The sequence below is a fragment of the Dermacentor silvarum genome, chromosome 4 (assembly GCF_013339745.2).
Source record: "Dermacentor silvarum isolate Dsil-2018 chromosome 4, BIME_Dsil_1.4, whole genome shotgun sequence".
Lineage (NCBI taxonomy): Eukaryota > Metazoa > Arthropoda > Arachnida > Ixodida > Ixodidae > Dermacentor > Dermacentor silvarum.
Window position 1 is genome coordinate 77,014,241 of NC_051157.2, and position 124,012 is coordinate 77,138,252.

Here is a 124,012-nt window from a genome sequence, read left to right on the forward strand (position 1 = left end):
GGTGGCCGAGTCACCTAAGCTACTGAACACGAGATCGCAGGATCGAATCCTGGCCGCGGCGGCCGCATTTCGATGGAAGCGAAATGCAAAAACGGCCGTGTGCTTGCATTGTAGTGCACGTTAAAGAACCCAAGGTGGTCAAAATTAATCCGGAGCCCTCCACTACGGTGTGCCTCATAATCAGAACTGGTTTTGGCACATAAAACCCCAAAAAGAAGGAGGAAAGAAAAGATGGTCTAACAGATGCAGTTTACACATCTGCAATAGGGGGTTTTAGATTTTGCATATGCAAATGTGTTCAGGTGCCCAAAGGGACCTTTACATACGCAAAGAGCCACGTCTAGCCTGAAATCTTCTGTACTCCTTTGGGTTTCTTTTTATACTTTAGGATTTTTTCGTAAGCTCGGTGGTTTGCGTCCCCTAGCTTTGTGTACGCAAAATATGAGACTCCCTATTATGCTTTTGGTGCAGTTATGTTCGTTACTTTGGTGCTTCAACATTTAACAGCAAAGCTGTTCAAGCTCGGCGTTTGCCATCAGTTGTACGCTGGAAAACCTCGCCGAGCGATGACGTCACGTGCGTCGCCTAGCAACGCCTCGCACAGCTGGTGCAAGGCCAAGAACCAGCCAAGCCAAACCAAGTTAAGCAAAGTTAGAGCTAGGGAAGGGCCACCAGCTTCACTGTTTGCCCAGTCTTTGCACCACTTAGTGTGAAGCTGCCCCTAATTTTTTTAGTGCTTAATTTATGCAATTATTGTACACATTATGAGGCTATAAACCAAAATTCTGCTTCAAATGTCACTAGAATACAGCCCTCCTAACTGCAACAAAATTTCATTCAAATCAGTCCAGCGGTTGTCTAGTAAGGGCACTTTTGCATTTCACATGCCTTTGAATAGGGAAATCAGAGAGCTAGAGCATTATTTTAGTAAAATTGTGGTGCTTCGTTATTACACTGAAATAAGTTCCTCAGATTCCGGTGCACGTTAAAGAAACCCAGGAGGTCCAAATTACTCTGACGAATATGGTGGTTTTGGCACCTAAAACCCATACATTATTAAAGTTGCTTGAAAAACACTGATCCACTTCAGTGGCTTTGAGAAAATGCTGGAAGTTACCAGTTATAAAATTGTAGCTCAGGAATCGCCAGCAAGTGCCAACGCTTCTGTCAGGAGTTGGCTTGATGCATTTGTGAATGTGGCCATGAACTTATTTCTTAACGTGGCAAAATGACCATTTTTCAAATGTGCCAGAAAAAACTTTTTTCGCCATAGGGAACGCTCTAGCATATAATGCAACATTTTATATTGTGTAAAACAAAATTTTGTCATTGCAAGAAAACATTTTAAAGAAAATTTTCCAAGGCAGACATTTTTTGCCCACATAAAAAAAGATTATTTTTGTAAATATGCCAAAAGAAATTCAGAATAACTGACAATATACATTTCACTAATATATGTTCTAAGAACCTTTACCTGCGAAATGTACGGCACAGGCAGAAGACACACAAAGGTTATGTCTTTCCAGTGCCTATGCCACACAGTGAAGCAATTCCTCTACTTCGTGAGGTGTAGATTGTGCATTATCTCTGTTCAGCCCCAGCCAGCTGCTGGACAAGTTCAAGTATCAACTGGCCAAAGTTGGCACTTCGTTGAAAAACACCTGTTCTAAACTTCGTGAAAATACTCAGTTCTGCAAGCTGAGTATGATGTGTGCTTTAGAGGAAAACAAGATCACTCAGAGTCAAAACCTGAACTTTCCAGCAGATAGATGCTGCTGTTCCAACGCCGACATACTGTAAGCCTGACGATGTTAAGCGATCCTCAGACTACCTACTTGATAACACTATGCATCTGAAGATATTTCAATGAGTTGTAATCGGCAATCAACTTTAGCAGGCATGGTAATGAAAGAATTGTCAGTACAGAAATTGTGCTTTATGACACAGGCGTCGAGTCCAATATCCAATAAAGGCCAATACCAGAGAATAGTTTCACAACGAGTCCTATTTCATGCAAGATTGAACACAGTTTCCTGGGTGCAACAGAACAATTTATTAATGACAAATTTATACATGACTTTGCAATCTCAAAACGGCCTGTTCCCAACTAACCTTGTATATGTAGCGAAGCAGATCAGTGCACGTGCTCCACAGATGAATCACCAGGAACTAGAGCTAGCGGAAATCCCAGATTAAGTTAACCAGTACAATGTGAAGCAACTTTATGCAATACATTAACATTGATACTGCAACAGAAATTTGTTAGTAAAATTTCCACGAGTAGCAGTGTTTAGCTACTTATCTGCTCATGATGGGTGAAGAAATAAAAACTGCCCAAATTCATTTTTCCCGCACTATTACCACAAACAGATGCGCCTCACTAGCAGGCAGAAAAAAAACTGTCAAGCTGTGATTTATTACATGTCACCACCAGTTTCTCAACCAGTCTTCACAGCAAGGTCTGCAAGAACGTCACAAACCACATCCTCCCCACTGCAGAGGAAAAATAAAAAAACTAAGCGAAAGAACACTTGTGTTTCTCCAGCGAAGACAGAAGTGCATGTTATGTACAAGCAGGGTTTCCTTTCTTTTTTGCAAGCCCACTCTTGTAGGCGCCTTAGTCCACATCCATCTTCTCAGTCGCCTCTTCGGACTCTGTCGCTTCCTCGGATTGAGACGGTGTGGCACCTTCGGGGGCTTGTCGTGCAGGGCTCTCAGCCTTGGGTGGCTTTGGCACTACTGTCAGGGCTGCAAGGAGGGCCTCCATGGCTTTTGCCTCTTCCCGGAAGCGTGACACCAGCACCGGAGGGTCCTCGTACAACGGAGCCTTGGACAGTGCACCCATAGCGCCATCAAACCAGGTCTGTCGCTCCTCCACAGCCTTTGCAAGTTTCTGGTACACCTCTTCCTGTGCCCGAGAGGAAAAGTCGGACAGGGCCTTACGAGACTTCTGCAGTATGGCCCCCATCTCTTCAGAAGCTAGACCTCGCTCTTCATGCTCCCTGCAGCGGTTTCTGATAGGCTGGCCAATCTCGCGCAGCGCATTCAGCTTTTCCACATACAGGTTCTTGGCCACCTCTTCGCCTTCTGTGTAGAGCCAGTTCTCAGTATCGTTAAGCATGCTCAGGAATTTCTCCTTGTCCTTGTCAAGGACGTAGGCCTTGAACTTGTCTGACAGGTGGTCCCGCATCTCGTAGACATATTCCTCGACGGCGTTCTTTGCATCCACACGGTCCTTCTCCAACCGGTCAGTCTGCACCATCTTCGCCTCAGTCTCAAGCAGGTGGTCCAGCTCTGTAGGAGTCAGTTGTGGTACATGTGATTCAATGGGCAGCTCGAGCGTCTTGGTCTTTTCCTGCACATGCAAAAAAGGCAGAGAGCAGTTGTTAGGGGCACAATATTTAGTGGCGGGGGCGGCAATGCCTACAGTTTTGGTCGGCTCTGGCCGCTCTTCCTTGTTGGCCTCGTTGGCCTGGTTGGTCTCGGTGCCCTTTTCGACTGGATCCCCTCCCTCGCTTGGGGGCACCTGGGGGAAGCGGGGGGTGGGGAAGATTGGGAGTTTTATATTTAGAACCATTAGCAAGGGCCTTCAGACAAAGCAAAGCATAAGGGGGAACGGGAGGGCTGGGGGAGGGCAGACTCACCTCATCGCCACACGCCGCCCCCGCCAGGTCACCACCATTTGAACACTTCTCCTGGGCAGCACTTGCCTGTCGGCCATCATGCTTGACACGGTCAACTGCTGAGGCAGACACCACGGAGAAGATGCCATGCAGGTTGAGCCGCACTTTGACCTTGACCTTGGTGGCCTCATTGTCGACAGCGGGGGCAACCTTGTTCACATTGAAGATGCCGAGCTGCAGGTCAGGGTAGGGCACAGCAGCATCAGCTGTGTACCTGGGTGCAATACACACAAGATGGATTCAGGATATGCAGACAATTGTGGAGTTTGTACACTGCAGTTACAGAAGCCTTATGTTCTCAGGGCATAGTTCCCTTGAGATTGGCAAAACTGCTACCTTTGTATGCTAATCTTGACATTATTACAATGTATGTGCTGTTTTCAGATTCTTTTGGGGGGTTTGCATGGAGGACATGGGCTTAGGGGAGTGATTACCTGTACCCGTGATAACCCATTACTGCTTTTGGCAAACATCCTCTCCATCCCTGTGGTTGCGCGCCACCTCTGAGATGTGCGCACACAAAAAAAAGCTCAATGCCTAGTCTCCCACCAGCTATGGGCAACTTTTCTGCGGCTAGCAAACCGTTGCCCTTATCTACTCTTAGTTCCGTGGGTGGACTGCACACCACTTGACAAAGGCATAGAGTCGTATACGTGGTGCACACCCTTAAAAGTGGAGATGTGAATCTTTCCTTTAAGTTAATTATCTACATATCACCACTCTACATTCATTTGAGCTGCACATTTGCACAAGTGCTTAAAGGGACAGTAAAGCAAAACAATAAATCAACTTGGACTGATAAATTACTCTTCAAAAACTCTTCATTAATTACACTGCAATAGGTCAATTATTAGAAGAGAAAATGATGCTCAATGTTATTATTTTTTCTTTGTTTTGCACGGAAAGCTCAATGTCAGCACTTCAGTGTGATGTCACGACTTCTAAAGTAATTTTTCGTATTTGGGCCATTAATAAAGTTCATTGTCTATAATAAAGTTCATTGTCTGTCTGTCTGGGCCATGTTGGCTCAATAAAAACCGCGAAACTTGCCATATTCAATCTTGGGTTCATTTAGAACACAATCTAGTCAGTCTTTACCACTAAAGCATGAACGGAGACCTAGGAGACGCTGCCAAAATCTATGACGCCACGGTGAGCTGGTGCGCGAACTTCAAGGTGGCGTCGCCATTCATCTGTGTTTTTCGTTTCTTTCTGGCTTACCAAGCTGCTTCTCGGGGTAAGAGTGGTGTTCTGGGTATTGTGGAAGGGTAAGCTACTGATACAGAAGAAATTATTTTTCCCTTTAGTGTCAAAGACACACAGCGCATTAGCATTAACAAAGTTGCCGCACAATAGTGATAACTAGACAAGTAACACGCAAGCTAGATTTGTACATCACATTAGTTAACACGAAGACAGGCGGAGACAAGGCAGGGCGCAGAACAAAAGCTGTCGTCCACGCCTTGCCTTGTCCAAAAAGCGCACCCGTGCACTGACAAGGAATACAGCCCGCACTAACCTGGCTTCCAGAGAGAACGGCTTGCTCCGGTAGAACGTGAGCATCTTGCTGAACGGAACCTGGTGCCAGCGCGGGAACACCTCGGCGCGGCCTTCTTCGCCCTTGCCAGGAGCATAGCACAGCTCGATGGGGTACGGCTGCGCGTCCACAACCTGGAACTCGCGCACCTTGAAAATGGGTGACAGCATGGCGCACTGCAGGGCGCAGCCGCGCGCCACCGCCTCATCCTGGTTGAGTGTGGTGGACGGCTCCCGGTTGAACACTTTGCGCACCAGTTGCTTGATGGCCGGCACGCGGGTGCCACCTCCCACGAGCTCGACGGAATCGACGTCCGAAGCGCGCAGGCCGGCCTCCTGCAGTGCACGGGCCAGCGTGCGCTCGGTGCGCGCCAGGTGCTCCGCGGCCATCGCCTCGAATGCTTCGCGCTTCATCCTGCCGGCTACGTCGCGGTCGTTCATAAAGCACTCGATGTTAAGGGGCAGCTCGTGTGGGTTGGCGCTCATCTGCTTCTTAAGCTTCTCGCACTCGGTTATTAGCCTGATGAGCGCCCGTCGATTGCTGGACACGTCCAGGTTGTAACGTTCCTTGAATTCCTGCACGAAGTAACGAACCAGCACCATGTCGAAGTCGCGGCCGCCGACGCTCTCGAATGCAGTGGCCATCATCTTAAGTCTGTCCCGATTGAAACCCACGATGCCGACCTGCAACGCCGAGTGGCCCATGTCGACGAAGGCCACGATGCGCGGCTTCTCTTCTGGCAGGTCGTTCTTGTAGAAGCCATAGCTGAGCGCAATGGCAGTGGTCTCGTTCATCAGCTTTAGACAGTTGAGGCCCTGCGATACGCGTCGCGTCCAGCAAAGCCCGGCGTTCGGAGTCGGTGAAGAAATGCGGCACAGACACTACGCAGTCGTTGACTTTGATCTTCAATGCAGTCTCGGCAATGTCTTTCAATTTGGTGAAAAGCATGGCAGTTATTTGCGTGATCGAGAAGGCCTTGTCCTCGTTTAGGTAGCGAACACGGACGCCCACACGCCCGCCACCCAAGTCGACCAGCGAATAGGGCAGGAACGTCGCCTCGTGCTTGACTTGCGGGTCGCCCATCTTGCGGCCCTGCAGCCTCTTGAAGCCGAAGACGGTATTCCTGAGATTCGTCACCTGCTTGTTCTTCGCCGACACGCCCAAGTCACGCGTCTTTTCGCCGAACGCAACATAGGACCTGCGGGGAAGGCGACGCGAAGCACGGTTACACACGCACGAGTACTTCGTCGTGAAACGGCAGTGAACACTCGCCCCCAAGGCCAGCGTAGGCTGGCGGCGGGACTTGGGTGATTTCACTCAGAACAAAAGCGACATTAATGAATGGAAATTAGCTTTAAAAGCTTCGATAAGACGAGACGAGCTCGTTACGCGTGACATGCGGGTTCTGAAGCGGCCCTACAGAGTGATATGGAATTGAAAAGACAACTTACGGCGTGACTCGCTGGCTGTACTCATTGGCGATCGTCTCGATGCCACCGGCACGAGCAACTGCGATGAAGCAGTTCTCGTTGCCGAAGTCGAACCCGATCACTGACATCGTCGCCCGAGAACAACGACACTGAAAGCGCACCGGATCTTTCAGGTGCTCGCGCTGAACAAGAATGAATCGACAGTGAGCTCGCAGCGGTACAACTAGGCCCCGCTTCGAGAACTTTCTCGATCTTCTCGTCGCTTTTCCACAGGCTTTCCTCGCCCCTTCGCAACCCCAACGCCGGTTAGAATGTTACGTCAGCGAAGGAAGAGACCTCTCGACCAATAAGAAAAAAGCATGTGCTGTTGCGAGCAGCCGCCACGAGAGCAATTCCGCGTTGCAGTCAGCAGTTCAAATAATAATAATGACTAAAATAAGCTTAGATTGTTCAAAATTAGAAATTATTCTTACATTTGATTGTGGCTTAATAATTAATAAGAAATTTAGATGCAGTTTTATTGTTAACTGCTACATTTGAGAGAACGTTTTAAAGTGTAAAATATTTTGCTAGTTTGTTTTAGTGTTCTTACTATTGAAATAAATAACTGTTGCTGAAATTACTTTATAATTATGAGTTAAACATTTACAATAAATTACAAGCACATTATTATAAAAGACAAGTGAGGCGGCGCTGTCGTCACCACTGTGGAAGTAGACTGAGTACATTCAGTCAATTCAGTTTTTAAGGAACTGTTTAAAATTTTTGCGTGTGTTAAACAGAACATCGTTTCTCGGGAAGTACTGTCACATCTTTTAAGTGATATCAGGTTGTTAAAACAAATATAATATCAATCAGCATGGCAACTGTATCTTATACGATTGCAGCGCTAATTAGAGTGTGGCGGTATACTTGTTCTACAGACCACAATATTGAGGTTGTAGGTCGTAAAGTGCAGCTTACAGTTGTTGCAGTGCCGCTCAGCTGCGGTTTACAGAGGAAACGACCACGGATGTAATTTTGGGGGAAGACAGGAGAAGGGCTGCTATAATGGTAAGAATTTATTTCATAACACGTTGCCATTTCTCTCGCGTTGAATCTTTGCACGTTGACTTTTGTTATGTTCTTTTTTATAGGCTTAGCCTTTTTATTTTTACAATGTTTGACTCATGGGTCTGAGTTGTCATCGTCCATTGCTGCAATAATCGAAAAGGAGTTATGCTTCTCTTGTGCCAATGCAACAACATGCTTATCTGCTAAACTAACGAGTTTAGGGACACATTAACTAGTGGCCCATGAAACGCTGAAACCGCAAACGGTTCCGCTAAACTCGGCAGACCTTTCCGGGACCCGGCAGATGTTGGAAAAGGGCCGCCGTATCGATGCCCGAAAAGTTGATCTCTGGTGGGAATTGCGTCTGGAATACGTTTGTGGTGCTTAAGGCTTCTCAGCCTAGTCAACGAATCGTTGATACGGCAACGTACCTAATCAGTATAGAGAAGAGCGATTAAAGAGAAGCCTGTCGCCACTGAACATATAGAGGACACTGATTCCTTTCTCGTTGCATCATTGAGGTATCCTCCAAGGCGCACCACCGATTCATTAGAAGTGGTATCGACCCTGTAATGTGGTGCGCACGGCCGGTGTTGATGAGGTTACATCGAGACTTGACAGCCAAGTTGAGTTCACAGGAGCCTGTCTTGCTGTGTTATCACAGGCACTTGGGATCAAGCGCTCCGTGGCCCTTGGGACACGTTTATCGATCTCGTTGCCGCGTGTGATCTGTATTTTTGACAGATGCTGAGAACACCTTTTGTCTCCCAGATGGCTCAAGGACGTCGCATTTGAACGATAAATTCACGCTTATCCTGTCAGTTTAGTCGCCGGTCAGCGGTAATTATTGCGGTGGCGCGTCAAAGGAAAATCCCGTACGCGATGTCATGCGTCGTTGAAGACCTTGCTCCCGAAGCGCGCGACGTATCCTGCTGTAGCTGCAGCGACCGCCCCTGTCGTGCTCGCGCGCGCGCGCGCTACGTTGTGACGAGAGAAAAAAACACAACGCGTTTTTCGCTCGCGCGCGTGCGCGCACATCAGAGCGGCAGCCCGTATAATGGGCTAAGCGGATCGCTTCGTCGGAAGTGACACGATGAATTTCGGGCTACGTGATACACCCAGGTTGACCCGACGCCGCCGCCCCGCAGCTGCGGGCTGGCTGATGCCGCGCGCGCGCGTGCGTTTGTCTGGGAGGCTGCAGACCTCTCACGGGCAGGCGTGTGCTCGGATCGCGCGCAGGCGACCGGAGTGCGTCGTTTGTTGCGGAAAGATTCCTATGCAGCCAAGCGCAGAAAGCTGGACCTGTGACGAAACGTCCGCTAGCAGCCGCTTACGCACTCGACAACTGCCGCCTACCCCATCCTCTCAGTTGTTGTTTGTGCGGCAAGCGCGCAGGGTACCTGTAGTGGATACCATCCACGACTGTGGCCCGCAGTCGCTTTGCGCGAGCGCGGAACCACGGCAGTGATCGTCGACGGCTCGCGTCCGACCGTAAGGGCGATGTAGCTTCTCCTGTGTGACAGTGTGGTGTCGCGGTGTGGCCAATCGAGAACGAGTTACTGACAACGATCGTTGTGGATTGTGGACAGGGTCTGGGCTCCGACAATGGAAACTGAGCGTCTGGTCGGCGGAGGACCAACGGGCGAAGCGGGGCATGACTACGGAGGCCGGCCTCAGGAACTCACGGGCTCCAACTACCAAGCCCTGGCCACGGGACACGCTCACCTGCTAGGGAAGCCGCACGCACGGAGAGCGCACGCGTCCACTCGGCACCGAACCAGCAGCAGCAGCAGTGACGAAGAAATGATCGACATCACTGCAAAGCCGTCTGAACAGTCCAGAGCATCCGGAGATGCCATGGCCACATGTAGGGTTCAGGGTGAGTGCGTCAAACTTTCATGGATTGTTCCTGGCTACAGTATATTAGTCTATGGTTTTTTACATTGCGGAGTTGTTCCATGTGTGCATTCATTCAAATGCACCATAAAGCGAACTGTTCATTGTGTTTGACTGCTGTTAATCTGTGGAGGCACTTAAGGTAGTTGTCCACCAACCAACATGACATGTTGGCAACAAGCACAAAGGATTCAGCACCTGCCAGTTTTGCAGGTACCATGAAGAGATGCTTGCTGCATGTGTTTGTTGAAAAGTGCTAGGCATTTATTGTTTATTCAGTTACCTGACTTGTACTGCTTGAACTGCTAAATATAATGTGCACAATTATTGGTCATTTCAGTTCTGGTTGCTGTGAGATAATGTTTAGTTATGGCATAGTCATTCAGTTAGCTATTTTTCCTTTTTTGTACACATTTAGGACAAGTAACAAACACTTATTCTTGTATATAAATGTATTTTGTCACATCTTCTTACTAGCCAGAACACCTTAATTTAATGTGATGAAAACTTAATTACAGATCCTTCGAAGCACGAAAGCTGTGGCTAACATTGACTCCTTAAACTCAATAGGCTCACCAGTCATTGTACAAAAGACAACATGGGATCAAACCTTGGATAAAGTCCCGCTGCTCTGCAAACAAGCTCTCGAGCCGTGAGAAATACAGTTGCTACCACAGACAATTTTTTCTGTTGTTCTTGTGTCTTTTCTGAAAATGGTTTTTCTTCCATTCACATTCATACTTCTGCTTAGGTAATGGTTGCAGCCACTTTAATCACGCAAAGCTCAATTATTTGTGAGGTTAAAGTCGTTGAATTTAGCAGCTAAAAGCGGTAAACGTTTTCGAGTTTCCATCTGTAGAAAAAGACATTGCACTTTTGCACTGGTCTTGTTTGCAACAAATATGTGGCATCAACAGTTTTCATTAACATTTAACAAAACTATAATCCCTACGGCTTTAAAAATGTGTTTTAAATCTAGTAATTCTAATTTAGTCAAGTATGACTAAACATTTAACAAAACTATAATCCCTACGGCTTTAAAAATGTGTTTTAAACCTAGTAATTCTAATTTAGTCAAGTATGACTAACCCTGTGGTGTAGCAAGTGGATGCTAAGGGGATATTGCTCTGTCATGCGAGAGAATGGATCCCAGCTGTGGCTCTGTCCGGAGCGAAATTGTGACAACAGCTGTCGGCTGTTTACATGTGCGTTGCAGCAAAGCCAGGTGGTAAAATATATTCCGAGCCCTTCCAGTGCAGTGTGTGTGTGTGTGCGTATACGCACTGTTTCGTGGCAATCCTAGTCACGCCGAGTGCATGATGCGCGGCCCATAACTTCACGCTGCTGGGGCTTGGGACTGTTCGAACTTGTTTTTTGCTAGCTTGCTCTCTGACCTTCTGAGCCTGTTAATTCTTGCAACTGCCCAGAGATATCTTAACACGAAAATGACGCGCCGGCGGCAGTGAAGCTGGAGCAGAAGCGTGAGGGTCACATTGTTTCAAGAAATGTTTTCACGGGGAAACGAAACGTTACGGATGCCAGACGTGCTTCAACAAACAAAGCAGAACCGAGAAGTTGCATCGATGAGCTTCGAGAGAGAGTAACCGAAATTGGATGACATCTGATACGAGAACAAGGACGCGTTACAGGCAACCGCCGCGACGTCCGTACATGGCCCGCTGTATCGTGTTTATTATCTCCACAAGGTGCGAGTCCCCCCCGTAGGCCGTGTGGGCACGGACCTTATCACGTTGGCACAGTTCGACGCTTCTGCGTTTATCTTGGCCCTTTGCGAAGAAGCAGTAAGAGGAGAGAAGAAATGCGTGCGTTCTCTCTACATTTTTGTCTCCATGCGAAAGTATGAAGGGCGTCGCCAAATTGCGCACTTAGACGGTGAAAGCTTTTCCGGAAGTTCCACTTCAGTGGTTCCTCTAGGGAACACCCTGGATGCCACGTGCGTCGTCGCGGCAGCAGGCGCAGAGTTCCAGTTACCTGCAAAGCAGAAGTGACGTGCGGTTGTCAGGGAAATTTTAGTCACCTGTGGATATCTTGGAATTAACGTTTGCCTAATTCGCAAGTGCGCTTCACTGCATTGCATGTTTGCCTATCTAATCGCAGGCACCGGTCGTGGTTCAAATGAACATAAAATGCTAGCTACACATGGCTGGTGGGCTTCTCTCCTGCGTATGGTTTCATCACGAGAGCCGCGCGTATGCGTTTTTTCTGTCGTAGGCCGAATAAATTGTGTTCGTACCCGCTGATTGCAAAAAAAAAAAAAAAAAAAAAAAAAGGAGAAGATGATCTACGCCGCTATTATCTTGGCAAACTGCTTCGTAGCTTAATAAGTTGACGCTCACCTGCCTTTGTTACGTTACGAAGCAGTGCGTCTGGTGTTCCAGCGACTATCCCCCGTCACAACATTGCTCAATAAACGATGTCGTACAAAACGGCCTAGCGAAATGGGCAGTTTACAAAATTCTTGCGTGGGCTCCGAGAGAGAGAGAGAGAGAGAGAGAGAGAGAGAGAGAGAGAGAGAGTGAAACAGAAATCTAGTTCAACCACATGACACTTCGACGAGGTAAAAGACAACGTGGTGGGAACTCGGTCTCATTTAATGAGTGTCGATGACCCTACGCAAAACGAAGCGCATTCACCTGGCAAGGGTGAACTCCCCAACGTAGTGTACCGCTGGTTTCAGCTCATGAGTTTTTGACATAACGGAATGTTATCGCCGTAACCGTTACCGCAATGGTCGCGCACTGTCTGTGACGTTGTGCTGCTGAGCACGTCACAAGATTAGAGTGCGCTAGAATATATTCTAGCATACTCTATTAAGCAAAATAGAATGCCGGTTGCAGCCGGCTCGTGCAACGTAATCCGGAGCACATCACCATACACCGTGTCTCAAAGCTCAAGCGTAGATTTAGGGCGTTTAAATTTCATTACCCGCAACCGAAAGCACAAGAACAGTGAGAGCAGCTGTACTGTATAATTCGGTTTTGATCAGCCTGGTAACCATCAACCACTGACCTTGCTAATGAGGTCGCCAGCTTTTTGTACGATGAATGAATGAAGAATGAATGAATGAATGAATGAATGAATGAATGAAGTCAGATGATTAGCTTGTATACTCGGTACTAGCACTAAGTGGAGCCGTCTCGAGCGATATAAGACTGTTCGCTAGACTTGGATAAATGTCTGAGAGCAGCGCACGTTTCCGGAGATTGTCGAGGACGACGCATTTCGCGCCTTGACGTATAGTATGCGAAATCTCGTCGCCAGCATCGACAGTGATACGCGCGTGTTGTTTGATGAACCGCGCGAGCCGCGGAACTCATCGTTCGCCATTTCTGAGGGCTGGCACCTGAAAAAGATTAAGGGAAAGGAGGATGGGTGCAACATGAAGTGGAGTGCGCACATCCACACAGTTTTCCTTCCTTTTGTTTGTGTTTTTGTTGCCTTTTGCGCGATATTCATACGCGACGGGCTCGCGTTTCGAGGTCACAGCGCGATTGCAAACTCGCTGCACGGGTTATTTATAACCGTCTCCGGCGACCCAATTTTGGTGCCGAAAGTCTAGGTTTGGATGGACGTCTTGGGCTTCGTTGTATCCCCTTTTTTCGACGCGTCGCCTTCGCGCGTCTTTCAAAAGCTGTAGTCGGACGGTTTGATTTTTCTTTTTTTTTTTTCTATTTCCGTTGATGCGCAAGAGCTAAGGGGAAATATATATACATATAACAGCACCAGTGGCATTTTACGACGTATTCGGACTGCGTGATGGTTTCTTGAGGAGGGCGTTCCTCCTATGCATAAGACGCAAAACGGGAAGGCGAGTCAGCTTCGATGAACGCAGAACGAGAACTAGTAATATCGACTTCGAATAGAAGGTGAGCGAATACCGAGGACATAAACGCGACAAACGAAAACATTTTTAAGCACTCGGCAATCAACGTTATCAGTGTGGACACGTGCGCTACAATGGGACTATACATAAAGGAGCTCGAAGACAATTCGTACAGCCAGCAAAAAACTGCCCACCGTTTCCTCATTTCCGATCAGGGCTATTTCTGTATGCGCGCACCTATACCTTACAACCCTTTCCACTTCTCTGCTCCATTCGCTTCTGGACACATTTTTTTTTTTAATTGAGGCTTGTCGGAATCGTTTCAACAATCTGGCTTCTTTCACTTCGCGTTTCACGTTGGTTTCCCTCTCCTGCGCCACGTTTAGCTAGTCGAGGGAAGGAGTTTTAGAAATAGCGTACCCAAGTTGCGTTGCGTGTGGAAAAACTCAAACTCCGTTGTAGTCCCTTGAAGTCCATAGCCAAAAAAAAAAAAAAAAAACCGTTACTTTGAAGGCCTTCAATTGCGCGGTGTCTGCAGTACTCGCTTAATATTTTTGAATTTATTGGTGATGGTTATTTGTTTCCCACATGACGGGTAAACCTATGCAGTTTTTAATCGTGATTGAAGGCGATATGAAGTACGCAAAAAAAAACAAAAAAAGAACGCGGGCATGTTTGCACGCGGTCGTGCAAAGCTTAGGCACAGCGAAAGTGTCAATATTTAAAGTCTTACTGGCTGCTTCTGCTAGGTATTAACTTGGTTGCTTCTAGGTCTTAACTTGGTTTAACTTAACTAGTAGGGAAGGTATTCTCGAGCGATCATTTTCGGAGGTACCTTCCCTTTCGCGACATTTCGCGTGACTAGCGCTGGACGCGTCGGCGCCTACGAGCGACAGCGTTCCTGGCATGCCACAAACGCAGGCAGGAAGGCAGGAGCCGTGTCAGTGTCGGGCGAAGCGAGCGCGCACCTGCGCCGGCGGTTACTAGGCAAAGCGAGGTGACGTCATCGCTAGTGCGTCGGCGCATGCGCGGCTAGGCAACGCGGGCGGCGTCGGCAGCAGCTCTGCGCCTTGCCTAGTTGGTGCTGCTACGATTTGTTTCTCTATCGCTCTCATTTTCTCTCCCTCTCCCGAGCATTCCGAGCGCCGCGCGCATGCTCTCCTTCCCTCTTCTTAACGTCCCGTGTCAAGGCAACATGTGCATGGTACGGAGAGGAGGCGAGGCACACGCCGCTCCGTGAGGTGGTTGCTAAGCAACGCTGTGTCGTCATAGCTCGGCGAGGTTTTGCGACAGCAGACGCCACTTTTTACGGTTAGCTAGAAAAGCTTCGCTGTTAAAATAGATAAATAATAGGAATTAGAAATGGGGAGAGAGCAACGAAAGAAAATTTTGAATATAAGTATTGATTACTCTGTCGAAAGTAATCAGCCGTTTATTCAGGACGATCACCCTGTGCATTCAGTGTGCGGCTCGCCGTATGTTGCGAATGCGAGAATATTGTACGTAGGTTTGTGAGTTTTTTGTCGTAGTGCCGGGACCGATTGTTTGCCGGTGATGATTAACAGGCTCTGGGTTAATCGCAAGTGGGATGCAAAACATCTTGATGTGCTAGTCGCTAATATAAATATCACTGCGGCACAACCCCCCCCCCCCCCCCTCTCATCTCCCCATTTCCCCCGAGCGGAGGACATATAAAGACACTTAGAAATACCAAAACAAAAGCGAGCGTCAACGTCCCGCTTATTCGGAAATTTCTCATCGAGACATAGGTGCTGTCAGGTACGGGTTTTCACGCCTAAAACAACCCGTAAAACATATGAACGGGCAGAAAACCAAGCTCCTCATCTCCAAGTAGCAGAGACGGTGCGCGGTGAATCATCGACCTTTCTCGTTTTGAACCTCTGTCTCGTTCACTCCTTGATTTCGTCTTCCGCACAAATTTTGTGTTCCTATGCTTGGTCGAGGCTGCATTTAAGGGTCATGCAGGACATTCAAGGTGAGGTGGAAGGGTGATCATCTAAAGGGTCAGCTGGGCTCTTCCTTGTACCTTACATTTGACAAAGTCGGACTTGAACTTTTCAGACAAACAGAAGTTGCCGCTTATATGTGTTATTTCGATGGAGCCTTTCATTGTCCGCGGCCGTATCTTATGTTGCTTTATTTACAATATTGTAGAGCTCGAGAAATAAAGAAAAAAGCACGCTTATCTGCGCCACGTTGCCGCACTCTGTATAGGTGTAGCGCATCATTCGATTACAAGCGACATAGATTTAAAACTACAGCAGTGAAGATGTATAGGCTCACTTGCAACTGCCCCTCATTGTGCTATTCTTTTAGTTTTCAGTTCATTCTTATTTAGACTCTTTATCATAATCATTTGTGCTTATTCTTTATTTCTTGAGAGCAGATCTAAGTGTTCCTATGTGCGCACTCTAAACCGCCGTAAGTGGGGCTTCCAACGTTCTGACCGCGAACCTGTTATTCTGGAGATTGTGAAATTCGCCATCTTGTCAGCTCTCGTTGGTTCGCAGGGCGGCTACGTGTACGGCTGCCCCCTGATTGGCTCAAAACTCAAACATGGCGGAATCTGAAAGTGTCCGGACGAAATCCGGCGATTTATCTCTTGTTATCAACGTCTCAGGAGCTCTGCAATTTAACGAAAGTAGTGGTTAGAAAGTGTTCATAATTTTAAGCTGATTTACTGTTTCTCTGTATCCTTAGTGTCGCTTTAAATAGTTTACGGTTCGCTGCTCGTCACTTGTCACTGGCTGGCTGCGTCGTGCTGGTTGCAGAGTTTGAAAAAAGGATGCGCGCTCAATGGGGCGTCGCGTGCTGGTTTCGATGGATGTCGGGAGCAGCGCCGAAGATTTGTGCACCGTCGTGATATATCAAGTGTCTGTATATATCAAAAGTCGTGACATATCGTTTCATTTCCCGTCACGACGTTTCATCGGTATCGGGCTGCACGCGCCTGGCCTGCACTCGACGCTCGAAAGGCGCGCGGGCGCACACCTCGTGAGATTGTTTCTACGAAGTAAGTGCATTTGGTTTCCGTCGTGGGAGAAGCGTTGCATAGAACCCGGCTTCTTCATGATTGCACAGTTCGAACTGAATGTCAGGCCAGTTGGTACACTGGTTCGTACTGTGGGTTGCGCGATACACACTCGGACTAGAAAGGGAGGTACCGACGAGAGGAGCGGTACCTTTATTGAAAGGCACCAGGTGGCGCTTGGATGATGTTTCTTATAATAAAACCACCGTACCCATATAGATAAAAGCACCATTTGAAAGTTCGCGCTCGTGTAGTCCGTGCGTTCGTTTCTTAAATGCTCGTGCGTGTCTCGCGCAACGCACATGATGATTTGCACAACTCCAAGGAGATTGCCGAATTTGCTCTCTAAATGCGCGTTGTCTACCGGTGTGGCCGTAAACACACTGACGCGGACGCTCTCTATATCGCTGGCCCATACGAAGGGGCACGACTTGCCTTTCCGCTATCGACTCGATGTTTTCGTCACCAGCGCTCGCCGATATGACTGCGGAGCAGCCCAAAGATTCGTGGATTGCTGCTCTTTTGGGCTGCCTTTCCGACCCCCCCGGCGACTCGCCCTTCCCGTGCTCTCCGCCGTCAAGCTTCTCACTTTGATGTACGGAATGGACTGCTCTATCGCCGCAACTATATGCTTCCAATGCTCGCAAGCGGTTGTTCGTCGTCCCTCGCCACCTCCGCGCAGATGTATGCTCCGCTTTCCAGGCTGACCCACAATGCGCCCACGCTGGCCTCTTCGAAACTAACACCAGGCTATATACGCTTGCGCTTTTATTGGCGTGTATGTACACTTTTCTCCGGAAGTACATGCGCTCATGTTCAGCATGCCAACGCCGCAAGTATCCTGTTTGCCGTCCTTGTGGTCCCTTGCAGCCAATCTCTCGGCCATTCGACCGCGTCGGCATCGACCTCTACTGCCCTCTATACTCTGCGCACCTGCTGGGAATCTCTGGATTGTTGTTGCCGGTGGATCACCTGATGCGTTATGCAGAAACAGTTGCCCTCCCAACCGCCACAGCCCGCGACGTTGCGTCCTTCCTCTTGCAACACTTCGTATTTCGCCATTGTGCGCCCCGGTAACCTCCGAATGACAGAGGACGTGCCTTCCTTTCCGGGGTAGTTAACGCGCTCTTTGCTGCATGCCGTACGTACTGTCCGTCGCACCACTACTGCCTATCATACGCGGGCTAACTGCATGACTGGGCGATTTAATCGCACTTTTGGGTGACATGCCATCCATGTACATTGCGTCCGACCACATAAACTGGCACCTCGTTTTACCATGCGTGACTTACGCCTACAACACCGCCTCCCAGGCCGCGACGGGCTTTTCCCCATTCTTCCTCGTATATGGCCGTGAACCTTCCTGTACACTCGACAGGATCCTTCCTTACCGACCTGACCCATCCGAGAGCACGCCGCTGTCTGAGGCTTCCAGATACGCCGATGAATGCCGCCATGTCACCTGCACTTTTACGACTGAAGACTAGTGGCAGCAGAAGTTCCGTCCCGATGACGACCGACCCACTTGCGCATATCAGCCGGACTCTAGTCTGGCTCTGGATACCTTGGACAACTCTCGCTTTTTCCTCTGAACTCCTCACCAAGTATGACGCTCCCTACCGAACCGAGTCGCGCAACCGACGTCCCCTGTCAATTACCTCGTCGAGCTAATCCCAACGACCGCCGACTTGAGGCGCCGTGGACGCGATACGGTGCATGTGCAGCGACTCAAACCTCACTACGACCCGGTCGTCCTCTCCTCCCCTTGAGTCACCCGGATGGCGCTCTAGTCACCGGGGGGGGGGGGGGGGGGGGGGGAGTTGTAGCGAAGAAGACAGGCGGCTGCTTCGGGCGCATCGTCCCGCTCGAAGATAGAGCTCGCGCGCTCGGTGCCTGACGCTCGATGTCTGATGCTCGATCAACAGGCCTGCCTGTTTATCATTCAGACTTTGTAATTAAACCGCGATGCAACCCATATAGTCTACTACTACGACATGCTACAGTTTGTTCTTTCTCGGTAAACTTGAATGCGTTACGCGTGTGATGAGAATGTTTCTGGGGTGACAAACGCTGTCACAGTGCGGAATAAAGGTTCCATAAATTCAGCTGGGAAGGAGCCAGTACAGTTTATGTTCCGGTTCAAGATGCGACTTTTTCGCTTGGTTTGTCACGTGGTATAAGCATAACTATTTTACTCTGAGTTGCGCTAATACACTGCAGCCAATATGCCAGCACTGTAAGTTTTATTGCGATAGCAATTATATGGACACTTCAACCGGATTTCTGCCGTCGGCGTCGCCGTCGCCGTGAGGTTCCCTATAGATAAAATCTTCGCCGCGCGCCGTATGCCCGAGCGGAAGCGTGCGGGGAGGCGCGCTATCACGGAGAGCGAACGCACTCAATCTCCCACGCGCAAGCAAGCGGGAAGCCAGCGCCGGAGGGAGCGGGGGGGGGGAAGGGGGGGCACTTCTACTCTGCCAACAACCGCGCTCGTCGCTCGCCCGCACCGTCTCTTATCTCCACACGGCTCTGACCTTTATGCGCCGTGCATTCGCCGCTCAGTTTCCGTTGGAGCGATAGACCGCACGTACCTTCGCCGCTGCGGCGTATGCGCTTGCTGCCAGCGTTTTGACAGTCGTTGTCTGCAGTCATTCAGTGTGATCTATTCATGTTTGTTTGTGCGCGCTCACACCACGCTTGTTCATTCAGTTAGTAATAGTCGGGCCACATTTTCCAACGCACGCTACACATGCAATGCTGCCCCGATCGGCAGTGCAGCGCTACAGGTGTGTCCCTTCGCACGCGCTGCCCACGGGAAGCGCTTCTCATCAACACCACCGTTTCACACGCGCATTCTCGTGGTCATCGAGTCTCTCTTCATGTCGGTCTACTTACGCCGAAGCACACCTGCTTACTTAATCAGCTCATGTTTACTACAATTCATATTGCTACCAAAGCCGCTCACCTTACTTCGTATGACATTGTTGCGTTGCTATCGCATTCATTGCTTCGCCCTTAGGGCGAAACTGTGACATTTTTTTTATCCGCACTGCATACTTTAATGACATGTCTCGGATTAGAAAAATGGAGACTACATCTTGAAAAAAAAAACTTTTTTTTTCATAAATACAGAATTACTTTTCTCCCATGTTTTTATTGGGCGACGATCCTTTTGTCCGACGTGAACGTATTTTCGTACGCTTAACAACCACAGAAACCCTAACCAATTGAGAACTGTCGGTCACTTTTTGCTTCTAAGCATTTTTACTCAGTCATATACACACCGATCTTATTTCATATTAATTAACAATTAACTGAACCGCTTGTACAAGCATGCGTCTGGCGCATTATAGCCTGCACAGCTGCTGCGCAAAGTTAAAAAAATAAAATCCAATTAAATCAGTGAGTTGCGCTAATGTCAAGAAAGCATTGGGAGGACTGCTCGCACGCGCGCCTGCACGAGCGAAGGCGACGCATCATCGCACGGGAGCATCAAACGAGACCTTTACCCATTTAAAAGGGCGCGGCAGTCTGAAACAGCTGCCGGCGCCGGCGGCGGCCGCGATATAAAGGAGGCAGACGAAAATATGCGAGGAAGGGCGGTGGTATAGAATCCGTGGCGGGAAATTGCGAAGGCCGTCGTGCATTTTGACGATCGCGAATGCGCGCCGGCAGTTTCCTTGGCCGCCGGCTGTTTTTTTTCTTTACGGCTCTTTGTGTGCCGCAGTCTGGGGCAACTGAGTGAGAAAAAGCATGTCCGGCCTCCTTCCTATTCACCTCACCCGCCACTTGTCGTTGACCCCTGCGTATTGGCTCGTTGTTTCGCTCGTTCGTCAACCACCAAAATGTTCCGGCAGCTCCGGATACAAGCGCCTTGGGGCCGTCAAACCCCGTGTTTTATTTCTCTCGCTCGAAGCGGAGGGGCGCGCACTCGGACACGCCTGCCGTGTGCCTCATTCGCGTTCTCATTCCCTCTCTCTTTGTCTCACGCATTCACTCACTCATTTTCTCTCGGAACTCGGATTCTCTTACACTTTCGTTCACTCAGAAGACCGACCGGCGTGCTCACGCTCGCGTCCGTAACTTATCCAGGACGCTTTCAAGCTCGTTTGCATCGAGAGACCGCGCGCTGATACGCGTAACCGCACCAACGCAGGCGGGAGTGTTTCGTTTATTCTTCTTTCGGCGAGTTTTTGCTGGCTGTGCAAGAGAATCTTACCACTTGGGGGGGGGGGGGGGGGGGGGTAATGACTAATTCTTGCCCATTCAAGCGCTGCATTTGAGTTAGTAGAATGGGTGGTGATAAATAGTTCCACTGTTGCGAGTGCAGATGCTCTCGACTTCCGCTCCATCGTATACACAGTAAAGTTTACCTGGGTGACGCATATACGTATATGGTACGGGATCCGCCTTCACCCGCCGACATTTATTATGTTTTTTCTTTTCGTTTTTTTTTCTTTTTTCATCTTTGCCGGTGAATCTGTCGCGTAACCGCAAGCTGTTATTTAGGCGTGAATCTTGCGCTGTCACGAATTTCTCCCTTGCGTCGCGTAGCTCGCGTTTTAATAAAAACGCGGCGGAAATTCACTTGCATGCTGCGTCACTGCTCGACCCCTTTATTCTGAGAACATGCGACTCATATGTGTCAGAACTTTTTGATTGCGACCAACTTTACTAACCCAACCTCTTTAGTCTCACGCACACGCACTCTCTCTATCCCTCCTTTCTATTTAACTTCACCATCAGTCTTGGAGACCATTTTCTTTTCCAGTGTGGTGTGTCTGTATATATGTCTCCCGGAGTAAAACGCGCTTTGCTGTTTTTATATCCCACATTTCCGCCGACATAAACACGGAAAAGTTGACTTTTTTTTTTCTCTTCTCACTTCGCTGACGCATGTGCGCATCAGAAAATGAGCCTTTGTGTGAAACGATGAAAACAGACTTTACTCATGACCAAGCGCCGTCGAACTACGACGGTGCTCGATCGAGATACCGGACTTCTGCTTGCTGACTGTAATTTCTCGAAGAACAATCAAGATCGCCGAGTGCAACTGTACATGTGGTCGCGAGCTCCCTCGTGCCGTCATAGAAGAGTGTCTGCTCGTTTTTGGAGCGCCACATAGGTAGCGGTAAGTATTGAGCGTATAATTGTTCCAGCGTTCATCGACTGCGTGAATGTTACACGGCATGCGTTTTGTTGGCTAGAAGGTACACCGGGGGTGTTGGTGTCGTCTGCGCATGGGCTCACCTTGAAGTGCTGTTTTATTTTTTGTGGGTGTGTGCGTGTCGGGACAGTGCCACAATCCGTTCGTTACCTTAACGTGTCGCCTATTGGTTTCATTGCGGGATATATGACTGCCTTTACAGGAAGGTAATCCATCTGCACTATAGGCAGGATTTGGGTGTATAGACCGCGGTTTCGGGGGCCGTCGCAGATTTGCATTTTATAGACGCTTGGCGTTTGAGCCGCGGATGGATCTGTGGCACCCTGTACACGATGCAACAGCATGAAACCTTTTGGCGCGGTACTCTTCGGTCGATAACTTTCGGGGTCACGACTTTCAGTTCAAATTGATCCGCGCAGCCGCCGGGAATGGATTTGACGAAAGGAGTGTTATTTTCGCTTCGGATATATATCTGTCGATGTATTGACAGAAAGCCCGTCGCTCCAGTCGCCCGTCGAAGCTACGCTATATATATATATATATATATATATATATATATATATATATATATATATATATATATATATATATATACGTCACGCAAACGTGAAAGCATAATCCCCGAAAGTTATCGATGCAGCATACCGGCCCTCGTAGAATCTCTTCCTCTGTCACTGTCTGGACTTGGGCTATACATATCAGTGCTGTTCATTATTATTATTATTTTTTTTTTTGGTGTGACTATGAGTGCACTGCCTACCCTACACCCTATCGCACTCACTGCGCACAGTGGTTGGCGGGTGCGTATCACTTTGGCTGCACGAACACTCTAGTGTTGCTCATGGCAAACATGCGTGTGCATTAATATTTTTCTTTTATTCCAGCTATTAGTGAGTTCTCTGGTGTTCTCGCACGTTTATCTGTACGCAGAGGCAGATGCCTTCCTTTTCTCGCGTAGGACTCTAAACCCGGCACGAATCGCTAACCCCTGTGCGCTGCGCTGACTGACGCGCTCCCTTCGGTTGACTGCGAGGGCGCGGGATCGACTCCCTGTGCGATCCTTCCGTGCCGTGTTGCATCCGCGAGCGAACGCAATGTCGTAGCCGCTGCGGAGCTTAAACGCGGTCACGCCGGCAAACGAACCAGTGGCTTTAGCGCAGCTTTCCGCGTCTCTGATTGCTGAAACCTCTGCATATTTAAGCGTAGTACAGTATTAAGTAATTGGTTGTTTTGTTGTAATTGGGGTGGAAAGGAAGACGTGAAAGAAAAATTAATGTCTTACCGCGCTGTAACTGTCCAACTGAATACAGCTGACATCTGAACGACGGAAATAGGAGTAAAGGAAAAGGGAGTGAAGATAGCGTATAGGATAGCAGATAGTAAGGGAGGCTGTTGTACGCTTAATGTACAGTTCGCGGCTAAGTAATGCAATAACATGGATTCATTGACTATACTTGTGTATATATTGATATTATTTGAAGCGGCAATATGGGAACTTTATGGATCCGTCAGACCAACGTGGAAATACTCCGGCTTTCCACGAAAACTGCACACCCGCTAGGGAACGCAGTCGCTTCGGTGGGTTCCGTTCGGGGAGGGGCATGCCTGACGTGACCTCCCCGAACGCATAGTGAGTATTGGCTGCTCGCGTGCCGCGCGTACAGGGGTATGGGATTAACGGCAGCGCTTCCCACGCCTGTCTTTGGGCGATGGGCGAAGCTAACGGAGCGTGCAGGAGTCCGTTCCACAAGGGGTTGAGACTCGTGCCGGGGTTAGTCCGGCGGAGAAGGTGTACACATCACCGGGCGGCGTCACGAAGGTCTTGCGCACGCGGCCAACCACTGAATCTATTGATCGGGAACGGCAGGTTTCAGCCTTGGCCTAGCTAGCCCCGTTGCTTTCAGTATACTTGCCTGCCGAGTCGAGAGGCAAGTGCCTGTTCATGAATATTCGGCGTCTACCCCTTTTTGCCAACGAGGGCGCGCTGTCGTCTCTATCTATCTATCTATCTATCTATCTATCTATCTATCTATCTATCTATCTATCTATCTATCTATCTATCTATCTATCTATCTATCTATCTATCTATCTATCTATCTATCTATCTATCTATCTATCTATCTATCTATCTATCTATCTATCTATCTATCTATCTAATCTAATCTCATCATCCTGTCAGTCAGCGATAAGCACCTGCCCTTTTTCAAGATTGTTCTAGCAAACATCCGTGGCGTCTTTTTTTAGGGAAAAAGAGAATGAATTGAAATACTTTCCGTCCTAGGGGTAGTTTTCTAGGCAGCTTCAAGTTCCGCCGTATTGTCAAGTTTGCCATCTTGGTAGCTCTGATTGACTGAGAAGGATGGCTACAGCTTCTCTGATCGGTTGAAGACGCCAACACGGCGACCGCGGGTTCTTTCGAAAAAAAAAAAAAAGCGGAAAGGAACTTTTCATCGTTTGAGGTAATGTGCCGCTTTTAGCGCGATGCCGTCCCTTATCTGACGCCGCCCGACTGATGTCTGTGGTTGGGTCAGCACGCATGTATTGGATTGTTGGTATAGACTTGCTGTGTGCGGCATGTGGTGGGGGTTGTAACCGCACACACACATGCACGGAGGTGCTGCTGCATGGCTTCTCTTCGTTGTTGGCCGCTGGCCCTTTGCAGGCGGCACGAACGACGCTGGCAAATACACTAACCCTCTGTACGCCCAGCCCTTCGGAGACTCCAGCTTCGAGTCGCTCGAGGCCGAGAACACGCAGCTCACAGGTAAACCATTCGCCAAGACCCCGCATGTATTGTACGCATTACTATACTATGCTCCCAACGCTTTTGTAAAAGTTCATCCTTCCCTGCCTTTTTTTTTTCTTCTTCCCCCCCCCCCCCCCCCCCCCTTCTTTGTGTTGCGAGCATGCATGCTTGCTTCCTGTTCGCGGACTCCACATATAGTGAGCCGCCTTGGCCTCTCTCGCGTAAGCTTCATTTTTGCCGATGGACCACTGCCCATACGGGCCGTATATTTTGTAAGAATACCGGTTCCATACGTATACCGCCTCTTTCCCGAATTATCCACAGAGTTTACGAATGTTGTGTCAAGTTTTACGAAAGATAAATTCTGTTCACGAAAGTGTTTTAAGCTGTTGAAACATGGGGCAGCGCAAGATCGCGGAAAACGCACGCAAGAAAGAAAAAATTAAAAAAAAAAACATTTTTTTTATGGTACCTGCGCCGCCCTCTTGTGGCAACGCAACCAAATGGGTATACTTGCTCCGAGTAAGTTCATTCCAACAATTAAGTTGCTGAAGCAGCCGAAGTCGGCGGCGAAAGGCATGGAAAAGTTACTGTGATCTAGAAACAATGTGCGCATTGTTTGTCAATCTCTGCTGATCCAAGTATGCTGCTGCTTGTGCGCTGCATGTAAAGGTAAATCGTGTTTGCTGAAATACGTCTATATATATATATATATATATATATATATATACACGTCCTACATGCATTTCCGCTCCCTGCGTCTGTCGTTGTCATATCTTACGAATTTTAAAGTTCACCGATTGGCAGGCATATAATTTAATTTGTCTCATATCATCCGTCCCTTCGTGTGGCCGATCGCGGCGATAATGGTGGCGCCCGAGCCAGTGACGGAGGGGGGAAAAATAAATAAGGAAACGGAAAAGAGGCCTTTAGCGCCCAAAGGGAATTTGAGGCCTGCGCTGGCTTATCGCCTGGCGGGTTGGCCCAGTGGGCGTGGCGCTCTACTGCTGAGCACGAGGTCAAGGCTTCGATTCCCTGTACCACTTTGTCTTCCCGCATGCTATATCCCTCATATGGACCTGACCGATAGCAATGCTGCTTGGCTTCGGTAATCTAACGAGAATGCCCGTAATCATGCATTGCACGAACGATGGCAGTGCTGGGTGCCGCCAGGTCCTTGCCCTTTACGTGCACGGAATTCGCCCTGTGAGCGAATAGTAGTTGCCCCGATCCCTGCTCGTGCAACCTGGTTTTGAGCATTACTTCGGATGCAGCGCAGGTGACGTTGAAAATCAGTCTCTCCAATAGAGAAGTCAGTGACGCCTTTGTGACGTCATTGCTTTCGCAATATTCATGTATATTTCTGTCCCTTTTGTACAGGCAATGTCCGCAAAACCTTGCAGGTCATCGTTTGCTTTTGAGTGCGTTGTAATTTCTTTTTAAATGAAAGAACAATTAACGTGTCTCAGCCGGCCTGACGTCTGTATGAAGTCAAGGCTGGCGCGAGAACTTCAAAAGGTGGCGTTGCCAGCAGTCTTTCGTCTTTGCGTATTCTACGGCAAATGAAGCTGTTTCTCGCCGTATAAGGCTACCCTAGCTGCTTGCAGCTCAAGAAGTGTGATTTATACCAACTTATGGTTAATGGGATGTGCACAAGTTAATCACGACCGCAATAATCTTAGCATACATTTCTCCACCTTACGCTGGATGCATCTGCCATATATGGGTGAATGAAAGCAGGTAGAAGATATCTTGTTTGTGTTTTGAACTCCCAGGAACCAGGCTGACTGAGAATGTCGGAGCTGTTGAAATCGACGTTATCGTAACGTCGGTCGTATGAACAAAATGTATATCTGACGTCGCGTTCTTCTGTGTGCCGCTAAGCCACCGTAACGGAAGCGTGCTGCGGATAAACCGTAGATAAGCTTACTTATGGAGGTTATCGGACGCTTTTGCTGGGGTTTTTTTCCGCACCCTCCACACCACGCTGTGAGAGGTTAGGTGATTGCCGTAGACACATGTGCCGACGTGTCGCTGACCGGTTCCGGCAGCTGCGCGGCGTTTTCCTTGCCGTTCTAGCTCCTTATTGCCAAAAAATACGAGTGGGCTCCGATCCACGCTCTGAAAGTGGTCGGCCGGCGAAGCTGTGGTATCACCTCATCCGATAGACCAGTGGGACGTAACCTCGAACTGAGTCCTGCCGAGCCTGAGCACGACGCCGTTGTGCATATTGACGTTACCGTTTCCGTCGCCGCTCGTGTTCACGTTGCTCTTCGGGAGTCCTAACTAAGCGTCGCCTTTCCATAGCGCTATCACAACATAAATAAAATCAGTTTGCTAGGCGGGTTCTGTGTAGTGACGTCACTCCCATGCTTCGTATGCTACAGTTGCCGCTTCCTGGCAAATGCAGCGTATGCATGCAATGTTTACCGGGAAACGCTTGCGGCGAACGTAATATATCGTCGACGGAGACGAAGAAATTCCGGGATCCTAGTCATATATACACAGCTTCGCTATAAAAATATTGTGCAGAAACCATCGACGATGATTGTCAGTGTAAGCGAACAGCCGAATGCTTTACTAAATGAATGATGCACTTGACGGCGTGTATTTGTTGCAGTGAGGACATTCGGGTATAGCGTTTGTTGTTTCGTTGCGTTATTATTCCGCAGAGGACTCGGCCGTTAACAACTGTAAGCGGTAGTATAGGTGGACAGCACGTGCGTCTCCGAGAGCTATAATAATTGACGTTCGGTAACGATCGGGTCCTGCGAGTCGGTTACGCGAACGCGCCCTTTGCCATCGGCGCCTTCCAACCTCCGAACACGACAACGGGCGAAAGAGCCAAAGAAAGCCATTCGCCTTAAAACGTTAATTTGCACCACCATTAGACGGGGCTTCGGCAGGTGTCTCTTTCTGCCTGTGCAGTTAATTGTGGCTTATACGTAGCGGCGTCGCAGAGCTCCTGTTCACAAACACGAAGGACGCTTGCAAGTTCACCGGATCTTTATTGCGTCTAGCAGCCAGTCGTTCTCGCAACTACGCTGGTTGACGGCAACTTCATGATACCCGCCGCGGGATATATAGCTTAGTGGGCATTGCGCTGCTGAAAAGAACGCTTGCCTACTTAGATTTAGGTGCACGTTAAATAACTCCCAGGTGGTCAAAATTAATCCGGAGTCTATACGGCGTGCCTCATAATCGGATCGGGGATTTGGCACGTAAAACCCCACAATTTTAAACAGTTTTCTTACAGCTTCGTGGCGTCGCAGTTGAGAGAAATTTCAGCCCGGAAATAGGGCGCAGTAAGTATCGTTCCATGCGTTAAAATTAAACGTACACTTAGGTTATTAGTGTAATGTTACATTAATCTTAGGGTTAAGTTAATCTTCGAATGCTGGTAATTGTGTGTTCCCCTATATGCGAGGTCGCGCATTACTGGGGGAAAAAAAAGGGAAGAAAATCTGAACCCGGCGATCATGCACTCCTTTGCTGTTTATTTCTGGTTCCCTTTTAGATATTCAGTGGTGGCACAAACCTGCAGTCGGTTTCAGCGGTACTTCTACATTCACGTGACGTTGCATCTTTCGCACCCGTTGACAGCGTACCGCTACGAGCATTCAATCTAGACTGCTAAAGTTAGGGAGACAGAGAGAGAAGCTTCCCGGTGAAAAAAAAGAAAAAAAAAAGAAAAGGTGCTCATTCGGCGTAATTTGCCCACCTTCCACTCAGCAGGGAATTGGACGGAGAAGAAAGACCCTAGTAGAAGTCGAGCAGAAAAAAAAAATAACAACAATAAAGAGAAAAAGGTGTGTGTTTCGTGATCTTAGCGACAGCGGCAGAGTTTCATAGGTGATTCTAGACGTTTCAGTCCTGGTCATCTCTTCACTGCATTGTGCACAAACGACGCGAGTGAAAGCAGTGCTGACAGGCAGTCTACAAGTGTCATTCGCCACATCCGCTTCCGCCATTGTTCAGGAACTTAGGAGCGATGGCTCCCTAATCGGAACTGATGTAAGCTGGCGTTGCTTGTGGCTTCCTGATTGGAAGCCTATACAGCATTGAACGACTTGAAAGTTATGGGTTACATTTAAACCAGTGTGGCTCTGCACATTTGCGAATTTTACATGGCGCTATGCTACATCAGCGCTCCCCCTTGGTAACCCGCAAGACCTATACGTGTTCGGATGTGTAACGTCACGCGAGTGGGTAACCGGCCATTCGTTTAGTCATTTAGTCGATTGGGAAATCCGGTGACGGAGCGGCGACGTTTAATTCGCTCCTGCTTCCATCTCGGCGCCCTTGGCAGTGTAAGCGTCGGCCCTCCTAGCGTGACATCAGGTCTCCGAGAACGCTGCGTCTCCGGTCCATAGGCTTTGCTTGCATTTGTATCGGTATCTTGGCAGCTAGAGGGAACAAGACCTGCCGATTCGAAAGTTGGCAACGCAACTACGAGGAAGATCTTGGTGCCAAGAGCTCGAGGAGAGAATGCGTAAGTAAGCGTTAGAAGATGAAGAAATTAATGAAAAAAATTAATGAAAAACGCCTCCCCTTGTAGAAATGAACACCCGAACAGAAATATTCTGTAACGAGCCAAAACCCGCGTATGTCGGGGCGGAAAAGCCTTTTTTCTTCGCAAAAAGTTTGTAGCTGGTATTTTATGTGTGAACTTAATAAAACTATCCCTGATACAACGCAACTCAGTGATCAAACCTCCGGATTTTGTTAATGTTAAGTAGATTGTACTTAGTTTGACCTGCATCGCAAATGAGGCAAAAGAAATAAACTGCGTGCTATTCAACCTGCGCTTTCTCTCCCGCGATTTTGTAGGTATGTATTGCTGATAGACTTTCATTTTATGAATTGCTGCCCAACATTGGAAGCTGGGCTCGCATTTAAAAAAAAAAGTGTGTGTGTGTGTGTGTGTGTGTGTGTGTGTGTGTGTGTGTGTGTGTGTGTGTGTGTGTGTGTGTGTGTGTGTGTGTGTGTGTGTGTGTGTGAGAGAGAGAGAGAGAGAGAGAGAGAACTCCAAACCTGTTTGTTACAGCAAATGCCGCAACACGATCATGTTATAGTGAATTAAGGCGGCCGTATATATAATGTCAAGAGTGCACTAGAACATATTCTAATACACTCTAGTTAACAGCACCTTGAGAAATAAAAAGCTTTGTTTAATCGGCCAGATATTACATTTCTCACATTTTCAGTGATTTCCTTGTGCGCTCACTCCTCACGTTTGCACTTGGCGCTTAATGAACACTTTCATTTGAGTTAATTCAAAAGATAACGAGGCGCGCTTTCTCCGGGCTCGGGAAGCTTCGACTGGATAATGCAGCGCCCCATCAACAGGAACGCCAAACTTGGTTGCCTCCTTTATTCTCATCAGCAGCGTATAATTCCTCGCCTATATACCGTGATCGTTGTTACCAGACAGCATAGGATGGAAGAGAAGGTACATCTAGCATTCTCCGACGGCGAAGTGATGATAAATTAACACGGTTAGAACCTTAGAAGATTGATGTATGTTAACTGGTTCGGCCAGCGTAACTCGGTACAGATTCTACACATACGCGAATCGGATATGTCGTCTCCGTCAAGCTGTGCTGGCAGTGAGACCATTTGAATTTAAACTTTTTCAAAGGCGAAGTAGGCACAATAGGCTGGCAAGCTTGACAGGGCCTCCAATCCCCACACATTTCCTGCACGGTGCAGAAGTATGCGTACAGACGTCCGTACTGTTGCTCAGAGCGCCATGCAGAACGCCGCGCTGCAAACCAAATAAGTGTAACACTATAATTCAGCTAGTAATATAGGTTCAAGGCACCGATCTGAACACTGTGTGACTTACGCGGCCCAGGTGACAACCGTTTGTTGCAATTAGTCTTTCGAGCCAAGCAGCCACTAAAGCATATCGCTTCCTTCTCCTCGAACGGCAGTGCTCGAGCGCTCCAGGCAAGAGTGTGGTGCGGACATCTGAATGTACAGCGGTGCAATGCATACAACTCTGTCGTACTAGGTCGAGGACCTCCGCCGTTCGCACCACGTGCCTCTCCGCTGGCGAAACGCGGTGATCTCAGCTTGTGACAGCATCGCTCGAAAGTCGTGTGACTCTGTCACTGCCGTGTACACACCGCTGCTGCACTGACAGGAGAGCGCGGGACTCTGCGTGCCGGTCTGTTGTAAGGGCGGCGCGGCTCCGAAACAAGCGGCGTGTAATCTCGCCTGTAGGGCGGAGCCGTCTACCGTAACGCACGTCGCTCCAATAGCTCCCCCCGCCCCCTTTTTTCAAGTTCTATCGTTGTTTTGCCGTTATCAGGCGTTCAATGCCGGTTGTGCCCTTGTTTGTCGATTTCGATGGGCCGCTCGGCGTGGTGGTTACCGAGATTATCTCTCAACGGCTAGCTGTCTTTTTGTGCATTGTTTGCGAGCCTAATGGCCCCGCCCCGCTGAAACGAAACTCGGAAGAATAAAGAAAGTACGTCGTTGATGGGGAAGTGAGTGCCTAAATAAAGGAGACGAAAATCTCAATGCTCGACATTTATGTCTAAAACGTCGAGCGTTGTTGGTGTTACTGTGGTTCCAAATTATAATATATTTTAAAAGAATGTGATTGTGCTTTACTTAAATTTTCGCGGCTTATTTTGTGCATAACCGAAGAGTCGCTCGCTAATTCTGCGGAGCTGTCAAGTTCAGAATGTATTGCTGCAGAGTCTCAATTTCAACGCTTGCCTATTCGATATGTTGCGCGCCCTACTTCACAGTTGTCCAGGTCATTGTCACGACACTCTCCTTTTCGGTCTCGGTAGCTTGTATGTAGCGCGCAATTAATCCCTTTGATGACGTTCGTCAACGTATACGCAGCATTGATCGCTTTGCAGTAGTTTCATTGTGTCCAACAATTTCGCGCTAATCACTTGGGCTAAGCCTCGGTACAGATAGCGCAAGCCCAGTGCACTTCAATCCATGACGTCATGGTATACCTTGTCCGACTGCCATAGAATCTTGGGGACGTTCCCGAGTAAGCCGCGGTGATTTTGACGTCACCGCTCTCGTCACGCCGGCTCGACAGTGGAAATTTCGGTCCAAGTAGCGGTGACGTAATAAAGCAGAGTGCACGGGCCTGCTATCTAGGAGGCGTTGGCTAAGTGGACAGCCGCAGATAAGTCGTTGATATCAAATCAGGACGCAGTCGTCTAATGTAGCGAATTTTCCCTCACCCTTCAGCGCAAGACATTCCAACGAGATTGTCGAACTGCAGCTGTTGCGTACGCGGGGCGTAACAGCCGGCGAGGGCTGCAGCAGTTCCGCTACCAGCTCCGATTGACCAAAGTTAACGAAAAGAACGGCTCTCTGTAACCGAATTGGGCATTCATTGCGTCTATTGTGACCACAGTAAGGACGCTCACGTTCCTACCACTTCCGGTCGAGCGAGTTTCGTTTAACACCAGTGTCCATGATATGGCAGCCAAATTACAAGCCTTAGTTTCGGTTGCATGCTGATGGCTATAGGCTAATAAAGCAGTACTGGACAGGGTGATGTCCTTTTTCTACCGCGTAGTGTTCTTGGAGATCGGTCCCTCGACGTGGCTCTCACATTCGTCCCCTTCGCTGGAGCGCTGCGTAGAACGGATGTTAGCGAAATGCGCTTGCCGTAAATGTTTGCGTAGTGCTAGTGTATCGTCAATGTGTTTAATTAGTCGGTTGGTTGGTTGTTTAGATAAGAACACGAAATAACCAGTCCTTATATTTCAAGTTTTGTTGAAAAGCATGTGGCAGATCTACGCGTCACATTTCGGAATATTTTACCAGGAAATAATTTTGTACCGATATCCGTCGTACTTTTTTCTTTCTTTTTTTTTTTTTTTTTCGTATCGCAGACCCGTCACTGTTGCTGCTCGCCAGACAGGTCGCGCCGCTTCTCGGCTTCATCCGAATCTCTCGTCAGCTATACGCACGGTCTCCGAGATGATACTGCACTGCGTGTCGCCAGTCTCGGAGGCGCGCACTATCGAGGCGCCAGTCTCGGAGGATACCTGGAAATTACGATTTAGGGGAGGGGAAACTTAACACGAAGCCCATAGTACCACGTTTGATGAGCTGGAGCGAAAAAACTGGAGCTGGAAGAATAATGACTAATTACTATAATTTATAAGTGAGATAACATTTCATTCTTTTTTTCCCCTTAATCTGTAATGGTGTTTGGGCTTTATAAAGCCAGGATTGCTGCACTAGAATTAACTACAACGATTACTCGAGACTGCACATCAGTGTCGCATCTGGTCCATCTCATACAAAGCACCACGAGCGTGCGTAGCTCGGCCATAACCAACTTCCTAAAAAAAAAAAAAAAAAAAAAAAAGAGGGAGGGGGGGGGGTAGCTCGTTATTATTATTCGAGTTTGCGAACCGTATTCTGGAAATATGTTGAACTGTTTTCATTGCCCTCGGAGCCGCCTTAATTCCACGGTCCGTAGTGAAACATACGTCACCGAAAAAAAAAAAAAAAGTTGGGTCACGACCTTCATATCACGTTGGACCTTCAAAACGATATTTTTCGTATCATGAAATTCCCTCGATTATTTAGAAGCGTTAACCTTTGATATCATCCTTCAGGAGACCCCACAGATCATGCGCATTAAGCCTTCACAGGGACACGTGTTGAATCTTTTTATAGTCATCCTCTGTGAAGGCTTTCGTTTACTTCCTTTTTGATTAAGTAGGAAGAATAACTACAGTGCGAATCACGTTTGAGATGCTTCAGAAACACAAACTACATTTTCATCGCCCCGTGCTGCCCTCACAATTGGCTATGGCTGTCTTAAACGTGGAAAAATGATTGTCGCGCTGAATACAATGTACGGCGGTAAAGAAAGACAGAGAGATATACATATATGTTTGCCATGGTTGCACTGTCTTCACTGCATAGCATGATGTGATGCAGTGAAGGTGGGGTACGGAGCAATCTACAAGGCATCTAGGCGGCTTGGGCTTTTGTTTGTTCCGCATTTTTCTGAGTTGGTGCATTTCTTTGCTTTCACTTCCCAGATAGGATTTTTGTGTTCCTGTTATCACTGCGTCAACGGTTCTTTCGAAGCTTCCTTGGCCTCTTCTGTCACATTGGTGCCCGTTTCTACCCGCTATCGACCTGCTTCGAGCGCACTCCTTTCGGACCTCACATCCTGCACCCTTTCCGTACTCTCACGAAAAATATATAATCAGGTCGACTGTGCCGTTTGACTAAATGTTGTGCGCATGCGCATATTAGCAAGCGCTTTAAAGCGCGCTGAAATTTTCAGCACGAGGTCTTTCGGCCGTAGCAATAGCAGTTGCGTTTCGAAATTGCTCGCCGGTATTGGGCGACGTGTGATGCCTACGCCGAGATTCGGTGGACATAGCGACCACGTGCTCTCCAGAGGAATCGTCAACGTGGGAGCCGTTAAGTACGCGTCTTACTTTACCGTCCACAGACCGATATTATACTCAATCACGCTATAGGATCCGAAACCCTGTACACGTAGTAATCCGTAAATAATAATAAAAAAAAAAAGAGTCCCGCACATTGTACGTACAACGTGTTGGTGTTGTAGTGCACCGTTCTGCAAAACTAAGACGAAAGTTTCGCTTACATGACACCGTGCCCCGTGCTTTTACACGATAGGGGACAGGCATCGCCCTCGAACAGAGGAGCCCACGCGTAATCTGCGCACGATCATCGTGACTCGCTACTCAAGGTATCTCATATAGTCGGCGCCGCTCCGCAACCCCGCGCTCAGGGCTCTGGCCCGACCATCTGGGAGCCAAGGCGCGGTCTCTCTCGGTGATTCGGGAGGCGTCGCAGAGGTGGCGCCACGCGCCCACAGGTGTACATCGTTGAGTCTCGAGAGAGAGCGCTGTGCAGAGGTATGTATAAAGCGCCTGTGAGCTCGGATTTTTGTTAATTTATTATTATTTATCTTTATTTCCTTTCCCCCATGCCTATGAGTTGCCATGTAGAGGAGGTCCCGTAAAAGTTGTCTGGTGCCATTTTGTTACTTCTCAATTTTTTTTTCTTTTTTTAATTGAATATGATCCTTATGCCTTTCATGTAATAATGCCTTTTCGCGCTTATTGCGCTTTGTCAGTGGTCGGAGCGACGGTCCGCTCGCGTTATCAACGGGATCAGCCGGCCGTGAGCGGTGGATGATAAGACTAGAGTAGAATAAGTCATAATGCCTCGCTACAAAATCGCGGCCCAGATCGTTGACCCGTCGTGGTGGCTGAGCAGTGGCTATAGCGTTCTGTGGCAGAGCACAAGGTCGCGGGTTCAATTCCTGGCCTCGGCGGGCGCATCTTGACGGGGATGAAATGCAAAAAACGCCCGCGTGTTTAAATTTAGGTGCACGCGTTATAGAAGAGACCCGGGTGGTTAAGACCCGGGTTTCTAATAGTCATAGCGTTGCTTTGGCCGTTAAGTTTACTAAATAAATAAATAAATAAATAAATAAATAAATAAATAAATAAATAAATAAATAAATAAATAAAAGCTTTGACTACTCTACCAACCGTTACGATGGGATGTTCGTCAGCGGGAGGAAGCTAGGTGCTGCGTTTCCATATCCGAGCCGCGTGCGTTATTTTGCGCGCGCGCGCACACACACACACACACACACACACACACACACACACACACACACACACACACACACACACACACACACACACACACACACACATACACATACACACAGTTGTTTTATACACTTCGGGTAGTGCACTTTGCTATCGCAGTGCGCTGGCTGCCCGCTGCTGGGCGACGTGTAAGCGGAACGTATCGCTTTGAAGTGCGTGGATTTGCTCTCGCTGCAGCCTCCCGGTTTCCGTTTCGCGCACTCCGATAGCCGAATTTCGTCGTGCTACAATACCGCGGATAATCGCATTTTTCTAGATCCAAAAGTCGCTGTGGCTTGTACAGCGAGCTCGCTTCAATTTCCCAATTACGATGAGCCCGCTGAAACTACATGCATGTTTAAAAGTTAATTAATGGATCTTTGTTAATTAGCGACTAATTACCCTAAGTTGCCTTAATCGATACAAATTCGCAGGCTGCCTATAATGCGATGCATTCCTATTTAACGACTGGAAGTCATTGCGCAGGAGTTATCCCCTCCACGCATAAGTTTAAGTAATTGATGCATTAGAGCAGCTTTCGCGCGGTTTTCCTGCATCAGAATCGTGCGGAAGGGCATAAATTGACATCGGTCTCTTTCGCTAAAGAATCGACGACTTCGAATAGCGAAGTTTCGAATCGAATAGCAAGGACTGTTCGATTCGAATTTTTAAATATTCGCGCACACCCCTGCTTTATATTTACGTACTTTCGCCTACCGTTTTCTTCCAAGGTGAATTCTGCTAGCGCAGTTAATGGTCTCGAGCGTTCGGACTGGTCGTTCAAAGTCCCTTTCCGCAGCATCGGCACAGTTCCGAGACTTCCTGTCACACCGCATGCCGGACAAACACTGGCAGTGATTGGTTGTCGTGCTACGCCTTCATTGTTCGGTGAATTGCGCGGGGCTCTGCGGTTTCCCGGTTTACAAGCAGAATCGGGAAACGCCGCTCGTCTCTCGTACAATCTCGTATACAATGGAGCATCCGCGTTCGCGCCGCACGGTCGGAAGAATTTGTCAATCGAGCAGCCTTCTCAATTTTCAGGGAGAAAGTTTCGTTTTTCTACATATCCCGAGATAACGTGTTCGATGGGCAGTTTATTCATTTGCAGACGAGACGTGGAACTATGAGAAGAGTCTGATGAGTTCGGATTGGTTACTACCACCTGGGTTTCTCTAACGTGCGCCTAAATATAAGTACATGAGCGGCTTTTTTTTTTTTTTTTTTCAATTTTGCGCTTATCCAAATTCGGCCGCCATAATAGCCATTGAGTTCCCGTGGCGGGAGGACATATGTTCTCTCTCCATGGAACACCTTGTGAATGTGCCGCCACCAGTTGCAACGTATACCCACGTTCACCCACTATGCATTGGCTACAGCAACGGGGAGTCGTTTTTGTGGAACTCCATTCGGCACGCGCCAGAGCACTGCCCAGTTCCCGTGTGTCTCTTGAGTACTCCGATCAAAGCGTCTACACACCGTTTAATGCGTGCCTCTGCGCTATCATTTTGAGACTATAGCTTGCGTTCATTGGTGTCTCGTGTGCATACCGCCACAAGGCAGCCTGCGCTTGGCCGTCACCTTGGCCGTGCCCCTGCCGGGCGATGTCGTGCAGGAACAGGTGTTCGTTCCTCGGGCGCTGCCACGTCGAGCAACCGTGTGTGTAGTCAAGCGCGCTTTGTAGAGAGACAACAGCAGGCGGTATCGAAAAACGCATTCGCTCGGAAACAAAGTGTACGCCAGCAGCAAGGTCTTTCGAGTTGCGGTCGGTCGGTCGGTCGGTTGTTCGTGCATGGTGAGGACAGCTGGACGCTACAGTTCCCGGCGAAGCGTCGAGGCGAATGTGCATGCCGTCTCTCTGACGGGCTTGAAACTTTATCGTAGCGTTGATTTAACAAGTGTAGGCATACAATAGTACTCCGGAAGACGTCGGCGGGAACAGAGCTCCATTGGGTGTCTCGATAGCAGTGCCGGCGGTGCTGTCGAGGTACCCTATATGAACATGTAGCGTATTGGGGGCATCTTGCGATGTGTTGAGCAACAGTAAGAGCTCGCTAAGCACTGAGCGTATTTGTTCCGTTGAGCTTTTCCCACAGATATGTCTGAAATGGGCATATGACTGTCACGAGGGTCTTTTTGACGTATTTGGGGACTTCATTATTTTTTTTTTCAAGTATCGCGCAAGGCAAGGAATTTTCTAATGAATTGCGATTGAACACGACGTCATTAGGCGTTGCTATCGGATCTCCTGCTGTTTATCCTGCTGCCGTCTTCGTGAGTGCTTTTACACTATGTTGACGCACTGCTTCCACCGACGTCACCGTGTTCTTGAAGAGCCTCTAGCACGGTGAATAAGAACGAACGCCTTATTAATGCCACCTCCAGTAACGCTTTGAAAGCTGTTAATGGTGCTCCTGCGTGGCGCGTGCAGAGTACACGTGCGAGGCACTTCTGACGCCCTTGATCCGAATATCTTCAGTAAAAAACACGGTCTGAACAAAAGTACAAACAAACAAACAAGCAAACAAACAAACAAACTTTATTCAAACATCACAGAATGTTTATGAGCGTGGACGAAAAGCCTTCAACAGGCTTGACTGGGTAAGTGCCTGTATTGAAGAAACGCCCAGCTGACCGACACCTCGTGAAGACATCTGCCGGGCCAGGGCCGGAGTTAACATTTGAATTTTGTCGACTGCTTGAAAGCTAGGATGAGCGCCAGTGCGCTGGAAGTGTCCTTGCGTTACGGCTCTGTGAAAAAAAAAAAAAATAAAAAAATGTGCACAACCACACTTGCGTATGTCTACTCTCCTTATGTTATGCGCTTTGTGATTATACAGGGTGTTTCATTTTAGCTGCACCAAACTTTTTTAAGTTGTCTGTGGCCTATAGCACAGTTTTAAACCTTGATATAAATTGCTCGATGAGACGGCCATTACTCATACGAGAAATCAAAATGTTTAATTGAATAATTAACACAATTACACTAATTTATGCTTCAATGCATAAAATAGCGTTTTCTTTAAACAGGTAACTGGAACGCCAATGCATGCCGTCGGACACTTCGAAAATTATCTCGAAACTACTGCAGTCTTGAGAATTCGTTCCAAGTGTGTACGAACTCAGCGGCTATAGTTCGTAGATTAAAATGTGCGGCGTAAATTAGTCAAATACTTAAAAAGCCTAATCAGGTTAATTGTTTAATTAAGCATTTTGATTTATCGAAGTAATGGCCGCCTCATCGAGTAATTTCGATCAAGGTTTAGAATTGTGCTATCTGCCACAGACAATTTCTCAAAATTTGGTGCAGCTAAGAAGTACGCCCTGTATGCCGAAGCTCGTAGAACGAATACAGCTCAGGGCTCGGAGTTGTGTGTCGGCCTCTTTCACGTGTAGGCTTTTCGCATGGTGTAGAGTTGACGCAAAGCAGCTGCCTGTGTCGTGCCCTCTTCAAAATTTTTCGTTTTTGTTTTGTTTTATTCATTTTTGAATTTTTTTTTCGGCTGTTACACATCACGCCCTTTGCTAAATCTCGAAAGCTTGATTGAAAGCTCTACCAGCCTTCACCAGAAGTTTCAGAGCAAAAGTATAGTGGTAGTCAACGGCCTTTGTTGTCAGCGCTGTGTCCTGTTTCTCGTTTCTTGTCCGGCTCTTCCTTATTTGGCCCTCCGTTGCCGGCCACGAAGTTGTTGCAACAAACTCAAGTTCAGGTGTTCGTGCTCTCGAGAGCCGAATTGAGATTCGCCCTTCGATACGCGGCGTGATTGTCGTGAAGGCCCCCGCACCGGGTCTACGTCGTCGCTTCTCCTAGAAGTGCACGCACCAGTTTCGAAAATTTCACCAAGGCTACATCGAAGAACGTACCGTCGTGTTCAGTACGAGTTGCAGCACGGTACCTGTGTTGGACCTCTAGGCTCTAGGCGTACTAAATATTGGAGAACTAAACGCCGTTCCAATTACAGTCGAACCTCGATATAACGAAGTAGTATTTGCAGCGAAAAACTTCGTTATATCGCGAATTTCGTTAATTCAATGGAACTAAAAATCAGGAAATAAAAAAAAGTAGTTCGTTATATCGCGAATTTCGTTAAATCGAGGTTTGGCTGTACTTGTATTTATTAAACCAATTTTTCGTATGTCGGCGCCGCCGTGCAGTCTTGGAGCCTGTTCAAACACGGACATCGTGTTGCAGCTCACACTGATCGCGACTGTACGCAGCCAGCAACCTGGCAGTGAAGAACGGGCTTGATGAACGTAAATAAAGTCGAAGTCGAGAATATTGCGCCAGAACCGAGTGCGTCGACGTTTTTTTTTTACATGTGGAATCAGCTACACTCCGTCGTTCACTTTTCTTTCTTTTTCTCTTTTGTATTTTCTTGCGTTTGTTTTGTTTGAGGAGATGTCGACTGCAAACGTTGGTACTCTTTCACCTTTCATTCAGACGAAACAATCGATCCAGTAGCCGAGGCAGCCGTGTCATTGGCTGCAGATGTCGGAATGCGAAAGTATGTAGGGGCCATATTTTTATAGCGGTCTGCTTATTTTTGTCTACATCGTATCGTTCCTCGTGCCGTGTCTCTCATACCGTGGATAACAACGCCACGGCGGTGTTCGAGCCAATGAAGAAAGGCGAAGAAAATGGAAAGGAAAAAAAAAAAAGAAGAAGAAACGAGTGGTTGCGAGGTACGGCACCCTTTGTGACGTACTGTTTCATTATCCGTTCTTCTCGTCTGGCGTCGCGCAGAGTGGCCGATGCTAGCGATAACGTCGACACGGTGGTGCCAGAGTCGCATCCGAGCCAATCGAGAATGGTGAAAAGGTTAGGAAAAAATAAAAAAATAAAGAGGCTTACGAAATACAGCCCTTTGTTTCTGTATAGATCTATATTTGTTCGCGCAGGGCGAAATAACGCAAACCGTGTTGATAAAGAAAGGCGCGCCGTTTGCCGCTGTTGCGGCTGCCGTACATGCAGCCGGGTTATCTCATACGCCGCTATGAGGCACAAAGCTATGCGGTATACTATGGTGCACTGCACCAAATCTGTTGGTTGGACATTGAGTTGGCGTTTACTTTTACCCTGCATGTGTGTGCAGGCGCTTTAATTAGGTGGTGCATTCACCGTCGCCTACCACATTGTGCGCTCTGATCGAGGACCATTGATCGATTGAATGAATGTTTATGAAACGTTATGGCTTAAGGCATATGGGAGGAAGAGGGAGGAGTGGAGTTAGGCGTGGTCGCAACGGGGCAAGTTCGAGATTTGTTGGTGCCCATCTATATGCTATACAGGGTGTTTCATTTTAGCTGCACCAAATTTTTAAAGATTGCCTGCGGCAGGTAGCACAATTATAATCCTTGATCTAAACTACTCGATGAGGCGGCCATTACTTCCACGAGAACTCAAAACGCCTAATTGAATAATTAACATAATTACGCTAATTATCGTTTTGATTAATTATTTTACGGCACATCTTTCAATCTACGAATTATAGCCGCTGAGTCCGCAAGGCGTATCCGCTTGGAACGAATTCTCAGATCTGAACCAGTTTTGAGATATTAATGAGCGTTCCAATATATATATATATATATATATATATATATATATATATATATATATATATATATATATATATATATATACGCGCCGTTCGCGGTGGCGCCGCTGGACGGCGTAGCGTGTCCAGAAAGAAATTCCATGGAGGAGCCTGACTGCAGCCACGCTTCACGCATGACGCGTCTCTGCTGTGACAATACGATGTGTCGCTGTATCAGTGCTAAGCGAATTAACGTCCACATTCATCGTGAGGTGGGTTATGCGTGGTTCTTTTTTTTTTTTTTTACTTACTCCCTTCTTGTGATTGCTTTCGACCCTCGGTATCGCAATTATTAGGCGAACATCGCTTACTAAGAGCTTTAATTGGGCCATAAATACCAGCAGCAGAGGTCATATACTCCTCGGATCCGAAGACAGCTGATGAAGTTAATCGTTTTTCAAGTCGTTTCTTATGTATATATGACAGACTTTTTACCGAATGTCGAAAATGAGCAGCCAGTGTTTTGTTGAAGTACCACAGATGCTGAAAGCAACATCTCCATGCGGTACGCGGACGAAGTAACGGTCTCCTCGTGTTTGTTATGGCAGAAACCGCTTTTCTTTGCTTATATACGCAGATGTCGTGATGATGTAACATTGTGTGGTGGGTCGGCGGGTTGATGCTAAATCCTGGATTTTACTGTTATCTCGCGGTATTTAAAACACTTTACGGGTGCTTCTTGAGCGTGACGACACAACGCTGTCTAGTCGAAATTATCGTGAATTTTCTCAACAGTTGACTCCGAGAAGATGATTAAACCACTTCATTATTTCCACGTGCTTTAATATCCGGGATTATATTACCTTACGTAATCACTCCCGAGCTTTATTTCGAAAAGGAGCGAGGACATTCTGCAGTATAATGCTGTATAATATAAGGGATCTCGGGTGAATGTAGCTATACGTAAACAACGCCTAATCGGGGAGGTCGGCGACGAAAGGCCAGCACCGACCTTCCGCGCGCGCGGTTGGACAACACCTGGCGCGGCTTTCGAGGCTACACAACACCTGTGCGCCAGCCTTCGGCGGGCTTGCGGCATGCAGATACGCCTTTCTGGCGTATGTTTGTGCGTCTGTCGGGGGCGACACAATTCAAGTGCACGCTCGAATATATACGCGCTGTCTCTGTCGTATAGGAGAGTTACCGAAGGTCCTATAGATGACACGTTACGTCGCCAGCCGACAAGGGCTCGAGTAGTTATAAGGGCTCCTTTTGTTCGTGGCCTCCGCAGGAAAGAAGCAAACGCGCTCCTTAAAAGGAACGCGAAGGCAATACGTCGATAGGCAGATTGCACTCTGTCGGCTCTTGTTCGGCGAGGACAATTTATTAATGGAGTAAATCGGGCAGCTGAACATTCTGCCTTCTTCCGTCTCTTCAAGTCATCCCGCTTGCAAACCGCCGGTGTCGTATTGCCGAGCGCTTTCCAGTACGCTTTTCTTTCGGTGTACGGGTGACACCCTGCGTAGAATATCGGGCTTTCTTTATTTTTTTTTCCCCGCATTGAAATCTTATAATAGATGCGACGTCATATTTTTCTGATCCGATTTCTTCCTTGATATATTGCGTCAGCGATTGCCCATTCTCTGCCACAATCCGCGTGGTATAGCGAGGAGCATTAGTGTAGGGATTCGAACGTGGGGGCGCTCTTACCTGAACGCATGGCAAAAGTGTTATAGCACCGTTTTGTGCGACTGTTCTTTAATCAGGCGTGACGTAACGTTCCTATACTGTGTTCCTTTAACGCTGTGGAGACATCAGGAGAAGCGCGGACTTTTTGCTAAAGGTTGCACTTTCGAAATCTACAGTTGAGCAGCATGATGATTGACACATATAACTATAGTCCTTAAGATTTCCTTTGCTTAATTCTTTTTGCGGATTCATCTGCACCTTCTGTTGTTACGCTAACGATTCTCTTGTAACGCTGCAGCTCTTCTATCGTGCGTTTGCTTGCTACAATAACTGAGTGTACGTGGCTTATGAATTTGGCGTGTGTGCCGTAGCGCGATACACATGCGAATAAAAAGAAAGTATACTTTGTAGAAGGCGAGGCATTTTTCAGCTTAGTCGAACAGCCTTTTTCCTCTCTCTCTCTCTCGTGCCATGTGTAGTCACACAGTCTGTGCCGATTACAAAACAAGTCAAGCTTCGGCATTCACCGAATATGAATTTGTATACGCTTCGTTAGTCGGGCGCGGTGTGCGAGCGAGAGTCGTTCGTTGCAAATGTTTTGTTAGATACAGGCACGCAATCCTACTTCTAACGTGACGTCATTTCGTGGGATTTGATTGCTTCTAGCTTCAGCCAGTTTTCGACTGGTTATGGTCATTTTTTTTTTTATTCAGCAACTGTAAGCACTTCACGTGTCCACAAGTGTTGACTGGCACGAGTTGAGAGCCTCTGTCGAGAACGTTTTATAGAGAGCCTCTATTCCTGCCCAAAGGTGTAGGAAAATCGCGCATCTCACAATGTCTCGGTTACTAACCGCGCTGTGCTAAAGCGCCGGCCGTGGTGCAGCGCCTTGGTCATTCTGTCCTGGGAGCTCGCATTGCGGGCGCACAGCGGGGAACTTAGTGCCGGGGAACTTAGTGACGAACACTTATAGTGACACAACAAGCGAACTTATGACTTATCAAGTTTACGTAGTTGCCATTATTTATTTATTTATTTTTACCAGGTTGTACAATATTTAAATAGTTTCCTAGTCTATTCCCTCTCCCTGTGCCTTTCCTAAGCCCCCTCCCTTTCCTCTAACCCCACCGCCGCTACTGACCGCCGTTCAGGTGTGAGAAGATGGAACGATATATAGACAGTTACAGTGCAGTCAACAGTAATTTTCTTACTTTCCTTCATTTTAAGTGAAATAAACAACCGTTTATTACTTACTACTGCTCGCTTTTTGAACGCAAATCGACCGCACGAAGTCTCGACCGATGAAGGACGCCTTCAGTTCGCATGTCCATAAGTGAACTCCCGCTGGACGCTGAATTACAACGCGGGTCGATGCTGGAAAAAGGGGAACAGGCTGGGAGAGGTGCTTGTCAGAGTGACGTACCGCGGTTCAGCTTTTAATAGGAGGATTTGTGCGTGATATGGCTCGCATTGATGCATTGATGAAAGCGTCGTTTTATGCATTGATGCACAAAAGCAACTGGAACGCCAATGCATTTCTCCGCAAAGTTCGGGAATTAATATCTATACTGGTGTAATCCTGGGAATTCGTTCCAAGTACATCCGTCTTGCGGACTCCACGGCTAGAATTTGTAAATTTCAATATGGACCATTGGCGCCTGACTGACCGGCACTTCTTCGTTCAATTTCATACACTGGAGATGCGCCGGGCTTCGTCTTCGTTACAATGTGATTAGTTTAAAAGTTAGATATTTTTGTTACTTAGTCGATTATGCATCTTTTTTTTTGTGCGATTAATGTCCGCCTCTTTGGAGTACACAAGCTCATGAACTAGAATTGTGCTATCTGCCACAGGCAACCTTCAAAAAATTTGAAAGTGTTCGCTGAAACACCCGGTACCTTTAATTGCGCTCAAGCCTCATTGGTAAAACATTGCCCGTGTTTTTGGGGTATGTTCAAACACGCCACGGGGCTGTTGTTTGAGCTTGTTTTTATGTACAGAAGGCCCGTTATTGCAAGTTGATCTGGTCGTGCTTGCTGATTGCCAAATTAGAAAAGACATGCCCACCCTGCATACAGGTATGCATCTATACAGTGGGTGAATAGCACATCCCTCGTTGTCCTTTATGTGTGTTTCCTCTTTTATTTCCCATTCGACGCGTTTGTGTGCGATTCGCCTCACTGTGCCGCTCAAACAGCTGTGTGTAGCATGCTCGTGTAGGCCTGCTTGTAAACGGCGGCGCACGACAGCAGCGTGGGCCTCCACTCATCGTATACACGGTGCAGCAGCAGCAGCAGCAGCAGCTCGACCCCCATTGCAGCCCGTGCTTTATGGCGAAAGCCGTACTTCACCGTGTCGTGGAGGGCTTGTTGCAGCGTGGCCACTTGTCTGTTGCCGTCGTGGCGTTGCGGCCCCGTTGCGTGCGGGATTGGGCCCGAGTGTTGCAAGCTCCGGTTTGTTAGGAGCCCCCCCTCCTCCCTAGGTGAATTACAGGCCGTTGATGTCTTCGTAATGCCACTCGCCTCTCCCTCCCTCCCCGCTCCCCTCACCCGACTCGGGCTTTCGTTCCGCGGCATTCGCAGCTAATGAGTGCTGGTGCTTCTTCTAGGTTAATTAACTATTTTTCACTTGGTATATTGTCCGCGCTGCTACTGTTTGATAATTGTTGTTGCCGCTGAAAAACGTGAACGCGAGACGTTGCCTTTTTTTCTTTTTTTGCTTTTATTTTGTTTTCTTTTTAAATTCAAATTGACCGCGCCCACTCTGGCTCGTGTGTTCTGGGAACTGCGCTGAACCGAGCCGCAGGAGAAAGGACTGAGGGAACTCTTATATTTATATATCTAATTCACGAGAGTAGCTTTCGTAAACGGTCACACCCTTTCGGTATCAAGTGAAAGCTTGACGTTTTCTTATGAACTGGCGCATATATATTTTGATTTTCGCGCGTGAGTCATGTGAAGGGCAGGGAGCGCGGTGAAGTTTACACTAGGAAATATGAATAGATACCCCTGTTCTAGAAGAACAGCGCCTTGCAGCGTTTAGTGTCGAAGTCGACATCTTTGTTTTAATCCTGACCAAAACGCGGCGATATAACGCAGCAGCGAAGTCATGACTAAGTGCCGCAAATGCGTATGTCTTTAGAAAGGAGTAACCTCTATACGTTGCTAACTGAAAGTTGTTAAAGTTCGACCGATCCTTGGAAATATCGTTTTTTTTTTTTTTCTTTTGAAAATGCTGCACATTGAGTTACGCTAGTGCACCGCGTTGAAGCTCGACAGATGGTTGAAGGGGCAATGTCCAAACTTCCTGGACGGGGGTAACGCGGGAAACGTCGTGGAACATTTTTTATCGGAACTCTTCTTTATGAAGTGGTCATGTTTATGAACTCGTATGCTGGAAACGGTGAGCAGGCGATCACGCTAACGACTTTTACGCCGGCTTTCGTATAGGAAGCAGAGACGTATGGTCCTGCCCGTAAGAAAATATTTTGTTTATCAGTTAACCTGATCTTCATGCTCTTTATGCTTCCTGAATTGTTGAATTATTTCTGCAATAATACCTACGTGTTTTCGTGGTTTCCTGTCCAACTGCATTGGTCATACGCAAATCGAACCAGGTTTATTTTTTAGTCATGCCAAGCGAAGCTTTCGAACGCGAAACGACATTTTTATTACAATGGACGGTACTTTTAGAGGTGATCGGTTCCTTTAACTTCGTATACTCTCGTGTTACGAAGGAACAAAAGTGCCCCTTCGGTGTCCTGTATGCGTGGTTGTCGTCGTATGAGTTGTACCGTGTGTACAGTGGGTGCGTAGAGGTTCAGTCCTTTGCGATTTGACGGCAATGACGTCCTGCTTTCCGCCAGCGTCTGCTCGGTGCCGGTGAACAGGTCCACGCTTTCATCTGCTGTTTATTGCAAACAGAGGGACGCGAAGACACGACCTTCTTCGTCAGTACTCATCGTCTTCGAATGTTGGTGGTTGCAAAAGGCGATCGAGCTAAATGACGATAGCAAAGAAGCACGGATGGCGCAAGGTGTCCCGCTGAGCTGTAAAAGGGGTAAAGAGCAGCAACCGACACCACCGGCTCGAGTATACTTGTCCCTTCATCGATTCGCGAATGCTAAACGAAGATGACGGTGACGACCGTGTGAAGGGCAAATGTCAAGGAAACTGCGCAAGACGATTGGATTTTACTCGCTTTAATTTATTCGTCAAAATTACGGATTTATAAATTTATTCCCTCAGCACATGTACAAAACGTACAACTTGTGGCCAATCCCCGTGAGTGGGTATGTGCCATGTTTTAAGGACATCATCATCAGGGCAGCCAGGAGCACGTCGGCGTGGTCATCGGCGTACAGTGCGTGATGAGGAGGAAGAGGAGGAGGAAGCGTTGCGGGGAGAGTCTGGCAGCCCGACACCACGCAGCGGGGCCGGCCCTGTGCCGGGGCGCCCCGCTGGACGCCGCCGCGCGTCGTCGCCGTCACTGATGCACCACGAGGGACCGCGCAGCGGGGACGGGTCGTCCAGGGGCGACTCCTGCCCCGTCCTGCTGCACCACCACGGCGGCGGCGGCGGCGCGAGCTGCACCTCCCTGGCCGGCGACGAGGAGCGCTCTGCGTCCGCCTGCTCCTCCTCCTCCGCGGCGGTCGCCGTCGTCGGACCCGGCGCGGGAGGCGCCGCCGCCAACGCGCTGGTCCTGCTCCCGCCGCCGCCGCTGAAAGAAGGGCCCCGACGGCGTGCAGCGAGGCACCAACGCGATGGTGGCGCCGACACCAGCTGCAGCGGTGCGCAAGTGTAGCCACCGCTATGTAGTATACCTCTCGGCGCTGGCGATTTTAAACGGTCGCGAAGGAATTTAACGCGCACGCGAACTGTCAGCGCGTTGGGGTGGCGTGTGCAAGCACCGAGATGCATATACCTGTACAGGCTCACGGGCGCGCTGTGTATACAGACCGCATTGCCTCGGTACACGGCTTTGCTATAGTGGCGACGCGTCTTTTATGTATTTATTTGTTTTTCAAAGTTTTTAGCGTTCATTCTAAGTCTTGAAGTTATATAGTATTACGCTGGGGGCCCTAACCGACGCGTTATTTCCCAAGTGCGTGTGTGTGTCTTCGGCTCGCGTACGTGACATATCGCCTGCTTTTCACGCCATCTTAGCACGTGCAAAAAGCACTTTCTCTTCCCACACACATCTTATTGTTCGTTCGTTTGTTATACGGTGTCGGAAAAGTTGCACTATACTGGTCGTCCGGTGTCATCGCAGCTGTCATGTTATCAACTCGCAGATTCTCTGTAGATTCAGTGTAGAATAGCGCATGATAAGCGATCGAGGACAAGCGGTACCAACTCGTCCAAACAGCTACGCTTGGGATATCTTTGCAGCGAAGCTGTATATGACTAGAATAGCGGGATTTGTAAGTCTCCGTCGACAGAAAACTCAACCAATCACAGCGGAAGGCGCGCCGCTGGGTTCCTTGCAGCACCGCCAGATGGCGCTCGCATCCGCGACAGCGTCGGCGCCGGCCGTGCGGGGAAATAAAAACAAAGAACCTGAAAGCTCGCCTTCGCGCATAGCGGTTGCAGATTACGGTTGCATAAGCTGCAGTTGCCGGCAAGCGGCAACTGTAGCATATGAAGCAGGGAGTGACGTCACTACACTTTCATATGTAAAAAAAGAAGCCACCTAGCAAATAATTTCATTTGTGTTGTAATAGCGCTATGGAAAGGCCACGCATATGGACTCCCGATTAAGAGCAGGGTAGCACGATGAGCGGCGAGAAAGGAACAGCAACGTCAATATATGTATGCACGACGGCGTCGTGCAGGACTCAGTTCAAGGCTACGTCACATTGGCCTATCGGATCAGGTGGTACCACAGCTTCGCTGGCCAACCACCTTCACAGTGTGGATTGGAGCGCAATTTTTTTTTTTTAAGCAAGGCTCCCAACCTGAATGTGTTGCACCTATAACTAATAGTAGCATATCGCGCTCAAGGTCGGTTTGTAAGGTTACGCAATACACGCGGTCGTTTGTTGCGACGCGTACTCGTATGGCGTTCGCCACCAGCCGCTACCGTTGCTCTACACACGAAGTTACACGATTACAGAAGTCACTCGGTAGCCTCTTTGGAGTTTTAACGCGATTGCGTTAAGGGCCACCGACGCCGCAAAAAATCCGGCGTCGGTGCCGGCGTCCGCGGCCGAGAAAATCATCCCCAACCACGCAGGCCCTCATAATATATTTAGGTATATGTATATGCCATGCCTTGCTATGTGACGTGCGGCATATGCGGGTTATATTACCACGCCATTCTATCGCTAATGTTGCTCATACCTTGTCTTACATTCTTGCCAAAGCTATTCCTCGGAATTTTGAGAATGACCACCCACAAACAAATGTGAAACGAAACACCCAAAGCGCGTGCCTCTTATGTTAAGTCTCCTCAGGCTGCACAATATTCAAAGTGCGAAACAATAACGGAAACCTGAAAATGATGTAATTTCTTTGGCGCGGTTGTGCACAACCTCCGGGATCGGCCCACCCAAGATGCCGCGTTTCTACCAGAAAGCTCGCCTTCGTGCATAGCGTTCGGCGCCAGCGTTTCCCGGTAACCATTAAGGTTGCATAAGCTACAGTTGTCGGGAAGCGTAATAAGCAGTCGGGGATCTTTGAATGCTATCGCGTTTCACTCTTGAAAGCGAATCTTAAGCGTCCTCCAAATTTTTGGTTGTTCGAAGTTTGCTTGTTTGCTTTCTCTATAGCTGTTTCGCCAGTATTATTCAGATGATCATCATTTGCTGTAGAAGTAATGTTCTGTTACTCCTGCGCTGCGATCTACTGCAACGATTCACCCTTCCGTTTTAACGCGTGTTTTGTTTCCGATTTGTTGGCGGTATTTCGGCTGAAAAACATTTGCAAACTACTTGAAAGTGCCCGAAAGCCCTTCAAGGCCGCAGAGCATGTCGGCGGACAGGAAGGGAAAGGGTGCATGTCTCCAGAAAACTATTCCGTACAGCCTATTGGAGGATTTAGACTTTGAAGTTGTGCTGCTACGAGAGCGCCAATTACGTAGTTATATGCCGATATAAAAACAAAATAATTATGCAAATTGCCAATTCACACCACGACCAAAGAAACAATTACGTGCCCAAACCAGTTATGATTATGAGGCACGCCGTAGTGGAGGGCTCCGGATTAATTTTGACCACCTGGGGTTCTTTAACGTGCACTACAACGCAAGCACACGGGCGTATTTGCATTTCGCCTCTGTCGAAATGTGGCCGCCGCGGCCGGGATTCGATCTCGCAATCTCGTGCTCAGCAGCGCAACGTTGCGCCTGGGCCACCGCTGCGGGTATTTATATTTATTTTTATTTTGCGTATCGGGTTTTCTTATAATTCTAAGTAACTTCGAAGTTTCTCTCAAGTTTTGCATCTATTTGTAATAGTTGCATCAATATTTATTTCGCCGGTCACCCATTCACACTCGTCCCAATTACGACGTTGTCCGAGTTCTGGGCTATCTTCCGATACGTTGTTCGGCCGGTATCTCGAAAGGATGATTGACTATTATTGCGCGTATAGATGAACTGTGCGCGCACATAGCCAATTATTATTCCGAGATAGGCTTGAGCAGAGCAGATCGAACGCACGTTCTTCTCTTCGGTTATCTATTTTAGATGAGTTGACGGGCGCCGATTCATTGTGCCGTCAAGTGTGAGTTTCCGCGCGGAGACCTGCCCTGGAACCTGTCGGTATCATCGCTGTCTCTGCGCCTTTTGTGTCCGTTTATCTCGAGTGACTTGCCGATAGCTCTCGACAATGGTACATACAAAGTGATTGCGGGAGGTGTCATTGAAATTCATCCGATTGCGGTTTCAGCCTCAAAGCGTTGCACCCGGGCGCATGATCACGACTCTGCTTCCGATCGTGAAATAATGCGCACAGTTCTTGCGGCAAAAGGCGTGCTACGTATTCTGGTTTCGATTAATTACGTACATATCGTTCTGCTTCGATCGAGATTTCGCTGAAACCGGTTGCAGCTCGTATTTTCTTTCTTCCCGATAATAATGGCCCATGAGAGGTTTCCTTGTTTTGGGCGTCGATGAGGTTGTACTAGATAGTGTTGTGTAAAACAGAAGTGGCGCCGTAACGCGTTTTCACCCCTTTAAATGACAGCAGTAAAGTGACGAAATTCACAAAGCACAAAGAAAGCTGCACTTGTTCCTAACTACACAGTTGTCCTTAAAAAATATCTTAATATTACTGGGCCAAGGTAATGTAACGATTCTGTTCTAATCATTTTCGGCGTAGCGTGAGCGGTCAGAGCGGCGCTCCGACGTAATTACGATGATCGGACGATCGTGAGCGGTGGATGATGGGAAAAGAATATAATCGAGCGAAATGGTTCCTTAATGGCAATTCATTTCAGCAGCGCTGATTCGTTACGATTCTGGGGCAGCAGGAACGCCGTGTGAGTGTGTGTAGTTGCTCAGAGGGCGGGTCTGTTCTATGCGGACGGACTGCCCCGCTTTCGGTCCTCGTTGATGATTGGCTCTTGCGTGACCTTGAAGTCGGAGCGACTTTCTCATCGCTTCGTCAAGGTGGCGTTAGCGCGGAAACAATGCTTGCGTATCTACGAAAGGTATGCGCGAACTGTACCGCGCGGTCTCCAATCAGCGGCTGATAAACGGCTGTGACGGGGTGTGGAAGCCATGCCCACGCCGGCGTCGGAAAAAAATAATTGAAAGCAGCGCACGAGCACTGACTGATAAACTGGTTCCGCGGTATGCAGATTTGCACATACATACGTCTGGAACGATTGTAATATGCGGGGATACATACATACATACATACATACATACATACATACATACATACATACATACATACATACATACATACATACATACATACATACATACATACATACATACATACATACATACATACATACATACATACATACATACGTACGTACGTACGTACGTACGTACGTACGTACACCCATACGGCGATCGGGTTTGTCGCTTTTATTGCTTGTGGGAGGAGGACGATTCCAAACTTGCTTTCCGTATAGCGTATTATTGCAGAAGGACCAGAATCTTCGTTGGAAAAGTATAAATGCTCAAGCAAATGAGCAGGGATGCCCCGTCAATGGCAACTTGGTTCAAGTTCCCAAGTTATTGCGCTGGTTGGTTAGGACAGTTCTATGCCGGTTCTATTTCGTGCCGATCCTTATTCATCTGTAATTAATGGCTATGGAAGCCCGCTGGGCCCATGTTGTCACTGAAACTGACCTGCCAGCATCGATAAGAATGGAACAACGTAGAGTTGAGCGATCGCGGCTGTTGTAGTCATCGTAACATATTCCATCGCGCTTGTCGCCATATTGAACCTTTTCGCGGCGATCTCGTGGGCGCTGCCATGTTTGATCACGTGGTGACACGTCCATTGCTTGCCTCAACTGCCTCCGTTGCCTCCTTGTTTACTATGGAAGTGTATGACGCCGGCGCGGCTTAGAAAACCTCTGTTTTCGGAGATATCGTAGACGGTGACAAGGTGTACGACACGAAGCTTTGATCACAGCTTCATAGAACATGCAAAAGCGCTTTCGGAGCTGATTAAGCTATGTCCAAACGGCGCAAGCAGCGTATATGGTGCTTGTTCTAAAAGCAAGACTAAATATGTATTCCAAGCTATCCAAGCTTTCTGATTATGAATTCATTCAGGATTAGTGTGTTTTGCTCTTTGTTCTTTATTTGGCAAGTATTTTGAAGTAGTGGCTTGTCAGTTTGTGACTCAGTGAAGTTCTTCGGTGCGGCCACTGTCTGATTATTTTCTGCCTAATCGCTCGTGGGTGTGCTCAGTTCCGATATATTTGTTCTTGCTGCCCACAAGGCTTGAAACGTCGCTGTTTTGTACATTGGGTACCTTGTAGCAAATATATATTACAGCTAGTAACTCGCTTACTCTTGTGGACCGTCACGAAACATTCAGCTTCGACCATTCGTGCGCCATATGTGTAGTCCGTCATTTATTCTGCGTATACAGTGCGCATATATTCAAGTGTGCGCCCATTCACTTATTCTTGAGACGTTGGCGATAGAGTGGGCGTAAGTTTTCCTGCCATTTGGGACAGATGTGTAAGATAACGTGCGCGAAACTTAATATGACAGGAAGCGGCGCTACTCCCTTTGTCATTGTTTAACGAGTGGTACTCACTCTTGCCGACGTTCTGGGGATGAAGCCCTTTCTTTGAAGGTTAGCGATACAAGGCTGGCGGATGAGCAAATTTCTGTATCCTCGAGGAAAGCCGTACATCACGAAGTGCCGGTAACACGTTCGGACAGTTGCAGCAGCGGTCCGCGAACTTGGCCACACAGATTTATTCTATTCCTTAACATGCCAGTCACTATTTTTGCAGCCAACTACTGCACACGTCTTCAATCCACATGATTCAATCTAGCATGATTGGAGCACAGTGTCTTAGCGAAAACTCAGTTGCATTTCCAACAGCTGATCGCACAGAAGCAAGGTAGAAGCGGTAATGGTTTCGTATTCGTGCGCGGTCGCTGAGGAGAGGTATGGCGTATGGCGCGCCGCCATGAGCGCCATCTGGTTTCTCTAAAGCAAACTGCTCCGGGAAAAGGGTCAATACAAGGATGTCGCTATATAAAGGGGCGTTGTTTGTGCAATCCGTCGCCACTTTAAAATGCTCTGTGACAGGGCTTGGTGTTCTTTTCTTTATTGGCTAATGACGCTTACTGCACACGCTTTGTCGTCGTTGCGTTTTCTGTATAATACACCTTAATGTTTTTTTTTTTTGTTTTGTTTTTTCGGTTGGTTATGAAGACGGAAAAGTGATATAAAAAGGCCAGTGCTACACTGGGCATCGCGACTGAAGCACACTATCTGACGTGACAGAGGAGGAAGTGAACTGAGGAGAAAACAGAACATAGGTTCGCTGGTAGTAAGATTAAATGGCTGACAAAACCGTCTTTCTGAAGTTGTGTTCTTGCGCATTTTTTTTTTTTTCACCCCAAGACTGCTGCACGGTTTTCACCTGTGTATACATATAATGAGGAACCCAAAGCCCAGCGAAACTGCGTATATTTAAAACGTCAATTTCGAACCACACGGTGGTCCAGTGAGCAAATGTCTGTTCTGCGTAATCAAACAGTTGCGCTTCCAAGTTTTGGTAGCGCGTGTATATGTAAAGGGCGCCTCTTTTTACCTTGCTGCCCACACAGCGAGGCATGACACTTTTATTTCACAGTAGTCATTTCTCAAGCGGCAGAGGGACGCGGAGCCGAGGCAGAATACAGCGGTGAACTGAACAGTGCAAGCGCGTAGCCAATGTATAACGAGAAAATAATTAATGAATATACAGCAATAAAGTTGTTACCAACCAACCAACAGGAAATGTAGCCGCAGTGCTGCAGTCACATGCGAGTATGCACCACTTAGCCTTTTGATTAGGCTGTTCAGCGCTTCTCTGAAATATTTTACTGATTTATTCGACAGTGCATGCCGCGGAATGTGGTAGCATTTCTCCGGAGCCTATACGAGTAATTAACATTTGCTGACGCAAGTGTCTGGAACGATTGTAATATGCGGGGATAGCGAGGTTCACGCAGCTGGCGCTTCATCGCGTGCTCATACTCCAACTGTCATCCCAAACGTGTACGTCTTTCTCACGCCTTGCTGTTGTTAATTGTAGCTAGTTTCAGTGAGTTCCGCTCATGACAGGGCGGCGACGAAAAGGCCGAATGGGCTTTTGTTCTGAAATACCGCGCGGTTCGATGATTTCGAAGTTTCTTTTTTTTTACGCTGCTTGTATGAGGGGAGACCGCCAATGGTCATTTTGCGAAAAGCGGACGGCGGCAGTTCGACCCAGCGTGCGTCGATCACTCGCAGCTCTGTGACTCTGTTGGTTTATTTTTAGCATTATTAGGGTAGCGTCGTTCGTTTCTGTAACTTGCTACGTACCACTTTTTTTCTTTGTCGCCAGGCGTCTAGCATTACAGCATTCGATAACGCGGAGCTTCTTTGGAAGCCAGAAGTAGCGTGCGATGGTTTTCACAAGGGAGACACAGCCGTCCACGTTTTCCCCGACGAAGCAGCTATTCGACAAGTGTTCCTTCCGCGCCGCCGGTGATTCACTCTTGACAGCGCGCGCCGCCGGTAAGAAAATTGGCCGCGCAGCAGCGTCGTCGTCGTCGGCTGGCTCTTCTTCTCCGGAGAAGCGGAGTTCGATTTCGTTCCAAGAGAATATGGCTCTATGCAATACCGCTTGGCGACGTGTGCTATATTGCTGCCGGGGGAGTTGCGGGCAATTTGCATTCTCGCAGGCGCCGCTGTATTCCCAGCCGGCCGGCCGGCCTGGTGGTCGTTCGCGTCGGGGCGTCTCGATAAGCGTTGGATTGCGGCGCCGATAGGGGCGGCTGGCCGCGGCACGCTCCTCGTCGTCGGGGGGTCAGCTGTTGGCGCTGCCGCGCACACTATACGTCGCGTCACGCGTGTGAGTGATTCAGTGCGCGCGCCGCGTCTCGGCCCCGTGCTCGCGCGTCGGGCGAGCGGAGGAGGGGGGGTTGTTCCGAGCCATGGCCACCCTGGAACGCAAGGAGAGCTACGTCGAGCCGTCGCTGGCCGCCCTCCACCGCAACGGCAGCGAGCTGCTGGTCGGCGATCGCTGGAAGTCTCTACGCCCCTTCGCGCTCCGACCGCTGGCCGACGATGACGACTGCTTCGAAGGTAAAAGAAGGGGTGAAAGGCGGCGGGTTTTTCGAGTTGCCGTGCCGCGATTGCTGCGCTACAGATGCAAACGACCGGTGTTTATTTCCGGTTTCCCCGCTGCATTATTACGATTTTCTCCCTTCCACAATATACATTTAACAGCGACTGAAAATCTGGCCAGAGTTTCTCAGTTTCTGATAGATCTATATGGTGTGCGCGAAGTCATTAACATGAAGGGATAATTTCATACGCACTCCGATCAGGTGGGGGGGGGGGGGGGGGTGCACACGATGTGTGACGCACAGCCGATTCGATCGTCTAGATTGATGATGTGCGGCAATGGACGCGCGCAGCTGTGCGCCGTTGTCGGCGTGTCAGCTCGCGACGCGCCGTCTCGGAGCTTCGATTGCCGCTGCGTTGACTGACTTTTGTTTTTCTTGCACATTCATTTTTTTTTTTTTTGTCTATTCGTTCGACCCGAACCCTTCGCTTCGTAACCCCGTAAGGTCAAGCGCTAAGCGTGTTTACGGGCTCGGTAACAATTAAAGCATCGCTCGCCCCCCCCCCCCCCCCCTCCCTTCCTCCTTCCCCCAACATAAACGCGACGCTGTCGCCAAATAACCTTCGTCGTGTACTGCCGGTTTGCTTCCACGGCAGCGCAGCGGGCGACGGCTTCTGCTATTTAATTCTCCGCGCCGCGTACTGCGAGTGCAGCGCGCTTGAGAGCCCGTCATCGGCTCGCGGGAGAGAAGACACAGGCGACTAGGAAAAAATCGCGAGTTTCTCGAGAGCTCGCTGGCGCGCGCGCGCGCGCCACAGCTGCGTTTGTCTCCCCGCGGCCTTGGCTGGCAGGGGTCCGGACCTCCCCTTAGTCCGACCGGAGCCGTCCCCGAACCGGCCTTTTCGTTTCATCATATTCTCCGAGAAATGAAAAGAAAGGGAGAGTGGGAAAAGGGAGAACGGAAAGAAACCATTGTCGGAGGTGTCCTTTTCGCGCGCCTGCTGTTCTGTACTTTCCTTTCAAAATTTTTTTTCATTTCTTTCTATTTCCCTCTCTCTCTCTCTTGTTTCCTTTGCCGTCGAGTCTCTCCGCTGCCGCCGTCGCCTCGAACGGTGCGTTGCACTGTTCCCTTGTGCGTGTGTGTGTGTGTGCGCGCGCGCGCGGTTGATCGCGCGGGTGATTCGCGTCGCAACATGACTGTGTGTTGGTGGTTGGTAGTGCGCGCTGCTGCCTCGTCTCTACTTTTTGCCGCTGCTGCTGCGCTGGCGAGCGAAACCGGTGCGGTTCCGAACGTGGTCGTCGCGTCTGTGGTGTCTGCTGCTGCCGCTGCGGACCGCCGTCTTTCACGCAAGCTGTCATCGGGAATCGTCGTCGACTGGGGCGGACGTAGCGGCGGCGGCAGTGGCGGTGGCCGAGCTGGCGGCTACAGTTCTAATTTACACGCCATCGTCCATGAGCAGCGACCAACACCTGTACCGCCAACACCACCAGAACCGCAGGAGACGCGCCAAAGGCAAGGCAAAACGAGCTCCGCGCGACGACTCGAAACTATCTGCGGTTTTGAGAGCTTCCTCCTCTGCGTGGCCCAACGCCTCGCAATGGTGTTTTGGGGTTAAAACGAGGAAAATCGAGTTATCCGCGGAGCTAGTCAGTTAGGTGGAAACCTATCCCAAAGAACTCGTCATCTACTCGTTAGTTCGCAGCTTCCATTTTAAAATGATCCTCTGTGTGAAGCTGCGAGCTCCACGTTGCATTCATTGACGCCACCGCTGATTTGTCTCCCCTAGAATTGTTCCCGGCGGCACGGCGTTCGTTCACGCTGCCGTTGGGTTTTATTTTTTATTTATTTTTATTTTTTTTCGATAGCAGACTGTTATACGCTGCGTCGTTCGTTGTGACGTCATCGTCGTCGCGAAATCGCCACTCGCGAGGTCGGTTCCGTTTCGGCTATCGGATCGGATTTGCGTCGTTTCCTCTTCCGGAGATCGTATATGTCGCTGGGCAATGAGCTGGGTGATTGCTTGGTAGCGGTCGATCGACAAATGGTGCACGTTCGCCGCACCTTCAAAATATTTTACTGAGCTGGCGTACCATCGGACGCATATTGTGCTCACGAAGTTTTTACCCCTGCAGCGCGCATACATAATGAATGCATGACATCTAGCTAGCTGTGGAAACTGTTGCACCTGTAATTTTATATTACGCTCGCCAGCATGTCTGGAATCTCAATTTCGCATCACTTGGATGAATTCCAGAGAAGTAAATAATAAAGTATGTTTATGTGCGCTGTTCGCGCTGTTGATACTGTTATCGCACATTATTATAAGGCTGATATGATGAGAGCTGCGTGCTGAAATTTCAACGGTAATCTTAATTGGGAACTGTACCATGGGGAACCAGAGCTGGCCAGGAGGCGCTACGGCAGTTTGGGTGTGCAGCTGAAATATGCCGACACCATCCGATAGGTAGGCCACGAAAATAGTACCACATTTTGGATAACAGACGCGCGGCTGTATCAACGTTTGCTTTAGCTCTGTGCATCCAACCAAGCTCTGGTCGTACGGCCATACCTGATGCGTGGTGGAGAAAAGCCCATGCGCTCATACATTCTATAACTCCGGTTCGCAGTCAGGCCAAAATCTGGAAACATGTACCTGAAGAAGAGCGGTGGAATTGATAACACAAAATCGCAGCATGTGCTGCTGAAAACTGTTTCTACCACTCACTAGGCTGTGTATTATGGCGTCGCTGCTGGCACGCGAAGTTTCAGCACTGGTTACCCATAACATAAACGCACGTACCAGTGCTTCACTGGCACCCAGTTGTACTGACTTGAATTTATAATGAATGAATTTATAATGGAATGTTATGGGTGGAATGTTTTGCCTCAAGGTCAACATGGCTGTTACAATTTCACCAGTCTGGGCAGTAACATACATCAGACTCTAGTAATGTTCCTTTTCACGTAGGCGGCGAAGGAAATTATTTTTGTATCCAAGTGCATAAGACTGTCAGCTAAAGAAACCACGAAGTCTGGTGTACTACTGCCTCAATTTGGCCTCACCGAACTCTTTTTTCCTATCTTTCTTCTATCTCTCCCTTTCTTTTTTTGCTTAGTGAGGTTGCCAGGGTTGTCTCGAAAGCTGTCAAAAAGAAATTTCTTCTGTGATTCCTTTCTTGGCAACTTGTAGTAAATAAAACAATTAACTTAAACTCCTTGTCAACCCTCCCAAGTGTTATTGGGAATAGACCTGCAAATTTTTTCACTGCAACTTTGTCGTCGAATAACCTGCAATTTTTTCGAGGTTCCGTGTACTAAGTTACTTAGCCTGGGCAGGCATTGCCCAGGCTAAGCGGGGCTTTGCCTGGGCATTGCCTGCAGTCAATTTATAACTTGTAACATGTTCTGTAACGCAATTGATTAAAAGTTGATAACACAGCCTTAACCAAAATAATAATTTTGCTGAAAGATTAAGCCCTTTATTCCTACAGCTGTGTCTTTTAACACAATTACCTACAATCTTTACTGAAACACTCCTTTTATGGTTCATTGGAAGTCCAACCCCGAGTGATCATGTGCGAGTTGCTCACTGCTTTCAATTTGTAGTAGGAACAGTCGCTGCGTGAGTGCGAGCAGCCTTGACACATGGTTCCTTGCCCGTTCTTTACCTGCAGGCTCATCTGGGCAGCAGCAGCAGGAGCTCGAGGAGCAGCTGGGTCCCTCGGCGGCACAGTATGAGGACTTCCACACAATTGACTGGCAGCGGGACCTGGCCCGGGACCGCATGCGCCACCGGCTCATTGTCAAGCGCCGAGGGCAAGGGGGTTTGGTGGAGCTCCTGGTGGGCTTCCATGACGCCTGGTCAGGCTGGCTGTGCGTGCTTCTGGTGGGGCTGGCGGCAGGTGCCATTGCGGCTGTCATCGACATTGGCGCCCTCTGGATGAAGGACCTGCGCGAGGGCATCTGCCCGCAGGCCTTCTGGCTCAACAAGGAGCAGTGCTGCTGGGCATCCAACGACACCTTCTTCAAGGGGGATGACTGCAAGCAGTGGTACAGGTGTGTGATCCCTTACTGGAGACAGTGCCGTTCAACCTTGCCTCTCCTTCCCTCACCTGATGCGGTGGCTCAGTTGCTATAGTACGATGCTGCTGAGCATAGGTCGCAGCTTCAGTTCCTGGCCATGCCAGTCGTCTTCTGATGGGGGCCGGAATAGGAAAACACTCGTCTACTTACGTTTAGGTGCATGTTAAAAAGCCCCAGTGGGGTGAAAGTTAATCCCACCATCTCTCACAGCCTGTGTGTTGCTTCAAGATGTTAAACCTAGCAAGTTCACTTGATTTTTGTTTTTTTATCGGCTGAGATGGCAACAAGGTATTCATTCCTCGGGCACAGCAGCTGTGCTAGATACTAAAATATTTGAAAATGGGTATGTTTGTAACATTTGAGCAAAAATCAGAAACGTCGCTTAACAATGTGAGTTGGGCTATGTGTTGAAACATACCTACTGGATTCGAGCATAAAATTTACAAAATGGAAGGATGGACAGGACATTGTTGTATTCTGTATGGAATAGCTTGCATATCATTTATCCTGGCTTGTGTCTTTCGTAGCATCTCTTGTAGCTCTGATGCTGTTGGGGATGACTGCAACTATTTCTTGTATATTTAGGTGTAAAGACACAGTGTGCCTGTGAAGCAAGATGCTGCATTATTCTTGGCATTATGTAAATAGGGCAGGTGAACATGGGAGGAAGAATCTCCATTTCTCCCTATGTAGGAGGTGTATATTACAAAGTAGAATTGCTTTGATGTCATTTCTTAACAGGTTAATTGACACAACTTGTTCAAGCGAGTTCTCACCTGTGTTAGCATGTGCTAGTGCGCTGTTCAGTTATCATAGAGATAACTCTCTCCCGTGCTTGACAAAACAATGCTGTAGGTGCTCAGTGCACTAGGTTATTTAAGTGCGTGGTTGCTGAGCTTAAAAGTTTTCTTTGTGTTTGTTAGTGTAGCGCTGCAGTGGTTGACTTATGATTAATAAACTGATGCTTTAATTGTGACAGAATTTATAGCTGACTAATGTTAGATTCACATGGACTTGATGAACAAAGCCTGCCTTTTTAATATTTCATCTCCATACTTGCCTGAGAGATAGTGTATTGCATTTTAACAACCTCGCTGCAGGCTAAGAAGTTTGTTAGCAGCAAGTTTAAGAAATGCAGCGACAGAAGCTGCAGACATAAAGGGCCACTAGTGAAAAATAAGGCGGCACTTATTTTGCAAGTGACACCTTCTCCACAGTGCCAACTTCACACTTCTCAGCAGCATTGTTCAACGTCTGTGTTGGTGACCCCGACTGTTCAATGCGGCAATTGTATAATTCAACTCAGCATGGTCTGCATTAGCAGGCTATGAAAACCTGTTTGTGTTATTGGGTTCTTAGACATGCATGTTCATGTTTGCTTCTTTCAGGTGGCCAGAAATGATTGACAGTGATATTGACAAGGATGGGGCAGGGTTTTACCTCCTCTCTTACCTGTTGTACGTCCTATGGAGTGTACTTTTTGCTGGCCTGGCTGTCATGTTGGTGCGGACATTCGCTCCTTATGCCTGTGGCTCTGGAATTCCAGAGGTGGGCCTTCCCTTCTTACTTAAGACAACATTTTTAGTCTATTACAAAAAACAAACTTGCAGTGTTATGCAAGGGTTATTGCAGTGGGGTAATACAAGTAATTCATGTAAAGTAAGAGAACAATGAGTTGTTCGTCCAAATATAAAATATGCAATGCTATGAAGCTGGATATGAATTCATAAGAATACACACACATTAATTAACTAACAAGGAGTGCATGTGTGGATTCCACATCTTGTAAATATGCCGGTGTATGCACAAGAAAAGCCGGTGTATGCTGGATATGAATTCATAAGAATACACACACATTAATTAACTAACAAGGAGTGCATGTGTGGATTCCACATCTTGTAAATATGCCGGTGTATGCACAAGAAAAGCCGGTGTATGCACAAGAAGTGCACTGAGCCAAATTATCATTGTTAATCAATGATCATTAAAGAGTGATATCTGGATTTTAATTAGTTTGATTTTAAATGCGTAAGCATTTCTATGCCTACCCAACAAAGAAAACTTGTGCGAATATCCGTGTACTTAGATTTAGGTGCACATTAAAGAACCCCAGGTGGTCCAAATTTCCGGAGTCCCCCACCTCATAATCAGATCGTGGTTTTGGCACGTAAAACCCCATAATTTAATTTTAATTTTTGTTGAATATTCGAATTTTCGAATAGTACTTTCAAATATTATGCTATTCGATATTCGCTTCGTGGGCAGTTGTAATATTCGTGCTTTTCGAAGTGTTGGCAAACTCACGGTCGCGGGTCTGTTTACTGTCCAATAATCGGTAAAGCAGAGTTAAGATAAAGAAACTCACACGTTCAGCAAAACTGTATAAATAATATGGCGGGAGCTTTCAAATATATTATTTATAATCATGCAATCAACTTTGTTTACCAACTGCAAAAAAAAAAAAAGAGCGACGATATGCCGATACAACGCCGGAATAAGGCGGCGCCATCTTGGCGCGTTTGTTGCCAGCAGTCTTTTCTCACCAGCACCAAATCTACAGTTCGAATATGAGGTTCTGATAAAGATAACTGTTTATTTTGATCTGACACATGTTTTCTCTTCATTAAGTTATCCTTTTTTTAAAATATTGTAGTCATTTACTGAAATATTTCAATAGATAGCGATACGCTGAGGCCAAAGTTGCTGAGGCTCAGTGACTGAGAATGACATCGATATTGTCGAAGTTGAAAATGGCGGAAGAGGCTCGTTGGTTGGTAAAGTAGACGACAGTGTGAAAAACCCAGTTTGGAGGTATTTTGCTAAACTTCCCTAAAAGAACGAAGCACGGTGTCAGCAATGCAAAAAGTTACTGAAAATGCCAACAGGGACAACAACCACCCTTGCAAACCGCCTGAAAAATCATCCGAGCTTCTATGTGGCCTACGAAGAACACGCCACCCGTGAAAGGCAAAAGAAGACCGCTGGGCAGTCTGCTCCACAGCCGTCAGTATCATCGCATTTTCAGCCGACATTGAAATCGACTGCACCGACGAAGGCGAGGCAATTGACTGAGAAGATTGCGACCTTCATCGCGGGTGGCTTGCACTCCTACAGCGTGGTCGAGGAAAGTGGCTTTGTCGAAATGCTCAGGTGTGCTATTCCCGAGTACGTACAGCGTGCCCTCAAGGACCACATTCTCGAGGTCAGTGATCACCAATTTGTACGCCACAAAAAAAGGCTGAAGTTGTGAAAGTGCTCTGGTCAATAATTGATGCTGGAGTCAGGTGCTACAGTTTGACCACTGACAGCTGGACCTCACACGCTTGTCAGAGCTACTTAAGTGTGACGTGCCACGTAATGGACAGGAAGTTCGTGCTGCACACCTACACTTAACATGCGATCAAATGGCTGAAGACTGTACCACGGAAAACATTCGCCAGTTTCTGCAGAATGTGATTAGGGATTGGGAGCTTCCAGAAGACTTGCCAACATATATTGTCATTGATAATGGAAGAAACTTCGTCGCTGCCATGGAGCATTCCCAGTGGCACAGGGTTCCGTGTTTCACCCACACTCTGCAACTCTGCATCACTGACGCAAAAAAGCAAGCACAACCTTTCTTTCAGCTATGTGCAAAGGCACGTGCTATTGTTGGTCACTACAAACGTAGCACTCGAGCACGCGCCCGACTGCAAGAAATGCAAACAAATATGGGGATTGAACCCCTCGGAAGTCATGCAAGACGTACCTACTCGCTGGAATATTGGATATGTCATGATGTCTAGGCTCCTTGAGCTTCATACTGCAATCTCTGCAGACCTATCCCAGTCGGACAGTGTTGAAAACCTGCCGTCCGCGGAGTGGAACCTAATGGCAGGGCTGGTCAGTGTACTTCAGCCCATTCAGCAAGCAATAATGGAACTGTCTGCGACCACATACCTAACACTCTCGCAGGTGATACCCTTGCTTGTGTGCGCTGCAATTACACTGAAAGAGTATACATTTCGGAAGCCAATGAGGCAGCCTCCTTTGCTGGAAGCCTCCTGCGAAGTCTGAAAACCAGGTTTGTGAATGTGAAGATGTGTCTACTGTTAGTGCTGGCAACGCTGGTAGATCCCCATTATAAGGCAATTTTTCATTCCGCACCAAGCGAAAAGGTTTGGACGAGTAGCCTGCTGCTTTCTGAAGTTGAAAAACTGCACCCGACTGGGACAGAAGAAGCGAGAGAGAATGAAAGCACCGCAAGCACCAAAAAAGAGGCATGCTCTGTGTGGGCTGCGTTTTCAAAAGTCAAGATGGCTTCAGAGCAAAAGACTGCAGTCAGTTGGCATGTCCCAGCACAAGAAACAGGTGAATGAGTATCTACAAACCGCACTGCTTGGCCGGTAAGAGGATCCCCTCCTGTGGTGGTCAACCTTGGGCTCTCAGCTCTACCCTGCGGTGGCTATAGTCGCGCAGAGGGACCTGCCAATTCCAGCTACCCAGGCATCCAGCCAAAGGGTATTTTCAACTGCAGGCAACATTGTGATGACCAGGAGGAGGCAACTGCTTCCAGAGCACGTCGAACAACTTATATTCCTTCATGACAACTGACTGAACTCTGTGTCCCATTTCATTTAGTCTTTCATATTTGTGTTGTAATAAATAATTCATACTAGAAACTATTATGGTCTCATTTTCTCCAATTAAGTTAGTCTACTTAATAATTGCGCGTATCTAATAATGCTCTTGCATATCACTTTTTGGCCAAGTATTTTTTAACAGCTATTCGAAATTCGATTCGAAAATATTCAGCCATAATCACTATTCGCTTCGAACTCAAAATCCACCATTCGCACAACTCTAGAAAATTGTCAGTCCGTCTCGTAAGACGAATCGCTGTAAAGAAAATGATGTATAAAACAAAATAAATTCGAAAGGAAAAAAACGTTGGCGGTGGTGAGTTTCAAACCTAGGACCCCACGCTCAGAGGCCGAATGTCTTACCCACTGAGCTAAACACCCACACTTGTAGAAGGCGAATATATCTGAACCATATGAATGTGTTGTGCCTGTGGTACAAAAAAAATGTTGGAGAACAGTTTCTAGGAAGGCTTTGTTGGAAGATTTAGTGATGGTGGAATAAAAGCCATCTCTAGCACCACATGTAGAGCCATCTTGGAGCATTGTGGATATCGGGAAAATTCCGATCTTGCGAAAATTTAATGCCAAACATGCCACATTCTCGATGCGTTTCGGTGGACACGGGACGTTTCGGTGGACGCTTTCCATTGGGACATTCCTTCACCGAACGAAATGCCACCGATCTCTGAGGGTTCATCTGCTTGACGTTCAGCACAAACAGATAAGCAGTCAATGAGTTCATTAGGAGTGATGAGGGGTTATAGCGTTTTTCATCACGGTTGACAGTGGCTCGACGTGGACGGATAAGGTGCTAAAGAGCGATAAAGGCTTAAGTTGGTCGGAGCAATTGTGATAAGGTTAATAAGCATCAATAAGTGTTGATAAGGGTCGGATCAAGTCTTATAAGGTTGACAAGGACCGATAATAGTTGATTAAGGGTCGGATCATGTCCAATAAGGTTGATACGGACAAATAAGAGTTCATAAGAATTGGGCTGATTGCGATTAGGTTGATACCAACCGATAAGGGTTGATAAGGCTAGGATCGAGTCCGATAAGTTGATAACGATTGATATGGGTTGGTAAGGGTCGGTTTTAGTCCAATAAGGTCGATAGCGACCGATAAGGATTGGTACGGGTTTACACTGGTCGGACCAAGTTTCATAACATGATAATGACACCAAGCTGCGTGGAGATGAGCAAGCGGCACAATGCTTACACATACTTAGACAACTCCCAGAGGAGTTTCTGCATGAATTCTTTAAATAGTTCTTGAAAAATTGGTGCTGTTGCACATTACAAAAAAAGTCACCTCCTTACGCAGTGTAATAGGTTTAATTTTGTGCATATACATTCGTAGAACTAGTGGTGTAATATGAGGGATGAGTGTTCTGTGAATCTAGTACAGTGACTTCTTTTTTTTCTTGCTGTATCTTTTCATTAGAGCCGTAGTATATATTTTCTTGTTTTTGGTTATGATTATAGCAGAAAGGTGATACTGATAAGGCATAGCACACAGTGTTTCCATTCATATATTGGCCTTTTTCAGAATGGCAAATTTGTGTAATCAGAATTTAATAGACAAACTGGGCAGATGTACATGGTTCAAGAAATTTAGCCCTAGTATGGGAGATGCACAAGAAAATTCAGGACTGCATTTGTTGTGCATTCAACAGTGGAAAAAAAATTTTTTTTTTTTTTCGTGTTCGAGGTAGCATAAAAACAGGTGCTTCATCATATTTGTTGCAGACTGCAGTCCACATCTACAGTCCACATTATTTTCCTTGTCCCTTTAATCATGCTGCATATATACCCAAGCTGGCAGCAAGCTTTTGGCATACCATTTCTTCATTGTACACTTTGGAAGCTTTAAGAAAGCTACCTCTCTGCTGTGGGGATAATTAACAAGCCATATACAGCCTTCCACTCCAGAAACTTGCATGTGTTTGGCATTGGGTGTGAAGCATACAAATATTTGCTATGCATCCTGACATCTGGATTGCATTGCATATACTGAGGTTGAAGTCCTTGATCTCTGCATTGTTTGATTGGGAAGGTTTGTTTCTGCATTGGCAGTTGGCATACATATACAGTTGAATGTCGTTGATACGATTCTGCATAATACGTTTTTTGGGATAATATGTTTCTTTTTCTTTTCCCAACAATGCAATTTGGTTGGATAATAGGTTGGATGAAATGATTTTCGGATGATACGCTTTATTTTTCGGTTCCCGTGAAGATTGTATCAACGAGATTCCACTGTACTTCATTTCATACTTAGCAGGCAACTCTGCAGAAGCTACGTAACTAGTGTGACCATGAAAATGTATCACTGAGCAAGTTTTCGTGCGAAGGAGCATGAATATGCCAGTGCCCTTTATGTGACAACCTATCCATCTATATTACAACTATAATGTGGAGTCGGCATTGCATCTGTTCAGGTTTTCTTTTGATATTTATTTCTTTTAATGCATACTGTTCTTTCTTCTGTTCCTGAATGCAGGTAGTGCAAATGTTGCTCTAGCTTCCACAGCATTGCATTGTGTGTATGAAATAGAGGATAGATAGCAAGTTCATTTACAATTGTGAAGCCACTGTTTACAGGCAGGAGAGTGAATAGTTAGGCAGACTTGCTTGTGACCAAGTCCTGAACAGCCAGTTGTTGTGGATTCTAGTACCCATAAATGTCTGATGGGTCACCCTACTATGTTGTTGTTGTGCTTGCATTACGTGCACAGATCAAAACCATTCTGAGTGGCTTCATCATTCGCGGCTACCTGGGCAAGTGGACTCTGACCATCAAGTCGGTATGCCTGGTGCTGGCTGTGGGTGCGGGGCTCAGTCTGGGCAAGGAAGGGCCCCTGGTGCATGTCGCCTGCTGCATCGGCAACATCTTCTCCTACCTGTTCCCCAAGTACGGCAAGAACGAGGCCAAGAAGAGGGAGGCAAGTTAATTGCATCACTCTCGGTCCCTTCCGTTTAATTTCTCGAGAGAAAAAGTTCGGCAGAATCCATCGCGCGATGATGTCGACAGCAATGCGTTTGGCATTGAATCAATGTAGCAATGCAATGTATTGCTACTGTTGAAATGAGTTCTGTATGAGGCGTGTACTGAAGCGTGACTCCTCTTTCGCGCCTCCCTAAGAACACTCAGTGCCCTCTAGTGGCGCCACTGCGAAGCCTGCACGTGACTTTCGAAATGCATGGCGTGCCGGTACGTGCACGTCATGCATTTCGGTACGTGCACGTCAAACACGTCGAGAAGTTCTCACGTGGCCTCCGAGACAGCGTTCACAGGCCGGTGCCTGTGAACGTTGAGGATTGTTCCCTAGCTTTCCGCACACCCAGTGGTACATACACAGTGACCCAAGTTGGCGAGAGATTCATTGAAGAGCAGCACATACCCAGTACATTCATGTCGCAGCTTGCTAAAGTAGGCGCCGTTGGCACGAAAAGCTGCGCATAAACCCAGTGCATTTGTGGCGCAGCCTGCTAAAGCATCGGGTTGCTGTCCTTGAGGAAACCTCGGGACGGGGGTTCGATTCCGCTCTGCATCGGAGAAATGGGTTCGATACATACAACATAAATACCTAGCCCACGGAAAGTGTGTGCAATACCCTAAGAATGCTAACGTATTAACCCTTTGCGGTCCGTTGTCGGGCAGGGCCCTACAACGCAACACGGCCGTAGCGGTCCGCTGTCGGGCGGTCCCGACAAGGGTGTTTGGGGGTTAAATTTCGCGGTTTTTCTCACTGCGATTCGTGCGCATTCTGCGTATACATGATGCGCTATCTCTTGAGGGATAAATAAACTTCGTTTGTTGAAGTTTACTTCTTTTTGCACTAGGGTGCAGCACAATGTTCAGCATGGCTTCTGGATACCAGAGTGTTCTCACTTGCGCGCGCAACCGCACGTTCGCGCGATTCGCTGAGAAGCATGAACACATTTTCACCGCGTGTGTTTTACGGTGGTGCATTTAGTGAAAGCTTGTATGGGTTTTCATTGTCAATAGCTTTATTTTGAGGCGCACACAGCTGCAGAATCATGGTGAGAAAGAACAGCGACACCTGCAGTACCGCCCGCCGCAACCTCATCCTACAGCTGGTGGGTGACGTGAGGGCTAGAGCCAAAAAGCGAGGTCCGTCTGCGCGGAAGGAGTGCGAGGAAAGGCTAGATGGGAGGAGCCATTTCATCTACAAGCTCGCAGGCCAAAGCAGCAAGGACTGTGCTGCTTGTAGCGATTGAAAAACAAACGTAGGCAGGAGGGAAACTGTGTTTTTCTGCAAAGCCTGCAGTAACAACCCTGGCCTGCACCCAAGAGAATGCTTCGAGCGGTATCACATGCGGCTGAAATATCGGTAGAGGAGTTGCCTGCAGAATGCAAGAGAAAAAATAATTATCCTGTGAGTTTTTCTTCCACAGTTGGTGGTTTTGTTAGCGGCGCCACAAACTGGCAAAATAGTTTTGGACCGGAACAGCGGGAAAGTGGGTAAAAGTTTCGGACCGCAAAGGGTTAAAACAGCCTGCCATGGAATGTTGCTAATGGAAAAGATGCCATGTGACTGCTTGTCGTGTTACCCACTGGGATCAGCCATATAGAGCCAACTATAAATCTAAGTAAATGTTGGAGAAATTAACAAGAATGAATGAGATAAACAAGAGGTAACTTATGGGCTTGATGCTCTGTTATTTGCAACCATATGAATCCAAGAGAGAGTACCTCAGAGAGCCTCCGCTTATTGTACAGCACCAAATAATGAAGTCGTACGTATGTACTACCCCTGTGGCAGAATGTAACGCTTAACTTCTCGAAAATTCAATGTGTGACATTGCATAACCAGATGTTAAATGCACTTAGCTCCAAAACTTGACATCAGTGGTTGACCAGTGTTGCACCAGTATAAAAAGGCAGCAAAGGGAAACTGCTGTTATTGATCTGCACTGAAATGTTTGTACTTTTTCTTAATAATTTGTTTGATTAGTACAGCATGTGTGGTTTGGGACCAACATGTAGCTATTCTCTTTCATTTACAATTTTATGTTTTAAACTACTGTTTTGTTTGAAGAATGGAAGCAAGCAAAAGGAGCACGGATCCTGACGCTGTCTTAGCAGACCAGGCAGTGTTTAACACTGAACCTTTAAAGCACTTTGAAGTAGTTCATAAACATTTAGGTTTTTAAGCGGATGCATAACCTTGACATTTTCGAAGTCAAGCGTATGCTGCCTCTTTTCCATGTGTAGCTAGGATATGCCCATAATATTATAAAAATGGGTATTCTGTCACTCTCAAGCTAGATTTTGGCATGCTTGTCCATTGAATTCTTGATGTGTTTTGCATTGTGGCTTACCTGATTACATTTTCTCTCTGCGTCCAGATCCTTTCAGCTGCTGCAGCTGCAGGTGTATCTGTTGCCTTTGGGGCTCCCATCGGTGGTGTTCTGTTCAGCTTGGAAGAGGTTAGTACTAAGCACGTGTACAGCGTTTTATTTCACTCGAGTGCATAAGTCAGGAAAATAAGCAAATACTCACCCATATTCACTCGCCAATATTTTTCCATGCTGTGTGCTCACACACACTCATGTGCACTCACACCCGTCGGCACTCACATTCTTACTCATGCCCAGTCGTACTCGCTCGCATTCATAGTCACTTCCATTCACACTTACTGGCTCCTACTCACACTCGTACTCATGTCTTCTCCCACTCACACTCGACGACAGTCACGTTCATGCTCACGTCCACTCAAAATCACCGTCACTGACTTTCGTTTATACTCACATTAACAGCACTCATACTGCTCATAGTCATGTCTACTCAAACTCAGTGACACTCACTCTCATTCATACTCGCACGCTATCTCACGCCTGTGAAATGAGTGTGGAACGAGTACTAGTCAGTGTCCCCGTGAGTGAGTACGCCTACTCATGCTGTGGAGAAACTGTTGTATTGTGGTTATGTTCATATTTTGTCGCTAGCACACAGGCTGAACTTTGTGCAGATGGGGCAAACTCTTGGCTCCATTGGCTTTGGCTTTGTGTAGCCATAGCATTTCATTCGAAGAGTGCTAGAGGGTAGTGATACATTAGTTCTTGCGTGCGACTGCAGTACAGTGGCTGAGCCAGTGTGAGAATGGACAGCACAGGGATTTCTATAAACTTTCGTTCTTCTGGCTTCAACCTGCCTTCTTGCGGCTAATTTGTCATGGAAAGTACTTTTATTTTGTCTATATATATATTTTGTCTATATTTTGTTTATAAGTATTTTGTCTGTAGTTTCTACCGTGTGACTGTTTTTAATACACTAGAAACAAAAATGTTTGACATATCAAAAATAATTGCCCATTCTGAGTGTTACTGGCCAAATGTCACCCAGATTTAGTGACAGTCATAACTCGAAAGTGTCTAGATTTATTCATGTGCTGGAAACATTGCAAGGCGAACGCTTGACAGAACTGAGTCACATAGCGCAATAACAAAACCACATTGTACCTTCTCAAAGAATGCATGCCGAATTCATTTACTGCCCGTGTATCCCTTGTAATTTTGATATGAAAGAGTAGTATTGCAGCCCCAGCATATTTAGGGCAAAATTGAGGACTAAAAGCGTTCCACAACTGTCTTCAACATCTCTCTGCTAAGTGCTGCTGTGCATTCACCCTTGTGTTCCTACAGCATGGTAAGAGATCGGTAATTGTAAAGCCGTGTTTCTCAATGCTGCGCAGGTGAGCTACTACTTCCCGCTGAAGACGCTGTGGCGTTCCTTCTTCTGTGCCCTGGTGGCGGCCTCTGTGCTGCGTTCCATCAACCCTTTTGGCAACGACCATCTGGTGATGTTCTACGTAGAGTATGACCTTCCGTGGCTCTTCTTCGAGCTGCTGCCCTTCGTTCTGCTTGGGATCCTCGGGGTCAGTCACCACTACTGCAGTGTTGCTGTATTTTGTGTCACTTTCTTTGGTTGTTGCTGTTGTGAATGACTGCCAAGTGCCTGGCATTTCTTCCAAAATGTTAATCAAGGATTACCATATTTGCACGATTCTAGCGCACCCCCGATTGTAACGCGCAGTTATATACTAGCCCAAATATAAAAAAAAATAACTTGATGCCGATTCTACCGCACACATCAAGTAACGAAACCTGAGTCGATGCGTACTGTGTTGAAACAACTTTATGGAACATACAGAGGCACACAGATGCACACACAGCTAAATCTTAGTGGCTTGTCCCTATCGGAGTCCGACGACACCTCCTTTTCGCTGTCTACCGACCGCAGAAAGTCATCTTCAGTTCCATCTAATGCTCTAGAAATGCCACACTTACAGCAAACTGGAAAATGGCAACTGCAAGCCAAGGCATAAAAAAAACGTTCGTTCGATGGCAGTGTGGCTAGCTACCTTGCATTGAACTTTTTTCATTAGTAGGAATCTGTTTCGTTTTTGATTTTGAGTAGAATTAGTTACGATTGTAACGTGCATGTAAATTTGAATGCACTTTTTATGAAAAAAGATGCGCGTTAGAATTGTTCAAATATGGTACATTCTTGGCTCTTGAATCATAGTCATAAAAATATAAAAGAAAGGCTCATAAGAAATACAGTGGAACCTCGATTATATGTCCCCCGGTCATGCGATGACCCGCTTTTATGATTAATTAGTTTGGTCCCTGCAAAACCCCCATAGAAAGAATGTATTAAGAACCTCAATTATACGACACAATTTTACGCCGACCCGCCTCGTACGACACCTCTCTGGTACCTTACGAGAAAAAAAAAAAGTTCTAAGCAGATGCAGGTGCATGTAAGCACACTGCAGGTGGCTGATAACGAGTGTGCAATACCTTATTTACTCTAATGTTACACGACTGCAATTGTAATGCGAGCGGCTACGTTCCAGTCACGCGAAATAAAGAAAATAAAATCATTAATGTAACACAAGATGAAAAAATAAAACTGCTAATGTAATGTGAAATGAACGAAAAAAGAAATGGTACATTTATTCAAGGAATAGCAATTCGGAAACGTTTTCTTCACTCATGATGGTCGTCTGAAGAGGAGACAGAGCATTCCTTGGGTAGTCTTCTCGGGCGATCACTTTAGTAAAAATAGTTTTACTTTCACGAAATTTCGCGTGACTCTGCACTCAAAGCGTCCCCGAAAAGTGTTTCTGGTGCTGTCCTAAGCTCGCTATCAGCGCCAAGAGAGCTGTTGGCAGCATACTTTGAGGACAAGCCAAGTCTCGCGAAAGCGAAACTATCTCCAAAAGGGGTCGCCTGAGAATTGACATCTTCCATGCCACCGAGCTTGTTTGAGATTTAAGTACTTCTTAAAAGACCGCACAATCATTTCATTTGGGGTCAGTACTAGGCCACTTCAAGTTGCACAGAGCCTTCCCGACTGGCCTCGCATTTAATGTGGGCCTACCACTGGTCCTGCCATTTGGCAAATCGTCGACTTCTTAACGTTGAGACACCGAGCCGCGACGGACTTTCCCAGCTTCTCGGCCGTCAAAATTGCTCGTCTCTCAAAGCGACATTCATACCGAAATCACTGCGTCGCCATAATGTCGCGAATGAACAGAGTCGAACAGCAAAAGACCATAGGGTATTGTAGCATCTTAACCAGTCACAAGCACAGCGAAAACAGCGTCGATTCCAACCAAACACAAGTTCTAACTTCAGTCGACTTGTCTATGGATTGGATTGAAACGTAAAGTTACAGGTTGCCAACGTAACGCTAAAAATCGCAGGATTTAGAATTTTTGTTTTAAAATGGTCAATTTTGCGTTTAGGTTCGAGTTCAAACAAGAAAAATCATGAAAAAAAAAATTGCATTACAATCGAATAAATGCGTCAATTTTTTAATAATTTAATCTACCTTCCTTGGAAGCAGTGCAGGTTGTGCAGCGGGCTTATTCAGGCGGTCTGTACCCTTTCTTTGTGGTCAAGACTGAGCATCACTGCCCATATTCTTAGTTTTTTTATTATACGACGCCCAGATTATACGGCGGTTTTGCCTGGTCCCCTCAAAGTTGTATAATCGGAATTACACTGTACGCAAGCGGTAATTTATAGCCACCGAGTGCGCAGAGAGTACGGGAGTGAGTGGAGTGAAGACCACGTGGTGAAAGTTGATCGTTTTGAGAGTGTCACTAAGAGTTACCACAATCTAACCATTTTCTTGAAAGGCCCGGCAACCATCGATGGCCTACTTATGAAGAGTCGACATGCAGATAGGCCCCAGAGAGGAGAAGGGCAGTGTCAGAGGAGGATGGCTTGCCGAGGCGAGCTTTTTCGTAGGTTTTTTTTTTTCTTTCCTCCATGAGTGCAACCCTAAGCATTGCTATCGCTGTCAATGCTTCGCCCTTTGGGCAAGACTGGCAATTTTTTTACTTGGTTGCAGAGCTTAGTGTCTGCTCTTCTACAGCGTATTACTGCTGCCACTTGAATGGCTGGGTGGCAGCATAGGCAATGAATGCAATAATTTCATATTTGCTGCATGTTTACTGAGGGATTTTACATCTGTGGCGGTTACGAACTCTCAACTTGCTTTGATGTGTCTGGAGTCTTCAGCATTTCACGCAGCACGCTTGATACATATAGCTTTGAAACGGTGCATGTAGTATGCCTTTACTGGAGAAGTAACACTGTTGATGAGAAATGACCATTAAGCATTATTACTGGCAAGAGGCCCACCCCCGTCATTTTGTGTCATTAGGCTCTATGATTGTATTCAAATATTCTTTATGCATTCTCTACTTCAAACACTGTTGAGGCATAAAATGAAACAGTAGAAAAGAACGAGGAAGATTACAGCAGCTAGTCTCTGGATTTTTGCAAGCATTCAACTTTGTGGCTTGGCACTATAGGTTATGAAATTGTTGCCTCTTGCATTGCTAGCTTTAAAGCAGCAAACTGACCGTAGCTGCAAGTGATTACCCTGGTGTGCTTTAGGTGGACTTATGCCTTCTTGCATGTTAATCACCAGTTTTAATGGACATACCTTATGTTGCAGGGTGTGGTGGCCACCATCTTTATCAAGTGCAACATTCGTTGGTGTCGATATAGAAAGGAATCTCGTTTGGGCCAGTATCCCATAGCTGAGGTGAGAGGCATTTCCTGGACACTTGCTTATTATCTCTAATTACTCTCGTTATTCTTCGCTGGCCTAAATTGATTCGCGTTTTTTCTTGCAGGTTATTGCGATTACAGTCATTACGGCTGTTCTCAGTTTTCCCAACGAGTATACACGTATGAATACTAGCGACCTGATAAAGGTAAGGCAACAAAACTTTGTTGATGTAACTGTAGCTTCATATTTAAGTGCAAGCATCCATTGCATGTACCTGTGGTAGAAAGTGCCTGTGAAAATATTTTGCAGCCAAGCTGTTAATACAACTAGAGGCACTCAAAAACGTAAATAAGAGATGTAAATGCAGACACTTAAAGTGCAATTATGTATAGATCCAGATAAAGAACTAGATGTTGCAGTGCGCTGAAAATTAGAGGCAATAAGGGGGATGATACAGGTGATGCAAGGGACAAATTGCATGCATTGATTAGTAAGAAATGACCACTAAGCATCATTAATGGCAAGAGGCGCTCCCTGTCAAATTGTGCCATTAGGTTCTATCATGATCCCTTCATTGAACACTTTACTAACACTCGAAGCCATTTTTTGAGGCATTTCACTACATACAAGATGCATTGTGACAAGCTGATCTATTTAAAAAGTGACAATTTGTCACTTCAGATAAGGCAATGCTGTAGCGATCTTGCTGCTGAGACTACTTTCAGCATTCGAAAAAGTATCCAAGTGACAGTGTCATTACTATCATTGCGAATTCTAGAGATTGCACCAGCATTAAAAATATAACTCGAGTGATACTATTCTTGGTGCTGCATTTGTGTGCCTCAGAATAGTGGTTTAGCCAGGAAGAGCAATGTAAACAGCTTCGCTGAATACTGGGTTGTGATTTATCAAGGTCGCACGGGTCAGTAGAATATTTCTTAAGGTTGTTAGAGTAAAAATCTATATAGTGTGTATACATATGTAGCTCTCTACCTTTGCATTTCATGTGTGTGAGAGTACATGTACTTCGTTTGGTTTGTGGGATAACATTTACTTGAATAATGCCGGCTGCTGACAGAACGCTGCTGCCGGATTGCTTGTTTAGTACCTTATTACAGGGGTGCCATGGAAGTGTGCTTACACGACCCTGTATGCTCTTGTTCTTTTCATAGGTCTTGTTTAGCCAGTGTGGCATTACTGACGTGTCGCCACTTTGCGACTACAAGCGTAACTTTACCAACGTAAACAATCACATTGACATAGCTGAGGCTGGGGATGGCGTTTACAACTCCCTGTGGCAGCTCAGCTTGGCCTTGATTTTCAAGCTGCTCATCACCATCTTTACCTTCGGTATCAAGGTGCGTCTTTTGTTTGCCAACTGCCTTTCACTTCTCCGGATCACTTGAAGGGATGCAACAGTAACTTGTCCTTGTGAAGGCAATTTCAGCTTACAGCTAACATCCTAGATGTGTGGAAGTTTCACATTATTGGTGTATTGGTCACTGGTGGCTCCAGAGGACACTTTACTAACACTCGAAATCATGTTGTGAGGATTTCAGTTAACATACAAGATGCTGTCTAGTTTGCTCTTAATTCATTTGCTGTTTGCTGCATGTATTTTATGTTAGGACTTGAATATCTGACTGTGTCAAGATGTGCACTTTCTTAGCAGAAAACCTCTTACCTAATCGAAAAAAAAACAGGTATAGTATCTGGAATGTTCTGACATTTCCATCTTCATTTTACCGTTTTCGAGCTTCACTGTATCTTGTGTAGGACTCAAAATTTCCGCCAGACATCTGCATAACGTTTCAGCTTGAGTTCAGCACAGTCAGCTTGCACACATGAACCCTACACATTTAAGCGAAAGCAGAGAAAGGCGCTAAGCTTGTAATAAATCTTCTCACTGTTTTTCACTGAAAATTGCTGTAGCCATTGTGATCTTGAGGTAGCTGCTCGGTACCTTGCCCCACCTTTGCTGCATTTCAGGTTCCTGCTGGTATCTTCATTCCGAGCATGGCCTTTGGCGCCATCATGGGCCGCATGATTGGCATCGCTGTGGAGCAGCTTGCTTAGTGAGTTTTTGCTGCTCGCAGTTCTTGCACCTTTGCACAGACCAGTCACAGTTCAGTTTTGTGTTTATTAAGAGAGGGATCCTAAAGCACCACTTCATGCAGACAACCAAAAGAAGAAAAAATGGCAGAAGCTTAGATTGTGTTGTTGGAGCCCTCAAATAAACTCTTTCAGATTAGGAGATGCAAGTAGCTTGCATATGCCAAGTCATATGAGTCTCATAATCTAAAACTTCTTAATTGCACCTTTTTCTGGCAACATATTGTGGATGTGTTGAGTACCACTGCTTGTTAGTACAGTTACTTAAGCTAGAATTCGTGCATGCTTTAAGCTAGAAAAGCATGAGGTAATTGTTTTTGATGATAGTAAAATTGCATGATTATGGAGCTTTGTTCTTTTGGTAAAGTGTGCCTGAGTCATCGTCTTATAAGAACCTGAGTGTACAATCACAATTGTGTTTCAAGCTGAATCACATATCAAGTCCATGCAAAAACAAAGGACATCAACTATATGCTTTCTTCTGTGTTTTTGTGACTGCAGCCAGTACCCGACCCTGTGGGTGTTCCAGGGTGCTTGCAACACGGGTGAGAACTGTGTGACACCTGGCCTCTATGCCATGGTAGGAGCAGCGGCTTGCCTGGGCGGGGTGACACGGATGACCGTGTCTTTAGTGGTCATCATGTTTGAGCTGACCGGCTCGGTACGCTACATCGAGCCCCTCATGGCAGCAGTCATGGCCAGCAAGTGGGTTGGCGATGCTCTGGGCAAGGAGGGCATGTATCCTTCCCGTGGGGTGAAGCTGGTGGTTTGCTTCCTGCTTTTAATGCATTTGTTTGTGTATAAGGCGTGTGTGAGTGTTGTGTGGGTGTGTATGCGTACGCAATAGAGGGAGCACCACTTTGAAAAGAGCACCTTTCCTCATACAGTAAAACCTCGTTAATTCGGATTTCACGAAACTGAAAGAAATGTCCGAATTAACCGAATGTCAAATTATCGAGGGTATCAAGAAAACAATAAACGAATGCTTACTACGTCAACATGCTTTTATTCACTAAATGAATCACCGAGTCCTGTTTCAATTTTGCGCAAAAGCAGCACAGAAGATGTAATTCTTGTTATATTGCGACTGATTAGCGCTCACTGCAGGCGAAGGACTTGAGACTTTGTTCACAGTGCGGCCGCAGCGCTCGTCTTCATCTGAGACACGCTTTTCACTAGCGTGCGCACATCCAGATCATTTTCTCACCAGTGTTGCCAGGTCGCCGCCCATCGCGATGTAGACTGTGCTCTGCATCCTTCGACAATTTTGCACTGAGTAAAAACAAAACGACTGTTTGCCGCAACCGCTGCGGACGAAACTGTGGCCACTATCGACACAATCGTGGATGGCTACTATGCAGTCAAAGGCATGCGGCCGATGCGCGCGCCAAGTCAAAGCAAAACTACTGCCGCAACCGCTGCAGATGAAACCGCAGCCGCTGTTGACACGGTCATCAACGGCGACTACACAGTCACGAAGGCATGCGGTCAACATGGTGCTATGTGCGGCGGTAAACGCAAGAATAAAGGCTTTAAATGTACAAATAGGCACGAAGCATGTAAACGCAAGAATAAAGGCTTTAAATGCACAAATAGGCACGAAACGTGCTGGCATTGCTGTCATTTGCGTACGATGACTATGGTGATGTGGATCGGCCGCTTCGTTTCTGTGGACGCTAACGCCGTTTTTGTGTCGCACATTTGTGGCTCTCTGCGCTCGCCGAACTCCGAGAGTTGTTCGAATCAACCTATGTGCAGCCAAATACGTCTGAATTAACGAGAGTTTCCTTGCATTAAATATTGCATATGCCAGTAGGGACCAAAGGTCGAGTTTGAATTAACGAGGGTCAAATTAACGAGGTTTTACTGCATTTGGAACTGGGCTCTAAATACAATGTCAGACATTCTTTTTCCACTTTGTTATGTGTCAAGTTTACCGTCAGACGGCAGAGCTATGCAGGAAAGCCAGCCTCGCTATTACATAAGGAGAATAGTCACATGCATACGTGGGAGTGGGCCTGCATTTGCAAAAAAGCGAGAGCAACATAAAGATTGATGGGCACGACAACGTAGCGCAGTCTAGGGGCCCAGTTTACTACAGGTGTGTGCGTTGCACATCTGGCCGCTCACAGCAGGGCATGATTGTCTTGCAGACAGAACTACAGTAGAACTTCGTTGATACCATCCCGTTTTGTACAATTTTCCTGCACCAGTGGTAGCGATCAAGAACATAAAAGCGACCAAATGCAGCTACACTTCTTTTTTACCGGTTAATACGTTCGTGGAAAACATCTTTTGGCACTAACGTTTAGTACATCCCCAAACTGTGATCGTATGATGTGTTTTCTGGCAGCTACATCCCATGTGAACAAGGCGTGAGGCACGTATGATCGAGAGCAGTAGGTGCCCACCATGGCAGCTTTCCCACAGTACTCCCCCGCCCGAGCATGTGAAAATGCTGGCACACACTGTTTCCTCTTCCGGTACCAGAAAATATCCTCACTGGTTTTTGCCTCGCATGTCGCATTCGCAGCTATTGCTGCCAACCCTATTGCAATAAGCATCTTCACCTATTTCACAGCGCATATGGCGTTGGAGGCTTACTGCACACTTGATGGTAACCCAAATGCACCGCTTGTTCCCTGCTGGAGGTGTGAAGTAAGTGTCATGTTTCGCTCTGACAACATCGTCAGGTTATTCTGCGTCGCCCACCAGCACACATGGTATACTGGTTCACTCATTATCCTGAGCTAAAGGCTTCTATGCTGAGCTCTTGACCATTGTTTGTGTTATGATATGTTTATGTTCTGGAACCTTTCGATCACTTACTCGTGGTTAAAAGAAAGCTGCTGCAGCATGCGAGCAGTGGTCTGCTGTGTCTTTCTAAAAATTTTGTGCACTTTCTTTTAAACACGGAAAAAGAAAAGCTGCATAAGCGGTAACATGTTACAAACAACTGAACTGATCTATTCTTTCAAACCGTGCATTGAAATTGTGGCCATGAAGTTAATGATTAAACAGTTCAATAATCAGCACTAATTAATAAAAACACCTTCAATACTGGAGGCTTCTCTAGGAGGGTGCTGACAACATACAGATGGTTTCACCACACAGAAGGCTTCGCTTTTTTAGTGCTTGCTCTGTGTTGGCTGGGACGCCGTGTGTATTTGTTGTAACCTGGGGGTTTTCGTATTCATAATGACATTTAATATACTTTGATTGCCATTGGGCACTCTTGCTTAGAAAAGAATTTTTGTTGCCTGCAAAAGTCTCTGCACAGATGTTTATCTCCTTAATTGTACGGGGTTTAGCTATGATGCTCACATTCACTTGAATGGCTACCCATTCCTGGACAACAAAGAGGAATTCGCCCACACCACTCTTGCGGCTGACGTAATGCAACCACGGTGAGTTTTGAAATGTGTAACACACTGCCAATTGCTTGCAAAGTCTGCACTCATCAATGCCTCGTTCTGTAGTTTAAAATGCAGCAGATAGGTGCTGCCTCGAGTATATACAGGGAAAATCTCCACTCCAAAGTCTATGAGGTATGTCCAAGTGAATATATTATAGAAAATAACTGCGCTCCTGGGACATTACTTAGACATGCAAAATGCATTACAAGATAGGCAAGTCAGAAGCTTTAACTCGCTTATTCAAGTGCATGTAAGAGGCAGAAATGCTGTCATTAAGCAATTACTAGCCTTTTCAATGGAGCTGTTTGCATATTAAAGAAAAACACAATTTATAATCACCACTGGAGTAAGTGCCTAAACAACCCTTAATATTCTTCTTTCTTTTTTTTTTCAAAAATTGATAAAAATGAAAAAATTTGAACTTTTCCAAATTCTACCAGCAGTGCACCTAAAGTGGACAAAATCAAGTTGTCAGTCTAAAATTAGATGAAATTTTGGCTTCGACACACAACTTCCACAAATTCGTTGTGCTTAAGTACAGGTATATTCTACTCCTGTGTAATCTACAAAATATCAACATTTTCCACTTTCAATTATGTAACAGAAGCACTTGAGTGCATTGGGATGTCCCTTTGGCTCCAGAAATTAATGTTGTAAGCTTGATGGGGATCCATTTTCTTTTTTCAAATGTTCACAGATTTTTATTGTAAAGCTTTGAGCTCTGCTCACAACAGTCATCGGAATTTGATATTTTCTTTTATCACTTAAAGGAGCTGGAGAGCATTTCTGCGTTTCACATGTATTTAGAACAGGGAGGCCGAGACGAACAGCTTCCTCGCAAGGAATGCTGTAGTGGTAACAGGCGAGTTCTTTTGGGAAAATGTTATCAATTCAGCCAGAAATTTACAGGGCATGATGGAGACTAATTAGCAAAGTAATTTACACAAGTTCTAAGATTTTAGTTGTCCTTTTTTGGGGGGGTGGATTTTGAAGACCATGTCCAGCTCCATGGTCTATGAAAAGTGCATGAAATTAAATGCTTCTCTAGATACTGCTCTCCTCAGTCTCCAGTTTGAGTTTGATGGGGGATTAGATTGAGAAATAAGGAAGTTTGTGTGTGTAGGATAGACTCTGCCAATACAAGATAAGGGTATCTGTTGGTCACCAGAGGAGGCCCATTGTACAGTAGACTGATGATGATAATGGCATCTGTGTATAACAACAGGGAACGATAACATACGGGATTTTAGTGATAATTATCTGAAAGCCACTGTTTGTTTATGAATTCTCATTAAATGCATCAGCCTTGCACACTTGTGTTTACTTGTGAAAATATTTTGTATTGTCTGCGTATGCCTTTTCATATTTAAGATGCTTCACTCTAGCTAGCTCATCTAGGTAATGAACGACATCAGGAAATGTAACTGTTGCATTGTGAAACAACGAAAACATAATGTTTGACTTTATTACTGCAGGCGTGGGGAAGCACCACTTTGCTGTGTGACGCAGGATAGTATGACAGTCGAAGAATTAGGTAAGCCTTAGCATGAGATGGTTGCTATCAGTTGCAGCAGTATGGTTAGTGTTCTCTGTCCCTGTCATCATTTTCTTGTGCATTACATGTTGCTTTCACAGAGTGCCTCCTGAAGACAACTGATCATAATGGCTTCCCTGTGATAGTTTCCACGGAATCTCAGTATCTTGTCGGTTTCGTGCTGCGTAAGGACCTCAGCTTGGCTTTGGGTGAGTATTCACTTCACATTTGGTCACTGGGGAGTGGCTGGAAAGGTGAAAGCACCGCAGCAGCTTTGAGGCTTTTTCTCCTTTAATCTCAAAGTTCTGCGACATACTGCTTTTTTGTCCCTTATATAGAGTTATACATGGGGTCTACTCTAAAACACATTGTATTCATAACCACGTACCATGTTTCCAACAGCTTACTTTACATTCCATTTTCAATTGAGTTCAATGTATTTATTTGAAGTGACCATTATTTTGCTCGTGAAGCAGCAAAACAAGAATGCAAATTAGAGGCGGCAAAAAATAATAATAAACTGAAGCAGTACATTCTAAATGTTGTTTATGGCCTAGTAGTATTGTAAAAATTGCCAGGCCAGCAGGATGACATCCAGCATAGGTGTCATCATCATCATCAGCCTATATTTTTATGTCCACTGCAGGACGAAGGCCTCTCCCTGCGATCTCCAATTACCCCTGTATTGCGCTAACGTATTCCAACTTGCGCCTGCAAATTTCCTAACTTCATCACCTCTAACTTCATCACCCCATCTGGTTTTCTGCCGACCTCGAAGGGTGGTGGCATGGAGCAGAGGTAGAGTACCCGGCTTCAAATCTGAAGGTCGTAAGTTCGAATCCTACTCCAGTCCACCGCATTTTCAGGCTTGGAGTGGTGCCTGACACCGGCAAGAAAAATATATTGCCGAGAGCTAGTGGTGCTATACTAGTTCAGGTGCAACCAGACTAGGAAGGCCCACTAAGCTTCGTCAAAGTCACTCCCTCACCAGAACAGGAATTGGCCTCCCTGGTGCAGTATTTGACCACTACCTCCCTCATGACATGAGCATAGGTGTATTTCGGTGCCTTTGCCAGCGCTGGGCTCGTTTCGAAGCATAAAGGCCTTATAAGCCTGTACAGGCATCTACACACAAAATTAATATCAGTGACGCAAAGTACAGCACTTCTGCACATCTTTGTGTTGTCCATATTTAAGCATTTTGGTCCGGGAATTTTGAAGATAAATAATAGAAAAAGCATCACGAACAAATTGCATGTCAACAGTTGCTGGCAACTGAGCCTGGTGTGTTACAGTAACGTACTCATTAGAGAGCGTGACGTTTCTCCACTGGAGTTGTGTTGAATTTGGCTCTACATTATACCGTAAAAACCCGCGTATAATACGAACCCGAATATAATACAAGGTGAAATTTCTGGGACGAGAAATGGAAAAAAAAGTTTTACCCGCGTATAATACGAGTGAGAGAAACTCGGGGAAAAGGAAAACATTTATTTATATCGGACTCAGCACTTCATTCACTGTCGTCCTCAGCTGCGCTTTCGTCGGACAATTCCTTGTCCGATAAATCTTCCCGAGGTACTCGTCCTTTGTGCCATCGAGCGCGTTCGAGATCCCGCACTTCTTGAAAACACGATGCACAAGGTCTTCTGGGATGCTCGCCCATGCGTCCACGATTCACTTGTACAGCGTGGCTGGCGATGCCCGCTTCAGCCGCCCGGTCGGCGTCACTGCAGGTTCACCTGACCGCATCTATTCTGCTTAACACCGCTTCACCGCATCCTTGAAAGGCTTGTTGACGCAAACATCTAGAGGCTTGCAGCTGAGACGTCATCCCACCTGGGATAATGACGAGTTCAGTTCCAGAATCACGCAACAGCTTCTTCACTGAGTTGGCCAAATGGCCACGAAACGCGTCCAGCACGCGGATGGACGGGAATGACAACAGTGCACCGGGCCGCCTACACCACACGGACTTTATCCAATCGAGCACAAGACTCTCGTTCATCCACCCTTTCTCATGGCATCTCACGATGACATTTTTCGGCAGCTCACCTTTCGGCATTGTCTTGCGCTTGAACACGACATAGGGCGGGAGCTTGCGGCCTGTCTGACGTGCACGACAACATGACGGTAACACGTGTCTTCTCGTTCCCAGTGGACCGGACATAAACTTGTTTCGAGCCCTTCTCGTGCACGGTGAGGGGCGATGGCACGTCCAGATAAACTGGTGTTTGGTCAGCATTGCCGATTTGCCCTAGCTGAAAGTTCTTCGATTTGCGCATCGAAATAACGTGGCGCTGGAAAGCCACCAGTAGCTCTTCAAACGATGCCGGCAGCTTTTGCGAAATCGAAGTTCTCCGGCGCAATGAAAATCCCGCATGGGGGACATATAGCGATAAATGCAATGTTTGCTCGCTTTGAAGTCGGAGCTCATTAGGCCTTTCTCTCTCGCAAGCTCCCTAGCTTTTGCCTGCATAAGCTGCATGCTCGCAGCAAGATGCGCGGCTCGCTGTTCTCGTACGAATTCCGTCAGGGCGAGTTCAATTTCCAGGAATGTCCCATTCTTTGGGCCATCGAAAGCTTCTTTGCATTCCGCTGCACGCGAAAAGTGCTTCCTTCTGTCGTCGCCATCCTCGGATGCTTCCCTCAGTGACGCCAAACTACCTCCTGGCCGCACTGTTGCCGATGTCCTCTGTCGCTAAAATTGCGTTTCGCTTGAAAGCAGCCGAGTACTGCTTTCGTGGCCCTGACATCGTGTTCCTTCACTAAAAACGATGCACTTCGCGAAGTGCGGTTAACATGTGAACTGCCGAAGTCCGCACTCAACAAAGAAAGAAACGATGCCGTAGCCACGCTGCAATAGCGAAGTCAAGCCGTAGGCAGGCAGCAATAACAAAGCCAGCCGTAGCCACGCAGCAATCACGAAGCCAAGCCGTAGCCACAGAGCAAAAATGAAACCAAAACTTCGAGCCCAACTTTCTGACTGAAATTTTCGTCCGGATCCGCATATAGTACGAGGTGGAAATTTGGGACGCTAATAACAGGAAAAAAACCTCGTATTATACGCGGGTCTTTACGGTAATTCTTTTGCGGCAAACCTGTCTTTAGGAACATAGATATCGCTCTTAGACATACCAGTCATATCAAACAGAGCAACCAAATATATGCAAGCAAACCATCTATGCCAGTGCACAAGAAAGATGTTGCTTCATGCCTTTAAAAGAGAACGGCACTGTATTGGTGGGGTGCCGTGGATTCAGACTGCAAATCTGGATTCTAGGCAGTGTACTTCAAGGCTAATGGAAATTCAGCTTTTGCACATAACTTGCACCGTTAGAATTACATAGCACGCAGGTTCTTTGGGGCTCTGGAAAAAGAAAGGTTGATTAAAAAGGAAGGTTGATTACCAGAATTGTTAACATGTAAAACGTTAATGTCCACAGTACAACCCTCGCATGTCTGCACAGTGATTCAAGGTGTGTGTATGTATTGTTTTTGTTTCTTTGCATTAGTTTGTGTTCTCTTTGTGCTTGAAATGGGAAGGGTCAACCAACTTGCTCTCATCATGCTTTTGCTCCTATACTAGATAGACTACCAAGAACATAGATCTCTTAGCTTTGACAGTCACCATTGTTTGCATGAGATGAAGCATCATCCCGCATGTTTTCATGTCGTGCAGCCAATGCTCGCAAGTGCCAAGAAGGAGTTGTGGGCAGCTCGCGTGCCCTCTTCACGAGCCAGGTACCAACGCCATGGAATGGCCCACCACCAGTTAAACTGCGTCGCATCTTGGACCTGGCAAGTGTTTATTTTATACCTCTCTATGGTGCCATTAAATGTGGACATCCACTGTTGTGGTTCCACCGTAATGTGCCATTCGTCTAGGCATGCTGGTTTAGCTGGTCATTCTGTGCAGTGCTCCCAACTTACATTAGTGAACCGTGACTACCTGCATGTTTTGTTTTAAGCTATCTGAATGTTAAAATAAGACTCCTTTCATAAAGCAAGTTTTCAGCAAGTTTGTGCAAACTTGAAACTGAAAGTATCCACTGTAGAAGCTATCTATGTCTTACAAGAATGCATTGATGTCTTAAAGGGCCTGTAAACCATCTAGAGGTCAAAATTTAGTTGTGGTGTTGCAGTTGTGCACGAGTCTACAACGAACATGTAGCCACGAGAGGTTTTCGAAATGGTGCCGTAATAGCAGAGTTACCCGCGTTTGACGGTCGAAACACGGCCCTCGCTCGTTTCGCTCTTTCCTTCGCTACGCTCCGTTCGTCGGCTTGTCTCTCCTCCTCGCCAAGTGCTCCTCCGACTGTCACGTGACATACATCATCACTAACGCGCTTTTCAAACGACTGTCCATTCCAGATTAAGGCATGTCCATGCTAGCGGCAAACATACCGACGGCTAACCAGCCTCCAGTGCCGTAGAACGTCTGCCGCGTGAGAGGTGTCCAAAGTAGACGGCTCTTCGGCCGGCGCACCGCCCACCGCACGATCGGTGGGCCAATCGACGACCGCGAAGCTGCGTACCTCTGCCACCGGCGATGCAAACATCGGCTGCAGCTTCTGTTCCTAGCAAAATAATTTCTGCTAGATAAAGTGATGCCTGAATTGTACATTTTATGAAAAACGATAACCACTATCAAACTTTAAACACGAATGAGGGCTCCAATACTTGTCGAGCTCAGCTGCAGTGCACGGCTAGTGACGGCAGATGACTGGCTCGGCTGTGCTCGCATCGCAGCTGATGGCGCTGCTAATATAAGCGTATTTTCTCCTTGGGTACAATTATTGCGAAGAGCGACAACAACGGTAAGAAAATATTGCGGCTTGTGAGCGGCGGTAATTCATTCCGAAGCGCCATCCGCTTTAGCATTGAAGTGAACCGGAGAAGGCCTAGCGACGATATCAGCGCCGACAAGCGATCAGCGGCGGTGAGGCTGCCGCACAAATGGGTCCCGGTCTCATCCTCTCTACGGCAAGGAAATCTCGCCGTTCGCGAACAAAACCGCCGTTGAATGACGGCCTGTGAATAGCAAACGGCGTGCAGCGAGTTACCGTGCCGGTAACGTGGACGGGCCTTAGCCGCTACTTCACGCTTCGTGCCAGCCCGTGCTCACGCGAAGCGTGCCGCTATGGACCCTGTGTTGCGCGCACGTCTAGAATGCCAACATTGTCGCACTTTGTTCACGCAGCTAATCAGACTGCTAAGCACGACTGTGTTGGAACGTGAGCGATTTGGCACTTGCGTTGCAGGCTGTAATTACCGATTCGCAAGTGCGCACAAGCGAGCAACACGGTGAGGAAGAGCAGGGAGTGCACATACCTGCTAGCAGACTAACCGGAAGTCATAGGTTCTTGTTCGACCAATCGATATCGTTGCCCCTGGTGACATGGCGACGACCGCTGAGGATACCGGAAAGGCCCGGAGAGAGGAGCACGGCATTGTTTTTTTATTTGGTGGCGCGCCCGCCGCGCGTAGCACTGCAGCGTTTGGCATCGTTGGTCATGACGGCATTCTGAACTCGATGCACGTGTTTACTCGAAATGTTCAAACAATATCGGAGTTGGTTTAGGGGCCTTTAATGCCCCTGTGGGACAGGAAATGAAGCCCTTTGTAGGGCTGATGTGAACTATACTCTGTATTGAATTGGCATTATAGCAACAGCCCTACTTTTACCGTGGTTCAGTGAACTAGAATGTATGGGCAGTGCACAAACTGATGTGTACCTCACCTTATCGCACGAGTCACGCGAAGTGCTGCTCGTAGCGGTGGCATTGTCGTCGCTAGCTTTTGAAGGCATCTAGCAAACCGTAGCTCCACCCATGGCCACTTTGGTCAGACGCCAGACACGCATTCGAGACCGGCCGTGGTCCAGTGCCCAATGTGCTTTACTACAATGTACCTTGAATAGCTAGCAATTGTGGTGTCGCTGCTACTGGCAAAACGATACACTTCAGGTGGAGAGGCGCAGTCACGCTATTCAAAAAAGGTTCTAGTACACTCTAACAGGAGTGCCCTCCTATAGATTCTCTTAAATTCCAAAAAACTGTACTGTAGCATCTATTCGCATTATGGCAGTACTATAGCCAATTAAGGCTGCAAATTGGAATGAGAATCTAGGTATCCTGGCATGTAGGTTTGATGTTCTAAAGCTAAAAGACAATGGAGAGGATGTGAGGTCTTTTGACTCATGCGGCACGTATGTATTGGTTGCTGTGCTGTTGGGCACCTCCAAAAATTCCCTGCATTTACAGCTGATACGACTGTGCAAAGTAACAGGTACACTTGGCTCATAGATATCCAAAGAATCTTGCTGGTGATTTGGCATGGTAGATGTGCTGGCAAGCTACCTGCTACAGTGGTTATTTGTTTGATTTTGACATCTGAAATGTCAAGCCTGAATTTAAGTATCGACTCATATTAATAAAAGGTGACTTGCATGCTTGTTTTCTCCCCGTAGGCTCCCATCACAGTGACGGACCAGACCCCCATGGAAACTGTAATTGACATGTTCCGCAAGTTGGGCCTGAGGCAGACTCTAGTCACGCACAACGGGTAGGCCTCAATGCTTTTTGTTCTTGTTGTTTTATCAACTTTCGTCTTCAACATTTGTGAAGGCTTCAATGAATGCAGGTGCACAGTTGTGTGTAGCCATTCTTATTAATGTCAGCCTGTGTCTATGATTTAAGCCACGTTCAGACACTCCTAATGCAAACGCATTGAAAAGTTACATGGCTAAGTACTTTGAAGCTGAGCATCTCTTGCCTTTTCAATACCTTAAGATTCACTTCAACACCTAAAAGAAATTGGAAACTTTATTTCTGAATGTCTCTTTGTCCAAGTTGTCACTGTCAGAGTCCAGCTGAGTGTGGTCCTGAAGCTGAGTCCATTTGTTTAGACTCATCAGGGGTGTAGAAAGAGGGGGGTGGGGGGCGGCACACTGAGCGTGTGGCCCCCCCCCCCATGCCTTCGTTAAAAATTTCGTTTTGCCAGGGATACCTGGCAATAGCTGGATGCCTACCCCCCCTCCCCTCAAAAAAGATTTCTGGCTATGCCATTGAGACCCGTTTATGTGTTTTGTGTAGGCCACAAAATTATAGTGTAGGGCATAGTTCTTGCAGTGAAGCGGTCCAGCTCTCCCATGTGTAGGAAAAGGAGGGCGAGATGTTTGAGCTAGTTAAGGAGAAGAGAGTGCCCTGGGACATCTCCAGGAGGTAGGGGAGTGCATTAGGGTATTTGTCACATATCACGCTTGTTTGCCTGGTCTGTTCCTCAGTGGGGTGTTAGATAGCATCATTCAGGTAGTGTGTTTGTACCTGGTGGATTTGTCCAGCGTCTCTTTTTATTGATGTGTGTTTGTGATGGGGATGGTGACAGAAGTCTTTAAGACTCCTCTTACCATCCTGTGCAAATCCAACCAATTTATCCAGTTGATGATGTCGTTTGGCTTAGCACCCCCAGGAATGTGCATTATTGTACTTTGTGTGCTGAGGCTGGCTCCTTCTTCTTTTGTGTTTTTCAGAAAAATCTTGGGCATTATTACCAAGAAGGATGTTTTACGCCACATCAAGCTCCTTGCCAATGAAGACCCAGAGTCCGTGCTCTTCAACTAATACAGCCAAGAGAAAACATCCACGAGGCACAGTTGAGAGTCCATTGTGTTTGAAGAGAGGACTTCGGGGAGCAGCCCTGGCACTTTTAGTCAGGATGGTGCTTGCAGCTGCACATGTACTCAAAAAAGAAAAAAAGAAATGACCCCGCTCTCGTTAGCAAACAGCTGCTGCAACAAGCAGCACACCCTCACAAACTGCAGCGAAGGACTTTGATGCGTGTGTGATGTCCTAAGACGACACCTCCTCGGACCACTTCCCCTCAAATTGACACCAGTGGTCGTAGTCATTAATAGTGCGCAGCCGAGTGGGGGAAAGTGGTCTGGAAAGCAGCGTAGCAACAACGTGAGGTGTCATCCTCCTCTCTCTGTAGCATGCAGCTGCGCTCATTTGTGTACAGTGTATTATTGTCGCGTGCAAAAGAACCAGTCCTGGTGAGAGCAGCAGCTGCGATTTATTGACGCTCCAGGATGCCCCATCCCCTAAACCCACCCCTTTTACCCTCCCCCTCCTTTACACCCTCTAATTTAAGAACGGCTACTTGTGTGTGCGACACACAGAAGACTGTCATCTTGAGTGGTTGCTGCATTTACAATGTTCACTGTTGTTTGTATTTTAACACTACTGCATCTTTACTTTTTTTTGTTGCTCTTAACAATATACACAAATCCTGCAGCAAGCTCGCAAAAAAGAAAAAAAAAAAAGCCGTGTGACTCTACTCATTTGTGTCCTCTGTGTTCTTATTTCAATATTTTCACGTCTGTGGTCCTCTCTGAAAGTTTATGGGGCATGGTTTCCATGAAAAAGCTCAATTTTTTCAACGTTTGGGCATGCATTCTGGAATTCAAACTTGCATATTGTAGTAGTACATACCTCAAACTTTACATTTGTAACTCCTTTACAGGCTGCAAGCTCAGACATGAAGATCCAGGTTTTGCATGAAACCTGCCCTCCATAAAGCTTGAATCTGTTGCACAATTTGCATTGCCGCCCGACACATTCCCTGACACAACGCCCCCAATCTAGCGTGCACCTATTTTTTATTATTTCAATGTACAAACTAACATACAAATGACAGAACTCCTAAACGAAGTAGAAACCAAATATCTACTTGATTTTTAATTTTTTTTAGATGTGGCATGCCAAAGATTCCGGCAATTGGAGAAAGATGAAACCAATTATAAACACCTTTAAAGGATGGAAATTTAAACACTTTGTTAGTTTGCCCTGCTACGCATACAATTCTTGGTAACGCAGTGAACGTTTGACATAACTTTGTTAATTGGCGCTAGCTTAAAATGTAAAAAAAACTTTTTTTAAATGGGCTTTTGTAATCAAAGACAATAAAGCGGCGCTGTAGAGTTTCTCTAACAGGGTGTCGTTGACCTTCGCGAGAACATATTCTGTAGAAATCTTTTGATGATGACAGCGCTGGTTTTGACGTAGGTTTTTGCAACACCACGAGCTCAATTTCATTCTCGATTGCACTGCACGTACAAGCAATTTTCCGATCAATTTTCTTAGGAAAAAAGGTCACAGGACGGTTACGAGTGTTTAACGCGAATGTTTAAGCGTTAGCTGTGTTGCAGGCTAGGCGTTTTTGCTCCAAATCTCGAGTTCGCTGAATCGCTTGGGGGTCTGAAGAACCTACTTCCTCCATGTCATTTCAGTGCAAAGGATGTTCTACATAACATTCTCATTTAAACTGCTGCGCTTCTCTCCCATGTTCGAGTGCCTGCCGGCCTTCTAAGCATAAGAGTGGCTTGGGCGAGCTGGTACAGTGTACTTGGTAAGAGTATGTCAGCCATAGGTCGGCGCACTCACTCATGAGTGCACTCACTCACACTCACTCGCACTCATTTCAAAGGCGTGAGTGCGAGTGCGAGTGAGTGCCACTGAGTGTGAGTGCAGGTGAGTGCGAGTGCGAGTGAGTAGCGAGTGAGTGTGAGTGCAGGTGAGTGCGAGTGCGAGTGAGTGCCAGTGAGTGATGCCAGCAAATGGAGGTGCCGACGCCGTGATGTCAAACGCGATCTGATTACTGCAACCCGGCGGCAAAACTTCCATCTGGTGGTGTTACAGGAAACCTTGCTTTGCGTCTCGTCACCGAGCACTCGTCTCGTTGATAGGAGTGCCTTCTGGCAACTGTCTCGTTCACCTCTCTCGCTGCGTACGGCGCCAGTGGCATGAAACTGAGCAATGAGCTAAGAAACGCTGATGGTTCAAAACGCGCCTAACTCGGCAATCGTTCATTGTAAGCTGCGGCCATCGTTTAAAATTTGATAAGGACAAGCCGAAAATAGACGTTATCGGCGGGAGATAACGTTCCACGCATTCACTGCCCCCCTAGCGCCGCTAAGACACTGCAGCCGTTGAGGTCACTATTTGGGGCATACGTGTTCGTTCCGACCAGTGAAGTTTAAATTATCCGGTGGGCGTCAATTTCAGGATCGAGAAAAAAAAAATTCAGAGCCCTTCCACTTCTGTGAAGATAGAAGCCAGCGAAGCTGTGACTATGGTGGGTCTGCTGTAGTGAATATTGCTATAGTGAATTTATATATTATCATTATTGATTATATTGAGCATCTTCGGCATGTTCGTCAAAGAGCAAGGACACCGGCGTCTTGTTTTCGCCCGGAGCGATGGCCAAGTAGTGCGTCTGCTGCGCCAAGTCCGCATCATCGTCATAGACTAGCGTATGAGCCACAGCGTTCATAGCCGCGGCACACTGCACGGCAGCGTCAGTATCCTGAGAGATCTCTCCCACTCCTGCTCTCGGCGGCTCATACCCACATATCCAACGCGGGTATGAGCCACACGTGATTTATCTCTTACCTTCCTTCCTTCTTTCTTTATTGTCCCTGACTCATACCCGTATATCCAATGTGGCATGTGCCACACGTGATTTTATTGTTAATTGCGACGTAACTGACGAGCATGTGATATTGATGTCATGGCCTTATCAGTCATGTTAGTCATCCTTTTTGACTCCTGTGCTAAGGCCCAAGTGGCTGGAAACCGCCACGCACATGGAGCCAAACCGCCACACATATGGAGCCGAAATGCTGATGATGATAGTTTTTTTATAAACGTGGACACGATCCTGGGGGAACTAGCCCTTAACAGCTTCGCTGTAAAAAAAGTCAAAGTTTTGGTCCAATGAAGTGCGTAGACGTCGGTCAGGATCGAATTAAACGAAAACATCGAATTAGCCGGAGTCGAATTAAAAGTCTACTGTATAAGTGTGCTGGTGCTGTCGGCTATGTAGCACTAGGCGCATTCACAAGAATGCTACAATGGCACAGCGCATCGCATTTATCGAGTGCGAATGTTGTATCCATGTAAACGGCGGAAGCGCGCTATAGGCGGGCGAATCGCATTGATTTGCCCGGCGAGGGTATGTGTTAAAAACTTAACTAGTGAATTATTGCTAATAATTAGCCGATTATGCATTTCAATGCTTTGTGCAAGTAATGTCCGCCTCTTCGAGTAGACCAGCTCGTGAACGACAATTGTACTATCTGCCACAGGCATTTAAACATTTTTGAAAGAGTTCGCTGAAACACCCTGTATAGTATGTTTGCAATGCAAAATTGGTCAGTCTTACCTTGGGCATTGTCTTGCTAAGTAATAAATTAACGATAAAAAGGAAAGGGCGTGTGTAGCGACGCCAGTGTAAAGCTATCGCAACCACTAACGTCATCGAGTTTTGTCAACGCCTGCTCGGTAATAATGGGCAGAATAGCTTTCTATTAAGAAATGATTGCATCGCATTCCAAGAGTAAGCAGTGACAGCCCGAGAAACTTATCGAAAATTTCAGCTTTCAGGAGCGCCAAATTAGTAGGGGTGTGCTAACATGCATATTCGAAATTCCGAATAAACGTCGAATAGTCCTCGCTCTTTGATTCGTATTCTATTCCGAGAATTCACTATTCGAAACAATCGAATAGTCTTTTGTTTACGAATATAATGGATAACAACACTTATCGAAATCTCAAGGGACAGAGGCCCATACAAGTATGAGGTCGACTTTCTAATAAGTTCTGCAGGAGCGCCATGGTTGCTGCGCAGAGATGCAAGTTCCTGGGCGAACACACGGGGCAGATAAGTTCTGCTCGGTAATTTCCAGTCATTCACAAAGAATAGCTCGCTTAGCCTATATACCAGTTTGTGGTCTCGATTTAGACAAAACGATTTATTATTTGGCCAGTCTCACCGTGTTTGCGTCCCTTGAAATCAATGTGCGGTGCAAAGTATCTTCAACGAACACAACTCTGTACTGCGTGCATCTGGTGACGTGCCCTTGCTTCACCTGGTGTTTTCGTGGTGCACTAGATAACTTAATGTAGTTGCTTCTTATTCACAAGCTATTCAATTTAACAGATGTCTAGTTGCGAACGCTATTACATGCATGTATCAAATAATGTAAACAAGTATTTTTTAACGCGATAGCGTTAAGGGCCCCGTATGGCCGAAAATCCGGTGTCGGCGGCGTTGTCCGATAGTGAAAAATAGGGAGCCTCCATGTACCGCGTTTTGGAGGACGCGGTACATGGAGGCTCCCTAGTGAAAAATCATCCCGAACCACGCGTAGCGCACGGGCGCGTTACGGAACTAATTGAATTTCTCAAAGTAAAATGTGTCAGAAAATTCGTAAAGTACGACTTACACACAGCCTACAGACATGATAGCCTCGGATTATAATTTGAATATACGAGAAAACATAATTCTGTTACGCGGTAACTGAAACACAAACCCCCTTTCCAGCTGCCGTTTAAGCTTCTATTTGAGGACCGAGCGGCGCGCCCCGCTCGGTTCCTTGCAACACCACCCAGATGGCGCTTACCTCCGCGCATCTATAGAGTCGCTGGAAACTACGCATCTATAAAGCCCTTGGAAAAAAAAAATGTCCAGTTTTTTTTTTTTTTTTTTCCCAGGGGCCTTACGCATCTGCGGGAGCGGCGGCGCCCGCCGTGCGGAAAAAAAAAAAAAGACCCAGAAAGCTCGCCGCCAGCGTTTCTAGGTAAACATTACTGTTACATAAGCTGCATTTGCCGAGAAGCGTGAGAAGCAGTCAGGGATCTATGAATGCTATCGCGTTCCACTCTTAAAGGCGAAGCTCACGCGTCCTCCAAGTTTTATTGGAGGGCGCATAAACACGTTGCGGGGCTAATTGGTGATGCATTATTTTTTCTTTCTTACGAAAGCAATCCAGCGCTACTTTTCAAGACCTGTCACGGTCTTGTCATGACAGGTCCTGTCATGTCTTTCTGTGTCCTCGTCTTGAAAAGTAGCGCTGGATTACTTTCGTAAGAAAGGAATAATAAAACAATAAAGTTTTATTATTTTTATTATTTTAGTTTCTAACGAAACAGACTCGACGGAAGCTTTATATTTACCGAGCATGTGACTTACCATGCGTGGTCTTATTGCGGCTTCGGCCTCTCTCCTCTCCCTCTATCTGCATTGTTTCTCGGCGAAGACCCGCTTTTTGACATGAAATCAGTTTTATCTTTTTTTATTATACAACCGAGCGATCCGTGGCTCATCTTCTCTATAGAGGTTGATGTTGCGGCAGTAGCATTTATAGCGTGCGCCTCCAGACCCTTTCGTTCGAGGGTTCTGGGCAAACATAGGCGTTCTTACATTTATACGTCTTGGTATATCATCCCTTTATAGCGTACATGTTATGGTGCAGCACGCCTCATGAGCCATTGTCATATTTTTAATACATATATATTTTACGCAATTTAAAGCGAATGTTTCATACAGTCATGTTACATCTACACTACGTAACTCATTGTTCTGGTGAAACTCGTGATCACTTGGATGGCGCTATTTGGCCAGACCTGGCCCTTTCAACACTAAACACCACAAATCACCGTCATCTCTCTCTCCTTAACGAAAGGTGGCGACCTAATCGGCCGATTGACTACTCTATATAAACAATTGTGCGAATCACTCAATATAGTTCTGTGCCGTTTGAGATACAACGACGGCTGTCCCTCTACCCGCTCTATTTTTTTTTCTCTTATATCGAAGAAACGCGTATGTGCAACATGGCCCTAGGAATGCTAACTCTGTAAAAGCGTTCGTCAGAGGTAGCTTCTCCACAATAAGAGACCTTGTGGGGAGAAGCTTGATTTACGCGGGGAGAAGCCTTCGTCCTGCAGTGGACATAAACATAGGCTCATCATGATGATGGTGATAAGCTTTATCTCGGAAAAAAATTATGTGAAAAAAAAATGCAATTTGTACTACACAGAGATTATTTGAATAAAAAATGTGAGATTCGGTTTAAAAAATAAAGTGCTTTATTCTGTTTGTGCTGAAAGAGAGATTTCTTGATTTTAACAGAAATGGTCCCCATACGGTAAAGTTCAAAATTTGTCATCCCTACTGTAAGCGCAATGATATTTGTTCGCCTCTTTACTATCCTCAATAACATTTGCGTGCAGCATCACCAGCCACGTAAGTATAGGCGGATTGATGGCACATGCACGAGCCAATTGATCTTAGTTTCTGAACAAGATGCAGCTGCAATCAGGGCGAGACATGTCACTTGGAGCATGGCTGTATACAGACTCGTAGAGCGGATGCTCGGGTGTGTCGCGCAGTGGCGGATGTATTGTCGCTGGGTGTCTCAATTGTCGCACCTCGTATGTTTTACGTAGCGCGCTTATCTGTACTTGTACAATCTGTTACAGCCGCCATCCCAGCATTTGACTCTTTCGTGCGCCATATAAAAGCTGCAGTCATGAGGGAAGTAAAGGTTACTCCCATAAACTGATAGACTATGCAACACGTTTTTTTTTTCTTATTATTTTTTCTCTGTATAAGATGAATTTCTGTAAATCGCATCGACGTCGAAGTTCATAGTGAGAGGGGCTCTACCAGATTTACTTTTTTATCTTCTCCCACCGTAATCGCCTGGAGAAGCATGACAGGCGTACGGCTAGGTCAACCTCTTGAACTGTAAAGCACTTCCTTAATTTATATCCGCCAGTGTCTTCGGAATCGAGTAATGTAATCCAATTGCCAATTGCTATACATCATCATTGCCTAAAGCAACGTGCAATGGTGATGAGTAATAGCGACAGATATTTTTTTCTTTTCAAAATTGTTTTTAAATGTTTTCTTTAAACACAACTGAACATCAAAGAAAATTATAGCAAATTGTTCGCATTTATTTTTGTATATGGAGAGAACATTCATACAAAACAATAAAATAATAATTAATTAAACATTAGTACGATAAATAATTAATAATTTATTGGTTTGATGAATCATACACAGCCGAAACTCCCTCCACAGCGTATTAAAACCACTATAATAGTTTTTTTCGCATACTTTTCAGTGCTTAAATCCAAATTTTGAGGTATATAATTTACCCTATCAAAAATAATACATTGGCATACCTGCCAACTGTCCCGAATTTCCCCTAAGGTTTACGATTTTGGGCCCATTCTCCGATTTTACGAATAATACGCCGTGTTATAAATTCTCTTCGCGAAAGGTATTGAAGCTGTTTATATATGGGGCAGATCCACACCAAAAAAAAAAAAGAGAGAGAGAAAAAAAATGCATGCAATAAAAAAATGATGATATTTGCGCTGCTTTTTTTTTTTTTTTTGGTAGCGCTAAATCAGGCAAAATAAACGACAGCAATGTCGCTGAAAAAATTAGTGTGATCTAAAAACAATGAGTTGCTTGTCAGTCTCTGCTGTACCAAGTTTGCAAATGCTTTTATTCGGCGTCTAACGATAAACCGTCGTTAATAAAGTGCATATGTATGCCACATATTGTGTGTGGCTCATGGCACAGTTCTTAACAATGTATGCTCCCGTCTTTATTCCCCTCACTGTATTTTTTGTTGCGATAGCGGTTATCAGCTGGGGAACCGGATCCGTGTGTCCGTCGATCCCTTCCGTACTCATAAGTTGCAACAGCTGTGGCGCCAATGTGTCCCACTGAGCAGTCTGCCCAACTGTTACGTTATCGTTATCGCAGTCCACAACCAAGTAGCCCATAGCTGCCACACATTGGTGTGGCGAAGCGTTCTTAAGCACCTAGAGCACGCGACATGTTATTTTTATCCGTTCTCTGCATCAATAACACTCAAATACAAGGTCGTGAGTTGCGTTCGAGTTCGCTGAGTGCGCAATTTCTGGATCGTTGATTTATCGATGCGACGAACATGCAAACCATGGGGCAGGATATAACAACCCCAGCACTTACATAATCACTGGTCATGAACTTGTGCAATGCATTCATAGACGTCTTCGGCATGACGTAATTGGTATCGTTGCTTAGGCTTAATTTATTCGACCACGGCAAGCCACTGTTGTGGGAGTGAATGTGCTGTAACCGCAACTGGTGGGGGGAGCCGCAAGCCGAAAGCTAGATTGCTACAGACTCGGCCTGCCAAGCAATGCCCGCTTGTACGCGCAACCACGCAGTCGACGCTCACTTCTAAACGGTAGGAGCCTGCTGTCAACCATGCCCATATATAGATAATTGCCTGATCAAAGGCATGGATCGAGGCGTGGAGGCACCTGTAAGCCGCAATCAGACGGTTGCTTAAAAGAGCGTAGTGGGCTCTATAACTAGCGCCTGTCAGTGCAGCTGTATAGACCGCCGAGAGCGATGTGTTGATCATGGACATCGATCTGAATAAATGATTTTTCTCTCTGGGCTGCCGTAAGTGAAAGCTTGCCCCGCTCAGTATATACGGGCCACCGCTTCAAGGAACGTTGACCTCGCTGCCACTCAGCGACGTTGTCTAGCTCTTCTGGGTCGACTTACACTCGACCGGCCAATGCCAAGAACGTTTGCCGACGCACGCTATTTTAGCAGGCGAATGCGTGAGTAAAAGAGCGGGGGACAAAAGAAAATGCGTCAGAACGAAGGCAATTAGACCCGGAGCAGGTCAGCGTGGTGGGTCCGCGATAACGACAATCCCGGTTGAGCCTTTCGCCTCTCAACAACCCTGCCGCCTTGAAACAATAGTTCTTCGCTGTACGGCCACTGGATAGAGCAGAAAGCGAGACCGCGGCGTACCCTTGCTGTGTTTATCTGCGGACGGGCGCGGTGTTCATGAAGTTGGAGCGGTACGCAATGCCCGTGTGCGTGAAAATGCGAAGTCTATAGATAAAATTCTGCGTTCAGTGATTTGCATGGCCAACGCGAGGGCCACAATCTGAAGTACCTAACACGCTGGACATGCTCTGGGGAACCAAGAAACTGGGTTTATGGAAACTCTACCGTGGCATCTCTTCTGCGTGCAGTGAAGCGGAAAATGGCCATCTTTTGTTCGAAACCCGCAAATAACGGACGACTTGGGTGTCGTATATGTACGTTCCCAAGGAGGCGTTTGTTTTAGTTCGCTAGGAAAACAAAACACGTTCTCTCTCGAGCATAGATAGGAACGAGCTATTCATTTCGCTGATAGCTTAACCAACGCAGTGTTAGAAAAGAGCGCAGGAAACAGAGGCAGGACCCGTTCACTGGGACACTGGTGTGCTCCTCCCACTGCCGGTGCCAAAGCTCTGTTGTTTACTCCTTTCACTGAAAGCACGGTTAAATATATTTCAGCCTTTTCCCGAGACGCAGAAGGCATAGCTCTACGCCAGCTTTACATTGTTATGTCTTACTCTCCTCGCTTATTATAAGCATTCAGGGCGCAAGAAAAAAAAAAAAAATCTGAACAGAAGCCATGGCTGCCCTGGAACCGCAAGCACCCTAGTTTGAGTTCTTAAAGACACTCTTTTGTCTTGGAGCTGACTTCACCGGTTTAGACAGAGACCGCTCTTTAGCGCAGCTACTGTTTAGAGGTGTTTAGCGCAGGTCATTTTGCTAACCAGCACTGAGCGACTCGAGTGTACCCTGCAGGTTATCCTGACGGATCGGGGTGCCATTACGCAGCAAAATACGGCGGCCATTGACCTCACTCGCGGTTTCTGTTCTTGCCACCAACACCCTTTATTAAGGGCGGCAATGAGGCTTTCCCTCCCGACCTTGTGTACGTACTCGCTTCACGAGACGAAGACCATCCGCGTGTGCTACGCTGCGCGCGCGAGAAACGCCGACCCTCGGCCTTTTCCCGCCCCGCCGCTTCTGTTCAGCCCGAAACGCACACACGCGTATTCGCCCCGACCGAGGCGAGGAATACCCGGCGTTTAATTGCCCTTTGTAGTGCGACCCCAGCGAGCGAAAGGGCGCCTTCGTCGGGCCGCCAAGCACTGTCGCTTTCTCTCCCGACCAAGCGCAGTGAAGCGCTCCCAAGAGCCGCAACTGTGGCTACTCGAACGTGGTTGAGACCGGCTAGCCCTCCACGGCCCACGGGCACCTCTCCCCTTCGCGTCGGGAGCACCTTTCCAAAGATGGGCGTCGGAGAAACGGCTTCTTCTCGATCGGTGGGAGATTCCTCGTCCGTATACATAGCCGCGCGAGTGAGCGAGCCAGTGAATGTGCAAGCACTGGCCGCCGGCCGGCCGCTCGCAACCTACTTTTATCCTCGCCGCCAGCGAGAAGCCGCCGAGCTTTCGCGCGCTTTCTCTCGCTCGGCACGGCTTGACTCGTGACCGCCGCCGAAGCCGCTATGGACGTCGTCTGCTAGAGTAGGGGCGCACTTGGTGCGCCGAAGCAGACGACGCTTCCATGACTTCCTCGAAATTTAGCCAGCGACCCTCGACGGGGCTACCGAGGCTTCTTCGTCATCGGTCTATACACTGTCGATGTTATTCTTTTCTTCAATACAGGAGCCGTTGACCGAGCATGTTCGGTCGCAATTTGTTCACTGCAAGACGCGCTCCGTTCTCGTGTTCGCAACAGTCCCGCCCTCACAGCCGCGGCCCCGCAACTCCGTTTAAACGGCCCGAGGGCAGACGCTGAAGTATGCGGTATGCGCGGGGTGTGTGGACGTAAAAACCATGGGCGCGCGCCGTAAAATGAGGCCCTTTATAGTCGACTGCGGCGTGGTAGCGAGCGAACCGTTTCTTATGTAATAAGTCTCCTTCGTCGAACGCGTTCCCTGTGCGGCGTATCGGAGCAAGGTGTAACGCACTGGGCGGCTTTTATTTGCGCGGTTGTTACGGCACGCGTACTAATGCCCGAAGATGCCTTCGGCAGCGATTACTGTCCGTCGGCCTCCGCACGTAAGATACGTACGTAACGCGAACTTCCCCCAAAAAGGTGCGCGAATGTGCCTGTTTCTGCACTAATAAAAGAAGAAAGAAGAGGTCAGTACTTCAGACCAAAGAACGATTACTATTACACGTATAGGCGCTGATAGTGTACGCGCGTGGTAGAGTAGTTCGTCCCAGGCTTTAGTTTGACATTCTCGTCTAGTTTAGGCACCACAGAGTGTGTGGAGTGGTCAGTGCTATTTCTGTGGGTTGAAAATTTCCCACGTATTTATACTGGAAAGAGATAGGCTTCGTTAGGAAGAGGTGTTCAGGTTCGTCGTCCTTGCCTTCGAAAAAGTCGTGCAAATGGTGCCACTGCTGAAATGGCGAGTCGTTTCGTCTCTGTAAGCTGGGCATTCCAGTAAGATGCGTTCCACTGTTTCTAACGCAGCCCAATTATCGCAGTAAGGAGCTTCAAAGATGCGACATGACACGCGACTTCAGCTGCATGCGTGTCATGTCGCATTGGATCGCGGCACTGTCCTGGATCTCGACTGCTCCACCACTAAAGCGCTTGTAGCATTCCTTCAAGCGTGATACAGGCCTCAATGAGATTCTGTAGATAACTTTTGTGTGTGTGTGTGTGTGTGTGTGTGTGTGTGTGTGTGTGTGTGTGTGTGTGTGTGTGTGTGTGTGTGTGTGTGTGTGTGTGTGTGTGTGTGTGTGTGTGTGTGTGTGTGTGTGTGTGTGTGTGTGTGTGTGTGTGTGTGTGTGTGTGTGTGTGTGTGTGTGGTGTGTGTGTGTGTGTGTGTGTGTGTGTGTGTGTGTGTGTGTGTGTGTGTGTGTGTCTACGCTTTCTTTTTGTTACTCTCTTTTATCCCTCACCGTCTCACGTGGAGTAGCATGCCAGGCCTATCGCTAGACTAACCTCTCCAAATATCACTAAATTCTCTCCCCCCCTCTCTCTCTTACTATAGCTCTATAGCTAGGATAAATACTAGGTATATAGTACTACGACTTGTCCTTCAAAGCAATTGACTTCAGGTTTTTCTTTTTTAAACTCATTCGATACATTGACTTAATTGGCAAGCTATGTGTATACATATATCTGCAAGTGCCCAGTCACCTTTGCCATAATATATTTTCTCTCCCATACTCCTTTCTCTCGCCCTTTTTGGGGCGTTTCTGTCCCCGATTCTTATTCCCATGCACAGTGACATGTAGGCAGTTACATAAGTGTCGGCAGAATTTTCTGCATTTCATTAAAGTGTTCTTCTTATCTCACAGAACGCCTCGCCTTCTGCTATTTGAGGCGTCTTCAGCGGCAAGGCGACCAGTGCTAGGATTCACGATGATGTTGCTGATGACTCATTGGGACGGTGAAAAGCGAAGAAACTTCCGGAAGGGACAACATGAGAAAGAATCATGCATAAATATAGTATATCTTAAAGCCAGCGTTAATTGAGTGTGTTTTCATACACTTGTCAAAAAAAGAAAAAGGAGAGAGAGAGAGAGAGAGAGAGAGAGAGAGAGAGAGAGAGAGAGAGAGAGAGATCGTGCAAGGTATGCTCTTGGACGACATTCAAAGGAACACTATATACTCCACCTCACAAGTCGTTTGCAGCACTGCCGAAGGTATACACGAGGCGTACACAGGCAATATCCGCGCTGCGGAATAGAGTTCCGGGCGTAACAGTCTGATCAAGGGTGAGATTATAAAGTTTTTTTGTTGCATATTTATTTAATTCGGTGGACTTACCGTGTGGCATATGTAAAGAACAAAATAATCAGGGAGAAAAGTCAAATAAATGCGTGCAGACACGTGACATGTTAGGACCTTTCCGCATGCACGTTCATTGAGCACTGGGCCTTCTCCTCCATCTTGCACGATGACAATCACTCGCATCAAGAATGCCGTTCTCCGACTTGTATTAATGACTAAAGCGCAAGGAAATGACGCGCAGAACCCAATCCTGCGGCTGAAGCAATTTTTTTTTTTTTACTTTCCTAGGAAGGCAAACGTAAGACACGGCGAAAAGAAAGTTTTCTTTAGCCATTCATGCATGGTGAACAGTCGGCGACCTGCACTATGCAAACAGTTCCCGCGTGAGTTCGTATTTTTCTTTCTCCTCGCCAAACAGGTCGTGCTCATTTTAGATGTCAGAGAAGCAGCTGGTCCTGCTGGAAAGGCATGGAGGGATTTTCGAACGCGGTAGTAAAGTCGCGTTCGAATCGGGCCGACGGCCTTGTTACTTTCTCGTTTTTCGTGCTGCATGCCCCGCGGGTGACGCTGCTAAGAAAAAAACAGAGCTCCGCACACAGGCTGAACTCGCGCTGAAGTTAACTTTGGAGAGCCCGGCGTACGAGAATTCCAGGCATTGCGTCGCAGTAGAGGACGCGAAGCTGTGCCTAGATATAGTATTAATATGCAGCCGATTGGGTTACACCCTGTCAAGGGAGCATGAAAACGTCGCTGCGTGCCGAGTGAACATGCCTACAAATCTACCGAACGAACAAGCCCAATTCTTGTGGATACAAAGAATCGAGACGTAATGAACAAATGAAACGCGAACAAGAAATTACAATGTAGTCAATCTTTCGCAAGTAATAACTTGAAAGTTTGATCTCGAACCACTATTTATCCGGTCGCCAAACGTGTTGTAGGCCTCACAGATAAGCGTATTACAAGTCGAAATCATGCCGATATATCACACGTATCAGGCGAAAGCAGAAACAACATAACGCGTTCTAACCAGTCCTAACTTGCCTGTATTTCAATTGTCCATGACTGTATGCGTCTCGATTCTTTGTAAATGCAAGAATTGTTCAGCCTGTATGAACCGATTTTATTTCGAATCATTCGTTTGTTTTATTAAATCTACTCTTTTCGTCCTTAGTCATTGACTCGCGCCCCGCTGTTGCCGTTATCGGCGAGATTCACCATCCATCGTCTTCCTCCTAAAGTGTCCTGTCATCTGGCTTTTACGAAGAAGTAAACGAGCTTGACTAGGGTAGGTGGGAGAGGGGGTGGAGGGGGGGCATTTATCCTGTGCGCGTAGCGTAGCAAACGTGGTAAGAGTATAATTTGTTGTTTCTGCAGTGAAATATAAAGAAAGAAACTAATCGTCTTGTTCACCGCACTGCTGCCGCGGCTAACACCTTAATGGCGACCAGCCGAAGAGAAGGGCGTATGGGAGTAAAAATTAAAGGTTAAGCTCTCTGGCTTTACTCGTCCTCTTCCCTCTCCATCTCTCACTCAGAAGCAAATTACACCGACCCATCCAACGCTGATAGATGGCGGTAAACGGGTTTAAAAAGTAACGTTACTGTATACGCTCCCAAATTTTTATACTGCAACTCCAATGCAGTGCATCGTGCAGGCGTTTTCAGCAAGTGTACCGGGGGATGCATTCGGCCTTTTCAAGACTGGTGCGTGAATTAACTTCTCATTTCACATCTGCTTTCTCTTTCATAACATCATCCAGGTAAATGAGCGTCATACGGCGCCCGTATTTATATTTGTGTGATGTAATCTTTTGAAGAGAGCAGGCCGCCTTGGGGTGGGTGACAACTTCTCCTTGAAGTACTGAAAGACGGATGCCCTTAAAGAAGAGACACTCGGGCACGAAAGGAGCTTGAGAAGCGTACGCTACATGTTTGTCGTGCGGCGCCTTTGAAAACACGGGCTCGTGCGTACATGCGTGTAGGGTCGGTGAATAGTTTTCTTTTGCTTTGGCAGTCCACATGTTGGTGGGACACCTGCACCCCCCCGGCTTATTGCCCTATTGCGAAAATGCAAAAGATGACTTTGAGTTCATGGTACAAAAACAGCACCGTTAGTATATGAAACTCGCGTCCAGGAAGTCTTCAGCAACGGTTGCGCTGTGAAGGGGTGACGCGACACAAAACAAAACAAAAAAAGAATCCCCGCTCTTGGGGTCCTCCGCTGCAAAACCTTCGTTTCAGCGTCCCTCGTTCGCAAGCGCGCGAATTCTGCCGCGTCAAAGGAGCATCTCACGGGGTGCCGAAGCCCCGCCTATAATACAGGTGCACGACCTGCGCTGGACCTCGGAGACGGCGCTTGTCGAACAGAACGCGTATACACGCCAGGCGATCCTTTTTCTATACGCATCCCCGACACCGCGCATCAAAAAAACGCGTCGTCCTGTTCCTGCAGCGGCGGCTCGAAACCAAGGTCGAGGAAAAAGCGCTCGCCGCCGCCGTCGTGTCGACGAGCGTGGCCGCCCGTTTTCCCGTGCAAAAGGATTGGGCGACGCTTTGATTGGCATGCCGGCCCGTGCACACCGCGAAGCAGGGGCAGCAAGGGCCAGCCGAATTGCATTGGGGGTGCCTTGTTTCGGCTGTCGCTGAAGGGCCCGCGAGTATATACGGTTTCGTCGCTTTTCCTGCTCGCCGCCACTGCGGCGCTTTGGGCGACTCGATCGCGCTCGGCTGCTTTTGGGGACGCCGCCCTTGTGACGGCGCAGTGCTTATAACGCACTGGCCTTCCCTCGAGAGCCCGTAGCCTCCTCTGCGGCATCAGCCAGAGCGCATCGTCGCTGCAGGGGTCACGCTGCAGCCTGTCTGTATAACTGGGGGTGGTTCTCGTCCCGCGGACACCTGTACTCGTTCTCACCGAATTCCGTGCAGTGCAGTCAAAGCTACACAACAGGCCGCGAAAAGACAAGGACAGTTCGGGAACGAGGACCAGGAAAGGTTATTCCGACGTTCACCGCTGATCCTCCCGTGCACGTACGAAACCGTTGGAATGCAAGAATCGCGGAATACTCGTATACTCGTATACGCGTTTGTTGCGCAAACCAACTTGCGATGCTGCTAAGAAAAAAAAAAAAAAACCAATTAAGCATATCATACATTGTAGCACAGATTAGAAGCGACTGCTGCTCCTTTTCTCTTAGCCTTGGGAAGGAAAACTGCGCGCCACAATTTCACCGCGATATATATGCTCTGCTGGCTGACCGTCAGCCCAACCATCTGCTATGGGACTTTGTTGACCTGCAAGGCAAAAGAGCCCAGCATCGAACCATCGTATTATACTTCTTTACAAGACTGGAACACCTCCGGGAAAAAGCAAGCGGGGGGGGCAGGGATGGGGTATGATCATCTCCTTGTAGGAGTTTGCGAGTTCGGCCGTAGTGGACCGCCGGATGTGAAAGGTATACGTTCTCTCTCTCGTCATCCTGTCAAACTGAGGCCATTGTGCCATAATTCTATTCAATAATGGAAATAAATGAATCAGTTATTTAATTTTAAATAATTACAAAGCGAAATGACTTCCATCGTACGGCGATGGTGACTCCTACATTTATTTTCACTTCAGCAATAGAAAACGAAAGGACCGGCACAAAAAAAAAAAAAAAAAAAAAAGAGGAAAAAAGATTGTTCGCTGAGATTGTTCGTAAGCGCAAATTCCAGCCAATCCTGACGCTGGACATATCATTAGCGAAGCGGCTGACCAATGGCAAAACGCACTTACGCAGCTTTTTGAATTCGGCCGTAGTAATTTACGAAAGAAGCAGCAAGCAGCTGTGGTTCTCCTTTCTCATTGGCTGACAGGATAGCGCTGGCTGTACTGCACGTACGGAGTTGATGAGACGGAGCACATAACGGGCAGCTCTGCTGCTCGATCGGCTGAGAGGAGTGTAGCATTACTGCCCACTTTCTATATACATATACGTATACACATCCTCGCAGGCAAGCTGTGCCACGTCCTTCTTACGCATCCCGTAGCACGCGTCTTCCGCCAAGGAGAAAATGGAGCGGCTTCACGATGGCGCGTCTATAGAAAGAATCGACAGCCGCAGAGAGAGAGAGTCTTGTTTGAGGAGCATCGCTGGACAGTGTGTGGTTCGCTTTTCTTTCTTGAAGGGATGCGCCGTGGCCGTGAGACAAGGGCCCCCTTGGCATTCACTCGAAGAGCCTGGCAATTGAATGACTCGAAGCAGCACCTTTCGTCCGTGCTGGTCGTCCGAAGCTATATAGCTGGGCCGGTTGCCGGACTTCTGCAGTGTATGCGTGGGCTCTGATGGGCGCTCTGATGCGCTGGGAATGGACGGGGATATTAAAAAAAAAAAAAAAAAGACCTGTTTATTCGTTTTATTTCAGCCCCGTGGGTTGCCTATGGGTTGTTCTCGTCAGATTCGAATACAGTCTCGCCAGGCTGACAGGTTGCCGTCTCTTGATGCAGTCTGCGATCGGTCGAATGATCGTTGACAGACGGTTTGTGCACGTGTGGACCAAAATGGGCAGCCAGCGGTTAGTAAGATTGCGCGCTCGATTTTATTTCATTTGTTTTCTTTTCTTTCTTGTTTTTTTTTTTTTTTTTGACGTTGGTGCATCACTTGCCTCGCGTAGTAATATATAGTACTCTCGTATATAGTACTCGCTACTGAATTGCTTATAGTATAGGTACTCCTAATTTGCAGTGGCTAGGTGGGGTGATGAAGTTAAGAAATTTGCAGGCGCAAGTTGGAATCAGCTAGCGCAAGACAGGGGTAATTGGAGCTCACCTTCATCCTGCAGTGGACATAAATATAGGCTGATGACGATGATGATGATGATGATGATGATGATGATGATGATGACCTGACTTTCGTGTTTCAATCGAACCTTCGACAGAACTGTAAGTGTGTGGAGCGCTTGATAGCAAAAGTTCAGGACTCCCATTAAATAAAAAAAGAAGAATTGGAAGAAAAGTTTTACAATAAGACTGTTCGGGTGAGCTATCAAGATTTTCTAACATGCATTGTTTCTGCACTTGAACGTGCGGTGATGTTGAATGATGCCCGAAAATCGTGTTGTCGGACATAATATTGGCCGAACAGCCCGGCCGTGGCAAACAGCACTTAAGAATTGGGCAGCCAGCTTTATGAATTCAGCCCCTGGACTCTTAACGACGTTTACTTTCCGAAACCGAAAAAAAAATTCGAATAGATTATAAAATGTTCGCAAGACCTTAAATAAAAACACACACACACACACACACACACACGCACGCACGCACGCACGCACGCACACGCACGCACACACACACACACACACACACACACACACACACACACACACACACACACACACACACACACACACACACACCACAACCTAAATGGAGCGAGCAGACGAGAACTTCAACCTTATGTGAGCTCACTTGTAAGTCATTAGCACATTTCGTAGCGCTTCGTACGAAAGCGCCATTATTAACGGGTCGTGAGCAGTGGTTAGTCTTTAAAGGGAGTAAATTCGAGAGAATCGCACAGGAGAGGCGCTATAAAGGGTTCAGCTGTCGTATTCCTAGCGCATTCCGCGCGTGTTTACATCTTTTCGTCCCATCATTTAACTCTGGTTCAACGCAACATCATTTTAAAGCTAATAAGTCTACCGCGGATTCCCTTTTCAGATTTCCTAATTCACGTCACCGCTGGCACACTGTACTGTAAGTATTACCAAAAGCCGTTTTTCAGTCGCGCACCAAATTTTGCTGCTTACTATAGTGGTGCATCTATACAAGCAACGTTTTGCCACGCTTTCGTCCCTCATACTTCTTTTTCCGTTAATCATGGTGATTGGGGATGTAGGTGATAATGTAGTAATAATTATGATGGCCGTGATGACGACGACGACGATGATGATAATGATGATTATGATGCTCAACTTTACGCGATGGATTCGCCCAATGCTCCGTCGCCTTCCTTGCCTCTGTGTCTCGTCGATCGGCACTGTTGTAGCCAATGAAAAGGGTTTAGGTCAAAAATTACGAGGCAGGAAGAAACATAGGATCAGAAAATACATTAGGAATTATAAAAGAAAAAAAAGAAGCAATGTTGGAAACGAAAGATGCCAAAAAATGTGGTTGATCCCTCTTATATAGGAATCGGTATAGAACACGAAAGTGAAACGTGTCTTCACAGAAGTAGTGTAATGTTTATTGCACATTGATATATAATGTCTATTGGTGTTTTGTGGCTAAAGCGCCCTTAGGCGTTGATGCACCCACGCTGACGCCTGGTGGCACGTCTCCTCCATCACGACTACCAACGTCGATGACCATGAGCAACCGTCGTGCATATGGAAGCTGCACTACGCTGCACACGCTAGCACAACGCGAAAGACGAAGCACGTAACTGACACACTAATACAACGCGCAAGACAAAGCACGTAACTGAATCGTCACCGAGTCAAATCAGCGCGTACAGCGCGTCGTAATTGCAGCCTCCGCGATCAACTTCAGAAACATTTTCAGAGCTAATTGCGGAGGCCACGCTCCGCTGTGATGATGATGATGATTTATTGGCATCCCCTTTGAAACGGGGTGGCGACGAATAGTCACCTAGCCTGCTTGATTTAATCAGGTATACTACACATGTTCTTTATCTCGCATTTTTGTATACCTTTTTCAAAAATTTAGCTTGTACCGCTGCCTATGATTTTAAGAGATCAGGTCGTATCCATCTTTTCCCTGCTTTTTTTCCACCAGTACTCTAATCGTCTCTTGCTGATCTCTACGGCTGATCTGTTTATGTTTCCTTCCACTTTAAACCCAAGCGCTTCTGGGAGTTGCACGTTACCTACGGTTCTCGCTGGGTGGATCCCGTCGCATTCCATTAGGATGTGCTGAGTGGTCTCTGGATCTTTACTGCAGCATACACATGTCTCATCTAGTTCCGAATATTTGTTCCGATATGTTTTCGTCCTTAGGCAACCGGCTCGAGCCTCAAATAGCAAGGCACTGCCCTTTGTGTTATCGTACAGATTTTCCCTTCTAATTTCTTTCTTCTCATTCTTGTAAATCTCCATTGTCCTTTTCGTTTCCATTCTTTGCATCCAATTCACGGTCTCTATTTCTCTCACTTTCTTTCTGATGACCCCTGGTTGTCTATTTACAGTTTCGATTATCCTGTACTTGGTTGCCAACTTCCTTGACCTCTTCCTCCATTCTGTGTCCACGCTTTTCATGTAGAGATACTTGTGCACTTTAGCCGCCCATTTATTTTCATCCATGTTCCTGAGCCTTTCTTCAAAACTAATTTTGCTTTGTGCTTCTCTGACTTCAAAAGAGGCCCAACCCATGTCTCCATGCACTGCCTCATTTGTCGTATTACCGTGTGCTCCCAAAGCCAACCGGCCTACTGATCTTTGGTTAACTTCTAAACCCGCCAATATATCCGATTTTAAGCATATAATGGCATTTGCGAATGTTAGCGCTGGCACCATTACTCCTTTCCAGATTCCACGCACCACCTCATACTTATTGTGGCCCCACGGTGCTCTGTGTTTCATTAATGCTGCATTCCGCTTCCCCTTTATTTTCAGATTATCTTGGTGGTTGCTTGAGTAATTCTTTCCTTCGTTTATGTGTACGCCGAGGTACTTATATTGCTTCACTATGGGTATTACTTGCTGTTGAATTGACACCACGAAGTTACTCGTGTGTTCAATAAAGATCATAATCCCTGATTTCTCTGTGCTAAACTTAAGGCCTAGATTTGTCGCTGCGTTCCCACAGATATTCGCAAGTATCTGTAAATCTTTTTATTGTCCGCTAGTAGCACAATGTCGTCTGCGTACATCAATCCAGGGATCTTCTGTTGCACCATTTGTCCATTACGCATGTAGGATAAATCAAAACCTAATTCGCTGTTTTCCAGTCGTCTTTCTATGCCCTTGACGTAAAGCGTGAACAACAATGGTGACAGAGGGCATCCTTGCTTCAATCCTTGGTGAATTCCCACCATTTCATTTCCTTTTCGACCTTCCCATGCCACTTGTACTTGGTTGTCTCGATATATCTCCCTCAGCAGCTCCACGAAATCGTCATCTATGCCTTCGTATTGAAGAATATCCCACAACAATTCCCTGTCTACGTTGTCATAAGCTCCTTTAATATCTAGAAATGCTACCCATAAAGGTCTTTTCTGAGCTACTGAAATCTCTATGCACTGAGGTAGTACAAACATATTGTCTTCTAAGCGTCTGCCTGGCCTGAACCCATTCTTTAGTTCCCCCAATACACCGTTTTCCTCCACCCACTTCGACAGTTCTACTTTTATGGCTTGCATTGCCATTCTATATATCACCGACGTTACTGTAACTGGCCTGTACGAGCTCGTCTTATCCTTATCTCCTTTGCCTTTGTATCTCCTTATCTCCTTGCCTCCTTATCTCCTTTGCCTTTGCCTGTGCTGAGTACGGTGAACGCCACCTGGCGTTGGTAGTGCTTCTTGATGCCAGCGTCCCTTCGAATGCTGGCATCGAGGCGTCGTAGTGCTGAGACCACCGAAGCGTTCACTGTCGGTGCGCGTTAGTGTCATAATGCAGTACTTCTCTTTTCTGCTCGTAGGCGGCGGCACCGCCCCGAGCAAGAGCGCGGGTACACGGAGGAGTGTTAGATATATAAGGCGCGTCTGTGTAGCTCTCTGCAAATGCGTTTGTGGCGCAATGGGTTAAACGCTCGGCGATCTATCGTCGCGGACCGAGAGGTCGTGGGTTCGATTTCCAGATTTTGCATGTTTGTGGAACTTTTTCTTCTGGTTTCTTTCTTTGTATTATGTTCGTGTACATTGTAAGCTGACGTATGTGACGGAAATACGTCAGTGAAGTCTTGGTGGACCCCGGCATAAAACACTTTCGTGTTAAAAGCGAGAATACTTAGCTAATTCCACGGCGCAGCATTTTACTTACTTATTTGTCGCCCGTTCCCATATGTCCGGCGCAGTTATTTGCATTCTTTTCAACGCAGAATCGTATTATGCATAAGTTAATAACCTTGGTCTTCCAGGTCACGATTTTCTGCAGCGAGTTATTGAAGTTTATATTCTCCTTACTCGATAGCAGTCTTTTATAAACTTCCTACTGGAACCTTGGTGGTGAGAATGTGGTTGCAAATAAAAGCTATTTTCCTTTCTTCTCTTAGCTGCCGTCTGCGTGACGTATCGGGGACCGTATCGAACACTGATTTATTAACCGCAAAGAAGACTTCCTGTTCTTGAATATACTTCGGCGAATAAAAAAAAAAGAACTTAAATATCAATTCTCATACTGTGCAATTACAGTTGCGAACTTCTAGTGATGATGTACCGTTTTATGTGTTTTTCTTATGGAAATGCAGAGGTTTTTGAAAGACGCGTATGCTGGACCATGACGCAGAACCAATCATATCTTCAAGAATGTATTTCGCTCGAATGGCTCTTTGCTATTCACCTAAAATACGTTTATGATGAATGTAATTTCACACCGGACTGGTACCCCATCTTGATGATGTGCTTATCCTTGCAACCTTTCTAGTGAAAAGTGTACATGTTAAACAACTTCCTGGAAATCTGAACAGCGTGTTTGGTGGTGGCTCTTGAGTGTGTGCTGTAGTGCCAACAATGTGAAAACCAGTAGTTTACATATCTAGTCATATAGTATTATTGCTTCGTTGCGTCCGTCATTGTGAATTTCAACAGCTTGTTTATCAGGTTACAATAATTGTACCTATGTCAGTTCAGAAACTCTAATAAATACCACGAAAGAATGAGAAAAAAGATGTATCAAATCCTACGTCACTGCCGGGATATAGTAGGGTTGATCCTCTATGATACTTTAACTTAACACCGGAATATCTTGGCCGAGTCCTGCAAACGTTCGTCAATCGTATGTATACAACGCTCACCTCACTTTGAGTATAAAATAATATGCACATACGCCTCTCTTTGTTACGATTGCACAGCAGTTGGTATCTTTTGCTCTTTTATCTATTTATCCTTAGCGATTAGAAGCCCCAGTTTTGGCCAAGGCATCGGAGGAACGCTATCATTTATCACCCTCGCCACCAGCATTAGCATATTCATCGTCATAGTTTTGTCATCGCTCACATTGAAAAACCACTGCAGGACAAAAGTTTCCCAGAATGCTTTCCATTAACTTGGAAGTTCCTGATCATTTCATTTGAATTTCTTTTTCGTCCTTGGATTTACGTTTCCTTTAACCTTGATGTTCATTCCGCTTATCTGTGAAACAGACATTCGGTACCCTGTCCAAATGCACTTTTTTCTTCTTCAAATTTCAGCTAGAATATTATACCAGCTTGCGCTTGTTCACTAACCCATCCTGTCCTAGCTCTTTCCGATTCTTAAAATTGCACTTTTCATTCTCGTTTTCATAGCTGGCTGTGCTGCCGCCAAATTACCCTTCAGGCATTGTCTTTAGTATCTGTGCTTCAGACGACTCGGACTATAGAGTCGGCACTTAATAACGTCTCGTTGTTGTTGTTGTTGTTGTTGTTGTTGTTGTTGTTGTTGTTGTTGTTGTTGTTGTTGTTGTTGTTGTTGTTGTTGTTGGCGTAAGAGGTAAGTCAGTGCTAGCAAGCCACAATGATATTCGCCTTATGTAGAGTTCGTTGTGTTGTCTTCTTGAAGAACTTTCTTCGGATGCGACAAAAATTATAATTTCTTCCTCCTCAGGCTTACACAGCTTTAAACCACGTTCGTAGATATGCTCAAGGAGCATCCGCAGCATTGCGTGCACTACCAAACACGCCTCGTCGAAGAAAAACAACAAAGCAGAAACGACGTCATTGTAACGGCGCCCAAGTGGCGAACAATGATAACCGGGTATCTGCACATTAATCATTAGTTTAAAGAGTGCTGCATATTGGCAGTTAGCATATACCATGTTCCCGGAAGAAGAGGCACATGAGTGAATGCGCCGCACAGCATGTATATGTCAGGCCAATATTAGAATTTGGATGTGTTCGGTTCTCTGGTGGTGCCGCTTATAAAATTCGCCCCCTTGTTCTAATTGAGCGGGATGCGCGCCGCATTTGCCCTGTTCTCCTCAAATTCGTAGCGAACGCTGTACTGTATACTTGGAAGCGCGAATTTCCACGTACAGGCTAGGTTTCGACAACTAACAGTCCGAACCATTCTGCGACTGCGTGAATCCCATTTTAGAAGGCCCCAGACAGCGTTTATTAGTCAGTCCACTTCATTTTCAATGTCAATTGGCCCCGTTTTGATGCGCCACGAGGGGTTTCTGCGCAGGCACTACTCGAGTTTTTGAATGTTAAACGCTATAATTCCAGCAAATTCTACTACTGTCTCTTCAGAAATTATTTTCAATGACCTCTACCCAAATAATGCAAAATGTTTATCTTCACGAATTCTCAATGGCGTACTGGATGATAACTTCAGGCATAAATTCAGACCAACGCTATGATAGCCACAAATGCCTCACAGAGCAGCGAAAAAGACAGGTACTATATGAATTTTTTCTCATTCACTAGATCGATCCTATTCGATTAGACTTCCTGCTTTTACTCCCATCTATCTAACAGAATTGTTAGCTTTAGTTTTAGCACTGCGCAGATTGAACCCCTCTCATTCATCAGAAGCTATATTATCACCGACTCACTCTCTCTGAGAGTCTGTGTTCATCGCTTACAACGTGTAGTGACTCGAAATTTTTGCAAGCATTATATATATATATATATATATATATATATATATATATATATATATATATATATATATATATATATATATATATATATATATATATATATATATATTGGCTCCGTCTCATTTGCGTTTCCTTCGTTTAATTTGGGTGCCTGGGCACGAAGGTTTGCCTTTGAACGAGTGTGCCGGCTCATTGGCAAATGCTTCCCTGGGTAGCCCTTTAGTTTCTGCCGTTCGCCAAACCGCCTATATCACAGCCGCTCGATTTCGGAGACTAACAGTGATGAACGAGTTGTATAAATCTAGCCTGGCCTCGCATTTAGGGTTGTTAATATCGGTGAATGATTAATCGATTAATCGATTAAATGTATCCCGCAAAACAATTAATCTTCATCGATGTCCACCTCTCATTTAATCGGCTTAATCGATTAGACCGCTTCGATTAATCGTGTTCGAGACTTTGACAAAAAGTGGCGCGAAAATTTTGAAAACGTACTGGAATGGCGGTGCACGAGCGCTAACTGTGCGGCTGTGGTAGAATGAATGTCGACTGTTTCGCCGAGTCCCGAATGATGCCGAGCCGAGCGCTTCCCCTCTCTTCCCCCACACGCCACCAGGCCGCCCGAAGCTGGAGGCTTGAAATGCCCTTGCAATTCAAGGCATACTATATATAGCAACCCAGTCGTTGATCGTCGTGCCACTCCCAGTCCACTTAAGACGTTGCACAGCATCCGTGCCAGTGCTTGTATTTGACATAGTGATGGAGTTCACGTTGATTCCAAATCTACATTGTCCGAGCGTCTATTCTGGCATGCTGATTGTGTGGCCACTCAAAGAAGGTGTCGGTTTCACCCAAATGCCCCAGCCGATTGATATTATTTTGCTCTGTAGAAAAGAGCACGTGGTTTAAAATCCTACACCAGTAACTTTCTTTTCCCCTGTGCATATCGCGATTTCTTGCATACTTCATTCGGACTTCACCTTTCACTTTTGCCATTTTTCTTATTTCTTGTTTAACTGCACTGTACAGGGATTCACTAGTGGCATTTATCTTATTTAATTCTGCACTAAGTGCCATTTTATAACATATACTGTTTATCTTTTCAAAAGCGACTAGTGCGAACTATATTTAGTCTATAACAAGTTAAAGGTTATCCTTTATCAAACTTTCATACACGTGTTTCAAACTTGGTTCCGTGGCACCTCTCAAACATTAAAATAGGGTCCTACAAAAGTAGATAACTGTGTTTCAACCTTTTAAAAAAGTGTCCGGCAGAAATTTCGAATAATCAGTTAATCGATGAAAAAACCTGCATCGAAAGTAATTAATCGGTTAAGGCTAAAATGATGAATGGTTAATCGTTCATCGAAAAAAAAAAGAAATCAATCGACCATCCCTGCTCGCATTCGGACTGCCACCACCTACTACTCTGCCCAACACGCAAGTTAGAAGTTACATTAACGACGCTACTCTGCCGCATCCCGACACTAAATTTCTATATACACAGGGCTGATTTGGAGGCATCTCCTTTGTGCATTCAGTGCGGGGAACCGGAAACAATTGACTACTTTATCCTTGCGTGCCGATGATTTGCCTCAGTAAGAAGGTTTTTCGAGGTTCCTATAAACAAGTTTGGCCTCAGCATGAACGTCCCCGTCCTGCTTTCGTTTGGAGCTTCCACGTCGGGGTACAGCCACCAGAATGTTTGCACAGCGATGAAAGACTTCATTCTTGACACCAATCGGCTGCCTTCCTAAAACAGTAAATTTATTATAATTATTTACCTATTTTTCCGATTCACTTTAGCACGATGACTGCTCCACTTTGAACAACGAGCAGAATACGCCTTTCCCTAGTGTATTTTTTTTCTGAACTTCTTAAACACATTTTCTGCAAACCGCCCAATTCTTGGCCGATCTCCCATGATGGGTATAGGGCAATTGTGCAGAAGAACACCAACAGCAACAACATCACCACAGACTTGCTGGGTATTTACTCTTCGATCATACATTACAACTCTCGTTCGTTATCGCTTCACGTGACCACTTAAAAAGAAAGAACGAAAGAAGCAGGAATGTCGTCAAAGAAAACACAAGGCGAGCCTCGTAGGGTGCATTGCGATTTTGAATTAACAATCGCCGTGCTTGCGTGTACGGCAGTCTGAAAAGTCAAAATTCGCGAGCACCTGTGGCGTGAGGCTGTTGTATTGGCTGGCCGTTATTCAAGTGCGTTTTCAAACAACCAGAAAACGTTACTAACCACGAACAGAGCGTGACTGAGAGGAGAACGTCAACACAGTTCAAGAAGAAGACGAAAAAAAAGAAAAGAAAAGAAAAACAGTCCGCTGCTGAGGTAACGTACGCTCTCTAAATCAGGGTATGTCTGTGAATCTTGCTGGTGGCTTTTGTTGGTATAAATAGTTCTGGAGCTGAGAGGCCCGTCAACACAGCGAGCAAGTATTTGTGTGGGCGGACTCGGCTGGTAAGGAAGGAAGGCGCATTCAAACTATCCACTGGTTGGCCCCTGGGCCCCTCACTAAAAATGAATTCAGAATAACTATGGAAAGTCTATTGATGTTTGGCAATGAAGTCTACAGAATGTTCACGGGCAATTTGGGAACTCATGGCCTTACACATTTTGTTGACAAAATGTGTCTCGAGTGTCTGCGAACGACTCGTCTGGAAGTGCATGGGCCACAGCGAACCGAACGAAATATTTACTACTTATCGACTTTTGTCTGTATGTGCTCTCTGTAATCGTCATACAATCGAAAGGTCAAGGCTAAAAAGAGACATGTCTACTTTATTCTATAGAAAATTTGTAGACTGTGTCAATTAATTTTCATAAGGATTGGGTGACCACCGGGACTGCAAGCTGTGCATATAGGAGGTAGGGTGTTGTCTTCATCATTCCCGCCAAAAACGCGACTAAATATGATTTTGCATAAATGTTCTTATTGGTTTATTTCTCCCAGTGATTGCGACAATTGTATTAACACCTGTGGGTATAGTATTGATGATTGTGCAGATGAGTACCATGATAACAATGACGATGATGACATTCTCGTCATTGTCGTGCCACACTGCTAATTATGGTTCAGTTCCATTTATGTAACTAACACCACGATATGCTCTCGTTACATCCTCGATATATCCTCGATATACCCTCGTGCAAGGAACAAATGAACACATTAAGGGTATGTAGTGAACAGCTTAAGCTATAGTGGGATGCACCAAAACACTAGACCATATTGCCATGAGATTGAAAATCTCATGGCAATATGTGCTGGAAAACTAGTTTAATGACTGATTGATCTGATCGTGTTTCACGAGGATAGTGCAGGGATTCGGAATAATTTCAGTACACTTATGCTCCGTCCCACTACTGGAGCGCTGAATTCGCAGCCGGATATTGAACCCACGACCTCGTTCTTATCAGCTATACGGCATAGCGTGTGAGATAACGCGGTGGTTCTGTGGAAAAGTAATACTCGTACAGGCACGAGAATTGGAGATTATCTTTGAGTATACGCAAGCGCACACTCCATATGTTCGTAACACCGTTTTCCTTGGAACGGAGAGTCGTTAAAACCCACCGTGGTTCCTTAGTGGCTATGGTGTTGCGGCTGCTAAGCACGAGGTCGCGGGATCGAATCCCGGCCACGGCGACCGAATTTCGATGGCGGCGAAATGCGAAAACACCCGTGTACTTGGATTTAGGTGCACGTTAAAAATTTACCCCAGGGGGCCCGAATTATTCCGGAGTCCCCCACTAGTGTGTGCCTCATAATCAGATCGGGGTTTTAGCATGTAAAATCCCGTAATTTGATTTAATTTTGAAGCCGTTAAAGAACGCCTCTAGATAGGCGAAGTGTTGTCGACTGTCAATTAGTTTAAGGCGGCGGAATAGCTGCAGTTCTCCAGGAAATGTCCACGCGGGTCCCCCTCGCGAGAGCGGCGACGTTTGCGGCAGTGACCTGTCAACGTATATAGAATAAGTGCCCAGCTGTCGAAGCCGTGCCGTCGCCGCAACCGCAGCGTGGACTGGTTGCTGATAGTTGCTGCAGGGTCAGGGACGTCCCGCGGCAAGCTTATTGCCCTCCCCCTTTCCACCCACCGCTCGAGTCGCCGGCATCGCGTGCCTTCCGCTTCGGAGGAAAGGTACCACGTGGATCACGAAGCGGAGCTGCGGACTCCCGACGTCCGCGTTCTAAAACGAAGAACACCGGTGGCACGACGCCGACTCACTCACGCACGTCCGAAATGACGATCGCCATGCGTGTGTATATGAGTTGCCTATAGCTGCCTCGGCTTCTGCGCGCCGGCCTCTCTTCCTTCCTTCCTTTCTTCTTCTTCTTCCATGTCGTCTTTCTCTCGCGTGAAGCTCGTGCCTCGAGAATCGGGAAGCGCGAGTCACGGAGGAAGTGCGCATATAGAACTGGCCCCGCGCTCGCACTGGCCGCGTCACTGTCTTGTCCCGTCCTCTTCCACCAGCTGGATATACTCAGCTTGCTTGTTTGCCTACGCCACTTATCCTCAAGGTTTCCTCTCCGCTGATTATTTGCGTATACGTGCTCGCAGAAGTATTGTACCTGCGCTCACTAACATGAAGAGTCAAAGAAGAGGAGAGACTCTGCATGGAGCAGCAGAGCGCCGGCCTCGAATAAGGTTCCTGTTGGCAACCTGCGCTTCGAGCCACGCATTGATGTCCAGAAAACTTCACGGTACATACGCGTGCAGTGTCGTGCAGTGTCCCCAACCGGGCGCCGCCGCTCGAGCGTATGCATTCGTGGATCTCCATATTTCCAACGTTGGCGACGTTCTCGGGTGCTTGTTCGTATCTCTGTATACGGGTACAAGGATAAAATAGCAGGCCTCTGCTCCTATCTTCCAGTTTTACGTACCCCACCCTTGACTTTGAACAGGGGTGCGCCGCCGTTGGTGAATTGTTTTGTTTTTAATGTTAGGTTGTTAGGTTGAGCTGTATTCGTACATCGCACTCCTGAAATACCGGAAGCGTCATTGAAATTGTCAGCGGAGCGTTGGTGAGCCAGAAAATGCGCCAAAGTTGAGACGCGCGCTTGAAGTTCCCGCGCCCTACAGCTCCTGGGGACGTCGTCAGATTTGGATGGAGTCTGCTGGGAACCCGTGAATGACTTATCGGTAAACAATAATTAAATTGCATTTTAAAGGAACAAAAATCAACGCTCAAACAAGTCAGTTTTCACCCCGTTTCTGCACAATAAATGGCCAGAAAACGTGGGGAAAATACATTGAAATCCGTTCACGCCTTACTGGCTGTATACCGACGGAGCGATTAGGGCTCGAAATTCGTAAAATGAAAACTTCGCTCTTAATTTCATCCACTAATAAGCGACCCCATTTCCTCCAAATAAATGGAAATCAAGCCTTGAATAAATGCCGGGAATCGAGCCCGCGACCTCGTGCTGAGCAGAAAAGCGCCATCGCCATTGAGACGTCATGGTGGGTATGTATATATATATATATATATATATATATATATATATATATATGTCTTGCCTTTTGTTAACTGGCGCACTTCATTCTTTTGAATCGTCGCGTGAGTACGTTAAACGCAGGCGCACCGAAGTCCCAGCTCGAGCGTCACCCAAGAAAGAAAGAAAGAAAGAAAGAAAGAAAGAAAGAAAGAAAGAAAGAAAGAAAGAAAGAAAGAAAGAAAGAAAGAAAGAAAGAAAACGCGGAAGAGCTCAACGCTCCGCGGCAAGAGGCTGCGGAATGAAGCCGCAAGTCGCCGTATATTAGGCCCAGCTCAATTAGCGTATACTACGAGACGCCGTGAGAGGGAGGTAGGATGACCCCACGCTAGTGCCGGCCGGTTAGAATAAGTGGAGGCTGAAAGGTGCAAGCTGGAACCCGCCCAGCCTGCTTAAAACAGAAAAAAAAAAGAGAAAGAAAATCGACAGACTGCAGCGATTCGTCCCGCTCTGCGCTTCTTTACCGCGACAGCAGCAGGCTGTCGCAACTAAAGCCCCTTAATATTATCAAGGGACTTTAGTCACAACGAACACCGATCGCCATTTTCTCAAGAACAACTTCTCTGCGACTTTACTCAACGGCTTCATTCCTCGTCCACTACAGTATCGCCCGCCTGGTCAAAAAAAGAAAAAAAGAGAAAAAAGAAAAGTGTATTTACATTTTTTTTATTAGGCGCATGTAATGCCCTTCACAACTGAACGTCGGGTCCTCTGAGAATCGAGCTTGTAACAATTAAAATGATAAAGAGCTTTCAGTTATCTAGTGCACCACGGCAATTACGCTAATGAAAAAAGAGGACAGCACGTCCTCAGGCATGCAAGTAGGGTGCTGTTAATTACCCGCACGTCTCCTACATCCTACTTTTGTGATGTAACTTTTATGGTCATAAGCATACATCACTAGTCATTGTGATTATTTTAATACTTATACGTTTTACACATTTTACATTGATTAATTAACATTTAGGCCTCTTTACAGCCGTGTTACATCTACCATTCACAATTGTCTTTTTTTTCCCTTTGACAACTCATCACCTTTTGCGTGGTGCTCTTTGGCCATATTTAGCCCTTTCGCCAATAAAATCCACAAATCATCATCAAAGTGATGTGTTCGCTGAATGACATCAGTGTTATACAACGTACAGCACCGCGCTTTATTTTAAAGGAATACAAGCGTATAGTGAGAGACAAAATTAAAAATTAGTTCGCCGAAATCACAACAAACTCGTTTACGCTGTCCAAAAGCGAGGCATTCCTATATCGAATGACTAGAAAGTTATGCCCCGTGCGCGCCGTGCGCACCCTCAAAAACAGTTGCTTGTGCCCAACAACTGCGGCTCTCCTACAGAAAAATAAATAATTCGGAACAGTTACCACTTATGGCAGATCAGTTCTGCGGGAGCTCGCATAGTGGAGCAAGGTTCATGACAAGTAAACATTGTCATCCACCCAACAGCAGCAGGAAACCACTATAGGGAAACCCACACGAGTTTGACAGAAAGAAAGCTTCGTAGTTGAAGAAACATTTGTCCTGGTCCGGGGATCGAACCCAGAACCAACGCCTTTCCTGGGTGCGACCCCTACTTACGTCGGTGTTCTCTTTATAGACTACATATAAGCGCTGCTGTCACTCATGCTTGAACACAAAAAAATGCAGTTGAACTTGCTTATAACGATCAGACTTGCGCACTATAAATGGTTGGATTAACCCTAACACTCCTATAACAAACTTAAACGAAATTTTGGGACGCGTTTTTTGTATACGGATTTGTTATCGCCACTGCAGAAAACAAGCGAGGAAGGAATCCATTTTTCTTAATGCTAAACGCAGTAGCCTGCAACTTTTGTCTGTGCCTTGAATTGTTTCTCGGCGTCACTAAGAATGGCAAGTCGAAAGGATCTCGCTTCGATATGCCTCTGGCACGCGTCCGAGCATGCTAGCACACATGCTCAATAATTGAGACACCCCCCCACCATTATACACAAGTGAAATAAAGTAAATCCCATCGACGCTGCGTTCGCGGCGTGCAAGCAGTGTTATGGCGCTGGTGGCGGACGCCCTCATTTCGATATGTCCAGTGTATATGCCGCTGATTAGGAGCGAGTCATTCTCTCGTGGCGAACCCTCCCGGGCTTTCCTGACCGTGGCTGCTGGCTGGGTGCTGCTGTTGCTGCTGCTCTGCTGCTGCATGCTGCTGTCTTGCCTCGAATAGCACGCACGCAGGACAGCACTACCATCTTTACTACATTTACAGGTGTGTCCAGGCTGCTGGATCTGTTTTCTTGACGCAATTGCTCAGTAGTGAAACAAATGATAGCTAAATTCACGCCATACCTAAAGATCATACCATACCAAATGTCTAAATTTATGTCGTCAAGACCAGAATTCCTAATAAGCAAATCTTTCTAACCGTTATATGCCTACTTCCTAACCGTTAGGCCACAATAGCACGTATACATCTATCGTGCCAACGCGAAATACTTCAGTGAGATGATCACCGCCTGTTGATCGATCATGATGATTTCCATACTATGGCACAAACCTACAACGGGCGATTGGCCAAGAAGTGAGTGGTAGATTTCAAATAAATAAGAAGAAATGAAGAAATACAAGCCGATATACGAGTTGTCACATTGCGTATAGCGCGCGGGTGCTCCGGAGAACATATACGCGCGCTACAGTTTTCTTCACGTGAATGACGCAGGGATGAGACGGACAAATTTAAAGCATTTCATTAACAGCATCACAAAAGCTTCGTTTCACACCGATTCGAAAACGTGCGTTGGATCTGATTTTTTTTTTTTACGATTAGTATCACTTAGTAAGTTTCTCGTGTTCGATATAGAGAATAACTGGTTTTATCCCGGTTCGTTATATTCGGGTTCAACTGTAGTCGACAGTTTGTAACAGTGATTTCTCGAATCGAGTACGAATCGAAGAATAACAAAGACTACTCGATTCGTAACCGTGAATTTTTCTTAATTAAAAAAAGAAAAGAATTCTAGGAATAGAAACGACTGAAAGGAAACATCCGGAAACTCGGCGCACGACGCTCGACCGAAGGGAAGGAACATGTTACAACCATAACGCATGCGTATTCCTCACAAAATCTCGCAAGCCAGGCTCGTGACTGTCCCGGCGTGAGACAGATGTGTAAACATTAGCGTCAGTGCTAAAAAATGATAGAAAAGAAAAGAAACCAAATGGGAGGGCGGTGCAGAGGAAATGGCGAAAGTCTGCCTTTATTTTTTTTCCCTGGAAGTTTGAATAAACGTAACGCACATAGCCCAACTATGCTACTGAAAAAAAAAAAAAAAAAAAAAAAGATGCACGACCGGGCACGGCGTAGTGCGAGTCATGAGAATAGCGCGTTTTCCGCGAGAATTTTATTTTCGTGCGCGGGATAGTGTGGCCTGAGCGTCGAAAATAACAAGAATATGGAGCGGGTGTTTTATAATACGAATCGCCAGAGACATTGACTTCGCAGAGTGAGTTGCAATAGCACGTGCATTTGCGTGAAAATGCAAGAGTATTGCCGAACATATTCTGCTTAAACAAACGATCACTTTCCAAATCGTGTATTACAAGTTTCGTTAGCTGCTGTAGTTTCCTTACATCTGGCTTATCGTGTACGCAGCTACTGAACACAAACTCGATTTCATTCCCTTTTTTTTTCTTCTTGCTTTTGTTTTCTGCAACGAATCGATCTTGAGTGGACGCCTTAACTTTCTTCCCTCTGCTTTGCTTGAAGAAATGCTTGAACATTTTTAAAATTCTCCAGTATAATTGTTACTTCTAAACAGAAAAAAAATAGCCCGGAAAAAAGATTAAGAAAAGCGTCTGCCTACTAGGCACTTGAATTTAGCTTTTTTTTCTTTTTTTTTCTTTTTTTGTAACACCACAAAATTAATTCAAAATATCGTTTTCACGTGACGTCATGGACGCAGCCTCTCACCGTGCTAGTACCCAAACATGGCGACCACGATGACGTCAGAGCACCATATTATCACACGCACATCATTTCGCTTTCTGAGAGGAACCGTTTTCACCGGATTATCACTGTTCTCGATTTGTTGCAGGGCGCAAGACGCGACTTTCATGCTGTCATGCTTTCACGTTTCTTTCTTTACGCAGCTTCTCGACTTGCTAGTACTGCAAAATGGCGGCCGCGATGACGTCAATGCAATCTGTATGGTTCAATGATTTCTTTTTAGGAAAGCATTTCCGCGTTTGCCACGTATTTGAATCGGAAGGATGACAGCTTTAGCTTCCTCTCAACAGCGCGCAGTTCCTCATATACGCAATAACTGCGTTAGCGGGCTAAGCAGCCACGAGCGAAATTCGTATAAGACGTAGCGGAAGGATCTCGGAAGCTTCTACATAAGAGCACGCCATAATTCGACGCGCCCTGACTCGGTCGAATGCGATACACATACGTACGCGTGCGGACATCCAGTGGGAATTATGTTCATGAAAGCGAGCCAAGCGACTCTCGCCTCTCCGCCACGGGTCGGTCGACAGCAATCGCATTGTTGTTCGAGAAAAGAATACTTGCGAACAAAGAGAGAAAAAGAAATAAAATAAGAAAGCCCTATCTAAAGTGTGCTGCGCTCCTAAATATAGACCACTCACTTTCGCTTCCAAGGCGTGAGATTTCGAGGTTGTTATAGGCGCAGCTCTTCACCTGTCGGTCATCGGCGGCTTCCCGGTAGCGCGCCATGTACTCACGCAGAAGTTGTTTTCCCCGCCGATAGAAGCAGAAGAATAGAATAATAAAGTAAGGAATGGAGGAGGGTTAAGGTGAGTGGGGGCTTAAACTCAAGTGCCGTCGTTGCCGTATACAGCGTGAGGATGCATGCGGCTCCTCAACCGTCATTGCCCATTCAAATACGAGGGTGCGAGCGAAGTCAGTGAAGCGATGATTGGAAGGGGAGGCATGGCGCGGTGGAACAAAGAGCAAACGGATCCGAAAACGGACGCGTCGAACGCGATGGCTGGGAAGTTGGCACTGCGGAGGCGCTGAAAGGAGGAAGTATACAGTCGCTGTTGTACTTTTTTTTATGCCTTTTGTATTTACGGCGCGTCCCGTTGCGTTCTTGGGAATGACCGGGTCTACGCGAACATCCACGCTGCCTCTTTGCTCGCAAGAGTTTCCGCACGGTGGTGCCTTCTCTTATGTCTTGCTCTCTTTATCCTTTTAACAGCGGAGCTGTTTAAGTTTTTCGTTTCCCCGCGTGGCGTTCGCAAAAACTCGCCTAGCGATGACGTCACTGCGCACAGCTGCGCCTCGCTTCACCTTGCGATAGCCAATCGATAGCCAATAAATAGGTAATCGATAATCGATCAGTAATCAATAAAATTCGGGAAATGCTAGGGATGACTTGGTAGTGCTTAGCCTAGCCCAAATACGTGGCCAATACCTTGCTATAGCCAATCGATAG

General features: G+C 46.8%; 2 protein-coding genes and 1 long non-coding RNA gene across 7 annotated transcripts; 2 read left to right on the forward strand and 1 right to left on the reverse strand.

The window, feature by feature from the left end:
* Window positions 1–2,029: 2,029 nt before the first annotated feature.
* On the reverse strand, window positions 2,030–6,963 carry LOC119450287 (heat shock protein 105 kDa-like). Its single transcript, XM_037713708.2, is given in 6 exon segments — window positions 2,030–3,355; window positions 3,428–3,526; window positions 3,645–3,897; window positions 5,203–6,044; window positions 6,046–6,418; window positions 6,672–6,963. Coding segments are annotated over 6 exon segments (2,412 nt in total). The 5' UTR covers window positions 6,779–6,963; the 3' UTR covers window positions 2,030–2,617.
* A 594-nt stretch (window positions 6,964–7,557) lies between these two features.
* Window positions 7,558–88,611, forward strand: LOC119450285 (H(+)/Cl(-) exchange transporter 4-like). Of its 5 annotated transcripts, none has more exons than XM_037713704.2 (19): window positions 7,558–7,703; window positions 9,293–9,582; window positions 24,325–24,426; window positions 58,697–59,078; window positions 60,494–60,653; window positions 66,465–66,671; window positions 69,103–69,183; window positions 70,449–70,631; window positions 73,733–73,822; window positions 73,914–73,994; window positions 74,962–75,147; window positions 75,779–75,864; window positions 76,403–76,639; window positions 79,213–79,308; window positions 80,793–80,851; window positions 80,953–81,060; window positions 84,534–84,652; window positions 87,324–87,418; window positions 88,386–88,611. In XM_037713704.2, exons 2-19 carry the CDS (start codon window positions 9,309–9,311, stop codon window positions 88,474–88,476), a joined length of 2,637 nt encoding a protein of 878 aa, XP_037569632.1. In that variant the 5' UTR covers window positions 7,558–7,703; window positions 9,293–9,308; the 3' UTR covers window positions 88,477–88,611. The 5 variants fall into 5 exon arrangements, with proteins under 5 accessions (XP_037569632.1, XP_037569633.1, XP_049521736.1 ...); XM_049665779.1 differs by lacking the exon at window positions 7,558–7,703 and adding an exon at window positions 10,170–10,251 and having other exon boundaries at window positions 9,413–9,582; XM_037713705.2 differs by lacking the exon at window positions 24,325–24,426.
* A 19-nt stretch (window positions 88,612–88,630) lies between these two features.
* On the forward strand, window positions 88,631–96,016 carry LOC125944720 (uncharacterized). The gene is made up of 3 exons (XR_007466398.1): window positions 88,631–90,268; window positions 90,459–92,967; window positions 93,030–96,016. It is a non-coding gene; the product is annotated as an uncharacterized LOC125944720 (long non-coding RNA).
* The last annotated feature ends 27,996 nt before the right edge of the window (window positions 96,017–124,012 follow it).

Bases quoted from the DNA above. Each gene is read 5' to 3' on its own strand.
- LOC119450285 (XM_037713704.2), top strand. From the start codon at position 9,309: ATGGAAACTGAGCGTCTGGTCGGCGGAGGACCAACGGGCGAAGCGGGG. The intron at 70,632-73,732 runs GTCAGTCACCAC...CTTATGTTGCAG, and splicing joins TTCTGCTTGGGATCCTCGGG to GGTGTGGTGGCCACCATCTT. The intron at 75,865-76,402 runs GTGAGTTTTTGC...TTGTGACTGCAG, and splicing joins GCTGTGGAGCAGCTTGCTTA to CCAGTACCCGACCCTGTGGG.